This window comes from Leopardus geoffroyi, chromosome X, assembly GCF_018350155.1.
Source record: "Leopardus geoffroyi isolate Oge1 chromosome X, O.geoffroyi_Oge1_pat1.0, whole genome shotgun sequence".
Taxonomy (NCBI): Eukaryota; Metazoa; Chordata; class Mammalia; order Carnivora; family Felidae; genus Leopardus; species Leopardus geoffroyi.
In genome coordinates, this window is record NC_059343.1 from 95,195,081 (window position 1) to 95,339,259 (window position 144,179).

Here is a 144,179-nt window from a genome sequence, read left to right on the forward strand (position 1 = left end):
TTTTAAAAACTGGAATTACTTGGGGCGCCTGGGTGGCTCAGTCAGTTGGGCGTCTGACTTCAGCTCAGGTCACGATCTCGCGGTCCGTGAGTTCGAGCCCCGCGTCGGGCTCTGGGCTGATGGCTCAGAGCCTGGAGCCTGCTTCCGATTCTGTGTCTCCCTCTCTCTCTGACCCTCCCCCGTTCATGCTCTGTCTCTCTCTGTCTCAAAAATAAATAAACTTAAAAAAAAAATTAAAAAACAAAACAAAACTGGAATTACTTGAAAATGATTTTTTTTTTTATCAAATTGCTTAAGGGTAATTCAATCATATACCTCACACTAAATTCTACAATATAAATAACCACATATCCTATCTTTCATTTTACGTAAAAGTTTATCTGACATTTATGTATCTAAAGAGTCTAACTTATATAAAGGTGATTTATTTTGTGACGGTATCTTAGGAACTGTAAAGAGAATCTGAACTCTTAAGCAACTTACATGAAATATCCTCTTGAAGTCTATTTTTCCATAGTAGAGAATATAGACACAAGCTATCAAATACCTAGGAAAGATGGATGCTGTGATGTTGGGAGAAGAAGTAAAGAGAGAGAAAAGAAATCTCAGACTTTAATTTTTTCATTCAACTTTATCCACAGTTTGCATCGGTAATATACATTTAGTGTTCCATTTATTTTTAAATGCATCAGAAAATCAATTATGATAGATCTGTGACCAATACAAAGATTTCTGAATTCTTCAAAAAATTCACTTAGAAAAGTCGATAAACTAGCATTCTGTAAAGATAATTATTAAACAAATGGTAATGCATTTTTACTCCTTATTTCAATTCTAACATATCCAACATCACTTCTTTCTTGTGCCATACAGTAATAAAATTTAGCAGAAGTAGCTATCTGCTACATTTTTTAGGGCCTAATAAAATATTTGCTTGACTTATTTAACCCCTTCGAATCACAAATCCAATTCAAGTAATTATAATCATTCTTAATTCAATAAGTGATGAAGTGAATATAAAATAACCATAAAAACCATTTAGAATAAAATTTACACTTATTTTAAAAACTACTAAAAGAAATACATCAGAGCCTTGATAAAATGTGTCCTTGGGGACTATGCTGAGAAACTGACTTAGAGGTGGTGTTGCCTTTTGGCACTAGAGTAAATAGACTGACATGATGCGAACCTCAGATGGACCCATCTTAAATGGAATTTTGCTTTGCGGCGAAGAATGCTGTAAGTGAGGTTCTGGTGTATTTTCCCTTTAAAGCAATAACTGACAAGTAAGTGAAATGCAATAAGGAAATGGCCTGTAATTTCAATGAGAAACAGGAAAATACCTGTAAAAATAATTAACATCTAGACTGATTGAGAAGAGGAATCCTACCGCATGGGAACTATGAAAGCAGTATGAATGATTGCTGTAGCTCTTAATGGTCGCTTGATTTGTAACGTTGTCAGATTTGTACAATAAAAACTAACAACTTGAGATATTTATTTGCCATTTCTTACCTTTATTACCCAAGTTTTCACTAGGGAGATTGATTATGCCAATGAAGTTTTTTTTTTAGATCCAACTGAAAAATAGTAACTAATTAGCTGAAATATTTAAAGTAATAAATTACTAATAATTTAATTATAACCTTACAGTTATAAGAAGCTTTAGTTCTTTAAAAGCTCCAATTTCACACTTGGGGAATGTAAAGAACACATGTGTATTCTAATGCCGAAACGTAATTATATGGCTTCATTGCCAACTGATCAATAAAAGTAGAGTTGTTTCTAAACCAACCCTTATTATACCATTTGGCACACTAGTTTTTACCTTTTATATATACCCTTTGAAAAACCCAGGCCAACACTTTTAATAAGTTGCATCCATATTAAGAGGTAACAAGTGCAAATAATCACATATTAAAGATATGGTACTTGCTTGGCTACTACAAAAGTAATTATACTAAGGTTTTTCTATAGCAAACTGAGTTATTACAGTAACGTTTTTGAAAAATTCCTGCACTCCTACCAACGTAAATTTATCCAGCTCCAAACTAAACAAGGACTTTAGGTAACATAGCATACTTAGGAAAATATTTATAGAATGGTCTGTGTTTAATTCCACATCATGTTCATTGAGGATCCTGAGATTTACGGGATCCACAAATGGCCAGATTCCAAATACACACCTATTCTTCAATTGCTGCTCTATGAATCTGAAAAAAAAAAAAAAAACAACCCAGCTAATGGCAGCATGCCGACTGAAAGTCCAGACACAGATCCAAACTTTGGCAGTTTTATCAAAGTGTCCTTGATAATGAGTACTTGGCTACTTCTCAAAAACCTTACTGCTTTGTGTAACATTTTCAATACAGAAATAAAATACTCTTCAAATAATACATATTAAAAGATGATTAAGTTTTGCAAAATTAAATAGCATAAATTAAGCATATTAACATTGTTTTTTTTTTTTTTTTGACAACATGACATAACCAATTTAAGGAAAACTGCAATGGACTAAATAAAAAACCACAAATGTCACCGTGTGAGGCACATTTAAATCCTCACATATAACTGACCTTACAAAATCTACTAAAATATTTTAAAGTTCCATTGATTCCATTAATACATAAAAAGAAATTGCAAAAATGCTTAAGACTATGTAAGAGTCATCAATTACACAGGCACTTCACATGTAAACAGTCTACAGTACAACTGAAAATATTTTGGCACTAACCTATAATACTAAAAGAATTTAATATAAAGCCAGAGTTCTGCATTTTCTACTCATTTTTTTCTAGAAAACTAAGACCAAAGATTGAAGAAACTGTGTATAAACTAGAATTAGAAGTGTATTAAATAACTCAAATATAGAATAGTTTTAAATCGGTAAAAAAATGATTACCTCATCCAGGTGTTCACTAGTATGCTCTGATATAAAAAAGTAAACCTAATGTGATTATTAAATTGAAACCACATCTTAAATTTAGTATCAATCTGGTTTTTGAAAAATAATGAAGGTTATCAACTGACTCAGTAAAAAGAGAATTTGAATTTATCAAAAACTCTTATTAAGTTAATCCAGTTTTTCCCCCAAAAGAAGTTTGGGCAATTCGAAATTTAACTTTGATGTTTTAACATGATTTTTTTTAAGCTATGGATTGACCTAATAGAATTATTAATTTTGATTAGACATTCTTATCACGAATTTGAGATTTTTTAAATCACTTCAAATAAATGAAACTATACACTTATAATTTTGAAATGTTACATCAAGCGGTAGAAAGCTGAGATGCCTTGGTTGTAGGTAATTCAAGAAGAGCCTGCACTGTGACACCAACTTTCACAAGACCTCTCTCTTCCAGAATATGATGAGGCAAACAGAGTCTTTCCTGAAAAACAAAAGAGATGATATCAGAACATCTGTTTTTTAATAGTGCAGTAAAGCCTGAACAAGTCAGAGCTGGATTTTTAAAACATGTGTCCTGTAAAACTTCAAGTAGAAAGTACACAGTTTTAATTAAATTCTAAACTTTTTATTCTCTTCTTGAGGTGTAATTGCCATGTAACATTATATTAGTTTCAAGTGTAAAACATAATGATTTGAACAGCATTCTCTTACATTTTATTTTGTTTGTCCACTTGGGTTTTTTTTAGAGTCTACATGTAAGTGGAAACATACAGGATTTGCCGTTCTCTGTCTGACTTAATTTTGTTTAGCATAATTCCCTCAAAGTCCATCCAAGTCACAAATGGCAAGATTTCGTTCTTTTTTACGGCTGAGTAGTATTCCACTGTATGTATACCACATCTGTGTCCATTCATCCACCAACCGAAGCAACAGATACTCTTCGGTTGCTTCCATATCCTGGCTATCGTAAATAATGCCACAATGAACACAGGGGTGTGAATATCCCCTTGAATTGGGATGTTTGTTTTCTTTGGATAAACACCCAGAAGGAGAATTGCTGGATCATATGGTATTTCTATTTTTAATTTTTGAGGATCCTGCATACTGTTTGCCACAGTGGCTGCACCGATTTACCTTCTCATCAACCTGACGCAAGGGTTCTCTTTTTTCCACATCCTCATCAACGTTTTGTCTTTTGGACAACAGCCATTCTAACAGCGGTCAGGTGGCATCTCATTGTACAAATTCTAATTCTAAAATGGCTCTTTCGGTAGACTTTTAGGGTATGGGATTCTATTTTACGGGCTCTGTTTTGATCTGAGGTTGATCTGATCCACATAAATAAGCGAATATTTTAAAGGGAGACAGCCATGCTAGAAGTTCCCTAAGCTCTTGTGCTGGAGTAGAAGGAGCACTCCATTTCCAGTCGGGAAATCTAAGGGCCATGCAATACAAAGTACTCAAGGTACTAAAAACTACCCAGAGACTCAGTTTCTTCAACCTGAAGAAAGGACCGTGTAAGAAACAAACTGAAGAGTGTAAACTCTTCAGTCCTGCAGTCCTGTACAAAATTGGCCTCTCTCGTTCATTCTACCAGTTCTGAGGCTCCACGGTCTCTAATATATGAAATGATTCAGTACTTTTTTTTTTTGGTCTTACTGTTACTTCTTTCCAGCTGCTAGTGATCTTTGTTGCTTCTTAGTTCAGTGGTCTAGAATTTGAGAAGTAGCAACTGCCTCCCCTATAAGCACATCACATGTCATTTGACCTTAAAGGCAGCTTTGCATTAGGTTTCATTAGCCTTGGCTGATCCTCTTCTAACTTCTTTCCTTTCTGTAAGTAATCTCTACTCCCGACGTGGGGCTCAAACTCACCACCCCAAGATCAAGAGTCACATGCTCTACCAACTCAGCCAGCCAGGTTGTCCCTCTTCTAGCATTCTTGATGTTTTTCAAGAGTTCCGTCTTCACTCTCTTCTCTTTTGTACTATGTCTTCTCTTTGGTATTCTCAAAGCCTTACCAAAATTGCAAGGGTTAACTAAATAAATTTGGTAGCTATTTCTGAAGAAACAGGGCAGTCCACTGCTTCAGCTGGGACACACATTCATCTCAGGAAAGTAAGCTAGTAATGGATAGTGTGGGCGGCAAACAGACCATCGACAGGACCCATCTGGTCCATAACTATACACTTGGTGAGCACAGTATCTTACAAGTCTAGAAACATTACATTTTTTTTCTAAATCCACTGTTTCTTCAAACATGGGGAGCCCTGGCAAGACGAGGCTCCTATTCCCAAACAGTAATAACTATATCCTCCACCCTGATGACTTTCAAATCTTTACTTCCTGCCATGACCTCTCTATTGAGCTCCAGATACAAATATGAACATGATACAGCCAAATGGATGTCTAACAGGCAGATCAAAATCAATCTGTCCACAACCGAATTACATCATCACTAAGTTAAACTGTCCTTTTATATTCTGTACCTACGTCAGTAATACACTATTCAATTTCTCTCAATATAAACCTCGGAATCCTTATAGTCTTTTCTTTCTTCCTTATTCCCATAAACCATTCACCAAACACTACTGGTAATAATCCCATTTATCAGAAGCATTCTCAAAAACTATCTTCTTATCTCCATTTTCACAATAGCATTTGCTGCCTTCCCAATGTTTTGTTTATTCAAATAATCACTGAAATGTTAGAAAAGAAAAAAAGGTTTCAAATCAATGACCTCAGCTTCCACCTTAGAACTAGAAAAAGAACAAACAAATTAAGCCGATGGCAAGAAGAAAGAAAGAACATATGAAGTTGAGAGGAAAGCCATAAAATAAAAACCAGAAAATAATAGACAAAAAAAAAAAAAAAAATCAAATGTTAGTTCACTGAGAAAATTTTTAAAAATTCATAAGCTTCTAGCTAGGTTAATCAGAAAAAAGAAAATACACAAATTACCTACATCAGGAATAAGAGAAGTAACATCAGAAGAGATATTACAAATACTAAACTGATAATAAGGGGACATTATAAACAACTTTATAATAATAAGTTTGACAAACTACATGAAATAGACAAATTCCTTGACACACAGTATGCCAAAAGCTCTTGCAAGAAGAAACGGAAAACCAGAATAGCCTTGTATCTATTAAAGAAATCAGAATTGTAGTTAAAATCCTTTCCACAAAGAAAACTTTTGGCCCAGCTGGGTTCATTAAAGAATCTGACCAAATGTTTTAAAAGGAAATAAGATCAATTCTACACAAAATTTTCACAAAAAGTGAGGAGCAGGGAATACTTCCTAACCTATTTCTTAAGGTTAATATTACCATGACACTAAAGCCAGGCAAAAGATATTAAAAGAAAACTAAAGACCAATATCTCCATGAACATAGATGTAAAAAGTCTAAACAAAATTTTAGCAAACTGAGTTCAACAATATCAAAACAACAACAAAATCTATGATGACCAAGAGGGTTTATCCCAGAAATCTAGGTTTGAGTTAATATCTGAAAACCAACCACCATTAAGTCACAATACTGTGAAAGAAAAAGGATGTTATCATCTCAGTAGTTGTAAAAAAGCATTCGACAGAATTCAACATCCATTCCTGATAAGAACTCTCAACAATCTAGGAATAGAAAGGAATTTGCTCAACCTGATACAGTTCATCTATAAAGAAAAACAACAGCTAACATTTGCAAAGCATATATCTCATAGAGTACTTTTATCTGGAATATAGAAAAAAAACACCCACAACTCATTAATAAAAAGGTGAATAATCCAATTAATAAAGGGGCACAGGATTTGAAAAGACACTTCTCCAAAGAATGTATACAAATAGTCAATAAGCACATGAAAATGTGTCCCACATAATTAGCCACTAGGCAAATGCTAATGAAAACCACAATGGCTGTGGGTGCCTCACACATCCAGTGAGCTATGCTAGCTTACTGTCAACTTCCCCTAGAGGGTGAGGGCCCCCAATCCAGCTGCACAGCTGTGGATGCTGGGGATTGTGTTGGATGTCCAGAAACAGTCAGGGGTGGCAAATGGGTCAGATCCACATTTCAGCTCTGGAGGAACTCTGGGTGCGGGGTGGGGCAATGGGATCCTCCAGCCTTTGCATCCCAGGCTCCCCCATCGAGCCCAGAGTCCAATCCCTCCCGAGGCAATGGCAGGACTGGGTCCCTAGCTGACCAGGCGCAGGGATGCTGCAGGGGAGGCGACACAGGCATCAGCCACAAGAAACTGAAAGCAACAGCTGTGAACCTCTCCCAAGCACAGTAAATTGTGTGACGTTCCCCGGCTCCTCTGAGAATCTCTGCCTGCTCCCTCCTCTTTCGCACCCTCAACTGTGTCCTTGGGGCCTAGGTATAGAATGAAGAAAGCTGAAACAAGTGTTCAAAAAAAAATGTTCATGAGTCTTCATAGCAGCATTATTCATAATAAACAATGAGTGGAAACAGCCCAAACGTCCATCAACTTACGAACTGTAAACAAAATGTGGTATAAATGTTAGTCAGTTAGTTAGGAGGTATCAGCCAGGAGGGATAAACTGGTGCTGGCCACACCCTCGGAGGCACCCCCAAAGGTTAACAGCCACACCTTCAGAGCCACCTCTAAGGGCTAACAGAGCAGGAAAGGCTTAGCCACAGAGTTGGCTCAAAAGGCACAAAGGGACTTCTAAGAACTGAGCAAGCACACAAAAGGTTGCCTTGTGCTATCCCCTGTCACCTTAGGTTACCTTAAAGTCACAGCAAAGCCCATTACAACTCTTGAATATGCAGTACATAAATAAATACAATTATAACAATGCATCATAAGTAGGCACAATGCACAGAAGCCAAAATGTTACACAATCAGCAGCCGACAATCAAAAATGCCAATCAAAGCCAAATTTATATGTAAACAATGCAGGCTCATAAGGCTGTAGCTAGAGCTTCTCAGGTCCATTGCCATTCTTACTCCGGCAGGGGCCTGCTTTCACTCTTAAAAGTGTACTATACTTCTCTACTTGATAAACTCTGTCTCCCTATTCTGGTCTCAGGTCTCTAATTCATTGCTGCATCCAGGCCAAGAACCTAGTGACCCAGTAACCTAGACATACAATAAAATATTCAGCCATAAAAATAAATAAAGTACCACTTTACACAACAACACAGATAAACCTTGGAAACATTATACAAAATGAAAAAAGCAGACACAAAAGATCCCATATTGTAGGACTTCATTTATACGTAATGTCCAGGATAGGCAAATCCGTAGAAACAGAATGGGGTGCGGGGTGCTGGGGGTGGGGAGTATGGACAGGGAGACTACTAATGGGTAAGAGGTTTCTTTCTGGGAAGATAAAAATATTCCAGGGGAGGAGCTAAGATGGTAGAGTACTAGGAGGACCCTAGGCTTCCCTCATCACTGGAACATACCTAGATAACCATCAAATCATTCTGAATACCTAAAAAATCCATTTGAGGACTGACAGAACAAACTGCACAACTAAAGGGAGAGAAGGGGCCACATCATGGAAGGTAGGAGGCACGGAGCTATGGTCTGGGGAAGAAAAGTGCTGCAGAGGGGAGGGAGCCCTGGTTGTGGAGAAAAGAGAGAGAGAGAGAGAGAGAGAGAGAGAGAGAAGCACAACAAGGGGTAGCATAAGGAAAACACTTCTCCAAAGCTACTGACTGGGAAAAGGAGAGAGGCTGATTTTCATGAGTTTTCGCACCCAGTGGGGCTCAAAGACTGAAGTATTAGAGGTCTGTGGCACAGCTGGTCTAGAGCCCTGAGAGCGCTGCAGTGCTCCTGTAAGAGGAGATAGGCAGGTAACCCGGGGGCAGACATGTGACGCATGGATTGCCTGAGATGCACTGGCAGAGACAGTTCTCCATTCTTGGAGCACATCTGAGACAGGTGGAGTTTCCTCTCCAGGGACAAAGGAGCCAGTGAACGCCATTTCCCACCCCTGCCCCCTGAGCATAGACACAGAGACACCCACTGAGGGCAGCCAACCTAGGCACTGGTTCTTTAGCGCACTTGGCCCCTGCCCTTCTGGGTCAAACCTGCATCAATCCCAGAGCAGCAAGACCCTCCCCAGGAAGACCGGCACAGGCCCCCCCCCCTATACCTGGGTCCCTAAAGTTCAGAGTTTTAAACTCAGTGGGCCTGGTTGGGATAGAGTCCAAAGTGCACTGCACTGCTCCAGGCAGGCAAACAATCCAGACATATTGTGAAAACAGCAATCTGAAAAACACCTAGGACACATGAGGGGAAATTATTAGCTCCTCTGGGAGGGCTTCCCTGACAGCAGTGAGCATAAACCCCTCTCTGGGGACAAAGGAGCTGGTTGGTGCCATTTCCCTCTCCCATCCCTCAGCATAGACTAACTTCAGTCAACAGCACAGTGCCAACACCCGCTGCTGAAATTACTTTCACTAAACCCCGCCACCCTTTGTTGTGCTGGTACTGCTTTTCTCAGGCAAACATCCCTGAGAACTGATGCAGCAGGCTCCTCCCCCAGAAGACCAGCACAAAACCCTGCACAAACCACATCTACTGACCATAAAGATCTGCAAGGCTTCAGCTCTAGTGGAAAAAGCATCAGGTCTGTTAACAAGCAGACCAAAGCACATGTAGATAGAACTCGCCACGCTCTGGCCAAGGTCCAAACACTCCCCACTGCAGGCAAGGAGCAACTCTACAGAGGACTAACGGATGGGATACAGCAGTCATAACGCGGCAGCAGAGCACATGTAGCATACGCCAGAGACACTTCCTGAAGCGTCAGGCCCTGGATGTTCTATGATTTCTTATTCATAGAGCCATTAACCTCAGAAGGAGGGAACATAACAGGCTTTCCTAACACACAGAAGAAGACAGAAACCTAGACAAAATGCCAAGACAAAGGAATTCATCCCAAAAGAAAGAATAAGAAAAAGTCATGGCCAGGGATCTAATCAAAACAGATGTAAGTAATACGCCTGATCCAGAATTTAAAACAACAATCATAAGGATACTAGCTGGGCTTGGGAAAAGCATAGAAGACATCAGGGAGACACTTACCACAGCGATAAAAGAGCTTAAAACTGATAAGGCCAAAATGAAAAGTGAAATAACCAAGATTCGAAACCAACTGGTTGTAATGACCACAAGGATGGAAGAAGCAGAGGAATGAACAACATATAAGATAAAATTATGGAAATAATGAATCTGATCAAAAGAAGGAAAGAAAAATCTTGGACCATGAATGTAGACTTAGGGAACTCGGTGGCTTAACAAAGTGTAGTTAACATTCATATCATAGGACACACAGAAGAAGAGACAGAAAAGGGGACAGAAAATTTATTTGAGGAAATTATAGCGTCCCTAATCTGGGGAAGGAAATAGACTTCCAAATCCAGGAGGCACAGAAAACTCCCATCAAAATCAACAGAAACAGGCCAACACCAAAATATATCATTAATTTGCAAAATACAGAGGTAAGGAAAAAAATCCTAAAAGCAGAAGACAAAAGAAGTCCCTAACTTACAAGAGATGACAAATAAGGTTAGCAGCAGATCTCTCTACAGAAACTTGGCAGGCTAGAAGGGAGTGGAATGATATACTCAATGTGCTGAATGGGAAAAATCTTCAGCCAAGAATACTCTATCGAGCAAGGCAATCAATCAGAAAAGAAGGAAAGATAAAAGAGTTTCCTAGACAAACAAAAATTAAGAGTTTGTGACCACTAAAGTAGCCCTGCAAGAAATATTAAAGGGGACTCTTTGAGTGGGAAAGAAAGACCAAAAGCAACAAAGATTAGAAAGGAACAGAGAAAATCTCCAGAAACAATGACAAAACAAGTAATAAGATGGCACTAAATTCATATCTATCATTACTCTGAATGTAAATGGACGAAATGCTCCACTCAAAAGACACAGGGTGTCAGGATGCATAAAAAACAAGAGCCATCGAGGGGCGCCTGGGTGGCTCAGTCAGGTAAGTGTCCAACTTTTGGCTCAGGTCATGATCTTACAGTTCGTGGGTTCAAACCCTGTGTTGGGCTCCATGATGACAGCTCAGAGCCTGGAGCTTGCTTCGGATTCTGTGTCTCCCTCTCTTTCTACCCCTCCCCCACTCGTGCTCTGTCTCTATCTCTCAAAAATAAATAAAACATTAAAACAAAAAAGACCCATCTATATGCTGCCTAGAAGAGACCCATTTTGGACCTATAGACAGCTGCATACTGAAAGTAAGCAGAGGGAAAAACATTTACCATGCAAATGGACATCAAAACAAAAAAGCCAGAGTAGCAATACTTATATCAGACAAACTAGATTTTAAACTAAAGATTGTAACAAGAGATGAAGAAGGGCACTATATCAGAATAGAGGAGTCTATCCAACAAGATCTAACAAGTAAATATTTATGTCCCCAACTTGAAACCCCAAACATATAAAACAATTAATAACAAACATAAAGGAACTCATTGACAATAATACAATAATGGTAGACTTTAAAACCCCACTCATATCAATGGACAGATCATCTGAACAGAAAATCAACAAGGAACAATGCCTTTGAATGACACACTGGACCAGATGGACTTAACAGATACATTCAGAACATTTTATCCAAAAGCAACAGAATATACATTCTTCTCAAGCGCACATGGGACATTCTCCAGGATAGATCATGTATTAGTTCACAAATCAGGGCTCAGCAAGTACAAAAAGATTGAGATCATACCATGCATATTTTCAGATCCCAACACTATGAAACTGAAAGTGAACCACAAGAAAAATTTTGAAAATACCACAAATACATGGGAGGATAAAGAATATCATTCTAGGGCGCCTGGGTGGCGCAGTCGGTTAAGCGTCCGACTTCAGCCAGGTCACGATCTCACGGTCCGTGAGTTCGAGCCCCGCGTCGGGCTCTGGGCTGATGGCTCGGAGCCTGGAGCCTGTTTCTGATTCTGTGTCTCCCTCTCTCTCTGCCCCTCCCCCGTTCATGCTCTGTCTCTCTCTGTCCCAAAAATAAATAAACGTTGAAAAAAAAAATTAAAAAAAAAAAAAAAAAGAATATCATTCTAAAGAATGAATAAGTCAAGCAGGAAATTAAAGAAGAAATAAAAAACACACATGGAAACAAATGAAAATGAACAAGATGGTCCAAAAGATTCGGGATGCAGCAAAAGTGATCATAAGAGGGAAGTATACAGCAATACAGGGCTACCTCAAGAAGCAAGAAAAATCTCAAATACACAGCCTAACCATACACATAAAGGAGCTAGAAAAAGAACAACATATGAAGTCTAAAGCAAGTAGATAGAAAATAATAAATATCAGAGCAGAAATAAATGATATAGAAGGAAGAACAAGAACAACAAAAAAACCACAGTAGAACAGATCAAAGACACCAGAAGCTGATTCCTTGAAAAAATTAATAAAATTGATAAACCCCTACCTGGACTTACCAAAAAGAAAAGAGAAAGGACCCAAATAAATAAAATCATGAATGAGTGGGGAGAAATCACAACCAACACCACAGAAATACAAAGAGTTATAAGAGAAAATTATAAAAAATTATATGTAAACAAATTGGACATTCTGGAATACAATCTGGAATAAATTCCTAGAAATATATCAACTACCAAAACTGAAACATGAGGAAATAGAAAACTTGAACAGACTAATAATAACCAGCAAAGAAATTGAATCAGTAAGCAAAACTCTCCCAACAAACAAAGTCCAGGATCAGATGGCTTCAGAGGAGAAATCTAACAAACATTTAAGAGTTAATAGCTATTCTTCTCAAACTGTTCCAAAAAATAGAAATGGAAGGAAAACCGCCACGTTCATTCTACGAGGACAGCATTACCTTGATTCTAAAACCAGACAAACCCATTAGAAACAGAACTACAACCCAATATCCCTGATGCACATGGATGCAAAAATTCTCAACAAAATACTAGCAAAGCGAATCCAACAGCACATTAAAATAACCATTCTCCACAATCAAGTAGGATTTCTTCCTGGTCGCCAGGGTTGGTCAATATTCGCAAATCAATCAATGTGAAACACCACATTCATAAAGGATAAGAACCAACATGATCCTCTCAACAGACGCACAAAAAGCATTTGACAAACCACAGCATCCATTCATGATAAAACCCTCAAGAAAGTAGGGATCCAGGGGACGTACCTCAACATCATAAAGGTCATATATGAAAAACCCATGGCTAGTATCATCCTCGCTGGGGAAGAACGGAGAGCTTTTCCTCTACAGTCAGGAATAAGACAAGGCTGTCCACTCTCACTGCTGTTATTTAACATAGTACTGGAAGTCCTAGCCTCAGCAATCAGACAACAAAAAGAAATAAAAGGCATCCAAATTGGCAAAGAAGAAGTCAAACTTTCACTATTTGCACATTACATGATATCTATGTAGAAAACGCAAAAGACTCTACCAAAAGACTGCTAGAGTTGATACACAAATTCAGTGAAGTCGCAGGATACAAAATCAACATACAGAAATCTGTTGCATTTCTATACACAAATAATGAAGCAGCAGAAAGAGAAATCAAGGAATCAATCCCATTTACGATTCTACCAAAAACCATGAGACACTCAGGAATAAACAAATCAAAGAAGTAAAAGATCTGTATTCCAAAAACTATAAAACATTGATGAAGGAAACTGAAGACACCACAAGGAAATCGAAAGACATACCATGGATATTCTTTCCTGCTTTGTCAAAGAGGAGTTGACCATATAGTTGTGGATTCATCTCTGGGTTTTTTATTCTGTTCCACTGGTCTATGTGTCTGTTTTTGTGCCAGTACCATACTGTCTTGGTCCCTACAGGTTTGTAATACAGCTTGAAGTCTGGATTTGTGACCCCCTCCAGCTTTGCTTTTCTTTTTCAGGATTTCTTTGGCTATTCGGGGTCTTTTGTGGTTTCATACAAATCCAAAAGCACAATTTTTAAACATGATAAATTTTACTTCAAAAAATATAAAGCTTGTGCTGTTTGGAAGATACTATAATGAGGGGCACCTGGGTGGCTCATTTGGCTAAGCGTCTGACTTGACTTTGGCTCAGGTCATGATCTCATGGTTCTTGAGTTCAAGCCCTGTATTGAGCTCTATGCTGACAGCGCAGCGTCTGCTCGAGCTTCTTTCTCTGTCCCTCCCTCTCTGCCCTTCCCCTTCGTGCTCTCTATGAAAACAAATAAATAAACTTAAAAAAAGATACTCTAATGAGAATGAAAAGATAAGCCAAAGACTTGTGATACAATATTTGTTTATCACATATCTGGTAAAGAACTTAGTTCATAATTTATAGAGAAATCTCAAACTCAGTGACAAGAAAACAGCTCAATTAAAAAACAGACAAAAGAGGGGTGCCTGGGTGGCTCTGACTCGAGTAAGCATCTGACTCGATCTCGGCCCAAGTCTTGATCTCACGGTTCCTGGGATGAAGTCCCGCGTCAGGCTCTGTCACTGATAGTGCAGAGCTTGCTTGGGATTCTCTCTCTCCCTCTCTCTCTCTCTGCCCCTCTCCTGTGCACACATGCATGCGTTCTCTCTAAATAAATAAATAAACTTTGAAAAAAGAGACTAAAATAATAGAAGATTAGAATAGAATACGCCATAAAAGAAGCCATACCAATGGCAAATAAGCCCTTGAAAAGATGATCAACATCATTAGCCTTCAGGGAAGTGCAGATTAAAACCACATTGACAAACTGGTACATACCTATCACAATGGCAAAAAAAAAAAAAAAAAAAAAAAAACACTATATTAAATGCTGTTGAGGATATGGAGGAACTAGAACTCTCATATACTGTTGACAGGAATGTAAAATGGTACAACTACTTTGGGAAACAGTTTTTTACTTTCCTGTAAGGTTAAGTACACACCTACCATATGTTTCATTCATGTTACTCCCGGGTATCTACCCCAAATTAAAGAATGTATGTATATATCCAAAGACTTGTGTATAAATGTTCATAGCAGTCTTATTTGTCTCAGTGGTTGCTAAAACTGGAAACAATCCAAATGACCATCAACAAGTCAATAGACCAACAAATTGTGGTTCACAATGAAATACTACTCAGCAATAAAAAGGAATGATCTATTTATATATGCAACATCACTGATGAGTCTTAAAACAATTACACTGAGTGAAAAAAGCCAGAAAAAAAATCATACATATTCTATCATTCCATTTATATACAACTCTAGATAGAAAATGCAAACTATTTTTTTTATTTTTATTTTTTTTACATTTATTTATTTTTGAGAAACAGAGTGAGACAAAGCATGAGCAGGGGAGGAACAGAGAGAGAAGGAGACACAGACTCCAAAGCAGGCTCCAGGCTCTGAGCTGCCAGCACAGAGCCCGACGCGGGGCTCGAACCCACGAACCAGGAGATCATGACCTGAGCTGAAGTCGGACGCTCAAACGACTGAGCCACCCAGGCACCCCAGAAAATGCAAACTAAACTATAACAACAGATATCAGATTAGGGGTTACCCACGGAAAAAAGGATTGCCAAGGGACACACGGAAAGTTTTAGGGGTCATGAACATGCTCATTATCTTGACTATGGTGATGATTTCATGGTGTATGCATGTCAAAACTTACTTAATTGTATAGCTTATCTATATGCACTTTATTGTACGTCAATTATACCTCAAAAAAGCTATTAAAATACAAAAATCTCTTGGGGCTCCTGGATGGCTTAGTCAGTTAGGCATCTGACTTCGGCTCAGGTCATGATCTCATGGTTCGTGAATTAGAGTCTCACATCGGATGAGCTTGAGCCCAACTTTGGGTGAGCCTCACTTCTCTCTCTCTCTCTCCCTCTCTCTGCCCCTCATGGGATTCTCTCTCCCTCTCTCTGCCCCTGGCTCACTTGCACCCTCTCTCTAAAAAAAATACAAAAATACAAAAGTACATTAAAATGAAATAAAAAACACTAAATGAAGAAATGGACTCTATATTACAATTTCGAAGTCAAGGAAAAACAAGAAGCTAACGATAAAACTCTTTCCCCAATACCAGTAGCTGGGAAGTTTTGAAAATGGGAGTTGATAACTGGTCCTTCCATAGTCCCTCTTGTGGTAGCATGGGTGGGTTACTAACCCTTTCCTAAAACAAGCTAGAAAGAGAGTATTAGACTATGCTAAGTAGAATAGTTTCCGTTAAGACCTTCGTAATTGATGCTTCTTGCCTACTGTACCAAGAAGGTATCTGGAATATGTTGCAATGTCTTTTCTTTCATATAAAAGAACACAAATAGAGAGTATCCAAGCTTGAGGATATGTTCTAAAGTTAGTTCACCTGGGTTCATAGCTTGGCCCCACTGTGCACTAAAGATGAGACCTTGCACAAGTTCTCTAACCTCCCTGTGCCTCAGTTTACTCATCTGTAAAATGTGCATTCATTCGATAAATGTTTATCGAGAATGCCCCCCCCCAAAAACTCTTAAAAATGATAAAACAGAAAAATATATATAATGTAATCCTAACTAGAAAACAAAACTTCCTAATTTTTCTGTTTTCTCAATAAGAGATTAAGAGTCTAACAAAGAAGAACTAACATAAAAATGTTTAAGAATTAAAATTTTAAAACATCATGTCAAGCATAAAGATGTAATTAGAGAACAGCAGCATGTAGTTTCGAAATTACAGGGTAATTCAACTGATTCTCTCTATATAAATTATATTTATTCACTTGAGGAAAGAGATTAAAGTGGAATCTGTCGACCAGATTATTAGGACACTGGTAAAAAGAGCTAAATGAGCACAACTCAATATATAAATGTATCAAATCAACACACCGCACACCAAACTTAATGTTATGGATCAATTATATCTCAATAAAAATGAATTTTTAAAAATAAAAGGATGTCAGCAAATTTGACAACAAATTATATTTAAAAAACTAAATAAATAAAATAAAAGGGAAAAGTATCACAACTATATTGTGATCTGCTAACAACACCATGTCCTTTCAACACCTGATCATCTTGATGTTGGGCCTATGATGTTTTCTAAAAAAGTAGTATTTTAATTATTTGTTTTCATTATACATTTACAATACTACTTTAACTGCTAATTTTATAGTACTGCAATTATCACCTGAAACATAAGCCAAATTCTACAAATTTCAGACAAAGTTTGTCCCATGAGAAATTGTCATAATATGTTACTAATATGTAGAATTCGACATTCTAAAGTTTAAAACGCCGTTCACCCTGAATGCAAATCTTCTGATGAGAGTCTACCCATGGATTTACAAAGCAGTCCAAATATGTTTCAGCAGGAGAAATGAAAGCAGCAACTGCATCACAATCAACTTTTAATATAGCCGCTAAGTTATGTTTTCTCAGTGATATGTATGATTACTGCATTTTTCCATAGATGTAGCTATTTTATAAATGACTTTAAAAGCAGCTTTAAAACATTCATTAGACAGCTGCTACAGTTAAAGCTGGAACTCAGTAAAAGGTACCAAGAGAACGTATTCATTTTCATGTCCAGAAAGCATTATTTGTTCCTATTGTGAAGAAGAACCCTGGTATGCACATAATAAGTTAATATTTAAATGATCATTTTGTTAGAAAAAGAACAGTTACCTGTGAGACACCCAACTTTTTACATGCATCAAGAAAATTTTCTACATTTCTTCGACATTTTGCCATGCTCAGTTTAGGCTGTGAAGCAAGGGGAAAAAGGTATTTTTCAGGCACATTTATACAAAAATTAATCAAAACTAAAAATTACATTTACTGACGTATATTATTTAAAGACAGTTTTGAGAAGCTCTATCTTCCTTTAGAGAATTACTGAAGAAACTTACCACTGCTGGTGATGGCACGTGAATACTAGCTACAGAGCGTGGCCTTATATGATTGGCTAAATGGCAAAGAACAACCCCATCCATCAGTGCAGCTCCAATGTCATCAGGCAAAATGACTTTTAACCTGGATTCGAGATTCTATAAAGAAATGGGTATAAATCACAGATATTCTATCTAAATATAAATGCTATATATTTGTATCAGTAACCATTATATAATCCAAAATTTTAAAAAGCTTTGCAAATAAAATGCATCTAGCTTGCTAATTTTCCAAGTTAAACTCATTTCTGCAAAGCAAATCTGTAAGGTCAATCTCGCTTACGTTGCGAAGTTGTCGTATTTGCTCTCGTTCTTCCCGGAGATGTTCCATCTTTCTTCTCATTGTAAATCCTGGATCTGCTGCCCCATATTCCTGACGAGATGAGCGGCTAAAAGCTATAAAAACAGACATTTCCTAGCTTATCACAAGGCTAACGGGAAGAAGCAACCAGCAGTGGGGAAAGAGGCATGATGAAAAAGAATCAGTACAAAACTACAAAAAACACCATCACTCAATACATTCTAAATACTTTTTGTAGAATATCATTGAAATCTACTTATGTGCATAACTGAAAGCAACAGGGAAGACAAGTGTAACAATTTCTACCACCCATACATGTTCTTATTTAAACGTATGTTATTAGAAACTTATGATCCAGGTTAAAAATTGTTATTGAACATACATCAGCCGTTATTATCTTTAAAGAAAAAGGAAATTATTCTTGAAGGTCAATACAGTTATTCAGGAATAAAAACTATAATTCAATACCTTGCCAAGTAACATGGATCCATTTTCTTTTGGGCTTGCCAAATGCGAAAAGATCCCTTTTTAAAACCACAATATAATGGAGTGCTAGAATTTCAAACAGTGTTTGGTCTGCTGGCAGAGTGGTCATTCTAAGAGCAGTCACAGTAGAGTAGAAATAAGACTGCAGTATATCTAAGGCAAAAAGCTGAGGTTTCAGGAGCTTGAAGGTAAAGAGGAAGAAAGAAATGGGGGATGGGAATTGGAAAGACAAATAAGGTTAAGAGAAAATTACTTTTAGGAGAGGGGAAAGAATCTATGTGTACTTAAAACTACGGAATCAATCCCATTTAAGCAGGAAAGCTCTAGTTTCATACATAACCAATAAATTTTATTTGCAGAATATATATTTACCTGATCTAGGCTTCAAGCCAAAAGGACCATGTGAAAAACCATCAGTTCTATCATACTCCTAAAAAAAAAAAAAAAAAAAAAAAAAAAAGAAAGAAAGAAAATAAATAAATAAAACCACTTCTCTTTCCAAATAACCAAGGTAGTTATTTGTACCCGTTTCAATTTTAGAAGTATTTGGTTTTTTCCATGATTAGTGGAGCACAGAAAGGTAAAATGCATTTCAATTCAAATCGATACATTTCACTTTTAAAAGACCTACAAATATTTGCTAATTGATCTGACTGCATAAGCTTTTAAATACTTCTCTCTCATAGTTTAAGGAAAATTAAAAATTATTGAATTACATAAAATAAATAGGTATTTTTTGAATGAAGAACCAGATTAAAGCCTCCGAAAAAAATGAAGTAAGCTTCAATGAAGAAATAAGTGAAATTAGCAACATTTACTAAGTGTCTACTACGGACTTGACATTGAATAGATAATCTGAGGCAAATCTACACGTTCACGGTAATAGGGAGTGACAGGTGATACCAACAGATGACAAATTATCATCTCTTCTATTTTAAGGTTCATTGTTTCCAAGTGCATTTCACACAGAGGTGTGCTATGGAAAGAACTGTGGTATGTTTTTAACGTCTGAGCTTGGAGTTAGAAAGCTTAGCAAAACATTTAATTTCTCTGTGACTATTTCTTCACATTTAAAATGGAAGACTGCTGTGGAGATTAACTGAGATTAACTAAAAGAAAGCACTCTGGAAATTGTACAGCTGTAAGAAAACAATTTTAGCAGTGGCTTACTTAACACTGGCAACAACTGCAAGGGCCTCAGTCGCTTCCCTACCATTTATTGACTGGGATCTTTGGCAAAGGTTACCAGTCTCCTCAGCTATAAAATTATGAGGATAATACTCAGCTCATGGGGCTGCTCTAGGTTCAGGTGTACAGGCAAGCACTTTGTTAAAAGTAGAGTACTATAACTAGGGGCGCCTGGCTGGCCCAGTCGGAAGAGCATGCAACTCTTTGATCTCGGGATCATGAGTTCAAGCCCGATGTTGCGCATGGAGCCTCCTTAACATTTTTTAAAAAACGAAAATGAAAATAAATAGTATAGCAATATACTAAATGTTTTTACCATTTTGTTTTACAGATGAAATGGAAGTTATCAGAATTTCGGTGATTCTCTGAATCTTCTGCTGATTAGTATGGTACATGCAGTTCAAGTTGAATGTTAATTGAGCCACCACCACATGTATTCATCACCCTATCCATCCACAAGCCTCACGATTTGTTCGTTATTTTGGTTAAAAGTATTATGAATTCCCCCAAATTTCATTTATCCAAATGCAAGCAAAATGTATTATAAAAGCAATATAATTTATCTGAGAAAACTGGCACTAATACTCTCTCCCCATGAGCATAGATCATAAAATCATAAAGCAACCAAGCAACTAGTCACTTATATGCTTACATTTTTATAACTGAAAGTAAAAGAAAGGATTAACAAAAGCATGTGACAAAGACTAATTTTACGATACCCTAACTTAAATTACTTTATAAAAGAATGCAAACCATTTTACCTGCCATACAAATAATTTAGAGCTGTGTTTATAAAACTAACATCCAAGTCCATTTAAAAGTTTTATAATGCAACTCACCCAAAACAACAGACAAATGATCCGGGTTTTTTAAAAAAACTAACACCACCTCTATAAAATGAAACACTACCTTTGTAATTAACCAAAGTTATATGGTGAATATGGATGACCCAAACATTTAGACAAAGTTCCGAATTCACCAAATGAATACATAATCATTTATTTACCAATGCCAACACACTTTTATAATACTAAATAAGGTCATCTGAAGTAGCAAAGATACTGCTTAGAATTGTTCATTTATCTCTTGTTGTAAAGCAATAGGTCTCACTAAATTAAAAGAACCAATCATTCAAACCACTAGAGTATTTGGGTAAGATCTCACAAACTCCACCTTTCATCCAGCCCTCCTTCCCCAGGCTCGCCCTTAGGTCTAAGATGCCAGGAAATGTGTACCCTCCTGTCGATAGGAACAACCCACCGCAGGGATGTTTCTCGTGGAAAAAGGAAGTTTCTGTTGCATTGCTTTCAGACCTAAGTGGTTATGAGAAAAACCAAAGGTCATTGCACAATGCTGAAGTACTTCTTTCAAATTTAAAACTGTAAAGTTGCTCTTCTCATTTCAAAATATAGATGAATTCTAAAACACAGAATTTTATAAAGGGAAGTCTTTTCTGTGCTCTACAGGCATTTTCCAATTATGATTATGGACATCTGTACAAAAGAGGGTGTCCTCAGAATTTTTTTACAGACTAGGTTTGTACAAATTAACCTACTGTGGATTTTTTGAGATGAGTGAATAAATTGTATTGTTTCCAAAAAAAAAAAAAAAAAAAAGAAAGATAAGATGAGGTTACAGAGAAGAGACAAGGAAGAAACCTATGTAAACACATATAAAAACAGAACTTGTACCTCAGATGATACTGGAGATTGTGGTGACATATAAGCATTATCACTGTCTTGCTAAAATATAAAAATAAAAAGATGAAAGATGAAATTAAAATACAAATGATGATTTAGACATATAAAAGAAAAACTGAAAATTGCTTCTGATCCACTGCTAAAGGAAGAATCTAGAAAATACCATCTACCACCTTGCCACTCAAAGTGTGGTCGGTGAACCAACAGCATCAGCACCCTCTGGGAGCCTGTTAGAAATGCAGAATCTCAGGCCAACCCTAGACCCACTGAACCAGAATCTAGATCAATAAAATCATAAGCACTTTAAGGTATCAGAAGCACTATCTAGTCATATCAAATATTCCTGTGAATTTATGTCCTTTAAGTAACACAAATGAGGAAAATCTTTCTTTATTTCTTACAAGAGATCCATATATTAGGATTAATTCAAAATGCCAACAATACGCGACAATCTGAGAGAAGTATGTGGAGGCAAGCAAAAATTGCATCACCTCAAATAAGAACATTTACCTGGAAAATTACGTGTATCTACTATAGGCTTAGAAATAAATACAAAAGATTTACCTGCCTAAACTAATAGTAAATGGTCCATGTGTTTTTAATGACCACTAGCAACCAAATTGAAAAATCTTAACATTTAACCTTGAATATGCATACCATAGGACATCATCATTTCCTTCAACAGATTACCGACTACCTACTGTATGTCAGACACTGTGCTACACAGTGGGAATATTAAAACTTAGTAAAATATCATCCACTCAAGGATCTCTCAGTCTAGGGGGAAAATAGATTCATTTGTACAGGCAATACAACCTTCTCAGTACGATGACAGACCCATGGCCTGGCATACTATGAGACGCAGATGAGGGGCACTTGGGGAAATGGTAGGGGTGGTGGAGAAAGGCAAATTTCCTGGGAAAGTAAAAAACTGAGTAGGTGTTTACCAGAAACAGAAGGAAGGGAACAACATTCCAAGACGAGAGGACAAGGACGAAGGCACGGGAGCAAAAATGAAAGGATGAGGCAGAAAACCCGTGAGCAGTTCATACTGCTGGACGGCACAACGAAAGCGAGAGAAAGCAGGACAGATCATGAGCAGAGGCTGGTGTGGTAAACGGGGGCTTGATCAGGAAGGCCCTAGAATTTACCTTCTAAGTGACGGGGACGCATTGAAGGTTTCTAAGCAAGGGGAGAACCTGCTCACATTTCTGTGTTCTTTGGAGCAGTCACTGTGGCTGCAGGGAGGAAAATGGACTGGAGAAAGGGATGAGAGCAAGGACGCTATTGTGGTGGTAGAGGCAGAAACTGTTAAGGGCCTGGGCCAGGGCAGAAATAGCAGAAGTGCAGGTGGGGAATGTATTCAAAACATTTCAGTATCAAAAAGAAAAAGGAGGTCTTGCTAAGTGATTAGATATTGAGGTAGGCAGGACCAGAGTGGATACAAAATATAAAGGGACAGGGACAATAGCCAAGCTGAGCGTCTAGCTCAGGGTTCAGCAAACATTTTCTGTGTGGTCCCATTTCTTAAAATTGAAGTATTCAGAAGCCCTGCCAAGTACTCAACACCAAATTAATACCAATCCCTTCAACCAAAAATACCCAAAGCTGAAGTATTTATGGTGATGACACTGTGTCATTCCAAAAATGCTAGGTTGCTGCATAACTTAAAATGGTGAGGTAGAAAAATTTATACTAAGGCACAAACCATAGAAACCTAATTTCAAATGTTAAAATAGTACACAGAATTTGCAGAAAAAGATTAACAAATTCCAAAAGAATCTCAACTGACCACAAGGTTGGTTTAGGGAGACAAAAGATGAGAAAATGTAAAAGGTAAATGTTAATAAAATTCTAAAACCGAACTATTAGATGGGGCGCCTGGGTGGCTCAGTCAGTTAAGCGTCTGACTTCAGCTCAGGTCATGATCTTGTGGTTCGTGGGTTCGAGCTCTGGGTCGGGCTCTGTGCTGACGGCTCAGAGCCTGGAACCTGCTTCTGATTCTGTGTCTCCCTCTCTCTCTGTCTCTGCCCCTCCCCTGCTCTCACACTTGTCTCGCTCTCAAAAATAAACAAACATTAAAAAGAAAGAACTGAACTATCAGAAATTCCGTTCGAGGTAAAAGATACATGGAAATTACATAATTAAATCAGTAACTGCATGATGATGCTCTGTTTGTATTATTGGAAAAAACCCAAGCATTAAATCACTAACAAACTGACAGATGTATTACATTTTACTTTCATTGAACCAACTACATATGAAAAGTAAACATTTTAAAGAATTGCTTTACCCTCTTTTCTCACCTCATCGTTTTCATTGCCACTTGAACTCTTCCTTGATGATTTATACTGAAAAAAATTTAAAACATATACTTTACTTTTCTTTGAACATACGAATTCTCTACTAGTAAATGCTATGTGAGATTTATTCATATCTTATTGAATTCTCTGATACTTTTGTTAAATTATCTGATACCAAGTTTAGATATACAAGCAGTTAAATAGTCCTTGGTGCTTACTAATAGCTAACATACAGTGCTTTCTTTTTTTTTTTTTTTAATTTTTTTTTTTAACGTTTATTTATTTTTGAGACAGAAAGAGAGCGTGAACGGGGGAGGGGCAGAGAGAGAGGGAGGCACAGAATCTGAAGCAGGCTCCAGGCTCTGAGCCATCAGCCCAGAGCCCGATGCAGGGCTCGAACCCATGGACCGCGAGATCGTGACCTGAGCTGAAGTCGGACGCTTGACCGACTGAGCCACCCAGGCGCCCCTACAGTGCTTTCTATGTGCAAGGCATTGTTCTATATATCTAGTAACGTTTCTTTCCTTAGCCAATCCATTTCCCATCCATTCAGATTTGCTATCTGAAGGTTGTCTTAAGTTCTCCCTTTTTCTTAACCCACCATATCCAAGACATCATTGTCAATTCTTTCCGTAATCTCTCTCAGACTTACTTCTTCTGAACTCTTGTAACTACCAGGGTGCCTGGGTGGCTCAGTCTATTAAGTGTGCGACTTTGGTTCTGGTCATGATCTCACAGTTTGTGGGTCCAAGCCCCACGTCGGGCTCTGCGTTGACAGCTCAGAGCCTGGAGCCTGCTTCAGATTCCATGTCTCCCTCTCTCTCTGCCCCTCCCCCACTTGTTCTCTCTCTCTCTCTCTCTCTCTCTCAAAAATAAATAAACATTTGAATTCTTACAACTACCAACTTATCCTGGGCCCCCGTTATCTCACACTTTGTCTGTAATTTCACCAAAAATGCAACCTATTGCTAAGAAGCCTACTGATTTCAGGTAAGAAAAAATACCATACTAGGTGTTTATATTGACTATCCAATAACAGTAGTAGCAATAATAGCTAATGCTAATATTACTGCTTCCTATAGCCCAAGTACTGAAAGAGTGTGTTTACATGTATCATCCCATTTAATCATCGTAACCACCCTCAAGTAAATACTATTATCTGCATCTTATACTGAGGCACAAAGATAATATGCTTAAAATAAAAAATGCTACTATGTGAAAAGGTGCTTGTTTTTACAATCAAGAATTGAAGAAATGCAGTATGACAACCACTAGTGTTCTTATTTCTAAGTCCTCCTCACCACAAATAATCTCGTAAATCAGTGGCAGATTACAACACGTGAAATATTGGGGCGCCTGGGTGGCTCAGTCAGTTAGGTGTCCGACTTCGGCTCAGGTCATGATCTAGCAGTTCGTGGGTTTGAGCCCGGCGTCCGGCTCTGTGCTGACAACTTGGAGCCTGGAGCCTGCTTCGGATGCTGTGTCCTCCCTTTCTTCCTGCCCTGACCCTGCTCACTCTCTCTCTCTCGAAAATAAACATTAAAAAAAAATTTTTTTAAACACTCGAAATACCACTTGCAACTCAGGATTCTCCTATTGGAAAACCGACTTGCAAATTTCTTTGCCTGGCACTCCCATGTTTTATTTAATGGCACCCTTTGCTTACGCAGCTTTAATTCCCTAACTCTTGGGAAACGAGATAACCTACCTGATAGCTCAACCACAGATTGGTGAACGAGCACTATTACGGATTACAAATACGAGACCTAAGTTCCTCCATTGTCTCTCCAGTGATTTATGACAACCACCACTAACCTACCTGGGTGCTTTTTCAAGCTGACCTCAGACATAGTCTCAATATGTTTGCAACCCGATGTTCCAGAGACAGCCCCTGAAGGCAGCCGGCATGTGCGAACAGACCTATCTGCCATCTCTAGGCTCAATGCTCACTGGCAGCATGTATTCTTGGTCCTATTCCACTTTAACAAAAGGGTGACATTTGCACAGCAGACCCCAGGACCTGAAGATGGTGTCAGTCATAGCAATAACGGAGAAGAAACGCATGGGTGTCAAAACGGAGCCGCTGCCAAGCTGAATACTGATGCAGGATCTCACCCCTAAAGGCACTGTTGGGAGGGTTTCAAAGAGGTTACTACCAGTACCACAAGTATGTCAATGCGAAGAAAGGGAGCATCGTGGGGGTTTCTATGTCGCTGGCATCTTACATGCTTTTCAACTACTGCCGTTCATACAAGGACACTCAAACATAAGCAGCTACACAAGTACCACTGAAGAAGGCCCAGTATGGATTCCTGCCTTCCTGACCATGACCTTCTTTGCCAGGCACCCCTGATAATTTGCTGCAACCTTTCATATTTTAATTGAGAATGAATACCCGATAGAGGATGACTCCTGCAAAAACAAAAACTAAAACAAAAGAATGACATTTGAGTGAATAATAAGCTAATTTTTATTAACTGTATACTCTGTGGCAAGTGCTTTTCTAATAAGCACTTTATATTATTAAGTAATTCATTAGTGAAAATAATCCTGTAAAGGAAGACACTATTCGAGTCATTTGAGGATAGAAAAAAATTAAGCTTAGCAAGGTTAGGTAATTTGTCAAAGTCACACAGTTAGCTGATCTCCCAGTTAAACACTGGAACCAAAGTGGTTTGATTTGACAAGCCAAGGATATTAACCCCTATGCTATACTTCCATCTCTAAATCCCGAATGATTAGCAAAGGTTTGCCAGGAATAAAAGGGGCTAGTGGGCATTCTCGGAAGAAGGAAAGCACAGAGGAATAAAAAAGCTCAGTCTGTGCAGAAAACAAAGAGTAGCAGTATGGCTACTTGAGAAGAGTGAATTGTGGAAGGTAGTAAAGACTTAGAGAAGTAGGGAAGCCTGGCGCCTGACATTTCTTAAAAGTCCAAACTTGGGGTGTCTGGGTAGCTCAGTCAGTTAAGTGTCTGACTCTTGATTTCGACTCAGGTCATCATCTCATGGTTCATGAGATCGAGCCCCATGTCAGGCTCTGCACTGACAGCACAGAGCCTGCTTGGGATTCTCTCTCTCTCTCTCTCTCTCTCTCTCTCTCTCTCTCTCTCCCCCCGTCAAAATAAATAAATAAACATTAAAAAATTAGTTTAAATAAAAAAATTCTTAAAATGTCCAAGCTTTCTGTTATTGATACTAGAGAGTCAAGAAAGTCTGGCCCTAAAATAAAAAAGATAAGGCAACAGCTGCAAGGGGAATTAGGGATAACTGTAGAGGTCTAAGCACATTTATAAGATGGAAAGTAAAGAGATAGAAAGGATGTAGAGAAGTGAATAATTGATAAAGGAAAGAAACAGAGGATGATGAAGTCAAGAACACAGATAGTAATAATATTACCTACTACTCAACTATATTTCTAATGAAAACCTTTCATTACAAATGAAAACACAGAAAGGTACTACTTAGTTTGCATTACTGCACAGATTTGAAGGTCCTAAAACCCCAAACCTAATATATACACAGATTTGAAAATATTCTAGAAGTCCAACTTGTACTGAATCAACGCAGCTGCCCTCAATTAGTATTAGTCTGAATAACTGAAGCTTACTGTATCTAAATTCAAATAATATAATAAAGACCTGTTTACAAACCAGAGAAACAAAAAGGTCGATTCACTTTTGAAATTTAAGTTAATTTCACAGGAGAGACAGTAACTAGTGCACAAACTCGAACTCGGAACAAATCAGGTTATTTCACAAACCCAACTGGCTTCCCCATCCCAGTATAAAATTAACCATGATCATAGAAAATATACAAAAATATTTTCCTTGGAGTTAGCCTTTAAATTCAAACATTATACTATATTTATGCAATCAGATAGGTATTTTAAGGGTCATTGTAATGTTTTAGCGCAACAGTAATAAGATACCTTTGAAGACAAATATGTATGGCATTTCGATAAATCAAATCATCCTTAAAACTGATATGTTACAGTTACTGTAATGCTTTATAACTTCTTTGTTTAGAAATCAATCATCAAATGCATTTAGAAATTCATGTGTTATCATTCTTAGAAGAAATTAAAGCTACTAATTTATATTAATGTAATTTATCAAAAAATCAGATGTTCATATTTTGTCGTGTATCTCATTAAAAAGGTTAACACGTTTCTGTAAAGTGTAAAATACATTTGCTTTTTGTAAATGATTCTTAATAAGGTAATATATTTCCTGAAATACTTTGACTTTGAAAAATGCGGTGACTTTATTTTGGCAATAAGGACACTAAATTTGATTTAGTAGAGTAGTAATCTACACAAGAATGGCCTGGAAGCCTAGAAGGGTTAGTCAGTATCACTCTGCTGTAGTGATTTACTTACTCAGATAATCTGACCCAATTTATCTTCTTGTTCACATAATCTGGCTAATATGTTGAAACATTTTTTACTTACTTTCAGGGGCTTACCTGAAAAACCTTACTACCCAAAGTCAGTCTTGGCAACTAGGAAGCAGTAACTGGAGAGATCCACATACAACAAACATTCACACAAACGCTTTCAATAAATATACTGAATAACAACACCATTAATAATTTACCATGGAACATAAAGAAACCTTGTGGCTTAGCCATTTATATGTCTTAGGATAAAGTGGCAACAAAAGCTCTGTATGTTTCTTAACACAGAAAAGCTAAAGGGGCCATCACTGAGTGAGCCTGGTGATATTTTGCTATGAATCTCTAGAGCAGTGCATTTTAATGTTGAATGAACTATAAATCCAGATTAAGTTCAGTGCTGTATCCTATGAATAATCCTTTTGATTCCTGGGAGATGGGTGATTAAAAGAAATTTTGTTTTTTTAAATAAAGACACTTCATAGCTGTCAATGATGTTTCAATCAAGAAAATCCTGGCAATTCTGAATAATGGTTTTGACTTAGAAACTATCTCAGGGTTTATATATTTTTTTTTACATCTTAGGAAAAAAATTGTTGACATTCCATTTTTTTGCAGTGTCCTAACACTGACATCTTCTGACTGTTGAGGAGAACTACATATCTCCTTAAAATTTCCCAGTCACTAAAACTTCTCTTTGCACCCACTTTATTTTAAAGTGGAAGACATTAACATTTGTTGAAAGATAATAATGTAATGGACATTTCAAATATTATCTCATTTGATCTCTTAGCAACTTATAAAAGAGAAATATTACAGGAGATAATTTAAGCCATAAAAAATAAAATCCTTATCAACAAATGATGCTATTGACTCAAAGAACTTTTTTAAGAGCTCACTGAGGCTTCTATTAAGACTTTATTGAGAAGTTCAGTTGGGGGCGCCTGGGTGGCTCAGTAAGTTTTAAATGTCTGACTTCTTTCTGCTCAGGTCATGATCTCATGGTTTGTGGGTTTGAGCCCCACGTCAGGCCCTGTGCTGACAGCTTAGAGCCTGGAGCCTGCTTCAGATTCTCTGTCTCCCTCTCTCTCTGCCCCTCCTCCGCTCGTACTCTGTCTCTCTCTCTCTCAAAAATAAATAAACATTAAAAATTTTTTTTAAAAAGTTCAGTTGGGTTACCATAAAATATTTTTTAAAACAATGAAACTGGGGGCGCCTGGGTGGCGCAGTCGGTTAAGCGTCCAACTTCAGCCAGGTCACGATCTCGCGGTCCGGGAGTTCGAGCCCCGCGTCAGGCTCTGGGCTGATGGCTCAGAGCCTGGAGCCTGTCTCCGATTCTGTGTCTCCCTCTCTCTCTGCCCCTCCCCCGTTCATGCTCTGTCTCTCTCTGTCCCAAAAATAAAATAAACGTTGAAAAAAAAAAAAAACAATGAAACTGTATTGATTTGCAAGTTTAATTTGATATTAGGCTATCCACAGTAGATAAACAGACAGCATAGCATAGGCTCTGGGTTCAAATCCTGACTCAGCTACTTATTAGCTAAGTGACGTGGAGCATATTACTTTGCCTCTCTGTGCCTTAATTTCTCCATTTGTAAAATAGGAACGATAAGGTACTTACTTCACAGGATTGTTATGAATATTAAATGAGTTGATATTTGTAAAGTACTTAGAACAGTGCAAAGCACTTAGTACATGGTGTGCAAGAGTTCTGATAAATTGTCAGAATTTATATGCTTTTACTTTACTAGTAGATCAAATATCAAAATCTCATTCTTTAGCCAGAAATACCAAAATTTCCCCCACATCATCACTCGTTCATCAGGTTTTCTCTACTAACAAATTTTATTGAGTGCTTTTGTTCAAGATCCTATAAACTAAAAGAGGAGACTTTAAAATCAATGTCAGAATGCACATAAAACTGCAGATCTGTAGAGACATGGGATAAACAGACTTACACCATTACTGATCAGGGTTCTACTTTAGAGTGTTTTTCCTTTTTTCCCTATGTCTTTTATTACTTCATTACCTCTCACACTGACCAGGTAACATGAAGCGCAATAAAAAGATTCAGTAATTACTTGTTGAAAGATGAAACTTGCTATGACACGTAACGTTTCTGTTTTGGTCATATAATACTACTTCCATATATGTTATACTCCCATATAAGGAAACAGCTCAATGTGTATAGATAACCACTTCTACCAAAGAAAAACATGAAATATAATCCTACCCATTAGTGATATAAACTTCAAATTACCTACCAATTAGCATAGAGCAATGTCATTTACATAAAATGATTATTATTAGATAAAAATTAGGCTTCAGGAAACAGAAAGGTACACAAAGACAACAGAATTTGCTATTCATGGGGCAGGAAGCTTCCCTGCACTGTTCATTTGAGTCAGAAATTCCAATCATGGATTCTGATTAGTACTGAATATTATGCTAATTCCACAGGCATCTACAAACATAGCGGACTTTAACCACAAATGAGTAATACTACAATACTTACAAAGGTATACCCAGTAAAATTTCATTAAAACACTCCTAAACTAGAAATCTGAGAGAATTCAGATAGTCTAAGCTTTCCAAATGTATCTATGATAAAAGATCATCTTAAGAAATCTACTAAGGTAGCAAGGAGAAAAAATGAGGGACAAACACTTTCAGGCATTTTTAAGAGCCATGTACATAGCATTCATTTAGACAGAAACAGTTAAATGCTAATTGCAAATATGTGTGAACTACATACTGAAACAAATCTAATTAAAGACCTTTTCTAAGTAATTCTTTTAAAACATTACTACATATTGCTACAATTAGCAGGATAGCAACCATTCATCTTTCTTGTCAAGTATTTGGTAAATCACAATTCAGACTGATCTACTCATCCTTAGTTATTCTGAATTATTGAAATTTTACCTATTTAACTGGATCATAGTATCTATACTCTTGCATGGGGGAAATCAAGACAAAATAACATATTTACTATATGTAACTAGAGTTCTATTCTACCTTATTAACACAAAACTGGTAAAATCAAAACTAATAATTACGAAGTAAATTTTGCAATTCAATAAAGTACCTTGAAATATTCTTTTCTAATCTGTTTGCTCCGCCTCCTTTCTTCACTCTGCCAGATTATAGGTTGAGATTCTGGCCACTGCTGTTCATCTATTTGATCCTTCTGATTTTCTAAAGGCTGTAATGAGACAATTTCTTTTAACTAAATAAATGAGAACAAAATATCAGATATAACAGTAATTCATTTTCCTCTTACCTGCCATGTGAGAGGTGATAACGGTGAATTAACTTCATCTGCTGAGACACTACAAAATTAAAGATGCTTTAATATATTAAAATCTTTAGAATTACCCTTAAGTATTTATTATGAGCATTATAAAGTTGTCTCTCTCTCTCTTTTTGTAGCAGAAATCTAAAGAATTTACCCATGTCTATGGTTTGAACTAATAACATAAAAATTAGCTGACAAAAACATATTTAAGTTCCCAATCACTTATATTCCTTTAAAAAACATTAAAACGAGTTTACTTAATATCATCTTATGCACAGAACTCCTCTAAGGACTTTTTAGAGGCCAAAAGAAACGTGACACCTAGACAAACAAAACACAGAATGTTTATTGTATTAAACCATTACCAAAAACAAACAAACAAACAAACAAACAAACAAACAGAAACTGAGTAATTTCTTTATACAAATGTCTTTTGTTTAAATGCCAAAGAGAATAGGGGAGCAATTCTTTTTTGACTATTGAATTACTGATTATGAACCTCTAACCCTTCATTCTGACACACAGGGGCTATGGCAGAAATTCTTTTCATCTATTTTTGTGGGGAACAGTAAACCACACATGCTGTTGTTAGGTAGCCACTCCGAACAAGAAGTTCCTTTGGAAAAAATACACAAACAAAATTCCCACAAGAGCTATTATTATTCAACACTGTTATAGAACTTCTCTATAGTACAGTTAGAAAAGAAACATGTAAAAATTAGAGAGAAAGAAATAAATTTTCAAAATTTATAGAAAACATAATTATCCAAAGGAGGTAAAATCTATTCTTACTAAGAGAATGTTACCAGTTATAAAAAATATACAAAAGTTAATAGCCTTCTCATATAACAATTATAACAAGCTATAAAATATATTAGGAAAAACTCATTCATAAAAGGAAGGAAAAGCAAAAATATGGAAGAAACTGAACTTAAACATGCATAAGACCTACATGGAAAAAAAAAAAAAAAAACTACCAATGTCTAGTAAGGAACTTGAATAATTGGAAAGTTCTTAGAAAGACTAAGTATTATAGGTGTAACTTTTACTTCAAATTAATGGACACCTGAAATGAACTATAATAAAAAACCAGAAAGTATCTTGGGGCTTGTATTAGAAATGCAATAGGGGCGCTTAGGTGGCTCGGTGGTTTAAGGGTCTGACTTTGGCTCAAGTCACGATCTCGTGGTTCACAAGTTCGAGCCCCGCGACAGGCTTTGTGCTGACAGCTCAGAGCCTGGAGCTTGCTTCGGTTTCTGTGTCTCCCTCTCCCTTTCTCTCTCTCTCTGTCTGTCTCCCGCTTGTGCTCTGTCTCTGTCTCTCTCTCTCTCAAAAGTAAACATTAAATTTTTTTTTTAAATAAAGAACTGTGATAAAAGAATTTCCAAGTTAATTTGGAAGAACAGATGATCAGGAAGAGAAAAGTTATATAATAAAAGGGACTTCCTTACTAGGAAATTACATATATTCTATTAAATTAGAGTAATTAAATACTACTAGATCCAGATTTTCCAGGGGAAGACAAGTACAGGACCACAAATATAACAACTTTTGATTTAAAAATATGAAATTTACAATCACCGTAGAAATGATAGGTTATGTAGCAAACAGTGTTGAGACAACTGGTTAACCAATTATAAAATACACACAGAAAGAAAGAAAAACAGAAGGGGAGGAGGAGAGGGTGTGAAAAAAGGAGAGAGGGAGCAAGAGAGGAAAAAAAAACACTAGATACCTTACTTTTTATCAAATACCAAATTAATGACTAAAAGATTTAAATATAAATAAAGATAACATCACAAGTATATGAAAAATATGGGCAGTAGAAGTTTTTAAACATTGGGACAGACAAGGTATATGAAGAGGCAAACTAAATATTGACAAAACACACAAAATGTAGGAATTATACTTTGTGTCTGACCAAGACAGAAGTAACAGTGATCAGATTTATTCCCTGACTAAAAACACTGAAAGAACAGACAAGATATATAAAATTCTACCTTCCAAGATCCTGAATATCAGGCAAGGCCAAAAAAAAAAGACATTTTTTTTTTTTTCCTGGACAGATGGCTAACAAACAAGTCAAACCCCACAACTGTGCCAGGTTGCTGCAGAAAGAGAGCTTCCAGGCTTCAGGCTTCAGCCCACAGACGAGGAACCAAAGCACGGCCCAAGGGTATCCGTGAATTAAGGAAACCGAGCTGGGACCCAGAGTGAAAGAGGTAGATGGAATTAACAGGACAAAGTAATAAAGAAAAGAGCAACACGCAGAGAAAGAACTTACGAACTCTCACAAATTTTCTTCCAATTTTCAAATTTCAAAATCTTCAAATTTTCAGCTGAGTACTGATCACTGATCTTATACTAGGCAAAAGAATGAATCACCAGAAAGATTCGACAGAATAGTTCTCAGACTCACAGAGGACTACAAGCAATACGGGTTCCCACAAGCCAGACCGGAAAAGCATATGGTTGATGGAGCATCAGCCAGAGTACTAAGAAAGTCTTGTCCCACTAGGGGGCCGAATCTGGCCCTAGACTAAATGTCACACTGATTCCACGTAACAAGTCATAAAAACCAAGTCCCCAAAATATCAAATTGTTGTCAAGGAATTTAACCACATCCGAGAACAAAGTTCCAACATATTTACAGCAATGCTGTAAGATCCAGCACCCAAGAAGGTGAAGTTCACGGTTCAACCAAAAATTCAATCAGGTAATGTTCAGGAAGCTCGAGGAAAAGACTAAACATGTTAAGTACAGACGTGATGGACATAAAATAGATAAAAATCAAAGTTCAAGAGATGACAAGTACAACATCTCTTTCAAGTGCGAAGAAAATGACACTACGTGGAAACACAAAGGAACACGGGGCACTAGAGATGGTGACGAAGGGAGTAAGGATAAAAGGCATTATTCTGATTATTTAAATCTCTTTAAAGAAGTAACTGACTATTTAAAGCAAAAGTATAACAATGTATTATGGGGCTTATGACATGTAGAGAAGTCAAATGTGTAGCCGCAACACCACAGAGGCCAGAAGGGAAGAAATAGGATTCTGTTGTGAAGTCATGCAATGTATGAAATGGCCTAACAGCACTTGGAGATAGACTGGGAGATGTTCAAATACTATACTGTAACCCCCAAAATAATAACTAACGTATGATAACAAAGAGTTATAGCTAATAAGCCCATGAAGGAGAGAAAGAGGAATTTTCAAATAAAATTTAAAAGACAAGAGAAAAAGAAGAAAGATGGCTACAAAGAACAGATAAGACAAAAATTAAACACATTACAAGATGATAGATTTAAATCCATTAATACCAATAATTCCATTAAATATGAGCAATATTAACGCTGCCATTAAAATTCAGACTGTCAGATTAGATAAAAAAGGAAGGTGCCACCATATGCTAACTATAAGAAACCCACTGTCTTCACAAAAACACAAATAGGTTAAAAATAAAAGGATGGTAGGGGCGCCTGGGTGACTCAGTCGGTTGAGCGACCGACTCCAGCTCAGGTCATGATCTCAAGGTCTGTGAGTTCGAGCCCCGAGTCGGGCTCTGTGCTGACAGCTCAGAGCCTGGAGCCTGCTTCGGATTCTGTGTCTCCCTCTCTCTCTGCCCCTCCCCCGCTCATGCTCTGTCTCTTTCTGTCTCAGAAATAAATAAACATTTTTAAAAAATTCAAAAAAATAAAAGGATGGAGAAAGATGTGTCATGTGCTGAGATGACTATATAATATCAGAAAAGTAGACTGCAGAGCAAAGAACATTACCAGAGATATAAAAAATGCCATTTCATAATGACCAACGTATAAACTCACCCTAAACATTTATGCAGCTAATAAAAGCCTCAGAACATACGAAGGAAAAATGATAGGACTTCAAAGACAAATCCCCGATTTGTGCTGGAGATTTCAATAGTCTTCTCTAACAACTGATAAAGCTGACTGACACTGAAGTGTGCCAAGGGGGCGGTGGGGTAGTGAAGACAAACAATGAACAAATAAAGCGATACACATTCAGGATGCCAGATGGTAAAAAAGTACAAATTTAGAACGTCAGAGGGCTCTGTGGAGAAAAATACACCCGAGATATGGATAAAGAGACAGAAGTGGGAGAGGCATGGTCTTTTATTTAAGTTGTTCAGGGAACCCCTTGCTGCTGCTGCAGAAACCTGACGGCAGAGCATAGGGCTTATACGGTTACCTGGGGGTGAATCATTCCAGGCAGAGGCAAAAGCCTTGAAGGAGTGGAAAATGCCTGGTATATTGAGATTCAACAAGGAGGCCAGTAGAGCTAGAGAAGAACTAACTAACTAGGAAGACCGAGGCAAGAGAGGAAGACAACAGGGAGCCAGATGATGTTAGAGGTTTCCAAGTCCTCAAAGGGCTCTGGTTTTTATTCTCAATGAGATGGAAAGTCATTAAAGAATTACTTCTGAAGGGTGACGTGATCTGACTTACATTTGAAAAAATACCGATCTGATGCTTTTTTGAAAAACAGGCTAAAGGAAAGCAAGGGCGGGAGAACTGTTAGGAAGCTACTGTACTAAATGAAGTAAGAGAAGGCCAGGGCTAGGGTGGTAGGTGTGGAGGTGACAAGATGTGATCGGATTCAGGGTATATTTTGAAGGTAGCATCAACAAGATTTGCTCGTGGATTAGATAGGGTGTGTGAAAGAAAGTGACGAGGTTGACTCTGAGGTTTTTGAGCTGAGTAACTACAAGGATGAGTTGACATTTTCAGAAATGGGAAAAAAATACAGGAAAACCAAGTTTAAGAGGTACAAGGAGGGAGATTAAGAGTGTGGTTTTGGAAAATGAAGTTTCGTATGCCTATTGTACATCTAAGTAGAGGTGCTCAATAGGCACCGGGTCATACAACTCTGTGGTGTGTGCACACACGCACACACAGATGAAAAAAGGGCCTCAAGGGAAAAATACCAAAGTACTATAGCTTGTCATCTCTAGAGAGATGGACAATAGGTGATGTTTATTTATGTGTTTGCTAAATTTCATAATTTTTCAACAAAAAAGCTACACTAATCTTATAATCAGAACAAATTTAAATTATTTTTTGTTCTTAAAAAAAATATTGAGGGCCGCCTGGGTGGCTCAGTCGGTCAAACGTCCGACTTCGGCTCAGGTCACGATCTCGCAGTCCGTGAGTTCGAGCCCCGCGTCGGGCTCTGGGCTGACGGCTCAGAGCCTGGAGCCTGCTTCCGATTCTGGGTCTCCCTCTCTCTCTGCCCCCCCCCCCGTTCATGCTTTGTCTCTCTCTGTCTCAAAAATAAATAAAACGTTAAAAAAAATTAAAAGAAAAAAAGAAAATATTGAGTGTTTTGAAGATGAGGAAAGTAGAAGTAACAGTTCTATGAAGCAGAGGCCAGGATTATACATCACAATTTTGAGGTCTGAGTAACTGGGGCTTTCTCAAGAGAATGTTAGGAACCTGGGGAGGAAGCTTAAGATGGGAATGAAAGGAAGTGACAGGGAAAGTGATAACACAAACTTTACGAGAGCAAACATGTAAGAAAACACAATCAGTTTTCAAAAAGGGAGGGAGTGGGTTAAATCCAATTAATGAAATTTGAGTAGAGGAATGTTTCTAGACTGGAGTATAAAAAGTCATCTTAGGGGTGCCTGGGTGGCTCAGTCAGTTAAGCGTCCAGTTCTTGATTTTGGCTCAGGTCATGATGTCACAGTTGTGAGATCAAGCCCCGCGGTGGGTTTGGCACTGGGCATGGGGCCTGCTTGGGATTCTCTCTCTCCCTCTCTTTCTACCCCTCCCCAGATCACTCATGCTCTCTAAATAAATAAATCAATAAACGAACTTAAAAAAAAGTCATCTCACACTTGAACTCAGAATTCTGAAAGCCCAAGTGAAAAAAAGAAGGGCAATCCCAGTAGAGAAACCAGGATATAGAACACAGATATATGAAACCATGCTAGAATAAAGAAGAAAAAGCACCCTTCCAAACGGCAAAAGGTGCCAGTGGGAAAGCACATGATAAGGTTCTTGAGGTAGGCAGAAACTCACTTCAATCTTACAGGTTAAGTCAAACATTTTCAGCTTTCTCCTGAAAGTTATAAAGAACCAGTAGAAAATAATAAATGGGAGTCACACAGTTAGATGGTTTCAGAGCCATCACTCTTTACATCAGTGCAGAAGACAAATTTAAAGGTAGGCAAAAGTGAAGAAAAGAGATGACTGGTGACTGCTGCAGTAATCCAGGAGGAAAAGGATGGGGCCTAAACCAACGCCACTGTGCTAGGAATGGAGAGGTTGGGATAGATGCAAGTGATGTTAAGGAGCTAGAATTTTCTGTGATTGACTAGATGATTGACTAGATTGGGAGGGGTGCCTAACAGAGAGAAGTTTCCGATGATTTCAAAGTTGCTGGCTTGGGTGACTAAGTAGTGACACATTCATTCAGGCTAACCCTATGAGAAGCAGTCACGTCGGGAAAAAGTAAGTTCACTTTAGACCGTGAGGTATCCAGGAAAAGTTATTAGTGGGATGTGTGAACCTCGAGGAAGCTGAATGTTGTTACCATATCTTACGATGAGGGGTTCTGGAACCAGACAACCTGGGCTTGAATCTTCACTGTACCACTTACTAGCTGTGTGACCTTGAGCAAATTATGGTAATTTCTGAGCCTCAGTTTTCTCCCCTACAAAATGGGGTAACAACAGTAACGAACTTCACAAAGAGGATTAAATGAGAGAAGACATCTAACACATCAGAACAGTTTGCATATAACGAGCATTCAAGAAATGTTCGCTCTCTCTGTATTTCAATACTCAGCCTACCCCTAGCCTGGACCTCTACACTCCTGGGGGAATGACCCAGGAGTTGAGCCTGATGCAAATTTTCAAACCGCCATAAGGAATAAATCGAAACTTTCAAAGTCTTCTAGTTCTGTGGAATTCATATATATTAACTTAGACCCTGTATTCATGTAGAAGAATTTAGTAAAACCCAATTGAAATGAAACGAAAAAGTGAACAGTAACAGAGAATAAACACAATGATGAAGAAAAACATTATTCCTGGCAGTAATAGTAATCCAATAAATGGTTTGCAGAATTAATAAATGAATAAACGATTCTACCACCAAGACAGAATGCAGGTATGAGCACAAAATAGATCCAATAAGCATTTTTGGATTCGTTTATATCAAAGGTAAATTCAACTGGTGCTGTAAACACATTTCCCCATTAAATTATCTAGTTATATTAAATCTATATCATTTATTCAATTAAAGCCCACATATGGGAACATCACTGTTAGAGAATCAAGTTTCGTTATACAATCCTAAATATAAGGACTAAGATATTTATATACCTCTTTTCGCATTCCACAGTTTGTTTTGGCTTGTTTCTTGGGACAGAAGTTGAATGGTTAAGAATCCTAGAAGTAAAGCAATACATTAATTTCAAAATACATCGAAAAGTATTCTTTTTTTTTTTTGCACACGATAGAATAGATCTCCCTAATAAACTGCATCTGGTCCATGAAGATCTCTGCTAGAAAACAACGTTAAATATTATTTCGATCTAATGCCTATAAGCGCACTGGGTATTACTAGGGAATGAAGCTCACCGACTGTTCCATGCATCTTCTTTCATAAACCCTTTCTTTAAGTTTGGGGATCTTCTAACCATGCTATTGCCCTGCGTATCTAACTTTTGGCCGAGACAGAAAATAAACAGATGCAGGTTGTTTAGGTACCCTCATGATTGATTTCATTTTCCCAGCACAGCAAATGACACGAGTTATATTGATGTAACAGATGACTATTTTGCTAAAAGCCAAATACATCTTAATTCTAAAGGCAAAGCCATGTTGAAGTTCCATTCTTAAAAAAGAAAAAAAAACACAAGTTTATTACATTTTTAATACCCAAATGAAATGGTATTTGAAGAAAACAAAAAAGAAAAAGAATGATAAAGCATTATATGAGAGAACTATTTGTCCATAATTTTATAGAATTCTAAATATTATTCTCAAAGTCAAAAGTAATGAATTAATATATTTCTTTAGCATAAGTCACCAACATATTTAATAGTTCTTAATATTTATCTAGTTACCATAGATATAAATGTAACTTTTCAATTTTAAAGTTTAGTCTTATAAAGAATAAAATACATCTTTTATTCAAAACTTTTTGGAGGTCAACTATCAAAATATACAGGAGAAAACACTTAAAAATTAAAACTACATATTAACTACTAAAATATATCACAAGCTAAAGATAAGTTGGTAACTATAGAAAGATGGTTGACATAAAGAAGCCAATTTCTATGACCCCGCATTCCTCACTAGCTTGGATGTATTAAAGCTCCCCTGGGGAAAGTCACATGAGAGGCAAAGGACAAGGAACACAGGCAAAGGAGTGTAGCTTTGCACCAAAGAATTTCGAGATTGATGACATCTTTATTCTTCTTAGTATGGGCATGTAACTAAAATTGCACTTAATCCCCAAATGCAGAAGAATCAGGGTAAAAAAATACCCAAGACTATTAAGAAGAAATCCTTTTTTAAAGAGTGATTTTTAAAAAAGAGATATAACAGTGAGAACTATCCTGAGGGGTGAGTGTCAGAATTATTGCGGGGGGGGGGGTGGGCAGAGCGGGGGGGGGGGATCATATTACTATGCCCTCACTACAGTAAATTCTGAATTCTCCTCAAACCACACTTACTAGCATTGTGATCACTGATGCATATGAGTCATACTGGAGGAGAAAGAAAAAAACAGTTGAGACCTACTTACCTATAAAATGTATTTCATACACTTAAGAGTTCTCCTATGTAAATGTTTGTTTGTACGTGGATATTTAATGTTTTACTCTGTGATATTAAAGGTCAAAATAAACCTCTGCTTGGGGCGCCTGGGTAGCTCAGTTAAGCTGTCCAACTTCAGCTCACATCGTGACCTCCCGGTTCACGAGTTCGAGTCCCGCGTCGGGCTCTGTGCTGACAGCTCAGAGCCTGGAGCCTGCTTCGGATTCTGTGTCTCCCTCTCTCTGCCCCTCCCCTGCTCATGTTCTGTCTGTCTCTCTCTCAAAAATAAATAAACATTGAAAAATAATAATAATAATAAACATCTGCTTTATCTAAATATCTATTCTAGATTATTAACACATTTCCCTAATCCAGTTACCAGTACCATGTTCTAAGTAAAAGACGATAAAATTCAGCTGTACCCACCTGGCCCCTTAACACTTAAGGCTTCCACAAACTCTATAGACACCCTGATGCATGCCCTGCTGCTCTGGTCCTCTGGAAGAGGTTTTCACTGAACGATGCTCTAGAACATAAAGGCCTCCGTCTGTATTCACATCTCCCGTACATCACCCAAACCAAAAGACGGAAGGGGTAAGATTAGGGGGAGAGGACAGGGAAGTCATTAGTAAAGCAAACAGAAAAGAAAGAATGGATGGATTTCAAGGGTTGAGAGAACTACTTAATTAGTTATAACAAGCTAGAGGTTAACGCTGGACTACTTGTATGGTCAGAAAAAAAAATCCCATGAAATTGGTTATGTACATAATTTCAAAACTCCAAACCAAAGTAATGAACTTCTCAAAATCTGATTTTCCTTTCCATGATCCTTAGTCATACATCAATAGAACGTTTCAAAATTGCTTTTTTTTTTTTATTCAGCCATATCACATAGTACTCAGAAGTACATCTTTCCACAATAAGTGAAAACTCTCAGGACACACTTAACAGCAAATAACATAATTATTAAAAAGAAAGATATAATAGAAAATAGCATACAAGTTAAGAGGAATGAACATGCAATGGGAACCGGTCAACTGAAGCTATTCATTGCAAAAGACCCACATGTATTGTAATCCTTTCTCTATGATGATAACCAAGCAAATTCTAAGGAGCCAGCTAAACGTCAACTTATTATAAAGCCACAGGATAAGAAAATCTGTATAAGAAAAATAACAGTAGCCACCTCTCTAATAATAAGATAGATAAGAAGGATTGGTGGAAATTTGAAGAATTAGCTAAATAATTTAGGGTAGAACATTAAGGTAATTTTTAAGACAACAGTATTTTTTTTTTTTAATTTCCCAAATTACAGCGAATGTTGAAAACTTGCAGAATAGGGGCGCCTGGATGCCTCAGTAGATTAAGCGTCCGACTTCAGCTCAGGTCATGATCTAATGGTTTGTGAGTTTGAGCCCTGCATCAGGCTCTGTGCTCACAGCTCAGAGCCTGGAGCCTGCTTCAGATTCTGTGTCTCCTTCGCCCTCTGCCCCTCCCCTGCTCACACTCTGTCTCTCTCTCTTTCTCTCTCTCTCTCTCTCTCAAAAATAAATTAAAACATTTTTTAAACACTTGCAGAATAGCTATTTTAATATGGACAGCTTCACTGATTCAGAGGGACTTCAATACACTCAAATACAAGTAGAAATAATCCAGTATTTTGATAAGGGGGATAAAGATGAGCTTCTAAAAACTCAACAGTAAACTGCCAATACAAAGTAGCTTAACCTATGCAATTCAGAGAGGAAACAGTCTTCTAAAAACTAGGCTTCAGACTTTGAACACATACCAGTTATCTACTTGATAGTCTATTCGATCTCCTTTCCCGCTCTTTTTGACTATTAATTCTGTGCAATACCCTCTTGTTATTTTCCTAGGGTAGCTTCATCCACCTAGTATTAGTATAAACATGCGTAATGAATAAAAGACATTTTTAAAAGTAGCAGGAACTAAACAACTGGCAAAGTTGCTTTAAGAAAATCATCGCTGAACCCAACCTAAGCAGCTTTTTAATAGCCTCTAGTTTGGGAGTGCGCACATGGCTTCTTTCAGCTCAGAGCTACCACTGCATTTACCTTCAACTAGTAGCTAGCTAAAGAACATCTAAGTAGTATACAGTCAAAACAGGAGTCCGAGGTGGTACTTCCTGACATGCGAGGGTAACCTTACTCTAAATAAATTATTTTAAATCGTGACAAACAACAAACAAAAACATTGCAACGACTGTGTTACAACCTAAAGAGACATGTTGTAACTCCTGGTTGATCTGCAATTTTAAATAGCATTTCAGATTCTTTATTAATAAAGTTGGAATCTACAATGCAGTATGGAAGAGAAATCTACAACCAGAGAAGGTGTAAATAACACCAAATCCTCTAAGGGATGGATATATCCTTATAGAAGATTACTTCTGATTTTCTTGGACTCACTCCAATTCAAGTATTGTAATAGCAAACAAAAATTTTAATTATCTATACCTAAGAGATGTGAGCAATAGCAACATACCTTAGAAAAAGGGAAGAGATTATTTAGTGGAGAAAATGCTAGAGTTAGCATAAAAAAATTCTGAGATCAATTTAACAGAACTGGCCAAGGATCTAATTAAAATTGTTTATAAATTATACATTTCAAAAGTAAAATGTGCTCCTTACATTATGACCAGATATGATAAATATTTTAATGCCTTCCAAAGCTAGACATAATTATTACATTAATGTCACTGCATATTAACGTTTATCTTTAAAAAATCTGTACTCCTATGTGCTAACATCTGAAAAGGGAGATGAAGAGAAACATCAGACATAAATTGCTTTTGCACATATCTAAAAAAATAAGTTATTTAGAAAGGACATCACTAAATTAATAGTTCCTATTAGCTTTACATTTGTTTACCTCATCTTCCAGCAATCAGTTAACTAATAATATTACTGAGTACCTACCATGTACAAGGCACAGTGCTAGGTGCTATTTTGTACAGATCACAAAACTATCACACAAAAAAACCCTAGGAAACATCATTTGATGTTGTTTCTATGCTAAAAAGAATAATTCAAGTCATAGGAATAGATTAAAAACTAATACAGTAGTAGAAAACTGGAAAATATAGAAATGATACATAGGACGATGTTAAAATCTAAAATTATGTACTCTGGTGCTATTCTTCACACAATCAGAGAAATACTGTCGTGGGTTCTTTCAAAATCAGTATTATCTGCTCATAATGATAAATACAATTATTTCACCCGCCAGGTACAAAAGATAGAAACTCAACTATTTCTTAAGCTACACAGAGCAGGTGATGGCTTGCTTCAACAAACCTCTTAAACCATGGGGGAGATCAATACTCGGATTATACTGGAAGGGGAAAAACATACACTAGCACTCACAAGTAGCCAGTATAAAAAGAGGCCCATTAGAAATGAATCATAGGAAGAGATTAGAAAATAAATTTCACAGAAAAGGGTGATAGAAAGTTATGGTAAAAGAAAAACATGAACTGGGAATGAGGATACATTAGATATAGAAGGAATAAGGATGAGTGATATTTTCTAGTATAGTTTTTAATTCTATAAATGTAGTAGCTGCACACACGCACAAAAAATATTTAGTAATTATTTTAAAAAACATAGTGGCCCTTAAAACCACACATCTGCAATTTGCTAAGTCTTAACAGCCATTATTCTTCAAAGCCTCTCTAAGCAAATGCCAGTATACTTAAGTGGTAAACATCCTAAAACACGGTCACGTGAGCCACAAACATTTATTGTCTTGATTAAGAAAAACAAAATACTCATTAGTTACCCACACTAATAAATGTACCAAAATTATCCTTTTAATTTTCTCAAAGCAGAAAACCACTCAGATCTTCTTTATCATTTCAAAACTAAACTAAATCATGCAGATGCACGAAGAGCTGACCCTGAGCAGCACGCAGAACTTCTGTAATTAAAAAGGGACTCGCAGGGGCGCCTGGGTGGCGCAGTCGGTTAAGCATCCGACTTCAGCCAGGTCACGATCTCACGGTCCGTGAGTTCGAGCCCCGCGTCAGGCTCTGGGCTGATGGCTCATGATGGCTCAGAGCCTGGAGCCTGTTTCCGATTCTGTGTCTCCCTCTCTCTCTCTGACCCTCCCCCGTTCATGCTCTGTCTCTCTCTGTCCCAAAAATAAATAAACGTTGAAAAAAAAAATTTTTTTTTAAATTAAAAAAAAATAAAAAAAATAAAAAGGGACTCGCACTCATTTCATACTCCTTCATATAAGGTCTTTCTTATGGCCAACGGCACGTGTATCTGGAGAAAGTCCAGCCAGAGGGAGAAACCCTCCCTGACCAAGAAGCAGACCAAAGTGAACCTGTGACCTTCAAACCATAATGCTGATTTAATCAACAATTATGTAAGTCCATTCAATTCTAAGGAGTTTACGCATATCCCAAGTAATCTGGAATCTCATAAAAAGCATACTACACACACATGACACGGGGAAAAATGCTTATAACGTCTCTAAGGCTGTTGTGAGCTAAAATGAATATCAACAAATAAATCAGTTACTATTATTTAGCACACAGGACTAAAAAAGAGACACCGACACAGTAGTTAAATAAAATGACTACGTGGGTATAAACCATTTGTTAATTGTGGGTGTAACTGGACGCTTCTCTCCTAAGTATTTCCTAGTGTCTTTTAATAGCCCCTTGACACAGATCTTAAATGGTCCTATGGTTTACTGGAAACTTCATTTGATAATCTTTGAATAATCATTTGAGGATTATAACGTCTGCCTATTTGAATCTCATTACTGAAAAAAATACCTGTTCTTCTGCTCTTGCTGCAATAACTGAGCGGCTATTTTCCTCAAATCAGTTACTTCCTTCAAATCATCATCCTCTTCCTCTGCAAGTAACTGTTCTTTCCCAAGTCTGAAAGGTGACACAAACATGGTTATCCAGAAAGTAAGGCAGATGACATTTTATGCCAGCTTCCAGAAGCAGAAACCATTTGTTCGTTTTTAATATCAACTGAAAGCTAAAATCCTAATGTCCTTGTACTTGAAACATTAAAACAAGAAATAAGGAATATTTAAGGAATATAAAAACATACCTAACCTCTAGTCAATAGGAAATGTGTCATACTGGTGATATTAATAAATGGCTAACAAAGTAAACTGTATTACCGTTTTGTAATTTCTGAAATGTATAATTTAACAACGCATACTCCCCAGTCTTGAGTGTAATAAGAACTCCAGAGCCCTATATGCCTGTCTTTATAAATATCAAATGTTATCAGTTTATCAGTTTATTCATCGTGATGTTAAAAGTCTCTATGTTAAGATGTTTAAGTAGAGGAAATGCAAAACAGGTCCAAGTAAGACTGGCGAATTTGCAGGAAAATGCTCATTAAAATACGTAATTTTTAATCAAAGAGAACAAAGGAATTTTCAAATAAGTTGTTCTCCAAACTCCAGTGATTTTATCCCAAAGGTATTTCATTTACAACGCAGTATCAAACCCTAAGACTCTGTACCTTCACCATATCTTGTATGCCACTGTGACCCTCAAGTTTAGGCAAAGATCTTCAGGAGATAAAGTGAGAAAGTAAGAGAAGAATGACATATAAAGAGTGTAAGACAAAGCAATGTACCTCCTTATGGGGTACCAGAGATGATTAATTCAAGATTACTTAAAAAGTTACCAATGAGGTCATTTGGAGGAAGCACAATGGACAGAAAAGAGAAAAGCTTGGAGATCAGAAACAGCTAGGGTCACACCGTAGGTTCTAGTGGACACCATCTAAGTGGTCCTAGGCAAGAAACTTTAGAGTCTCCCAAGCTTCATCTTCCTCATCTGTAAAAATGGGGATAGCATTAGCCCTGCAAGATTTAGTGAAGATTAAGTAAGAAACATGAGGGGCACCTGGCTGGCTCAGCTGGGAGAGCACGAAACTCTTGATCTCAGGGCCATGAGTTTGAGTCCCATGTTGGGTTAAAAAAATAAAACTTAAAAAACTATATAATAATCTTTGGGACACCTGGCCGGCTCAGTTGCAAGAGCACGCAACTCTTGATCTCAGGGTCATGAGTTCGAGGCCCACACTGGGTATAGAGATTACTAAAACAAAATAAAAATCTTTAAAAATAAATAAGTAAGAAACACGGGAAAGCACACAGCACAGATCCTGGTACATGGTAGGTATACGACAAATGTTCCTTCCTTCCTTCCTTCCTTCCTTCCTTCCTTCCTTCCTTCCTACAGCTGTATAGCAACTTTAAGGAGTGACTGAATGTGGCAGGTCACACTCCATCATTTCCCAAGATGATACAGAAAAGGTCTCAAGTGCATTATTTTCATAAAACAGAAGTAGATACCCTTAAAATTACTATAACCAGTCTGATGAAATGGAAAGTGTAGTAGACAAAGAGTTGAAACATCTCAGTTCCAGACATTTGAAACTCCAGGTCTCTATCCTTATTGGCCAAATGATGCAAAAAAAACAAAAAAAAATCATTTATTTTCAAGAGTTGCTTAATAGCTCAAATGAAGCAATGAATGTGAAGGTATGGTCGTCCTCGGTAATAATAGAATTATTACACTTCTTAGCCAGGGTGGTGGGGGGGACGTATATACTACACTGAGCTTAAATGCGCACTATCATCTTCAGTTTAATTGAGGAATGCAGACAAATGTTTCGTGTATAAGTTACATTTCAATTGGAGGATTCGTGTATGCTTACCTTTTTTCATCTCCCAATTCTTCATTTTTCTGAGATTTCTCAGGACCTTTTTCTTTTCCCTTACATAAAAGAAAGTTACCATTTTAAATCTGTGTGGTGTACTTTTGTGAGATAAAGGAGAGTATGTTATTAATATCTGTTCAAAGTTTTCTTTACCTTAAGGAAAGAGACATACGATCCAATATGTGCATCTCCTTGTTCAGGAACTGCTACATCTTCTGTGTTGGGATCAATAAAATCATACACCTCCTGGTCTAAGTATAGATTAGTAATTATTAGAAAATATAAATAGTAAGCAGTATGCTTTCATACTGTAGTGTTTAGAATAAAAGTATATTTTTTCAATAAAAGAGGTGGCCAAAGACATTGTAATTTTTTGAAATGCATTTTTGATTAAGGGCAATATATATGAAATAAAAATAGGGGTGCCTGGGTGGCTCAGTCAGTTGAACATCCGACTTCAGTTTGGGTCATGATCTTGAGGTCCGTGAGTTTGAGTCCCACGTCGGGCTCTGTGCTGATAGCTCAGAGCCTGGAGCCTGCTTCAGATTCTGTGTGTGTGTGTGTGTGTGTGCGCGCGCGCGTGTGTGTGTCTCTCTCTCTCTCTCTGCCCCTCCCCCACTTACGCGCACATGCTCTCTCTCTCCCTCTCTCAAAAACAAATAAACATTAAAAAAATTTTAAATAAAATAGCAGGCACCCATATGAATTACCTTTCTGAGAATCAGGTTTGCTTCCAATTGAGTGACTGTCATTTCTTGATGTCTGTTCTCTATTTGACTCGGAGACTTGAGAGTGAAGGCTGATTGTGTCGTCATCTGATGGCTGAAAGGAATAAGCACAAAGTACAAATGCGGCACTTGAAACATAGAATAAGGATTAGGTTATTTTAATTTCACATAAGACGCGTAGAGTATCTGCTTTACATCTCCAGTTCTCAAACCAAAAATTAGTATGTTAAGCTTTCCTGTTCTGCTTCTAAAAATGTGCGTGTCCTTTTTTCATCTGAAGTCATTAAATGCAATAATGATTGTATTTTTAAGCAAAATAAATCAAGTGTGCACAAGTGTCTATGTATTTCAAAACTCTAACAAAATTTATAAATAAAATAGATTAGCAATAGAAAAGACTCACTTCAGTTGTAGATAATCGTTTCTCTCCATTATCACTTCCAATCCCAGAGTCAGGGCCATGATTTTTATTTGGATAAAAATCTTCCATACTATGGAAATAGAAATTCTAAGGACAATTAGGGTTTTCTTCTTAAATCAATACAGACTTGACCTAAAATGTCCCTAGATAATACAGAATATATACTCTTGATGTTTAAGATCCTTAAGGACATGAAGGGAAAGTATCAGAAACCATCTGATAAAATATTTTATTCACATCCCTCATGTAATATTTTCCCTTCATGTGCTCTGTTGTAAAGTGTCAATTGTTAACAATAAACTATTACTTCTCCTGAGAGATTCAGAAAAGCAGAGTCCTGCTAAAAAATACTCTTAATGAAAGCCCTTTCTATTTTTCTCATTGCTTTAACAAATTTTACCATAGAACACTGAAATATGTTTTTAACTTCATAGTGTCTTCTTCATTGGCTGTAAAAACACGCTTTCGCTTTATAAATAATGCCCATCCGATAATTAAGAGAAAATGCAAAAAAAAAAAAAGTATGCAAAGCACTGAATAAACAATTGTTTTGGCAGAGCTGTCCTTGAAAATTTCGGAATTACACAACACAACAGTATGCCACCCAGGTTGCAAGGTATTTTTCTCTTTAATTTGCAAATTTACATACGCGCAACCTTGCATACACTCCATACGGACCATTTATTATGTGCCAGGAATTAAGCTAAGTGCTTTAAAGACAATACCTCACACACGCCTTGTGAAAACTCTAGCAGGTTGGTGGTGCAGTCTCACTCTGCAGATGAGAAAACTGAGGCCAGGAGGGATTGAACAACTTTTCCATGACACGCAATTTGCAAATGGCGGCTTAAATGTGATCCCAAGATTATCTAACACTGAAGTCTCTGATCTTAATCACGATGCTCTTATTTCTTCCCCAAATGCCGATCCGTACACTTTCCAGGAATGTATCAATATAGGTGTGCTGCTTCCTCCCCTCCGTATGCAGAAGGCCGGGCGGGGCCCACGCGACGCCCCGCCCTCTCCCCCCCCCACCCCCCATCATCAGGCCGTGACGTCGTCAGGAAGCGCGCTCGCGAGCCACGAGGCAGAGCGAGTGACCGCGCGCCGGGAGGAGGCGGCCGAACGCCGGGAGGTCGCATAGAGCCAACGAGCGAGCGCCCGCGCGTGTGGCCCGTGTGGCGTGAGGCGTGAGGGGAAGCCGCTGCCTGCCCCCTTCGCCTTCCCTTCTCTCCTGTTCCCTGCGACCGCGACCGCGACCGCGGAGCAGCACCATGTGGGCGCCGGAGGCCGAACTCGGTAAAAAAGCTCAACTCCAACCACGACGGGTCCGGCGAGACCGCAGAAAAAGAACAGCAAGAAGCGACTGAACTTATAGATGAAATACAGAGTGAAATCGACATGCTTAATGAACAAGCCGGCAAGGAGATCCTGAAAATCGAAAAGAAATACAACAAACTCCGCCAACCGTTTTTTCAGAAGAGGTCGGAAGCGATCGCCAAAATCCCAAATTTTTGGGTAACAACATTCGTCAACCATCCACAAGTGTCTGCGCTGCTTGGGGAGGAGGATGAAGAGGCGCTGCGTTATCTGACAAGAGTTGAAGTGGCAGAATTTGAAGATACCCGGTCAGGTTACAAAATAGATTTCTATTTTGATGAAAACCCTTACTTCGAAAATAAAGTTCTCTCCAAGGAATTTCACCTGAATGAGAGTGGTGATGCATCTTTGAAGTCCACCGAAATCACATGGAAATCTGGAAAGGATCTGACGAAACGTTCAAGTCAGGCACCGAACACGGGCAGCAGGAAGAGAAAGTATGAGGAACCTGAGAGCTTTTTCGCCTGGTTCACTAACCATCCTGATGCAGACATGGATGAGTTAGGCGAGCTCATCAAAGATGATATTTGGCCAAATCCACTGCAGTACTACTTGCTTCCTGATACGGATGATGACGATGAAGAATTAGAAGACGAAGAAGAAGAGGAAGAAGAAGAAAAGGAAGAGGAAGAAGAAGAAGAAGAGAAAGAAGAAGAAGAACGGAAAGGAGAAGAAGAGGAGAAGAAAGAGGAAGAAGAAGGTGAAGATGATGATAAGGGGGAGAAAGGCGAGCCGGATGACGACAAAGGTGACTAATGGAACGCGGATGGATGCCAACCTTCCTTTTTCAGTTTTCTCCAGTCTCTGGGAGCAACTTGCAGTCTTCCCCACCCCCACCCCCGCCCTTCTCCTCCTCTTGTGCTCATTTGCCCTGTTTTTTGTGTACTTCGTTTTTTTAAAAATGTTTGTTTGTTTGTTTTTCAGAGAGAGAGCCAGAGACACACGCAGCGTGAGAGCCACAGGCGGAGAGAGGGGGAGACGCAGATCCCGAAGCAGGCTCCAGTCTCCAAGCCGTCCGCGCAGAGCCGGATGCGGGGCTCCAACCCACAAACCGTGAGATCACGACCCGAGCCCGAGTTGGACACTTAACCGACTGAGCCACACAGGCGCCCCTCGTTTGCCTTATGTTTTGAAGTCTCTTTTCTCTCCCTTTATGCCATGGTTCTCTACTTATTGGGGGGGGGGGGGGGGGGAGGGAATACGTTGAGCAGAATACACTGGGAAAAGAATCGCTACCCCTTTCTGTTCCAAATTCATTTTTATCCCTTTAAAAATTTCGTCTCAACAAAAACTTTATGGAATCGGCACTGCCATGTTCTGTGGGGAAAAAAGGGAAAAAAAAAAGACAAACGTTCTGCTCCCTTAGCTCTGCTGGAAGCTGGAGGGTGTTTAGGCCCCTGTGTAGTAGTGCACAGAATTCTAGCTTTTTCCCTCCTTTCTCTGTATACTGGGCTCAGAGAGTAGTACACTGTGTCTCTGAATATGGACAGTTAGCATTTACCACCATTATCTGTCTACTTTCTCTTGTTTAAAAAAAAAAAAGAAAACTTTAAAAAATAGGATTAGAGAAGGTCAGCAAAGGGTGAGATGTTTGGGTGGGTTGAGCGGGCATTTTGACCACATGGCTTCTGCTCTGGCAGGTTTATAATTGTGATGTTTAACAGACATCCTTGCAGCTGAAGAGGACACTCTTACAACAAAATTCTCTCCTGATGATGATTTGAGCCCTGCCGCTTGCCAGGAGAGTCGGCAGAACCTGTAGGATCTTATTTAGAATTGACATTCTCTTGGAATTTTGTTCTTGTTTATTTTTACATATCTTTTTCTTTCATTGGAAAAATGATGCTCCGTTTTAAACGTTAAACGTGTACAAGTTGCTTTGTTACAATAAAACTAAATTTCTACAAAAAGGATTTGATGCTTTTCTCTCAGAACAGATGTATTTCATTATGACTTTCCAAGTTTGAGTCATATAATGTACTGTCAAACTTGGTCACCCTGACTCCGTATTTTTTGACATGCACTTTGCCGGGTGACCTCAGGGCTTGTGTGGACTGAGAAAGGGATTTGAATTAATGGGTACGATTTGCCATCAGCTTCTGAAATCTTCCACCTCAGTTGGGGTACCAGATTGCTCAAAAGTCAGTTCTGATTATGCTGTGCCCTTGATTTGTATCCCAAATTGGCGTTTTTAAAAATGGGCCTTTATTTACCTGGATATAATCACAGTGCCTGCCACCGCGGTCAGACAGACCTGGTGCTCTAATGCCGAATTACACGAAGGGCGGTTGCTGGCCTGTCTTCATTGGCACTATGAGATGTGGCCGAGAAGACAGACTCTCAAGAGAAGTCTGTGCTGGTGGTGAACTCAAGAGTACTTTCGTCTCAAAGTACTAGCTATTTCGCGCACAGCTCTCAAGCGAGGCCTGTCTGTGTGAATCTGGGTGAGAATGACCGGCTCGGCTCCGCTAAATGCCATTGTGTGCAGACTAACATTTTGGGAAGCTACCTAATGCATAAGCTCTTTCATGCTGTAAAGGATGATAGCTAAAATTAAATGCCACTTAACTTTTTCAGAGAGGAATTCGTGGATAGCCAGGTCAAATTCAAAGTTTTCTGATGCATGAAACTTTATAAATGGAACGATTCCATCGATAGGCAAAGGGTAATGAAAACCTGTCTAGATGGATAGCACGTATAATTTCTGCACAGGTCATGTTTAGTAAGTACTACACCAGTGTATACGGGTCAGGAATCTTGCTCCAATAAAGGAACATAAAGATTTAAAAACTATATATGTATAAAAAATTAAATAAACTCAGGTGAGCAATTACCAAGTGTCAGACACTATGCTGAATGCCTGAAAAGATAGGAGATGAATTAAACAAATGTTTGGCCTCAAAGGGCTCTCAGCCCAGAGGGGAAGTGTGTTTATATATTTTGAAGACTATGACAAAGGTAAATATATCAAGTAACATGAGAAAAGAGTGATCAATTAATTCTCCTTGGTAAGGTTAGGAAGGGCCTCACCCAAGAACGTGGCTTTGGAGCTTAGTCTAGAAGGATGAAGAGAGGCAATAATTGCTAGCATTTATGGAGTGTCCTTATTAGCTACTGTGCCAGGTACACATCGTATTTTATTTATAATCCTTACATTCTGCAATTCATGCATCATTTCTTTTCATAAATGAGAACAGAACTTCTAAAAGTTACCCTCCCAGGGGGGAAAAACAGAACCCTTACTGAATATCATGTCTTGAACTAGTTGCCGAGTACACATTTAATTCTCACAACAAGCTTTTGAAGTGGGTATTGTTAACATTTTAAACAAAGAAATAGGCTCAGAGACAGTAAACAACTTATGCAGGCAAAAGAAGAATTAAGAGGTTAAACCATGATTAGAAGCAAAATCCACCTGACGCCACTGCACAATAATACATCCGTGTACTATACTAAAATCTATGCGTATCTGTGATAGTTGACAATGATAACAATAAGCTATTAGTTGAGGAACTGTTATGGGTAAGGCGTGTTAAGTGCTCTATATACATTATTTAATTTAATCCCGACAGCATCCATATGATTATTTTCCTTTTTACAAATGTAAGAACACTGAGGACTACAGACATTATGACACAAGGACATGAAGTTATCAAGAGTCAGAGAAGGGCTTCATGGGTATATTATGCCTGACTGCAAAAGTTGATATACCTAACCACTATAATGCTTATCTATGTAGAATAAATACTTTACAAAATCGCCAAGGCACAGAAGGCTATTCTAGGCAGTAAGAATCAAAGAGACAAAGGCATAAGCGTAGAGGTGGAAAGTGCACACAGGAATTTTCTAAGTAGTTCAAAACAGGCTGTGAGTAGAAAATTAGCACGCCTAAGAGTCGCTTCATAAGTAGATTCAGTTGACTTGTACTATCCTATATAGTAGCCACTAACCATCATATGGCTGTTGAGCACTGGACATATGGCTAGTCTAAACTCAAACGTGCTATAAATGAAAAACACACACCAGATTTCAATGATGTAACAGAAAAAGAATGAAGAACCTTTACATTTTTTATAGGGATTACATGTTGAAACATGTAATTACAGGTTTTGGATATCCTGGGTTCAGTAACATTAAAATTAATTTCACCTGTTTCAGTTTTACTTTTTTTTTTTATGTGTATTTATCTTGAGAGAGAGAGAGAGAGAGAGAGTCAGACAGAGAAAGACAGAGGGGGAGGGAGAATCCCAAGAGGGGCTGGATCTCACAAACCGTGAGATCATGACCTGAGCCGAAATCAGGAGTCAGACGCTTAACTGACTGAGCCTACCCAGGCGCCCCATTTTTGCTTTTTTTTTTTTAATGGATTACAAGAAAATGTAAAATTACACATGTGGCTTATATTCCACTTCTATTGGACACCAGTGCTAGAGACCATCTCTAAAATATATCTCCGTTCTTTCCACTCCTTTTCATCTCCACTGCACCCACCCTATTCCAGACCCCTTGATCTCTTGGCAGTACTTCAACAACCTAACTAGTCCCTGTGCTTCTACGTTTGTTTACTTCCAATCTATGCTCCTTTCAAAAGCCAAAATAGCTGTTTAAATATAAACCAGATCATGTTATTCCGCGGCTCATAACTGTCTGCTGACTTCCCACTGCACTGCAAGTAAAATTCAAACTCTGCACACCACAGCCCCCAAAGCCCCCACGTGACTTGGGGCCTGACTACTTCTCCAAAATCAACTTGGACGTCTTTTTCTTCAGCCACTCTGCTCCGACCGTGCTGGCCTTTCAGTTTCTTTAACACACCAAGTTTCTTCCTAACTTCGGGTCTTAGCGCGTGCGTTGTCGTTCTTTCTGCCTGAAATGCTCCTCCCTTAGTCTCTACGCAGCTAGCTTTTCTCCTTTCAAGTCTTGACTTAAAACCTCGCCTTCCCAAAGTGACATTCCCTGACCACACTCCTGAAACATGTTCCTCTCCTTTGTAGCCCTTGCCACAATTTGAAGTCGTATGTGTGCATGTGTATTAGGTTTCTTTGCTTCATTTGCTGGCTGGCTCCTTCTCCACTAGACTGTGGGCTCCATGAGGGCCGACACCAAGGTACAGGCCATTCAACAAAACATACCCTGAACCTGCCAGCAGGCATCTGACTGCTATTTGGTGTTTGTTTCAACTGATATTGGTACAATAAACAAATGATTAATATAATCAATGTCACTACTAAAGAAAATTCAGTTTTACATAAACGTAAAGCAAACTAATAAAGATCACAATACGAATAAAGCCTAATTTTTATAGAACTGTTTGGTTTATTATCACTCATAATATTAAACAGAATAATCTTTAGGAATTAAATATAATGTGTAAATATTTAATTCTACTGAGGCAACAGAAATATTCTAGAAAACATCCCATTTGGGAATTCAAAAACACTACTTAATATACTGCCATTCCAATTACTCTAAACTTTGTCACAAATAAAATGACAAACGTTTAAACATTTCAGGCAGGAGTGTAGTCTCCCTTTCTGCAGTCTCACCCCATTGCACATTATTTTCCATACTACTTGGTGGAATTGTATTTTCATAAAATCTTTGAGACATCCCGAAAGGACGAATCAAAAGCAGATAGTCCAATCTACCATTTCAAAATCTCACGAGGAGATAAACACCAATGTCGTACAGAATATCAGTGATAAGTCATCTTTAATCCAGACATAAAGAATATGAAGAAAAGAAGAAAGGTACCCTAAAATGTCTCACCCCCAAATCAAATTCTACTAGTTATTACAATACTAGTTAGTACAATAGAGGGATTATCATAATAAATTAACAGTTGCCAAGGGCTGAGAAATTAGTGTTTCTGTAATATAAAGTCAAACATTTACATTTTGCTACCAAAATACTAGTAATATTTAGTTTTTTGAGAAAATCCCAAATTTATTCTAGTATCACAGAATTCTATGATGGTGGTATTTCACGTCAGTCAATTGTTGATTTTAATCCTGGGCCAATCAACCTAAATATATTCAGTACGCTCAAGATGAATCTGTTATCTTTTACCTACAGAGAAGACAGCAATCATGAAATGAGACTGTATGAATATTAAGAATATTACATTACCTGTCTGTGAGAGGCTGGGAGGGCATCCTTTTACTCAGCGATGGAAGATCCAGAGAATCTGGTTTCTTATCCATTCTGCAACAGGCTTGGATATTTAAGTATTTAAATATGTGTACTTTACCCTTTAAACATATCTGTCAATAAATAATTGAGAAAGTAGATTTAGTTATATAGGCCCAAATATTAATGTCACCTACCAATTTATTTATATGTATATATATATATATATATTTTTTTTTAAGTTTATTTACTTTGAGAGAGACAGAATACGAGAGGAGGTGGCACAGAGAGAGACAAAGTGGGAAGACAGATAATCCCTAGCTGGCTCCACGGGGTCAGCACAGAGCCTGACGTGGGGCTCGAACTAACCAAACTGAGAGATCATGACCTGAGCTGAAATCAAGAGTTGGACATTTAACCAACTGAGCCACCCAGGTGCCCCTATTTATATATTTTAATAATCTTAAATTATGCTGAAACATCACAATCACAATAGAAACTTTACATATCTGAATCACTTGTACTTCTGACAGTTTATGAAAAAATCTGACAAAACCAACTAAAAGTCTAGTGCCATTTATAAGTTAATTTTTCTGTACGTGACTAAAGTTTTCTTGCTAAAAGTACAACAAACCATTAAATAATATAAAATCTATAATTCACAAAAGTTGCTTATTTTATTTTATTAATGTTTATTTTGAGAGAGAGAGAGAGAGAGAGAGCGGGGAAGGGGCAGAGAGAGACAGAGACACAGAATCCAAAGCAGGCTCTAGGCTCCAAGCTGTCAGCACAGAGCCGATGCAGGACTCAAACTCAAACCTCGAGATCATGACCCGAGACGAAGTTGGATGCTTCACCGACTGAGCCAGGCGCCCCTCACAAAAGTTGTTTTTATTAGAAAAAAGTGAGAAGAAATATATTGACTGTAGTGATGAGAACAGAAAAAAAATAATAATAACCCATGTAATTCTTTAAAATAATCTTATCAGAACCACAAAGTTGTTTGGTCCAAACACTGGAATAAAGTTAATCAAAATAATATAAATATAGGAAAAATGAGTTTGTTGAAAGGTGTGATAGCAGGCCAGTTAGAATAAAATAATTTTTCAAATGGTCAATTCAACTAAAATATTGTCCTGAAAAGTTACTTTCATTGGTGGTGGAGAAGAGGAATAATGAGGGCTAAAATACTATGTGAAAGAAAGTATTTTACAGAAAAAAGACAATGAGCAGTAAGAAAACGGTAAGTTAACTTCAGTCACCATGAATAATATCAAATAAATATTTCTCAAAAACTGTAATCATGGGGTGCCTGGCTGGTCAGTCAGTAAAGCGTGCCACTCTTGATCTCGGGGTCCTGAGTTCAAGCCCCACATTGTGTAGAGAGCTTACTTTAAAAAAATTTTTAGGGGAGCCTGGGTGGCTCAGTCAGTTAAGCCTCCAACCCTTCATTTCCGCTCAGGTCATGATCCCATGGTTTATGAGTACGAGCCCCACATTTGGATCTGCGCTGTTGGCGTGGAGCCTGTTTGGGATTCTCTCACTCTGCCCCTCCTCCTCTCCTGTGCGTTGTCTCTCTCTCTCTCTCTCTCTCTCTCACACACACACACACACACACACACACATTTTAAAAAATGAAGACAAAAAATAAAAACAGTTTTTTTTTTTAATTTTTTTTTCAACGTTTTATTTATTTTTGGGACAGAGAGAGACAGAGCATGAACGGGGGAGGGGCAGAGAGAGAGGGAGACACAGAATCGGAAACAGGCTCCAGGCTCCGAGCCATCAGCCCAGAGCCTGACGCGGGGCTCGAACTCATGGACCGCGAGATCGTGACCTGGCTGAAGTCGGATGCTTAACCGACTGCGCCACCCAGGCGCCCCAAAACAGTTTTTTATAACTTATTCAAAAATGTTTTGGAAGGACTGGCTGGCTCAGTCGGTGGAGCATGGGACTCTTGATCTCGGGGTTGTGAGATCAAGCCCCACATCGGGTGTAGAGATTACTTAGAAAGTGAAATCTTAAAAACAATGCTTTGTTTTATGGATGGTCTTACATAACCTACAAACACGCAAAAAATAATCAACAAAGAAAACAGGAAGAAAGAAACAAAAAAAACCAGTAAGAAAAGTACATGAAACAGTAATTATCATTCCAGGCATAAAGAATGTTTCTTAGATAATTGTAACAGATACAAGACCTGACCACTGAAAAACTTCATTTAAAAGGAAAAACTCTGAGCTATTAGAATATAAATAATTACCAATTAAAATATATCCCATTATCTGTATAAACCAAAAAACAATCATCTTTCATTACCAAATTAAATACCGGTGAATTCTTTTCTTCTGTAAATTTTTTATTGCAGTAATTCACATACATAATTTAAAATCAAAGAGAATTACAAAAGTGGTAACGAAAAATTAATCCCCCATTTCACTCCTTTCAATCTCCAAGACTTAGTCCCCACATACCAACTCTTTCGAGCGGTTTTCTGCTATTTACCTTCATATATATCAGTAATATGGTTCTGTTTTACTTCTTAGCTATATATGTTATTTATTGAGGTCTTACTAAGGAAAATGAGGACTCAGATTTCTTACATTACCACTGCCCACCACTATCACATATAGCCTAGTGGTTAGAGCACAGACCCTGCAGTCAGACTGCCTTGCTTTGGAACCAACTGTACCCACGCTAGCTATGTGGCATTGAATAAGTAAGTCCCGTAACTTCTATGCTTCGGTTTCCTCATATATAAAATGAGATATAATAGTACCTATTTTATAGGGTTACTGTAACAATCAAATCATTTAATGCATGTAAAGCATTTCGATAGTGCCTGGAACACAGTAAGCACTAGAAATATCTCTGCTATTGTTACTCCTATGTCACAATCTCTCATTAAATCAAAATACAGTATTATGACAAGAAAATATTCTGCTGAGGCCAAGAGTGATACACATTTGGCTGCTGAGTTATGGAAGAGAATCTGAGAGAATCTACCTACGCCGTAGAATAAACCCCAGGCTTTTGCTACGGCAAGTGAGGGCTAGGCATGCGACTACAGAGCTAAGGGCAAGAATCCGAGGGTGTAAATCTTTTTTTTTTTTTTTAATTTTTTTTTTTTAACGTTTATTTATTTTTGAGACAGGGAGAGACAGAGCATGAACAGGGGAGGGGCAGAGAGAGAGGGAGACACAGAATCTGAAACAGGCTCCAGGCTCTGAGCTGTCAGCACAGAGCCCAATGCGGGGCTCGAACTCACAGAGTGCGAGATCGTGACCTGAGCCGAAGTCGGCCGCTTAACCGACTGAGCCACCCAGGCGCCCCCGAGGGTGTAAATCTTAAGACCTGTAGTGTCCAATATGGCAGTCACACTAGTCACATGAAGCTATTACATCTAAAATTAATCAAGATAAGATTAAATTTAAATTTAGGCTCCTTAGGGGGCACCTGGGTGGCTCAGTCGGTTAAGAGTCTGGCTTTGGCTCAGGTCATGATCTCACGGTTCATGAGTTTGAGCCCCACTTCAGGCTCTGTGCTGACAGCTCAGAGCCTGGAGCCTTCTCTGGATTCTGTCTCCCTCTCTCTCTGCCCCTTCCCCGCTAGCTCGCTCTCTCTCTCTCTCTCTCTCTCTGTCGCTCTCTCTCAAAAATAAATAAACATTAAAAACAATTCTGGACAGCACAAATCACAGAACATTCCTGTAGCTGACAAAGTTCTGCTGGACAGCACTGCCTCAGACATTCTACAGACGTTCACAGTTCCAGTCTTTCATCCTTCTATCCAGTTACAGCTCTCCTCCAGTACCAAGCCATTCCCAGGTCTAACACAGCAAGTAAATCAACCTTCTTCGTGTTGCCCTCTCCCATAGCAGACCCAAGTTCCAGCTTTCCCCTGCGCTGCTAAGGCAGCTACTACCAGGACACCAGGCAGCCTTCATTTGAATTAGAAAAAGCATCCTCTTTGGAATGAGTGGAATGTACCTTTGTAGAAAGAAAAAGGCAACCCTTCTTCTGGAGCAGGGCGCCTGCTGGCATCTCACTGCCCTGTGCCTCCTCAGCCAGATCCTCTCGTGCCAGTGTAAGTAAAGACCCCAGTTCCCACTATTTCATCTATCTTCCATGTTCCAAAATTCTGTTGCCATCCCTCCCCTGCTGCCCTCTTCCCTCTCATTCTCTGGCCTTATTATGGGTTTATATCTTGGTACATTCCTTTACTGTCATTTTAGTAGCTTCCATATGGATTGAATCCTCAAACTAAAAGGCTGAATTAATTCTTTTCCACTTGTATCTTGTTCTTTCTGTTAGGATTCCATCTATCAGTGTTGAGAATGCGTTCCAATCAATCATACAACAAAAAGTCAAGTAGATACATACCCGAGTAGGATAGAGGTAGAGACCCTCCACAGTCTATGTTTTTAAAGGAACGCTGACAAACAGAATTACGCATCTGGCCATTCTAAATTCTGTGCTCCAGAAGCGAAACTAAAACTCCTACCAAAGTGAAAAAGTCACTTCACAGAAAAACTCCTTTGGCCAAGAAGGCCTCAACAACGAATTGACTCCTAATTCTGATGCTTTCTGATTTAGCAATCTGATTGATAATTATGAAGAAAAATAGAAGGAACACGTACTGTATTTTTATTACAAACCTGTGCTGGTGGTACTTGCAATGGATTATTATCCAAAATCATTACTTGCAAATGATGCAGCTTCCTGTAACAAACTGGAATTTCGGTCACTTTATTACAGGAGAAATCCAGCTTGACTAAGGGAAGATCTCCTAATTCTGTTCAGAAATGAAAAATAATTAAATTAAGTTGCATATAGTTGCTCTCTTGTTCGTTTCAGTAAAAAGAATGAGCATCTTACCATCTGGCAACACGTGAAGATTATTTCTTCTGATATTTAGCTCTCTAAGTGAATGTAATTTTCCCATTTGTTGGGGAAGGACCTGAATCTCATTGCAGCTGATATCCTAAGGAAAATAAGAAAATAAAATGATAACAAACTAACTGAGAAATACAGACATATTTCCATTTTCAAATTAAGGCACATGGCTAATAGCAAAAGCTACCTCAAATGTTGTTTCTCTGAAAATGGATTATCTGGCAGATTTCTATGAATGTTTCATCATAAAGTCAAGGTGGCACAGTTAAATTTTTCCGTGCAAAACTGTGAATAATAACTTAGGACTACATAATTCAGCCTTTTGAAAATCGCAGCTGAAGACTACTCTCACCAGCCAAAACCAGAAGTAAGGATAATCCAGGCACTCCTCATTCAGAGGTAAAATAAAAAACAACGATCAATCACTTGGATAATCTGTCAATTATGGTAGTTTTGAATTACTCTGTTGAACAGAAGCTGAGAAAGTCAAGGATTTACAGACGTGAGCTGGAGAACCAAAGACTATGGTCAGAATCAATTTAAACCTCTTTCTCAACGGGACACAAAATATGAGGGGTTACAAGCTCAAAATCTTGTGGCTCACATCATAACGCAAAGACTTTCCAGGAGATCTGAATCAGAAATGTCTCAAGGTTAAATTAAAATGCAAGTTCCTGATTTAAAGGTAAATGACACCACTTTCCCATAACAGGAGACAGCTGAAAGTAACTGTGCTCTCCTCTTCCTCCCCTCAAAGAAAAATCTGCAGCGTGAGCTCATACAGCAATCATTCCAGACACACGGCAAATGAAATTCACATTCTTCTGCAACTTCTTCCAATTTCCAGCTTTCACTGGAAATGATATTAGCTTGAAGGGAACAGAGTGGCACATATATTCAGTTTTATCAAAAATTAAAAAGGCAAGAGGGTAAATTCAGAATACTGAAGCCACGTAGGGAAAAATCCAATAGAGCTAAGACGATTGGAAAAATGTATCCCGGAACACCTGGATGGCTCAGTTGGTCAAGTGCCTGACTCCTGATTTTGGCTCAAGTCATGATCTTACGATTCATGAGATCAAGCCCCAAGTCGGGCTCCATGCTGACAGCACCCGAGCCTGCTTGGGATTCTCTCTCTCTCTGCCCCTCCCCTGCTCACACGCTCGTGCTCTCGCTGTATTTCAAAATAAATAAATAAACTTAAAAAAAAGAAAAAATGTACCCTAATACTTCTTTCAATCTATACCTAAGGCACCTTCGTTCAACAATATCTATTCATCAAAGACTATTTGCTAAACCAGGTTCTAAGTGCTGAATTTAGATTGTCTCATGGAGAAGCTGGTATTTGAGCAGTCTTGTCAGAGCTGAAAGTATGAGCCATGCCAATATATAAGAAAGGCAAAAAAGAAGGAACTTAAGGAAAAAAAGAAGGAACAATAAATGTAAAAAGGCTCGTAAGCAAAACATGCCTGACTTGTACTAAAGAACAGTAAGAAATTCAGTGTCACTAGAAGAAAGCGGGCAAGCAGGAGACTAAACTGGGGGGAGGGGTACAACTTAGGCCTTTGCTCGAAGAGGTGTGGGCAGGAATCAAAAACTTATAAACAGAGGTATGACATGATCTGACTTCTATTTTGACAGGACCTTTGCTGCTACGGTGAGAATAGGCTATTATCCAAATGAAAGATAATCAAATTTGGAGAAAACGTCCTTTAAATTAATACTATTGCTTCCTGCAAAAAGTATCCAATACTGGAGAGTTCTATATAAAAAAATCCATTGAAATTTGATAGCCGCCCAGAAGAAATAAACCCAAACACAAAAAACTGACCCACTCACCAATAGGTACTCTACAAAATACTCTGCGGGGATTGGAGACCTGAGAAGATTTCCTAGGTTTCTAATTATAGAATCGCACTATAGTTGGCCACCACATTCTTGCGGAATGGTGTCACGGGAAATACTCCAATGACAGGTAATACCCACAAATTCATTACATGATTTACCATTATCAATTAGCCATCTTAATGCTATCTATCCACTGTTACTGATTTCAAGAATTTAAATAAAAGCATGATATTTTTATAGTGTCTAGTAAAATACAATCTTTAGTAGCTTTAAAATATTCTATTTAATAACTAAAAATACTAGAATAATTCTAAAAATCCTAAATATTCTTAAAATTTTATCTACCCCAAAACCATCTCATGTAATATAATTTAGAACATAGGGCCAAAACTAAATGACAAAAAAAGAAAAAGAAATTACACAGCCACAGAATCTTAAAGTATAATATTTATAAAATCTTTAGAAATATTAAGTATCTAGGGGCACCTGGGTGGCTCAGTCAGTTAACCGTCCAATTCTTGACTTCAGCGTGGAGCCTGTCTGGGATTCTCTCTGTCTCCCTCTCTCTCTGCCCCGCCCTCACTCACTACACTCTCTCTTTCTCTCTCCCTCATAATAAATACACTTAAAAGAAATATTAACAGTGTCTGGGTCAAGCTAAATATTGGTCCCCTTTTTACTATGAATTTGTTAAATCACATCTAGAATCTTCTGTTCATTTGTGAGTATAATGTTAAAAGGGACCTTAATAAAGGGAAACATTTTCAGGATAAAAATAGCTAAAAATAGTGAGGCACCTGGGTGGCTCAGTCGATTAAGTGTCCCACTTCGGCTCAGGTCATGATCTCACGGTTCGTGGGTTTGAGCCCCACGTCGGGCTCTGTGCTGACAGCTCGGAGTCTGGAGCCTGATTCAGATTCTGTGTCTCCCTCTCTCTCTGCCCCTCCCTTGCTCGTGCTCGGTCTCTCAACAATATATAAATGTTAAAAAAAAAAATTTTAAATAGCTAAAAATAAAAAGTAATGAAGAACAGAAATACAGAAAATATAGAAAGGAGTAAAAGTAATAAAGATGTTTAAACTACAGAAAAATAGGCCTTAGAGTTTGGTGAAATGGGAGAATAAACACATGACAGATTACAAATACTTGAAGGGAAGAAAAGTTGTCATTCTATACTTTTTCACATGGTAGTCCCAGGACCAATGGATAAAAGTGATAGGGGGCGTGTATTTTAGTTCAAAATAATAAAGATAACAAATAGGAGTTTTGCAAAAGACAATAAAGGATGCCTCGGTGACACACACACACAAGATTTATCCACCACTGAAAACGTACAACTAGATGTGTTGGGGATTCCTATGCTAGCAAGTGGTTAAAATTCTATGGTTCTAAAACATAACAGGACTAAGTTCAAGGCAGTCTCCTTGTGTTATAATTGCACATGCAGGTATTCATTACTGGATAAAAGAAATAAAAGGATGATGTTCTTGAAACGTCTGTTCATAACATTCTATTTGCACATTAATTTGCCACTGAAGAATCATGGATAAGTTCCTCAAAAAAACTTTTGGCCCTCCACACATAATAAAGTCATACTTAAGAATACTTTCGTTTTTTTTAACGTTTATTTATTTTGAGAGAGAGAAAGAGAGAGGGCAAGACAGAGTGCGAGGGGGGGAGGGCCAGAGAGAGAGAGAGGGAGAGAGAGAATCCCAAGCAGTCTCCGTGCTGTCAGCGCAGAGCCTGAAGTGGGGCTCAACCCCACAAACGGTGAGATCATGACCCGAGCCAAAATCAAGAGTCAGACGCTTAACCAGCTGAGCCACCAAGGCACCCCAATACTTAAGAATACTTTTATTTTTTTTTTTTTTTTTTTTTTAAATTTTTTTTTTTTTTTTTCAACGTTTATTTATTTTTGGGACAGAGAGAGACAGAGCATGAACGGGGGAGGGGCAGAGAGAGAGGGAGACGCAGAATCGGAAACAGGCTCCAGGCTCTGAGCCATCAGCCCAGAGCCTGACGCGGGGCTCGAACTCACGGACCGCAAGATCGTGACCTGGCTGAAGTCGGACGCTTAACCGACTGCGCCACCCAGGCGCCCCTTAAGAATACTTTTAAAATGTCCATATATCAGGAAAGCATTACTCCAGACAGAACAAAAAATAGAAATAAACAGCAAGCTATACTGTGTGAGGTGGAAGCATTGGCGAGACAGAAATGCCTTTCAAAGTCCTTCTAGACGGACTAAGAATCAAACTGACATGAGACAAATTAACAGGAGAAAATGAAATCCCGTTTCTTAAGTACGGAGAATCCATACCAACATGAAATTCCCAAGACAGGCAAGAAGAGGCTTATATGACATCCTGAGCTAAGGAGAGGGGTAAGAGTCTGGGGATACAAAGGAGGAAGAGCATTATTAGCAGGAAGGTGAGAGGACATGTTTGGAAAACAAAGTGTGCTGGATTATTCAAATAACTTTTTTTTTTTAATTTTTTTTTTAACGTTTATTTATTTTTGGGACAGAGAGAGACAGAGCATGAACGGGGGAGGGGCAGAGAGAGAGGGAGACACAGAATCGAAAACAGGCTCCAGGCTCTGAGCCATCAGCCCAGAGCCCGACGCGGGGCTCGAACTCATGGACCGCGAGATCGTGACCTGAGCTGAAGTCGGACGCCCAACGGACTGAGCCACCCAGGCGCCCCTCAAATAACTTTCTTAGGCAAAGAGGAACCTCTGTTAATAGTGCCTATCCTGGTACAGGCTCTTCTTTCCACTGTAAATTTAGACAGTTGAGGTGGGGGACTAAAGAACTTTTCCTAAATCTGTTGGATGGATTGCTTTTAACTCAAAATAATCATGCCAAAGTGCCCATCCTGGCCTGCCCTTGGCCCCTCCAGAAAGTAACAGAAAGATGAGAAAACGGGCCAATGTTTTGAGGAGATAATTATGTTTCTCTCAAAGTTCAATGTCCTTTAATACCTAAAATGTCCTGTACAAGGTAATTACTTTATTCCTTTATTTCTACAATCAGTTGTACACAATGGCCTCTTTCTATCTTGGTCCCAAAAGTGTTGTAAAATCACATGAGAATATAGAAGCGCGAGAGTTATTTTGTTCATTCTACTTTGCAGGCATTACACTCTCTTCCTTTATTCCCTTTCTCTGAGGCTTTCATAGCAGCCCCGGTCGAAGACCTTTACTGCCCCCAAAATGCACAGACAAATGCTTACTGGTTTGAAAAGCATTTCTCAAAGCTTATAAGCAAACCTTCTGACCTCACTAGGACTGAGAAACAGCCAGGCTCTTAATGTGGCTGTGAGCTAAAATCAGACATAAGCAATGGGATCTCAAAATTTTACTACGGTGAACACAGACACATACCAAATTATTCTTTAAAAAAAATTACACTGAAATTCCATAAAAAGCAATCTTCCAAAATACATGTTATGCATATTACACACAATACATTATTATACACGATCAATACAACTGTTTTACTCACCAATTCCATTAAGTCTTTTAACTTCCCAATTTCTTCTGGAATGGATACCAGTTTATTATTACTGACGACCAAAACTTTAAGGGGAAGGTCAAATAGGTATTTTGGCAATGTTGACAAAAGATTTCGACTGAAAAGAATAAGAGAGTCTCATTATGAGAGATGTCTGAAATTTCTGCTCTGTTGAAAAAGAACAAATCACCTCAAAAGTAAATAAAAAGCTTCACCAAATAATAACTATCATTTAATGAGTGCTTACTCTGTATCATACTAAAAGCCTTAAATGTAGTATCTCCTCTAATACTCGCATTAACCCCGTAAGGCAGGTTAGCAGTACTATCTCTATTATACAAATAAGAAAACAAAGGTTACAACTGTGTTAAGTGACTTGCCCAGTCACAAAAGACTGCAAAGCCTGTGTTGTCACCTATGATACTGTCTTACATGCCATCAGTTCTCAAAACCCAGAATCATTCTTCTGCGCTAGAAAATGCCAGAACCTTGTTCTCTGGTCTCATTTCACCGCATTCAATACCTCCATACCTTTACCTAAGGAAAAGTCCCAAGGATAAGTTTGCACATGCCACCATGTTAAAACGTTTATAAAAGAATGACTGGGGCTACATGTTCAAAAACATGTAGTAACCCTAATCCATTCCCTTTTCTTGTGAGTTTATGGTATAAGGGCCCACCCACACCGTTATCTCGGATCAAAGCTGACAGAACATTCCTATCTCTGTGGATATAGCACAACTAACATTAGCAACAACTAACCTAAATATAGCAACAACTCGCATTTATTGAGTACATACTACGTGTCGGGCCACGGTCGGAGCACCTCCCATGAGTTAACTTCGCTAACCCTCACAACAACCTGCTTTAGGAAGAGAGAGAATATCACGATGCCCATTTTACAGATGAAGAATCAGTCAAAAAGAGATTAAGCAAACTGCTCCAAGTCACACAGCGGGTAAATACGAGAGCCAGGATTCAAATCTGGGCAGTAAGGCTCTGGGGTCCTTCCCCTCAACGTACGTACGGTGGGTCAAATTCACATACCAATGCAGACTGACCCAAATGATCCCTGCTATAGATTCAATGTTTGTGTTCCCCACAAAATTGTAATGTTGAAACCTAATCCCTCATGTAATGGCCTCTGGAAGTAGGGCCTTTGGGAGGTGATCGGGTCATAAGGGTGGAGCCCCCATGAACGGGTTTAGTGCCCTTATAAAAAAAATACCTCAGAGAGCTCCCTTGCTCCCTCTGCCAAGTGGGGACAGCTAGACGACGGCCGTTTATGAAATCAGGAAGCAGGTCCTCACCAGACACCAAATCTGCCAGTGCCTTGACCTTGGACTTCCCGCCTCCAGAAATGTGAAAAATAAGTTTCTGTTGTTTACAAGGCACCCAGCACATGGCATCCCGTCATAGCAGCCCAAACAGACTAAGACAATCCCCCTACTAAAAAAATATAAAGTATACCATTACATTTACACACTAACAAGTATTCATAAAAATAAGCTATTATTTTTCCTGTTTTTCAAAGTGGCAGTGATAGACCTGTACCTAGCATTGTGCAGAACATACACAGCAACAAAAACCCAGTGGCAGCCCAAGGAAGAACATCAGGACCTCTCACCTCAACCCCCCCCCCCCATATGTTATGCCTGCAGAGGACATCCAGAAATACTAGATTGGCTTTAATCACAAGGAACAGACTTAAAAAAATAGACAATGCCCCTAGACCAGCAATCCTGGCCAGGCTGCTGGAATGTCAAATATGCCAGGAGCTTGTTACAATTCTTGACACTTTCAGGATCAAATAGAATCCTTGGGAAGGTGCCCTTGTGGAGCACACAAGGATCTTCCTACAGAATTCTTCTAAAAAAGGGAAGAGCACACAGGAAGAGAGAGCTGAAAAAGCATCTTACAAGTTTCTCAAGGTATTTTCACCAAAATAAAAAACAAAGTAAGTGAGGAAAATAACAGCACATACAAACTCATTCTAACCTTCCCCAGACCAAAAAAAGTTAAAAATTGGTCTATTTTGGGGGGGGGGGAGCACCTGGCTGGCTCAGTGGGTAGAGCATGCGATTCTTGATCTCAGGGTTGTGAGTTCAAGCCCCACGCTGGCCCTAGAGCTTATTTAAAAAAAAAAAAAGCCTATTTTCCTCCTTTAAGAAGGTTCATTGAGTTAGCAGTCAGCTTTCTCCAGAGTCCAATTTCTTTATACACAGCTACTAAGTCATTAATCTTCACTTTTTTGCCATGTTTTAGAGACAAAAGAAATCAGAAACAAGGACTAATGTTATTTCAATAAAGTTTGTTCAAAACTGTTTGTGACTATACACAAAAATCGGGAGGTGACTTTTAGAGATCAAAACAGCAAAGAATCAGAGAAAGTTTTAGTGAAACTATTTTAAGATTACCATACATTTCTATTCGAATAGAAATTCAATTTTTGACAAGTTACTTTTTTCCATAAAAGAGCAAACTGAAACAAAAACAGAGACAAAACTTAAACTAAGGCCTTACTTGCCTCAAACCTCTCCCCCAAGCCAGGCCAAGGAGATATTAGAGAATTAGAAAAGAGCAACCCAAATGACTACCTCTATGAAAGGAATTTCCTCTCACACATTTTCAAGTATAAAGTTTCAGCTAAAATAGTTAAGTACTGCTAGATGACGTCACTGAGGGAGACATACAGAAGGATTGATACATTGCAGCGAGGAAGGAGCATTATTATTTATATGTATTAGTATTTCCCACTTCCCTATATGAACAATTCCCAATATGGGAATTGTTAAGGAGGGGGAAGAAATGACCCTTACAACTAAAAAAAAAAGGAACGCAAGAAAATGATTCTACTTTTTTTGAAGATTTGATTTTTTTTAATAATGTCTACACCCAACATGGGGCTCAAGCCCACCACCCCGAGATCAAGAGCCACACATGTCACAAAGGCGCCCCGAAAATTATCTTAAGCATAAGTCACAACATACCAGTTTCCATTCAATGTCACTCATTTGACAGGACAATCTTTTTCTTATACTTATCGAATGGTGACTGGTATAAATAGAGGGTAACAGCTAAGAAAGAGAGTTCTACAGTCATACTGCTTTGATCTGAATCTTGGCTCTACCACTTGCTGTGTGTGTGTGTGTGTGTGTGTGCGTGTGTGTGTGCGTGTTATGTGTACACATACACACACACACACACATGACTTTGGGCATACAGTTTCCCTCTGCACTTCAGTTTCTCATCCGTAATGCAGGGATAATAATAGCACCTTTCTCAAAATGCTGCTGAGGAGATGATGTAACATGGATAACATATTTGTAATGTCTGGCACACAGTAAGCGTTATTAACATCAACTGTTACCTACTTCCTAACATTTCAACGCTCCCATCCCAATCCATGCATCCTTAAAGTGGCAACAAGAACTCACAAGAGTGTGAAAAACAGAGCTCAAGAACTGTTTCTTCATAATGGTTCACTTTAAAGGGCGTCTGGGTGGCTCAGTCAGTTAAGTGCCCAACTCTTGGTTTCGGCTCAGGTCATGATCTCATGGTTCGTGAGTTCAGGCCCCTCATCGGGCTTTGAGCTTGGGATTCTGTCCCCCTCTCTCTCTGCCCCTCCCCTGCTTGCGCTTCCTCTCTCTCTCTCTCTCTCAAAATAAAGAATAAACTTAAAAAAAAAAAATAATAATAATAATGTTTCACTCTGAGGATGCATATAAATAAATCTGTAGTGTGGTGCTATGGTTTCAGAAAAATACGTCTGCTCTAAAGCCTTGCTACCCAAAGGGATAAGGACCAGCAGGCATTGGCATTACCAGGGGGCTCGCTAGATATGCAGATAATCAGATGTTTCAATCCCCAGGTGGCTCCTGTGCAGGTTAAAGGTTGAGAAGCACTACTCTCAAGACCAAGACCAAAAACCTATAAAGTAATGTGAACACGTAACAAATATAAGTAAGACACTGCTGAAATAAATATGGGTTACACAGCCAAACCAAACACAATCCTTTGTTACCGGAAAGGGTTAGAACCGTAATAAAAAACAAAACCTACAAAAAAAGAAAAAAAGGTTTCCTTACCTAATGTTAAGGTATGTTAACATCTGCAGGTTTTTAATAGCTTCAGGAATGGTTTTGATGCAATTATGATATAAATTTAATGTTTCAAGAGGTGCAAATAACCAAACATCAGAAGGAATTTCTGTAAAACGATTTCTCGAAAGATCTGAAAAAGAAAAGTAATATTTGAGTATCAAACATAAACCTGTATCTATTAACAATTAACAGAATTATTTTCATACTTGCTGAATCACTTAGAACCTAAGCAACTACTTAAAATATCATAAAATATGGGGCTCCTGGCTGGCTCAGTCGGTACAGCATGCGACTCTTGATCTCAAGATTGTGAGTTCAAGCCCCAGTTGGGTGTAGAGCTCACATACATACATACGTACATACATACAATATTATAAAATATTATCCAAAAAGGCAAAAAAAAAAAACCCCATGTAGAAACATACTCATTTAAAGCTTATTTATTAACAAATTGTACTTGATACGCTTTGATAGCTTTAAAATTTATCTTTTAAAATACCAATGAAGAATTCTCTCCGATCCTTTCAAAAACACAAAACGTCCTCCGCTGATCCCACATCCTCCTCCACCTCTTCCTCCTTCACAGCCAAACTTACATAAATCTACAACACATCTAAATTTCTTACTTACCATGCATTTCTCAACCCACTGTAATTTTGTTTCTATTCCGCTTTCATGCTCATCAAGGTCACCAACAGCCTCCATATCACTAATGACTCATCCACCTGGAAACATTTCCCTTCTCTTGGCTTAGAAGCCTACATTTCTGCATCACTTCTTATCATCTCTCTGGCTACTTATTAGTCTCTTGCTAGATTTTCCCCTGTCTGTATTGTAAACGTCGATGTTCCTAAGAGCTGTGACAAGATATTCTCTCCATCTTAAGATACGCACTTTGGCGGATGATTCCACCCAGTCCCAGGGCCAAAATAATCTTTATATACCGACAAGTTTCAAATTAAAGCTCTGTCTCAACACCTATGTTCTGATCGTCAGAACTTCTCTTGATAACTCTCAAGCACCTCAAATTCTACAAAATCTGTACAGATTCTGTAAAAACCCGAACTGAAGATCTTCTTCCTCACATCTGTTTCTCTTATCTCAGGTAATGTCACCAACATCCTCCTGTTGAGTTGCACAAGCCAGACACCCGGTATTCATTCTTGATTCCTTCCTCTCCTAAATTATTCCACATACACACAAATATACTTCCATTCATTTCAATTTTCACAAAAATAAAATCGTGGAATTATTATAACCATTACACCTCCTTTAAAGGTTTGTTAAATGGCATTTTGAAAAAAACTTAGGACATCATGTGGCAGGTTGAAAAAAAATACCCTAAAAGCGTTTCTTAAGTGAAGCACTACTGACCTTTTAGGGGGCATGACGATTTGTTGTGTGAGGCTATCCTGGGTGTTATAGGATATTTAGCAGCATCCCTGGCATCTATCCATAAGATGCCATTAATACCATCTAATCGTGGCAGCCAAAAAATGTCCCCTGGGGTTCAAACCCCCCTACACGTGTTGAGAACCACTGCTACCTCATCAGAGAAGTTCACTTTGCTTACATTAATTCATTATACTTATTTGGTTAAAAACATAAGAATATTATTTATCTGTGTCAGGGAGAACATCGATAGTGTACCTTCACCCACCATGTATCATTTAGCATGCGATCTGCCCTCATGAGAAGAACAGCCTCCTATCAATGCTCATCTTCCTCACTCTGAAGAATGAGACCCATTTACTTAGCAATACAGTAGATTCCTATTTGGGATATTAATATACATGTATTAATATATGTTTGTGTGTGTATAAACACGTACTCACCTAATGTAAAATTTTATAATAGGCCAAAGAAGACATTAGTTGTGATTATTTGAGGATTAATTTGGAAACTTCTTCCTACAACCGTAAGATTCTGAATGACTAAATAAAAGGATAGATAGAATTACTAGAAACCAAAATCTGAACTTGAAACAGAAGTTTCTCAATATCCTGGCTTACTTCCTCTGGATACCCAAGCATCATGGAGGACAAATGAATTCATTATTTCTTTAGTTTAGGATGTTTCTTTTACATTTAGGGTTCTACCTCTTGCTCTTGTAACTTCAGAATCCCAGGAGTTGAAAATTACTGTTTACAATTAATTTTAAATCCTAAAAACAAACTTTGCCTAGTTCATCATTCTGTATAAGTATTATATACCCAAAAATAATACAGTGGTCCTAGAGCTGGATGATGGAAGCTTCAATTAAGATTGCAAGAATGAGGATAAGAAAATTAGGCAGAATTTGAAATATATCTTGGCATTAGTACTTAACAGGGATTGGGCAAGTGATTGTCTATGTGGGATACATAAGAGGCAAGAATCAAGGATGGCATCCAGGACTCTGGCCTAAGCAACTAAAAATGATGCTACTTAATAAAAGAGGAGGGGGTAGAACAGGATTTTTGGTTTTCTGCTGGTGGAAGTTTTATTTTGTTTTTTGAGGCAGAGGTTAGAATCGAAGATTCTATTTCATATTTGTATAATGTGAGATATCTGAAAGAGAGCCAATGGAGGAGTTAGTCAGATGATTACAGATCTCAGAAATGAGGTCTGGGATGGATATATAAAACTGAAAGTGGTGGGAACGTGGTCAGTACTATAAAATCATAGAAATGGAAGACATCACCAAACATCAGAGTATTGAGTTGGAAAAAGCTCAAGAATGGGCCATCAGGATAGCCAATATTTACAAGCTGAGTAGAGGGGGGGAAAGCAAGCAGAGAAGACTAAAAATAATGGTCAAGAGAAAGAGTGCTCTAAAAAGTGACAGGAAAAAATATCAAAATTACTATTTGTTCAGCTACAAGCTAAAAGCAATCATAATCCTATTCTTGATTTGTTTTACCAGCAGACAAGCTAACTGTTGGTCTGATGCGTAACTGTAGCCCCAAACATAAGAGAAATAAAAGGAGTGTACATTTATTTCCTGACAATATAAAAAAGCCAAAATATCAGTATTAATAAAAACAATGATTTTAATAAAATAATTTAAATACTATGAACACATTATTTTAATAAGTTATATATTATTGTGTGAGGCTTTATGTTCTTTCCCCTCAAAAAAAAAAGATTATTTAGTTAAATTACCAAGTAATATTGAGAGTTCCCTTAGGGAATTGAATTAAATTTGCAATAATAACCTATTTTCTGGATGAGCTAATATGCTTGCTTAGTAAACACCACTTAAAATTACAATTAATTATTCTAATTTAATTGAGTGAAATCAAAGCATAATAAACTCAAAATTAAAACTCAAGCCATTATCAAGCCCTTAATTAAGAATATCTTGTTCTAGGGTTTTTCAGATTTTAAATCTCTATAAACATCCTTTCTAGGAATTCGGTAAACAGAATAACAATGTCAAAAGAAAAAAATACGACCAAGGAAAGAAAGATAGGGAATAACACAAAACAATCTGTATCTCAATTTCTTGAAATATCACACACTAACAGCAGCTCACATTTTCCTTCAAAAAAGTACAAATGGACTTTTAGATAGATACAATGGATAAAATTCTAACTTCTAAATTTTTCATCTTGCGACGTACAATGAAAACATAAAGGAATTTTTACAACCTTCAAAATCATTTAATTAACACGTACAGTTGGGCACCTAGACTAACATAACTGGTAACGAACATACTCAAGAAACACATGCAGAATTGGTATCGTATTTAATACGGTTCCATCCAAAGACGAGAAAACAAAGTGTTAACTTATTCCTTATGGGGACGTTCATCTCACAACAGCCTTATAAAGCCTGCCTTCTTTGGGGGTAAACGGGACTTGGGAAAAGATAATTATAAAGATGTTCCTGCTTTCCCCCCCACACACACAAAAGAAAACTAAAATTCGTTCCGTATCTTCCTGAAGTGAGTTGAATGGTGGCCCTCCAAGACACCAGGCCCTAATTGCTGTGAACGCTTACGCGGTAACATCGTGCAGATATAATTAAGAGTCTTGCACTGAGGAGACTAACCTGGATTGTCCAGGTGGCCCTAACTTCCCCCACAGGCATCCTGATAGGAGGAAGGCACGGGGAGGTTGGACACACACATAAGAGGAGAAAGCCGTGTGAAGATGGAGAGAGAATTGGAGCGATGCAGCCAAAGAATGCCAGCAGCCGCCAGAAGCTACAAGAGGCAAGGAAAGAATTCTCCTGTAGAGCCTCTGGAGGGCGAACAGCACTGCTGAAATCTTGATTTTAGCCCCATAAGACTCATTTCCTATTCTGGCCTCCAGAACTGTAAAAAAAAAATAAATAAATAATAAGCTTCTGCCGTTTTTAAACCACCAAGTTTGTGGTAATTTGTTACAGCAGACGCAGGAAACTAACACACTCCTCATCAAAATAGTTTATCAGAAGTAATGAGAGAATGCCTGCAATTTTTCTTTTTTAAATGAAATAGCTGCACATTTTTTCTTCCTTAAGCAGGAAGGTGATATCTCAGTTAATTAGTGTCCTTGGAGATAACGCACCTTTATAACCACTGAATTATTTTTCTTTTGTCTTGGTTTTAATCATAAATCATTACCAAGCAGTACTGGCAACAACTCAACAGCAGACAGACTGCTGTGTACTGTTTCCTGCCTTCCTTCAAACCTCTCCCGGTAAAACTGCGAGGAGCCTTTTAGAGATGTTAATAGGTCATTTTACATAATCTGATCTAAATTATGTCCTGTATCACTCTTGGGCTTCAGAGGTCAAGGAAGCCAGGGGAAGAAAGGAAAGGAGTCAGACGGAATGGAAATCTGTTTGCTGTCCCCCAAGCTGCAGCCACAAGAGCCACAGATGGGTCCATATGCCAGCCAGTGCCATTCCTGGCCCACCGGCTGGCATTCCTGCCAAGGTATAGAAAACGGCTTTCAGAAATTACACTATTATACAATAGTAATTATACTAATTATAGTTTAATCTTATTCCATGTACAAAAGAGTGTACGGTTTTTGTCACAAATTGTTGAAATTTAAACGAAGATGCGTGAGTCTTCTTTAGGTGATATTTAATAATATAGATTACTATAGCCCCTCTTATTAAAAGAATCCTAGATAACATCTGAAAATCTGACACATTTCTACCTCTGGAAAAATGTCTAATAATGAAGCATGTTGTTGGAACACACCCTCATCATTAACAGAGATATCATCATAGAGTTTTCTGCTTAAAGAAACAGGAGGAGGGCACCTGGCTGGCTCGGTCAGCAGAGCATGTGACTCTTGATCTCGGGAGTCACAGGTTTGAGCCCCACGTTGGGGGCAGAGTTTACTTAATAAAAAAAATTTTTTTTTAAAGAAACATGAGGATTAAGTGGAGAAATAATTTGAAATGAGAACTCAAAATTCACACCAACAATAACCTAAGTGGAACTGGGGTGACTATTTCTCTCTCTCTCTCTCTCTCTCTGTCTCTCTCTGTCTCTGTCTCTCTCTCTGACACACACACACCCTGCATATGCTAGATCAGAATACTAGAGGCCTTGCATAATTATGTTTAATCCTCATAACAGCCTTGTAAGGTAGCTATTATTTCACATTATACGTATGAATCAAAAACAGATTGAATGTCACGCCCAATGTTAAAAAACTAGTAATAACCGACAGCACCAGGGTTCCAAACTCAGATGGGACTTCAAAGCCCACATTCTATGTGTGGATTTCCACTCCTTCAACACACTATTATGACCTCATGTCCCAGATTTCAAATATTCTGTTCCACTGGAATCAGAAAGCAGGGTCAGAGAAATTCTCAATCTCCTAGCCACATTCATAGGTTAGGTTACTTCTTGCAATAGGAAGCAGTATGTAAATCTTAGTTCAAGTCCAATTTTTTTTTTTTAATTTTTTTTTTCAACGTTTATTTAATTTTTTTTGGGACAGAGAGAGACAGAGCATGAACGGGGGAGGGGCAGAGAGAGAGGGAGACACAGAATCGGAAACAGGCTCCAGGCTCTGAGCCATCAGCCCAGAGCCCGACGCGGGGCTCGAACTCACGGACCGCGAGATCGTGACCTGGCTGAAGTCGGACGCTTAACCGACTGCGCCACCCAGGCGCCCCTCAAGTCCAATTTTTAATTAAGAAAATAATGAACACCTTTATAAAGCTCTCAGCTGTTCCTAATTTACCAATTCAGAAGTGTTTGGTCTGAGCCAACACATAGCTTTCTTGGCTCCTTGAAGAGTGGACTCTACTAATTTTTCAGTATTTTTAACCAATCCAATGAACCAGGATTAAAGAAAATGAAACAAGTTTCTTCAAAAGGTTAAGTAACATCTTATAGGCAAAACCAGTCGGCTGAGTACCTGTCAAAAACTCTGAAGAATCTGAGACTTTAGCCTACTTGCAAGCCAACGAGTTAGCCTAACATAGTTGTACGGATGCTGGATGAAGGTAGGAGGTTCCTGTGAGACAAAGGACTTTATTACTCACAGGTGGCAGAAGCAGCATATTTTTATCAGTTCTCCTTGCCTCCCAAATCCCACCAGGGCAACACAGATAAGTACAGAAGAATGCTTCCCCACATAGTATATCGTGTTATAGGAGAGGAACTCTGAGCTGGGAGAACCAAATCTTTTATAATAGACAGTAAGCATGCATACACTTTGTTTAAAGGGAGGCATTATCTTCATACTAGACATTAAGCATAACTGTCCTTTGCTCTGCAGAGAGAAACTATCTCATTTCTCCAAAAGACAGTCCTGAACAAAGAGCAGTTAGTGCCTCATTCACAAGCTGTGCAGAAACATGAAGCCCATGGAAAATTATCTCCCAATAGTACCATGTACATTCCTTATCAAGCAGGGATTTGAAGTTGCAGCCTCACCACAGAGACTATACAAGGTAAAACAATTACCTTAATTCTCAAGTTTGCTGTCGTCCTGCACTTACTGTCTGTGATAGAGGCAGGCAAATCCTGATCCTCACCTTCTAAGCCCCATTCTCTTTGTTTCCTGGGCAGCATTCTGACTGGACTCATTTATTCAAACAAAATTCTCTTAAGCACTATGAATTAGGCACTAGGTGTTAAGGTAGGTAAAAAGCCCAGTCAGACACCAACCCTAAGTAATCCCAATTATTGTTTCACTCTAGCACCAAATATAATCTACTTAGATAATAACAACTCACTGAAAGAAGCTATGCAAAAAGAATCACACCCACTTAGTTCTACTAAAATGGTAATTTTTATAAAGCTGTTGTGGTGAGACCAGTACTATATCATTCGTGGAGTATATCTCAAAGTTCACACAAAGACTGACAGCATGAAAAGGGAAAGGTAGCCACTATTTAGCAGCTGAGCACTACTCTGGATCTGAATATTCTGATTCTACTGATTACTACTTATAAAACATCGCCAAAGTCACTTATTTACTATTCCTCACTCACTCAGAGATATTGGAAAGGAGTGAATCTTCTATGAAAAACCTAAAATCCCAAGAAACAACAGAAATGAAGGGAAAATTACCAACTTGCACCTAGTGAGATATATATATATATATATATGCTAATAAAGATACAAAATAAAATGATAGAAATTGATCATTATATTCAGTTCTTATGACATGGAAAATATGTACCAGAATTCTATGTCTTTAGGGTGTGGATAAACATCAACCAACCCAAAAGCATGTATCCTAATATGAAAATTTTAAAATTAAATTTTCTGTGCCCTTTGGTAACTGATATTACTCAAATGTAAGCAGTTACAGTATGTAAAATCTCATTAATATGCTCTCAAATATGAATGCTTCCTTACCTATTTTTCCATCTAGAAGAAATGTCAGGACTAAAAACAAAAGCAACAAGAAACCAGGAGGCATCACAGCTGTCTGTTGATGCAAGAATGGAGAGTGTCTTTGAAGTATCAGAGACTCTGATGTTGGAGCCTGATGGGAAATGACAACCCCGTGGCTCTGGCATCTGCTTTCAACAGATGCCCTCTGCAAAGACAGGTGATTTCTTGATTCAGTATTCCCTAGAAGGGTGTTGGGCTGTCATTCGGGACAAGATAATGGAAGGTCCATCTAAAACTCTGAAGCCTTGTTGAATGAGTAAGACGTATGGGTAACAGAATTTCTAAGCTCCGTGGTGAGTTAAATTGCTAACCCTAAGTACAGTGGAGAGAAAAAAAAAAAAGGGGGTCAAGTAGATATGTGAAAAAAAATGAAGGAAAAATGCTTTAAAGCCAACAATTATGAGAAACAATAACAGGCAGACCTCACTGGCCTACAGCAACCAACACTGGAAAGCTCTTTTTGAGCACAGGCACTTTGAGAAGTAAGGGTGCAAACAAAAACAGATGCTACAAGGAGAAACCACAGCTGCTAACCAGAGGGTAGATTACATGCATGCTCAGTGAGAAAAGGACTGTGAGTCATACAACTATTAGGCCACGTGGAAGTATGAGACTTTATTTAAAAAAAAAAAAAAAAGGAGGGGGCAGCTCCATGCAGTTATCTATAGGAAATCCTGCGAAGTGTTTTAGTTTTGCCAAGAAATAACGACTAATTAACCGTGCAATGACACTCCAACATCAAAGTAATGTTTAAAAATGACACTATACTTCAAACCTTATGAAGACTTATTCTACTGTAAATTTGGCATTATGAATCTATGCGGTATTATTTATTAAATGGTTCTTGGAAAACCTTTATTTTCAAAAGACAACTGTTATAGCCTTATCATATAACTTTTACTAAAATAAATTCCAGATGTAGGAAAAAGATAAAAATGAACCAGAAAAAAAACCAGAAAAACACTGTAGTGAATAGTCACTATTAGAATGGGGAAGGACTTTCAAAGCATTAAATAAGGGAATAATTCAAAAATGAAAAGATTTCTAGATTTAGTGACATAACAAGAAAGGAAAACTGAAGTAAAAAAAAAAGCAATGTATATATATATATATATATATATGTATATATATATATACACACACACATATATATATATATTGGAATGTGTGTATACATATATATATATGTGTGTGTGTATATATATATGTATACACACATTCCAATAGCTCATAGGTAAAACCTGGGCCAAAGACATAAACAGAATCAAAAATGAAAAATTATCAATGACCAAGATGCCCATGAAAATATGTTCAACCTCACTGTCAATCAAAAGAAATGCAAAGAATAAGATACCATAACTCACTCATCAAATTTAAAGGTTTTTAAAGGTATCGCTCAGTATTGGCAAGGCATTTCCATACACCACTGATGGGATTTCAAAATGAGATAACCTGTCTAGAAGGCAATTTGACAATATGAATCAACGTCCCGAAAAATGTTCATACCCATTGATCCAAGAAATCAACCTCTAGCAATTTTTGAAACCAAATAAAGATACATAAGAAATTATGTACACTGGCAGCACCTGAGTGGCTCAGTCGGTTAAGCGTCCAACTTCGGATCAGGTCATGATCTCACATTTCTTGAGTTCGAGCCTGCATAGGGCCGTCTGCGGTCAGCACAGAGCCCGCTTTGGATCCTCTGTCCCCCTCTCTCTCTGCCCCTCCCCTGCACTCTCTCAAAATAAATAAACTTAAAAAAACCTTTTAATTAAAAAAAGGAAATTATGTACATTTAAGGATTATTTAAAACAGTAGAAAATTAGAAACAACTTAAATGTCCAACAGTAGGTAAAGGCTAAGTAAAATATGGTATATCCTTAAAGTAGAAGATCTTGCAGCCTTTAAAATTTTAATTTAATTTTAATTAAATTTAATTTAATTAATTTAATTTAATTTAAATTAACTTAATTCCTTAATAGGAAAATAAGAATACTCACAAAATAACTAGAGCATTTTAAATATCAAACTGTATACACCATATGAACCGTTTCCTTTAAAAAGGTACATTTTTAGAAAGTACCTTTTATACGCTCCTTCATACACATATAAAGGTAGGGAGTGTGGGAGTATGAAGTAAATATACCAAAATGTTAATATTTATTGAAGGTTGGTAGAATGCGGAGTATTTTGTATTTTCTTCCCTATGCTTTTACTTTCCAGGTTTTCTACAATAAATAAACGTTTCTGTTATAAGAAAAACACAACATTATACTATTTTAAAGGTATTCGACTGACTACACAAGGTAAACTGAATTCTAACCACATACATCCCACTCATTAAAATGGTATGTGCAGACAGTTACAGGCTTGGTAAGTTGGTATTATACATAATCTTCTCTTTTGATGGGACACAACTTGGTCCTGCTACCGCAACCTCCTACAAAGCATCTATCACACGTTATCATCTATAACATGACGCTGAGTCATGTTATACTGACTCTACTAAACATCATAATTTATTAAATTACCAGGAAAGTATGCAACTTTTAATGGCAAAATCATGCTTTCATGTCAATCCTTTTCTTTTTTTTTAAGTGTATTTATTTTTGAGAGACAGATAGGATATGTTTATACAGTATACTTTTTATTTGTCTTAATTTAGACACCTTAGTAGCTTCCTACTGCATGAGAAAAGAAAAATCTAATGTAATAAGAGAACAGTCTGCATCAAATGGACTCCCCAGAATAGTAGGCTTTGGATTCCAAAACAAAAGTAATTCTTTAAAAAAAGAGGTGGGGGAGGTCACCTGGCTGGCTCAGTAGGTAGAGCATGTGACTCTTGATCTAAAAAGGGTCATGAGTTTGAGCCCCACATTGGACTCAAAAAGTACTCATAAAGTAGAGCTTACTTTCAAAAAGCAGTCCTGGGGTGGTGGTGGGGGGGACACCTGGGTGGCTTAGCTGGTTAAGCGTCTGACGTCGGCTCAGGTTGTGATCTCACGGTTCATGGGTTCAAGCCTGGCAACAGGCTGCGTGCTGACAATACAGAGCCAGCTTGGGATTCTCTCTCTCTCTGCCCCTCCCTGACTTGCACTTTCTCTCTCAAAATAAATAAATGAACTTAAAAAAAAAAAGTAGTCCTAAGGGCACCTGAGTGGCTCAGTCAGTTAGGCATCTGACTCTTTGTTAATTTTTTTTAATCTTTTTATTTTGAGAGAAAGAGAGATCAGGGGTGGGGACAGAGAGAGAGAAAGGGAGAGAGAGAGAGAATCCCAAGCAGACTCCACACCGCCAACATGCAACCAGATGCAGGGCTCAAACTCATGAACCACGAGACCATGACCTGAGCCAAAATCAAGAGGCAGAGGCTTAACTGACCGAGCCACCCATGTGCCCCGTAAGTGGACCAACTCCTGATTTCAGCTCAGGTCATGATCTCACGGTTTCACCGGTTCGAGCCCCATGTCGGGCGCTGCTCACTGACCATGCGGGGCCTACTTGGGATTCTCCCTCTTTCCCTCTCTCTGCCCTTCCCCTGTTCACACTCTGTCTCTCTCAAAATAAATAAATAAACTTAAAAAAAAAAAGAGGCTAATGACCGCTTCTCAGCCTTTTGATTAAGATCAAGTGTCAAAAGAATGGCTAATGAATTATCTTTTTTAAAAAAAGTAGTCTTTGAGGAGGGTTAAAAACAACAACAACAACAACAAATCCAAGAGCAAGCTAAATAGATACAAAACCATCCTAAATAAAACTAACTGCTTCATCTTTGATGAATCCAGATTATGAGGAATTTTACAGGCAGTATACTGTGCTCTTTAAGAAAAAGTACTGTATTTAGAGAGCAAAGATCATGCTTACTTGAGCTGTTTCACAACAAAGCACTAAAATATCGGATGCTGAAAATTTTTTTTTTTCAACGTTTATTTATTTTTTTGGGGGACAGAGAGAGACAGAGCATGAACGGGGGAGGGGCAGAGAGAGAGGGAGACACAGAATCGGAAACAGGCTCCAGGCTCTGAGCCATCAGCCCAGAGCCCGACGCGGGGCTCGAACTCACGTATCGCGAGATCGTGACCTGGCTGAAGTCGGACGCTTAACCGACTGCGCCACCCAGGCGCCCCTGAAATTTTTTTTTAATGTTTGTTTTTTTTTATTTATTTTTGAGACAGAGAGAGACAGAGCATGAACGGGGGAGGGTCAGAGAGAGAGAGGGAGACGCAGAATCGGAAGCAGGCTCCAGGCTCTGAGCTGTCAGCCCAGAGCCCGACGCGGGGCTCGAACTCACGGACTGTGAGATCATGACCTGAGCCGAAGTCGGACGCTCAACCGACTGAGCCACCCAGGCGCCCCTGGATGCAGAAACTAAAAGCAAGTTACAGCACATTAATTACAAAGTTATGACAAATTCCACAAACCAGGCCAAAGAAGACTCCATCCGTTCGTGGTAAGTGGTCAAGCAACGCCTACAGAGCAGCACACTGGCAGCTACCAGTAAGACCAAGTGAATTCAGAGGCACTTTATTGCTAACAGAGAAAGCATCATAGGAATGCTATCAGTCCCCCACGTCTCAAGTCCTACAGGACACAACCAAACTGGAGGGAGCGACCAAGTGACAGACCACAAGCACAGTGGGCCGCCCGTTCTGGAGACGTCAATTCTAGACTGGATTGCAGCTCTGCACTTTTATGCTCACAGCTATACCTGGATGTCCAACGTCCCAAAATGAGAGAAGAAGATAATAAACTCCCACAAGATAGGGAGGTGGATAAGAAATGACCTCACGTCATCTGTGTATGTGCCCTGTACCGGGGAGGAGTCTTCCCCCAAGATATGGGTCAGACCGTGGTCGAGCCCGGCGTATGTGGACTATGAGGAAACGTGCAAGATCACCAAGGTACCGTGGCAGAGCCATTCCACTAGTTTTTAGTAAAAAAGAACAAGAAGTCCGTACATAAAAGAATATACCATGACGTGCTCCTCCCCACAATTTTAAATCCAGAAATCTGACAACCATTGCAGAGAAGCACAACGCCGAACCAAACACTATAGGGAATTTTTGTATCTGCCCTCAAAGCATTTAAATTCCTCTCGGGGCAAGCAATTTAAAGCCAAAAATACAATTGCACCTGGCTGTCTACTCACATTAAATAGTCACTTAAAATTCTAACAGTAGAAGATGGTTAAATAAAATACGGTACATTCATACAATAGACTATTAGGCCGTCATAAAAAATGTTATAAAAATTTTTCTTCAATGAACACTGGCATAAGTAAGACTCAGGAAGAACAATTTGGAAGAAGACTGTACAATAGACTATAATGGGAAGACTTTTATGGCAACATTACACAGATAAATGTTGAGAAAAATTCAACGATGAGGTGATGAGGCTTTTTACAAGAGAAGCACTGAACATGTAAAGAGTTGTTTATGAGGGCCTTTAAGCTCTGATCCTACTGAGGATGATAAACTTTGCAACTCGGAAGTGTAGACCTTAGCTTTGCCTAAGGCAAATGGAGGACGACAGACGAATCATGTAAGAACAGAGTACTGGACGAAGACATGCAAAAAATATAGTTTTAAACAATTTAGAGCTATACTACCAAGAAAACTGCTAAATCTAATCATAAAATGTGCATTTATCTCCCAATTTTTACAGGACTTCATCTACCAATGTAATTTTCAAAACAGAATTTGTTAAACCAACATAATAATCCTCAAAACATTTTATAATTCAATATTTTCTGTGGGGGCTGGGCTTAGGAATCCCCCGGACTTACACCAATGGGTTAACAAGGCACAAAGAAATACAAAGCCATAGGATGCTCACACCCGAGTTTGGGTAAACCAGATTGGCACACTAAGAACAGGGAGGTGTAAAGGCACCCCAAAATAGAGAGGGGATGCAGAGTTCCCAGAATAGAGAGAGAGGGGCAAAAATCCAAAATAGGAACGGGCGCAAAGGTTCCCAATACAAAGGTATATGACGTAAACCAGATCAGGCGTGCGGGGCCGAAATGCCCCCCAATTTAGTACTATAGCAGAAAAGCTGCTTTCACAGGAGGGAAGGGCCAAGTTAGGGAAACTGATAAACTGGACTATGGATTGCTGTGCTGCAGGCGAAGCAGCCCACAGTGGAGATGGTTAACAAAAGAAAAGGTGCCTTGTTAACCCTGAGGTTATTCCCCCTATCTGTCTCATCCCCTAGGCTAGCTAAGATAAACAAGCACAGCGCCTCCTGTCTGCCCTCAACAACCATCTGCCCATCTGCCCGGCGCCAGGATTTTGTTTTGTAACTGACCCAAACCCCAAACACCGTATATCTTCAAAACCCCCCTTTTCCCTCATGTCCCCAAGTTAATGTTCACTGTTCCTTTGTCTCTTTGTGCACGCCCATCACGTTTGTAAGCCTTCTGATCTGAATAAATACAGGGCAAGGACCCTTATTTGGGGCTCTTGTCTTTTTCCAGACATTAGCCATCTCTCACTTTAATCCTGCATCCCGCTCTTTTGCTGACCAAAAGAGAACTTTAGACTTAGAGTCTACCACAGTTTTCAAAAATCAATTTTATTAGTTAACCTAAATATTTAAAAGTAGTCAACTATTCTGTGGAGCACCTGGCTGGCTCATTTGGTAGAACATGCAACTCTTGATCTCGGGATCGTGGGTTCAAGCCCTATGTTGGTCATACAGTCTATAAACAAACAAACAAACAAACAAATAAATAAATAAATAAAAGCTGTCAATTATTATAAAATAAAAACATATCCCATGCTACAATATAACAATATACAAAAACTATAGATAAAATAAATACACTTTTTTTTTTTTTAGGAAGAGCATGACTCTTGATCTCAGGATCATGAGTTCAAGCCCCACACTAGGTCTAGAGGTTATTAAAAACATAAAGAAATAAACTTGAAAAAAAACTATAGCTAATGTGCAATAGTTAAAAATTAAATAATCATATTTCTGCGTATGAAGCAATAATAAACTTATTTTTGTAGTGACTGGTTGGCTCAGCCGGTAGAGCACACAACTCATGATCTTAGGGTCGTGAGTTCAAGCCCAACACTGGGCATGGAGCCTACTTTCAAAAACTAAAATAAAAAATAAACGTATTTCTTTTCTTCTAATAGTTTTTCATTTTTTTAAATAACAAAGCAATCATTTTTTTTTTTTAATGTTTATTTTTGAAAGAGAGACAGCGTGACTGGAGGAGGGGCAGAGAGAGAGGGAGACACAGAATCTGAAGCAGGCTCCAGGCTCTGAGCTGTCAGCACAGAGCCTGACACGGGGCTTGAACTCACAAACTGCGAGATCATGACCCGAGCCGAAGTCGGACACTTAACCAACTGAGCTACCCAGGTACCTCAATAACAAAATAATTAAAACAACATCAGGGAGACAATGAGAAGTCCAATCTGACTGGAGAACAGGGTACACAGATGAGTAGTGGGAAACAGAGGAAAAAGAAATAGACAAATTATGGGAGAACTGAAAAGGCATTCAGGGTAAGAAGTAGGCTTAATTGAACAAATGTGTTAAACACCTACTATGCACCACACACTCTACTTTAGTGCTGGAGTGGCAGCAAAGTAACTACATTCAAATAACTCCAAAATCAGTAAAAGGAAATGTAAACAAATACCATATTTCTTTGATTTTATAATGCCCGTTTTCTTCTAATGTTAACATTTCTGAAATCCACGTGTGTGCTTATTGTGGAAGTTTTCTTTCCAGAAAAGTTATTAAATTGATGGTGAATGCTACAACAAAGGAAATACATTAATTGCAATAAAGGATCACACCTGTTATAACAGAAGTATAGAGTAATCACTATATGTGGAAGATGAGAGGACAGGAAACAAATAAAGACCTGATCTGGGATACAAAAGATCAATAGGAATTCCCAAGGTAGAAAAGAAGGAGAAGGACATTTAACAATAGGTGGTAAAAACATGGAAACCTAGAAGCTCATGATATGGGGCACCAGGGTGGCTCAGTCAGTTAAGTGTCCAGCTCTTGGTTTCAGCTCAGGTCACGATCTCAGTTTCGTGAGTTTGAGCCCCACACCGGGCTAATGTGCTGGCAGAGTGGAGCCTGCTTGGGATTCTCTCTCTCCTTCTTTCTCTTCCCCTCCCCCGCTCGTGCTCTGTCTTTCTCAAAATAAACTTAAAAAGAAAAAAAAAAAAAAGAAGTGCATGATACCGTCAAGGAACAGCATGTAGTTTGGGAGACTGCACTGTGGAGTCTGGGGGCAGTATAAGACTAACTTGAGGGGCGCCTGGGTGGCTCGGTCGGTTAAGCGACTGACTTCACCTCAGGTCATGACCTCACGGTTTGTGAGTTCAAGCCCCATGTTGGGCTCTGTGCTGACAGATCTGAGCCAGCTTCCGGTTCTGTGTCTCTCTCTCTCTGCCCCTTCCCCATTCACACTCTGTCTCTCTCTCTTTCAAAAATAAATAAATATTAAAAAAAAAAAAAAAAAGACTAACTTGAAGAGCAGTAAGCCAGGAATGCAAGGGGGATATAATAGACAAAAAAACAATCAAAGTAAGTATACCATATTAATGCAGTAAAAGACAAACCCCACAGGATCATCTCAACAGACACAGAAAAAGCATCTGAAAAATCCAACACCCTACTGTGATTTAAAAAATTTTTCAAAAACTTCGGTATAAAAGGCACTTTCTTCAACTTAATAAAGGGCATCTATGAAAAAAACAGAGCTAACACCATATTCAATGGTGAAAGACTGACTGCATTCCTCTTAAATTCAGGAACAAGGCAAGAATTTCCACTCTCACCATTTCTACTCAACATTGTACTACCAGAAGTTCTAGCCAGGACAATTAAGTCAGAAACAAGTAAAAAGCATCCAGATTAAAAAAAAAAAAGAAGTAAAACATTTCTATTTGCAGATGACATGATCTTGTATACAGAAAAACCTACTGAACCATTAAAAAACTATTAGAATGAAGACACTAGTTCAGCAAGGTTGCAAGATAAAAGGTCAGTATATAAAAACCAATTATATTTCTATGCACTAGCAATGAGTATCCCCACAACAAAATTAAGAAAAAATTTCCATATTTACCCAGCCATAAAAAAAAAATCTTGCCATATGAAACAATTTGGATGAAACCAGATGGTATTATGGTAAGTGAAATAAGTCAGCAGAAAAAGATAAATACCTTGTGATTTCACTTATATTTGGAATCTAAAAAACAAAACAAATAAAACAAACATAAACACAGAGAACAAACTGGTGGTGGGAGGAGGGATGGGCAGAATAGGTGATGGGGATTAAGAGGAACAAATTTCCACTATGAAATAAATAAGTCATGGGAATGTAAAGTGTGGCATAGGGAATATAGTCAATAGTACTGTAATAACTTTGTAGGGTGATAGATGATAACTACACATCATGGTATTCATTTTGTAATGTTTATTAATGTCAAATCAGTACACTGTAGAATTGAAACTAATCTAATATTCAATGACAAGTAAACTTTAAAAAAGAAAAATTCTGGGGCGCCTGGGTGGCGCAGTCGGTTAAGCGTCCGACTTCAGCCAGGTCACGATCTCGCGGTCCGTGAGTTCGAGCCCCGCGTCGGGCTCTGGGCTGATGGCTCGGAGCCTGGAGCCTGTTTCCGATTCTGTGTCTCCCTCTCTCTCTGCACCTCCCCCATTCATGCTCTGTCTCTCTCTGTCCCAAAAATAAATAAACGTTGAAAAAACTAAATAAGTAAATAAAAAAGAAAAAAGAAAAATTCTATTTACAGTAAAATCAAAAAAAAAATAAAAACTTAGGAAAATTATAAAATGTTGAAAGAAATGAAAACTATAAATAAGTCAAAAGACGTGAACATTTGAGACACCCGGGTGGCTCAGTCGGTTAAGGGTCCGAATTCAGCTCAGGTCATGATCTTGTGGTTTGTGAGTTCAAGCTGTACTGACAGCTCAGAGCCTGGAGCTCACTTGGGATTCTGTGTCTCCCTCTCTCTCGGCCCCTCCCCTACTCATGCCGTGTGTCTTTCTCTCAAAAATAAATGAACGTTTTAGGAAAAAAATTTTTTTTTAATTTTTACAGACATGAATATTCACAGGTTGGACAATCTTAATATTAAGACAGTAAAACTCCCCCAAAGTGATCTAGAAATTCAACACAATTCCTATCAAAATCCCAACTTGCATTTTCTAAAGAAATGGACGGGCTGATCCTAAAATTTATACAAGAAGGCAAGGGTCTCAGAACGGCCAAAGCAATCTTGGAAAAGAACAATGCTGGAAGACTCACACCTCCTGGTTATAAAACTTCAGACACAGCTCACTACACAGCTACAGAAATCAAGAGAGCGTGGTACTGGGATAAGGACAGAAATATATATATATATATATATATATATATATATATATATATATATCTCAGAAATAAAGATCAATGGAGTAGAATTGAGAGTCCAGAAATAAACATTTACATTTACAATCAACTGATTTTCAACAAAGGTGACAAGTGGATGAGGAAAGAAATTTATTATCGAGAAATGGTGCTAGGACAACCAAATATCCACATGCAAAAGGATAAAGGTGGACCCTGATCTCACACCATACACAAAAAACTAAAAATGGACAATACACCTAAATGTAAAAGCTAAAGCTATGAAATTCAAACAAAAACATAAGGGTAAATCTTCATAACCCTGGGTTAGGCAATGGTTTCTCAGGTATGTCACCAAAAGCACAAGTAACATAACTAAAAATAGATAAAATGTGCTTTCTCAAAATTTCAAAATTTTGTGTTTCAAAGTAGAGATCCCACAGAATAGGAAAAAAATATTTGCAAACCATATATCTGTTAAGGGATTTATGTACGGAATTAAAAAAATAAAAACTCTTATAACTCAGTAAAGATAAGACAGCCCAATTAGAAAACGGGCAAAAAGTCTGAATAGATATTTCCATTAGGAAGATATACACATGAGAAGATGCTTAACATCATTAGTTATTAGGGAAATGCAAATCAAAACCATGAGGAGATTATACTTCACACCCTAAGATGGCTGTCAACAAAAATACAGGTAATAACAAGTGTTGTCCAGGAGGTGGAGAAATTAGAATCCTCACGATGTAAAATGGTGGTGCTAGCACTTTGGAAACAATTTAACATTTCCTCAGATTGTTAAACATAGAATTACCAAGGGATTCAGGAATTCCACTCCTACCTATATACACAAGAAAGTGACAACAGACATCTACACAAAAACGTGTACATCAGTGTTCACAGCAGTATTATTTATAATAAACAGCCAGAGTGGAAACAATCCAATTGTCTATCAACTGATGAATGGATAAATAAAATGTACAATGGAATATTATTCAGATTTAAAAAGGAATGAAGTACTGATACATGCTACAACATAAACGAACTTTGAAAACATTATGGTAAATAAATCTGTCACAAAAGGCCAGATACTTTATGAATCAATCTATATGAAATGTCCAGAATGGGCTAATTCTATAGAGACAGAAAAGAGATTAGCGGTTAACTAAGTCTGGATGAGGGGAATGAGAGAGTAATGGGGAGGGACTGCTTATAGTTATGGGGTTTTGGGGGAACACAATGGAAATATTCAAAAATTACACTGTAGTGATGGGTGCAGAACTAATAATCAATAAACTATACACTTTAATTTATTATTATATTTTTTTAATTTGAGAGAGCTTGCAGGCACACACACGTGCATGCAGGGGTGGTGGAGGGGTGGAGGGAGAGGGAGAGAGAGAATCTTAAGCAGGCTCCTTGCTCAGCATAGAGCCCAATGCGGGGCTCAACCCCATGACCCTGGGATCATGACCTGAGCTGAAATCAAGAGTCGGACGCTCAGGGTGCCTGGGTGGCTCAGTTGGTTAAGCGTCAGACTTCGGCTCAGGTCATTATCTCACGGTTCCTGGGTTTGAGCCCCACAGCTCAGAGCCTGGAGCCTGCTTCAGATTGTGTCTCCCTCTCTCTTCTTGCCCCTGCTGTGCTCTCTCTCTCTCTCTCTCTCTCTCTCTCTCTAAGAATAAATAAACTAAAAAACAAACAAACAAAAAAGAAACCCTCAACCAACTGAGCCATCCAGGTGCCCCTATACTATCTATATACTTTAAATGGGTGAATTTTTGTTATGTGACTTATAACTCAAGAAAAAGTTAAAAAGAAAAGGAGTAAGCAGAGATAGATCTGGAAAAAAAGATCTGTGTCTTAAAATATGAAACTGGACCTCATTCTATTATATAAAAATCAATTCCATATTGATTAGGAACTTAAACGTTTATCCAAAACAACCCTTTAAAACTCTTAGTAAAAAAGGTAGATGAATATATTTCACACATTCTTAAAACAAGACGCAAAAAGCAATAACTATAAAGCACTGACAAAGTTGACTGTATTAAAATTTTGAACATTTGATCATGAAAAGACTTCTTAAAAAGCAAAAAGAGGGGCGCCTGGGTGGCTCAGTTGGTTAAGCGTCGGACTTCAGCTCAGGTCATGATCTCGCGGTCCGTGAGTTGAAGCCCCGCATCGGGCTCTGTGCTGACAACTCAGAGCCTGGAGCCTGCTTCGGATTCTGTGTCTCCCTCTCTCTCTGCCCCTCTCCGGCTTGTGTTCTGTTTCTCTCTGTCTCTCAAAATAAATAAATAAGCAAATGTTTTTTAAAAATTTTAAAAAAACAATTTAAAAAAATAGCAAAAAGACAAGTGATAAACTAGGAGAAAATATTCACAATATGCAAAGTTGACAAATGAGTAGTGTAAGGAATACTTTAACTCATAGAATTCTATAAGAAAAGGACAAACAGCCAATAGAAATTGGGCAAAATACACAAAAAGTTATTTCACAGTACAGGAAACACCTATGGCCAAAAAGACATTTGAAGGTATGTTAACATCACTCGTGATCAGAAAAATGTATACCAAGAAACACTTCACTGAAACACCATTTTAAACTCATTTGGCCAAAATGTGTAGATGTGACAATACTATGTGCTGGAGATCTGGATTCGTAGGCTCTCTCATACATGATGAAGGAAATGTAATTTTTTTTTCATTTCAGAGAGAGAGAGAGAGAGAGAACGCATGCACAGGGGAGAGGGGCAGAGGGAGCGAGGGAGAGAATAGGGAATGCTAAGCAGGTTCCTCGTTCAGCGTGGAGACCGACACAGTGCTCGATCCCAGGACCCTGGCATCATGACCTGAGCTGAATCATGAGTCTGGATGCTCAACCAACTGAGCAACCCAGGAGCCCCAAAAGAAATGTAAATTTTACACCAATCTGGCAGTCTCTCAAGTCGAACGCTGGCATGCCACATAACCCCGAAATTCCACTACCAAGTGTATACGCAAGAGAAATTCTTGCACGTGCACCAAAGGAGACATAATAATACAGCAGCACTGTTCACAAGAGCAAAAACGTGGCAACAACCCAAATGGCCATCAGAGAGAAAGTGAATAGAGTATAGTCACACAATGAAAGATAAATATTAAGTAATACAAAAATTACCAGTCATATAGAGCATAGCGTATGCGTTAGCTTTTTTAAACGTTTTTTTAAATATTCAAGACAAGGAATAAGCAAGGAATAAGCTTACTGGCTCCAAGGTGTGTTAGCAGCTACGAGTGACAATCAGATCTGCATATTAGAAAGAGTGCTGTGGCTCTGGATTTGAAGCATATAGGAGGCAGAGAGAGATCATTCAGGAAAACTGCTGATAAGTCCAGTTAAAGGTGAGGGGAGGAGGACCTGAATTACAACAATAGCAGCGAAAATAGACAGGAAGGAAAGAGATCTGAAAGCTATTCAAAGGGCTATGCCCAACAGGCCTTAGTTCCTAACTAGATATAGAAGGGAAAGGGAAGAGTCGAAAATCATTCCCAAGTTTATGGTCTGGGTGACCAGGAGGCCTAAGGTCAATAGCAAGAGCTGGTTTTTTAACTTATTTTTTTAAGTTTATTTATTTATTTGGAGAGAGAACGTGCACACGAGGGAGGTAGAGGCAGAAAAAGAGGGAGAGGGAGAATCCCAAGCGGGATCTGTGCCAATAACAGGGCTTGATCTCACGAACCATGAGATCCTGACCTGAGCCGAAATCAAGAGTCAGAGGCCTAACCAACTGAGCCACACAGGCACCCCAGGAGCTGATTTTTTAAATATATTTTGAGTTTGAAGAGACTCTAAGATGTCAATATTTATGTAGTTTCCCTCTTCATGAGTAACTATAGAATCTGATCCTTTCCCCTACCTCCAATATCCTCTATAAAGCCCTCTCTGATGTTCTACCAATGCAATCAGATGTCACCTCTCCCTCTTTGAACCTGCACTGTGGCAGTCCTCTCTATACACTACAGGATCCTTAGGGGATTCCAGGCCTCTACCCACTAGATGTCAGTAGCATTCCCAAGTTGTGGCAATCAAAACATCTCCAGATATTACTAAATATACTCCAGGGCAAATCTTCCCTGGTTGAGAACAATTGATCTAGCCTATACAATAGATACATGAGTACAAATAAGTATTTATTTCATAGCACTATGAAATCATAAATTCCTTTAAGCCAGCAACTTTACAATCTTGTCCTTATAGGTAAAATAGATATAAAAACCCCATTCTTTTTTTTCTTAAACAAATGTTCCTTTGGGGCACCTGGGTGGCTCAGTTGGTTGGGTGTCCAACTCTTGGTTTTGGCTCAGGTCTTGATGTCTCAGTTTGGGTTCGAGCCCCGCATTGGGCTCTGTGCTGACAGCCTGCTTTGAATTCCCTCTCTCCCTCTCTCTGCCCCCTCCCTCACTTGTGTGCTCTCTTTCTCAAAAAATAAACTTAAAAAAATTTTTTTAAATAAAAAAATAAACAAATGTTATTTTTTTTTAAGTTCATTTATTTTTGAGAGAGAGAGATACAGAGTGCAAGCAGGGGATGGGAAGACAGAGAGGGAGACACAGAATCGGAAGCAGGCTCCAGGCTCCAAGCTGTCAGCACAGAGCCCGACGCGGGGCGCGAACTCACAAATCATAAGATCATGAGCTGAGCCAAAGTCTGCACTTAACTGACTGAGCCACCCAGGTACCCCATGACAAATCCATTCTTACATATTAAGGCAGGTTAAGTTATCTATATTCATAGGGTGCCTGGGTAGCTCAGTTGATTGAGCATCTGGCTCTTGATTTCAGCTCAGGTCATCTCACAGTTTGTGAGTTCAAGTCCTGCATCAGGCTCTACGCTGACAGCACAGAGCCTGCTTGAGATTCTCTCTCTCCCTCTCTCTCTGCCTCACCCCGGCTTGAGCTCTCTCTCTCTCTCAAAATAAATAAAAAAAAAGTTATCGGGGCGCCTGGGTGGCGCAGTCGGTTAAGCGTCCGACTTCAGCCAGGTCACGATCTCGCGGTCCGGGAGTTCGAGCCCCGCGTCGGGCTCTGGGCTGATGGCTCAGAGCCTGGAGCCTGTTTCCGATTCTGTGTCTCCCTCTCTCTCTGCCCCTCCCCCGTTCATGCTCTGTCTCTCTCTCTGTCCCAAAAATAAATAAACGTTGAAAAAAAAAAAAAAAAGTTATCTATGTCCAATTTACTATTTTTAATTTATAAATATCTTTAAAAGTAATTGATTTCTTTTTAAGTTTTTATTTATTTATTTTATTTATTTAACTACACCAAACATGGGGATCGAACTCTGACCCCAAAATGAAAAGTCACATGCTCTTGTGAGTGAGCCAGGCAGGTACCCCTAAAAGCAACTGATTTCCCACTGACACAGACATCCCCAACCAAATAGCTCAAAGTATTAAGGATTTACATATTGTAATTACTTTTTTAAGAGAGGAAGAATTCTAGGGGTGCCTGGGTGGCTCAGTCGGTTAAGTGTCCGACTTCGGCTCAGGTCATGATCTCACGTTTCATGAGTTCGAGCCCCACATCGGGCTCTGTGCCTGGAGAGATTCAGATTCTGTGTCTCCCTCTCCCTCTGCCCCTCCCCCACTCATGCTCTGTCTCTCTCTGTCTCTCAAAAATAAAGATTAAAAAAAAGAGAGAAAGGAAGAATTCTAGGCTGTGCATTCTAGAGCCTTTTTGGGGCGTAACCATCTAATGAAGTGATTTTTGAATGCAATCCAAATTCCCAAATGTTCTAGAACTGGTTAGTCTCCGTAGAGTTCAAATAAAAGTTTATGCTGCAGTTAATTATTTCTGTCTTTTGTCATCTTGAATCCCTAATGTTATGCATAAAATTCTACTGAAAAAGACTGAAGTGATCAATTTAAAGGTAAAGTGACAAAAATCTCTGTCAAAAATCATACAAGAGTACATAAAATTAGATTTACGTCCTTACTTGGAAAAAAACAACTTTTAAAATTTTTCGTATCAAAAAATACATTAGAAAACAGCCATTGTTTACCCATTACAGGACACTGATACTCTGTAAGTGGAATGCTATCAACTTACAATTTATTTGAAACAGGAGAAATGTAAAGATTAAAATTTAAAACTTGACCTTTAGAAGACTTGAGTGCACTAGTTTTTAAGTGAGACTAAACATAAACTTAAATTACAATTATAAAACTGTCTTATGGGGCGCCTGGGTGGCGCAGTCGGTTAAGCGTCCGACTTCAGCCAGGTCACGATCTCGCGGTCCGTGAGTTCGAGCCCCGCGTCGGGCTCTGGGCTGATGGCTCAGAGCCTGGAGCCTGTTTCCGATTCTGTGTCTCCCTCTCTCTCTGCCCCTCCCCTGTTCATGCTCTGTCTCTCTCTGTCCCAAAAATAAATAAACGTTGAAAAAAAAAAAATTAAAAAAAAAAAAAACTGTCTTGTACAGGGGCATCTGAGTGGCTCAATCAGTTAAAGCGTCCGGCTCTTGATTTCAGCTCAGGTCATGATCTCACAGTTCGTGAGTTCGAGCCCTGTGTCCAGCTCTGCACTGACAGCACAGAGCCTGCCTGGGATACACTCTCTCTCTCTCTGTCTCTGTCTCTCTCTCTCTCTGTCTCCTTCTCTGCCCCTCCCCTGCTCATACTCCCTCTATTTCTCTCTCAAAATAAATAAATAAACATTTTTAAAAAATAAAATAAAACTGACTGGTACAGCTTTTATTATATTAAATGGTTCCCTGGAATGTAAGGTGTTCCTTTCTATAAAGGGAAGCAGACAAAACTTTCTGAAACTTTCCAGAGTATTAAAATGATTCAAGAAGTAACCAAATATACCAGAGTGTAACAAAACAGAGAGAACTAAAAGATTTCCCCTCTAGGTCATGATGAAAAACTTTGGGGGCGCCTGGGTGGCTCGGTCGGTTGAGCGTCCGACTTCGGCTCAGGTCGTGATCTCACAGCTCGTGAGTTTGAGCCCCGCGTCGGGCTCTGTGCTGACGGCTCAGAGCCTGCGGCCTGCTTCGGATTCTGTGCCTCCCTCTCTCTCTGCCCCAACTCACTCGCGTTCTGTCTCTGTCTCTCTCAAAAATAAATAAAACATCAAAAAAATTAAAATTAAAATTAAAAAAATAAAAACTTTGTAGAATAAAGGGTGGGTATCACGCAGTTTAAGCATCCCTTAGAGTGAGCTGTTGGGATGGTCTAGGAGAATGATATGCCCTTCTGCACAGTTTCACAGTGCCTTGGAAATTAAACAAATACTACGTACCAGGGAATCGATAAGCTGCAAGTCTTCAATTATTTCCATTGGTGAAATATATTTTATTTGTGAAAAGTATTCCTAGCATCATCTTTTATTTTGTCCGTACGCTTCTGGATCTTGTCCCACTTTATGCTTTAATGACAAATAAATGCTTCAGGGTTTGTATTACAGATAATCTAAATCCAAGTATTAAATTTTAAACTTTAAGCAAAGTGTCCCTATAAATCCAATTCCAAAATATCCCGATCAACCACTTCTGTTCTTTTACCTGCCATAGAGTATATATATTTTTTCATAAAATATGATAAGCTCATATTTTCCAAAAGCTACTAATTTAGCTGCTTACCACACAGTCCTAATTCTAAACTGTGGCTTCTTCTCCAAATTGATTCCTTAAAGTACTATGCTCTACTGAATACCTTTTCCTACGCTCATCAACCTTTTCCCTGATGACACTGCCTCAGTTCTTTACGATTAAAAGTTAAGACATTAGCGTCCCCAGACATCTAACTTCACTTGCACCTTAGTCAGGCTACTTCTCCCATCCATGGCTAACAGCTCCCCACCCTGTTCTTGCTTCCCTCGCCCTCAAATAAAGGTCCTCTCTCCTCCTCCTCTTGCATTTTAACACCGAACTCTCCACCAGTTTCCTCCTCTCAGCCTCTTAGTATGTTTGCGAAAATACAGAGTAAACCTTCGGTTAACATCTGCCCTTAACACTCAGTGTCTATTCTCAACTCTGTGTTCATAACAGTTTTTCCCCTGAAATTCTGCAACTGCCCCTCCTACCTAACCATAACTTGATCCAATGCTGATTGTTGATCTCAAGATTCAGCATACATCTAACTTTAAAGGAAGCTTTCTCAAACTAACTTCACCCCCACTAAAAGGAAGCCTTAGGACACAGTTTCACATCACTTATTTGTAGATTTTATAAAAGCATACAATTTCGAATATTCTCATATAATTCTTTTCCTTTTTATGAATATTTTAGTAAGTTTCTTTTTTAGGTTTGTTTATTTATTTATTTATTTATTTATTTATTTATTTATTTATTTTTTAGTAATCTCTACACCTAACACGGAGCTCCAGCTAAGCCAGCCAGGCACACCTATCCTTTTATAATTGTCACACATATTCCTGTACACATTCAACTACTATGTTACAAACCCTTCAAGGACAAGAACCGTGTCTTTTTCTTTTGTACTGGCTAGTCATGTTTCCAAAGTTGGAGTTCAATAAAGGCTTTCTTAATGAATCTCTTCTAAAACCGTCAGAAAGAGAAGCGTGGCGACAAGCTATGCAACTATCACGCGACACAGAACAAAACACACTGCGCCACGAGCGAAAATTATATAACCTATGAAGTTAGGTAAGCATTCTCCAGAATAAATACTCTATTAGTATAGTGTTTAGTTGAACGAGAGTTTTATTATAAAGGCAGAATGTGTCACAATGGAAATAACACTGGAATGGTGAGTGCTACCGGCGGAAAACCTAGGCTCTGACCCACACTTTGTCATACGCTGGCCATTTCGCTTTGGGCAAATCACTTAACCTCTCACAACAACAAGGAGTAATTACTATGTATACTCTGCCAAGCTCACAGGGTTATTATTAGGATACAATAGTATAATGTACATGAAAGCGCTTAGAAATTTATAAAGAACTATATAAATGGTAATATTTTAATGATGAACATACCCTCCAATTTAAGATGACATTTTATTTTAAAATGTGAACTTACAAAAGAAAGCAATTAGGGGCACCTATTTATGCTGTAGAAGAATTCATCACTGAATAAAATAAATCGCTGCAAGGTCCAGCAACTCAAATTCAATCTAGAGCAAGTAAACGATGAGTTAACTGTCAAAAATGTGCTTCACGTCCAATTTTCCAGGAAGACGCTTATTACATAAAGCAAAGTAGATACCTGAATCAGTCCACAAAATCACAATCACAGGTCCATTCCACTGGATGCACTGAGAGGACCTTCATCTACAATCAGATGCTGCAAAGTTTATCTGGCTCCATTGTACAACCTGATACAATGCACCATATGCCCCGCAGTTGAAGGGGTGAACCAGCACATGTAGGAAATAGTACAGTTGACTCCAGGTTTACAGGAAAACATGTGATTAACCAGGACACAGCACGATCTGATGCGTGTAAGAATTCCTAACTCTGTTTCACAGACCTATTGTTTATGGACATAAAGGGGTAGGAAGAAGCAGAGGGAGCAGCTGCAAGTAGGCTGAGACTTATTTGTAGCATTGGTGACAAAGTCAAAGATGAAAAGCTTCAAGATTTGTTTGGGTGGCTATTAAATAATTTTCAAGCTCTCTTAAGGTCAACAAATGATCACAGTATCCACAGAGACGAAAAAGTTCTAGGTAATTTCCCTTTGCCTCGCCAAGTCTACCTACAGACCGTGGAAGACAAGACATTACAACAAGAGTCAGCTACTTTCTTGAAATGGATTACCAGCTTTCTCATCCCTGTTTTTATGTCTTTATATAGACGAGGACTTTAACCGAGAAGAATCTCAAAGGCAGACATATTCAAAAAGGTCAGGTGCACAAACCACCAATTGAAGATTCAAGTAAATTAGCAAACTGTCCCTTTTAAATATTCATCTCCTGAAAAGGCTGCATAATTAGTTAGCTTTGGGCTACATCAGAGCAGAAGGGGAGTGAGCTAAAGGGAGGAAAAGAAACAAGGAGAGCAGGCAGGCAGGGCCAGGTGAAGAACACACACCAGAAATGCAAAAAAGGTAATGAAACATCAAAAACAAACTTGGTCAATAGCTACCAACTATCCATCTTCCCTCACAGCAAGACTATTAATAGAGAAAACAAGATTTTGCTGCTACGTGTTTTGGGGGCACTATTTTCTTAATGCAAAGTTATTGAACAGTATTAAATATAAACCAGTGCAAATATAAACTGAAGAAACTATAGCTTCTTGTAAGTTTCTACTCATTAGAGGCATGATATAATGGGAAAAAAATGTGTCTCTGCTTCACCAAGTCTAATAAAAATAATACTGAGGGGCGCCTGGGTGGCTCAATCATATATAAGCATCAGACTCTTGATTTCGGCTCAGGATTTCGGCTCTGGTCCTGATCTCAAGGTGAGATCAAGCCCGGAGGCAGCTCGGCGCTGACAGCAGGGATGGAGCCTGTTTGAGATTCTCTCTCTCTCTCTCTCTCTCTCTCTCTCTGCCCCTCCCCCACTCATTCCCTCGCACTCTCTGCCCCCCAAGTAAATAAATAAACATTAAGAAAAGTTTATTCCTAGGTATTTAAAAACTAATAAAATAAAATGAAAAGAATACTGAACTAGATCTTGAATACATAGCTCCTAGTTTTGATTTTGACCCTCTTGACAAGTGACTTCGGTTTAGTCACTACATTCTTATCCATGTTCTCATTCACTTAAACAGTATTTCTTGAGTACCTTAAAAATGAGCTATTTTAGACTTTCTCGGCCCTGACTACACTTTAGGATCATCTGGGAAGACTTTAAAAGCAAAACAAAAAACGAGCCTCTTGGCCCCTGAGATTCTGATTTAATTGGTCTGGGGTGGGGCCCAGGGTTTTTAAAAAACACTCCCTTGCGATTTTAACGTGCAGCCCAGGTGAAGAACCACAGGTCTATCTTGTCTTGTGGATGTATATGTGAGAAACAGCAAAATGATACAAAAAGCCTTCCCTGCTTCCTTTGAAATTTATCACTTTTCCCTTCTTATCCAACTTAGTTTTACCCCCAGATTCTCACCACCTCACACCTAGATTAACAGAATACCTTCCTACCTATTTTCCCTTCCTCCAGTCTCCTCCCAATCCAATAAACCATGATATGCTTGCCTAACTAATGAGTTTGGTTCTGAAACATTATCCCACTGAGAGTCATTTTAAGTGTAACAATACCAACAAACAGAACTGTTTTCATCAAACGGAGGATACTTTATGTATGCATATGTGTATGTATGAGCGTGTGTATGTGTGTATGTATCATCTCAAACGTGCTCTATTCTTCTTCAGTTTCAGTGTACCCACCTTCATTTATACATAATGAATACTAGTCCCCTAACATACAAAAATATTGCCCCTAAATAGTTCATGACTGAATTTTGTCAAAAATGAATGGAAATGAGTCACTCACAAATTTCTCATTTAAATCTGGAAGGGTTCCCACAAGGAACACGCATTCGACTGAAAAAAAAAAAAAAGTACAATGAGGTGGAATTATTTCAAACCCTCTGTCTTACAGTAGACACCAATAAAGTTTATGACAAATGAATGCTTGCCAACGACAAATACGGTTCTGCTTTGTGTTAAAAGCTCGCCTCGAGAAAACCAACTGAAGACTTAAAAGCTAAAGATTATAAGCACACAAGATGATACTGATGCGTATGAAAAATATTATCAAGTACAATATAAGCAATATATAAAGAGAAGACGAAACAAGGAAATGACCTATCCCCTGCCTTTAAGTAGCTCCCCATCTTCTCAGGCACCACATGACACAAACATAAAAAGAAACTAAGGCCAGCACTAACAACTATGTGGTAAAGATAGTAAGTACCATAAAGACTCAAAAACAGGGAGACTGCTATGGACTCAGGGAGTCACAGACAGCTTCTTGGAAAAGCTGGGGCTTGAACAAAACTAAATAGGTGGAGTAAAGGAAGAAATCCCAAGCATGTGGGTGACCTTCAACAAACATGAGGCAGAAAATTCATTAAATACATTTGAGGAACAGGGAGTTGACTTGGTCGGAACAGAGGGTTCTATGTAGGAGTGTTTGGGGTAATAAGGTTGAAACAATAAACTGGAGCAGACAGTGAAAGCCCTGAACGCCAAGCCAGGATGCTCCAACTTTGTCGTACAGATAGATCCTTTACAGGTTATAAAGCACAATAAGCAAAACACTGTAGCCTCATAATGATGCAGTCTGAAACCATTTTTCTCGAAGCCTTTGAAGAACATACCAAGTACTATAATATTTTGCCAATATATTCATGAATATGTGAACATATTGTTTATGAAATGTGTTCAGAGTGAAGGAGTAAATACTCAAACATGCTTTCCAAAATACAGAATCAGCGATCGATTACGCATTCATAGTTCTTAGGGTAATTCCTAAGAGAACACTGGGCGGAAGGCTTCAATTTTAGGGTTTCCTCCTCTCTGCACCCTCCTCCAAACACGTATCTAAATTTAATATCCAGAAACTGAACACACTGAAATAGTGTTACTCCGAAAATAAGAGGCCTTTTATTACTTCTCATTATGGGCGAATTTACTTGCTGTACTGTTTCAAAATTACTACATCTATTCAAATCATTTTATCCATGATCTCTTTCAGCAAAGCAAATAAAAATAGCTAACAAATGTAAAGATTATGAAAAGCAAAAAACCCTTCATCAAACCAAAACACATTTAAAATAATCAGCGCTGATTTATAAGACAGAGGGGAAAGAGAGTATGTTCATAACAAAAAATGCCATCCACAACAAAGAGTACCAGAGAGGGTACGAAGAACATTACAATAGCCAATTTCTCAACCAAAATGATAAGCCATTAGCCCACAACTCCCTGAAGAACAGAGTTCATTCTGTCTCTCAAAAATGCCCTTCAATGTTTTGGCTATTGCTGCTATAAAAATTAGGACTCTTAACATAACTCAAAAGAAGGATCCTTTCCCCTAGTAACCAGACACGTTAGTGATTGATGATTTCATTTGCCACTGCAGCAAATACTAATTTAACCACCACTACCTTCTCAACACCAGGAAAATGAAAAATCTCAGTCTTTACAGGCATACGTGACAAGAAGGCAAGAATATTCTCGGATGATTCACACACACACACATACAAAATAAGAACACAAGAAAACCGTGGCAATGCTGCTGTCGCTGTACTACGAAAAGGAATATGCCATTCTTACAGGCACGTATGCCTTTAAAGAATATGTAGCAATTGTGATTTTATGTATTGTTTTTTTTTTTTTTTTTTTTTTTAACCCGTCCGGGGAAATATGGGAACATCCAGGAGAGTTGGAAGAAGTGCATTAAGGAAGGTGTCAATACCTCCCTCCCTACTCCTTACTGGACAAAGTCGCTTTAACAATAATGTTCTTTCACCCCTCACATCCCGCCCGGTTTCCATACATCCTTCAATCAGCACACACGCACGCGCGCGCGCGCGCGCACACACACACACACACACACACACACACACACACACACCCGCCACCATTCCCTCCTCTCCCCCTCACATTCAGGAGAACAGGCTGCTCCGACTTTGTCAGTCTCGCCGCCCCCGCGAACCCGCCCAGACCAGCAGAGTCCAACAACGCAGCCACGCAGCCACCTACTCCCCCCACCTCCTCCATCCGAGCCCAGCTTCCCCTCCCCGCCCCCCACCCCGTCCTGTCACCTGCTTGGGTGGTGTCCGTCAGGTCGTAGCCGCTGCCGGGGAAGTCTCGGAGTTTCCTACCGCTGAGGCTCAGGATGCCGGAGTTGCCCGCCTCCTCCAGGGCCCGGTCCAGGCTCCTCACCGTGTGTTGAGGCTGCAGGCTCCCCGGGTTCCACTGCGGCCCGTTGGGGAACGGCTGACCGAAGAGAGTCGGTACCGGGATGGGCACCACCAGGGTCCCGCCGCCGCCGCCGCCGCCTCCCCCTCCGGCTCCGCCACCTCCCCCTCCGGCTGCGCCACCGCCACCGCTACTTCCACCTCCACCACAACCGCCGCCCCCACTGTTAACACCACCTCCCTGACTCGCCGCCATGTTCCTGGGAGAGAGAATAGCCCCCGACAATACTCTCAGCTTGTGCCGCGAGTGTAGGGGATTCTTAGGACGCATGCGCAGGCTGGGGGGGGTGGCGGCTGGGGGGGGGGCGAGGTTGAGGGTGGGAAGGAACCAGGGGGCGGGCTGGGAGGAGGTGTTGGGTAGAGAAGAGACGGTGTTCAAACGTGCAGAACGCTTGCTTTAAGAAATGTGTGCTCAGAGGAAGGATGCTAAATCTCGGTTCCGCTGCTTTGGGTACCAAAATCTTGCGAAGCGACACCAGCTTAAACACAGGTCAGTTAGCAGTGGGTCTCCAAATCTGGAAATTGCTTCACCTTTCTCCCTCTGCAAAACAAAGGCAAATATGTCAGATAGGGGTGAAAGGGATTCGTTTCAGAATATATTGAAACAGCATTCAGAAGGGCTATCAGCCACCTTATTGAAACGCTTACCGCACATGCCTCAGGAATTGTTTACCAGTGTTGACACGGAGAGAAACGGCGGAGGGGCATTTGGGGAGGAAAACTGGTGCAGAATTGAGTTTTAAGCATATATGAATTTTGCCATATAATTTAGACTTCCAAAATAGGAAACGACTTTTTAAATGTTTTCAAGTATGTGTGGGTCCCAGCCAAACTGCTGCCTTCCAAAACTTGGAAAAGTTCTCTGCATGCTGTTCTATCACTCTTTGAAGTTGTGCCAAGATCTCCAAAATATCTCAGGTTTCTTCTCATCATGTCAGTATGGCTGATGGAAAACTCTTTGATCGTTAAACAACCTTAAAGTTTATTTTTGGAATGAAGGTTTTGGTTTTAGGTGGAATTCTGTAGGTTTAACACTGAAGATAACAAGCTAATCAATCTTGGATTTTTGGAGGTCATTCTTAGAACCTGAACCCAACCATTCAGGCCACTGTTACCTCTCTACCTGCGCTCAGAGTATTCAAGTCTTTTTCATGAAGAGTCAGTAAAGTTACCAAAAAAAAAAAAAAAAAAAAAAAAAAAAACCTATCAGAATGTTTGGACATATTTGGTTATCATTAATTTGAATATCCAATGCATCTCTTTTACATGCATTTCAATTTGAGCAATCTGCTAACAATCTCATTTTCTTAGAGCTATCTCCACAAAAGTTTATCTGCCATTGGCTCTACTTTGGGGAAAAATGCAGGAGAAATTAACAACTTGTCTAAATTGCTTTGTGGCCATACAGGCTAATTAAAATTATGTTGTCAGAAATTACATTTGCCATATGCATGACCCACAGAAGGAAGAGAACTGAGAATCAGACCCTATGATGAATTAGCAAGTGAAATCAAATTATTTAAACCCACTGGTGTCCGAAAGGCATGCTGTACCTTATATCTCATCTTTATATCACAATTCAAATCAAGTATTAATTGAGAACTTCCAGAATCAAGAAGGGTAGGAGGAGAAACTAAAGTCATTAGTCAGAGAAAAGATTAGGAAAGGAACTCTTTTAATAATTAGCCAATAAGAATTTTGACATTATTTAAAACAATGTATTGGACTCCAGGAAAAATAGGTCTTCAGGATCAGGATACCCATCAAGTGAAAATGGCCATGTACAACCAAATTTAGAAGTAAAATAATCTTTTGGGGCGCCTGGGTGGTTCAGTCACTTAAGCATCTGACTTCGGCTCAAGTCATGATCTCATGGTTCATGGGCTCAAGATCTGCATCAGGCTCTATGCTGACAGCTCAGAGCCTGGAGCCTACTTTGGATTCTGTGTCTCCCTCGCTCTCTGCCCCTCCCCCACTCGTGCTCGCTCATTCTCTCTCTCAAAAATAAATAAAAATTAATTCTTAAAAAAGAACTATCTTTCAAAGAATTAAAAGAGAGTCTAAGTACAAAAAGCAGGAAGCCTGCAAAGTTGGCTAGATATACAAGACAATCGGACAAAATAACACATTCCAGAGCTCTTTCACACAAATATCAAGGCCATAAGGAGTGTTAAAAGGTAAACTGAGGCATACTTGAAAATGTTTAGAGTTGATCTGAGCACTCATTGACTTAAATTAGGCAGAGTACCAAATCAGAAGTAGCTCGGCCAACAGGAGCCAGGGGAAAGACAAGTAGAAAAAATGTGGAAGCAGAGAAGGGAAATTATCTGATTGGCTATGACTTAAAACTTCCTTGGCTGTTTGTGATTGGTTGTCCTTAGCATTTTGATTTCATAACCTTGAGGCATTTATAGGCTTAAATTCTGGTTTGCTTAAGTAAGTCGCCTTAACACTAGAGCCACCTCAGTCTGATGGCCTCCTTGTTTCATTAATTTAACAGGAGAGAGAAGGTTTAGAGGAAAGAATATGAAATTTAGAAATTCGTTCCAACCACTTAGCTGCCTCTGGAATACTCAGAAAAGTGACTTAAAATCTCTGTACTTCAGTTTCCGCAAAATGACACTAAAAAATGACAGCAAGAAGAACAAGGAGAAGAAAATTTAAAGTAGTGCTTACTATTTACAGGAACCGGTTTCATTCCTTTACATATACAAAGCCATTCAGCCCTCATAACGATCCTATAAAATAAGCCCTATTATTCTTCCATTTTATGGATGAGATAAAACAGTCTGTGCTTTACATAGGATTGTTCTAGGAATAAATAAGGTTACTTATGAGCTATTACGCTGTTCCAGCAAGTCTTCTCTGCAAGTAATAGTATAGCATTAGGTACTCAATAACTGTTAATCTCTTTATTATATCCTTGCCCCTCTCAAAAAAGAAAACTAAATAACAAGGAATATACAAATACAGGAGCCAAGGGAGAAATCAATTAATTTGTTGATGATTGTGGGCAAAGAGATACTTGACATGTTGCATGATTTTTTTTTTTTTTTTTTTTGTATCAGTCTACACTAGAGAATATTTTACAATGATTACCACTTCAGTGTTATTTCTGATATGGACATGTTAGCCATTGGTTAAATTGCAGTCAATAGTCAGCATTATCCAAGCCAAACTTAGAAAACAAATGTTGATAGGGACACATGGGCGGCTCAGTCAGTTAGTGTCTGACTCTTGATTTCTGCTCAGGTCGTGGTCCTCAGGGATTCCTGAGTTCGAGCCCCACATCTGGCTCCGCACTGACTGCAGAGTCTGCTTGGGATTCTCTCTCTCTCTCTCTCTCTCTCTCTCTCTCTGTCTCTCTCTCTCTCTCTGCCCCTTCCCAGCTTGAGCTCTGTCTCTCTCAAAATAAATAAATAAACTTAAAAAAAAAAAAAGAAAACAAATGTTGGTAAATCACCAGGACTAGATGACACATATCAAAGATTACAGAAGGAAAACAAGGGATTTTGAACAAAATATGCAGCCTCTATCAAATAAAGCACTGGCAAATGACAAATGTGATTGTATTCAAGAGAAGTCTAAAGGGACCTTCTGAAATTCCAGGCCCGTTTAGAGTCACTGCTATTCCAAACAAATTGGTAGTTACTCAACATCTCCAAACAATATGGAGGAGGAAAGGCACAGTCCAAAACTCCAAATTCTTCTATTAGAGAACAAGATTATTGCGATAGACTACAGGATGTTCTTAACCAGTCTGTAAATGAATCAAAAGTGAGATATGTTTTATCTCAGGATCTAGAGCAAGTCAACGAACCTGGGGATTAAATGGACCAAACTATAGTATGAATTTTTTTTTTTAATCTTGATCAGAAGCCAAGAAAAAGCCCTGTGAATCTCTGCAGTTTGTTCCCTGAAAACATCAGGTCAATTACATGCTAATTTCGGGGGAAGGGGGTGCAGGGGGCTAGCTGGCTCTATTGGGAGAGCATGTGACTCTTGATCTCGGGGTTGTGAATTCAAGCCTGCCCGGGGCATAAGGCTTACTTAAAATAAATAAATAAACAAATTCAGGGAAAATAAGAAATGGTGGGTATCATCAAGATATATATCAGAAGCCCTAAGAAAACCTATTTTTGGGGTGCCTGGGTGGCTCAGTCGGTTAGGCGTCCGGCTTTAGTTCAGGTCATGTTCTCACTGTTCGTGGTTCGAGACCCACGTTGGGCTCTGTGCTGAGAGCTCAGAGCCTGGAACCTGCTTCGGATTCTGTGTCTCCCTTTTGCTGGCCCTCCCCCGCTCACACTCTGTCTCTCTCTCTCAAAAACAAATAAACGTTTAAAAAAGTTTTTTTAAAAAACAACCTATTTTTTAAATCAACAAAGATATATTTTTTAAGATTTTACTTTTAAGTAATCTCTACACCCAACACGGGGCTCAAACTTATAGCCCCAAGATCAAGGGTCACGTGCTCTACTGACTGAGCCAGCCAGGCACCCCTGGAAAAGCCATTAATATACTCTGTACTGAACTACTTCACAGCTGCAGCTAGAACGAGATGTGCAGTTCTGCTCACTCCAATCTCAGCACAACTCTTGAATTAGAGAAAGCCCTGAGAAGTGCACTTAAAATGATTGGCGACATGGGGAAAGGGGAAACTCACTTGGTCCTCCTCTCTCTAGTAACTTGATCTTTAGTCCCTTCCAAAATCCCTGTTCTGGTATGGGACTTTCCAAAGACTATACGTTAACTTATTTCAGCATAATTTATAGCACGCTATTTACAACATCCTTGATCCTCCTTTGCCTCTCTGTCCCTGCTTCTACCCTTGCAGCTAACCCTTTGCACTGCTTTAACCGATCTTGACAGACTCTCTAATCCCAAAGTTAATATTTATTAACTCAAAAGAGATTTTGACAAATGTATCAGTGATCATTATTACTTAAAAGAAGCTATTGCATACCTAATCTTCGGTGTCGACATCAACAAGCACTATTTTATTCTGTCGTGGTCAGAATCCCTGCTATGACACTTACAAGGGATGAGATAGACAAGTCTTACCTCTCAAGCTTCAGACTCCTCATCTAAGGACCAGAAATCATAACATTGTTAGCTGTTTCATAGGATTGTAGTGAGGATTATATGAGAAAATTACATAAAACACCTACCATATTATAAACGTTATTATTATCTTTTTTCTAAGTTCACTTTGCCAATAGAACACTGAATTGAGTGAACCATGAATTACCAGCATGGCAATTCTTAAATTCTTCTGTATTATTGTGCCACCAGCACTAACAGACATTTTCTTCTGTGCTGCTGTGGAAGTTATATCCTTGTTAACTCACTCCAAATTTCTGCCTCTCCTGACTTTTGTGTCACCACTATGATCCCTTAACCTGATTCCAATTCCTGTTTAATGTCTCTAATGCAATTCCGGATTTTGACCTCTAGGTTTCTAGTATGTTAACCTGATATCATGAAATCCATTTAAATATCTGTCCCAGGGGTGCCTGGGTGGCCCAACTTTTGATTTCAGCTCAGGTCATGATCCCAGGGTCGTGAGATCGAGCCCCACATCGACTTCTGTGCTAAGCATAGAGCCTGGTTCAGAGTCTTTCTCTCTCCCTCTGCTCCTCTCCCCCACCCACTCATTCTCTCTTATTTTTTTTTTTAAGTTTATTTATTTATTTTGAGAGAGACAGAGAGAGCCTGAGCAGGGGAGAGGCAGAGAGAGAGGAAGAATCCCAAGCAGGCTCTACGAGGCCAGCACAGAGCCGGATGTGGGACTCAAACCCACAAAACTGAAATCATGACCTGAGCTGAAACCAAAAGCCAGACACTTAACCGACTGAGCCACCCAAGTGCCCCTCGCGTTCTCTCCCTCTTAAAAAAAAAAAAAAAAAAAAAAAAAAAAAAAAGTTTAAATATCTGTTCCAAATCCTTCTCAAAAATATACCTTAAAATGCAGCTCAGTGAATAGAGCATGTGACTCTTGATCTTGATCTTGGAATTGTGAGTTCGAGCCCCACATTGGGGGTAAAGTTTACTCAAAAATAAAAAACCAACACAAACAGAGAGGGAGGGAGGCAAACCACAAGAGACTCTTAAATACAGAGAACAAACTGAAGGTGGATGCGGGGTGGGAGGGCGCGAGGGGAAAATGGGCGATGGGCATTGACGAAGGCACTTGATGGGATGAGCACTGGGTGTTTTATGAAAGCCAATTTGACAATACATTATTTTAAAAAATAATAAGATTACAAAAAAATTAAAAAGTAAATAAATAAAAATAAAAAGCCAATATATATATATATAGTATATATATATTTTCTGTATATATATATATATATATATATATATATATATTTGTTTGTTTTGCTTTATTTTGTTTTGTGTAAGCGACACAAGTCTATTAAACATCCTGAAGAGCTTTCTTATTAGACGAGCATGTAAAAGATACAGAGCATAGAGCACAGAATTTTGCTACTTTAGCTTGGCCGAAAGAAAGTATATAAAGCATCACACTAGATTATTAAAACTGTAATTAGAAAACATAGGGTTGAGGAAGATTTTTTTTTTTTTTAGTCTTCTTTAGTATTACATTGGAAAGTCTCCTCTTTATATATAAACATGGAAACATGCCATATGCCTTTTGGGTAATCTTGTCTTGTATAATTTTCTTCTTCTTCTTGCACTATGTGAAAGAGAATGATGAAGTAGGGCCTTTTTGAGCAAAATCCAAATTCCTAATAGGAAAACCTAGGCAACAATCATGCTACCTATAAGCAGGCTATACCTGTGATAGAGAAAAACAGACATTAGTGGCATTTCAGTAAAGCGTATTAAAGGAATTATGATATCAAGCTAGATTAAAGCCTCAGGAGAAAATATAAATGCCAGCAGGGTTTAGATTCTTTATGTCCTTAAATAGAATAAGATAGAAACATTTGGCCCAAAATCTGTGTATAAAGTGAAGCTTGTGGGGCGCCTGGCTGGGTCACTGCCTCAGTCGGTGCAGCATTAGGTGGTGATTTCCAGATCATGAGTTTGAGCCCCGCGATGGGCATGGAGATTACTTAAAAAAAAAAAAGGTTAGGGGCGCCTGGGTGGCGCAGTCGGTTAAGCGTCCGACTTCAGCTCAGGTCACGATCTCGCGGTCCGTGAGTTCGAGCCCCGCGTCGGGCTCTGGGCTGATGGCTCGGAGCCTGGAGCCTGTTTCCGGTTCTGTGTCTCCCTCTCTCTCTGCCCCTCCCCCGTTCATGCTCTGTCTCTCTCTGTCCCAAAAATAAATAAAGGTTGAAAAAAAAAAAAATTAAAAAAAAAAATTAAAAAAAAAAAAAAGGTTATGATGAAATGATGAAGAATCAAGTTGGACATCTACACATCTACGAAAGCCTAATTATATTTGTTTACCTTAAAATTTGGCTCAAAAAATTTTTTGGTTCAAGAATGCCTGGGTGGCTCAGTCGGTTGAGCGTCCGACTTTGGCTCAGGACATGATCCCATAGTTCGTGGGTTCCAGCCCCATGTCAGGCTCTTTGCTGACAGCTCAGAGCCTGGAGCCTGCTTCAGATTCTGTGTCTCCCTCTCTTTCTGCCCCTCCCCGACTCATGCTCTGTCTGTCTCTCTCTCAACAATAAATAAACACTAAAAAAAATTGGGGGGGAGGGGCTTCAAATCTTCATTATTATACATAGCATTTATTTCATGTGAAGCGTGGCTGGTTTACGGGTTTATGTTTTTTGGTTCCCTCTCTCTCGATCACGTAAATGTAGGACATAAATCTCTGTGGGACTGTGACTGAGGTATCACCTGGTGACGGTATACCCAAACTACAAGGGTTTTTTGCTTTTTTGTTGGGGGCAGGGGGTTTGGTTTGATGATGAAAATCCTTTTATTTTTTTTTTTTAGTTTATTTATTTTGAGAGAGAGCGAGAGAGAGCACATGCGCGTGCATGAGAGAGTGGGGGAGGGGCACAGAGAAAGGGAGAGAGAATCCCAAGCAGACTCCATGCTCAGTGTGTAGCCCAATGCAGGGCTCAATCTCATCACTGTGAAATCATGACTTGAGCTGATATCAAGAGTTGGACGCTTAACCGACTGAGCCACCCAGGCACCCCAAAATTCCTCTTAAAGACTAAGTCTACAAACCTAAATTTCTAGGGTTGCCTGGCTGGCTTGGTTGGTACAGAATGTGACTCTTGACTTCAGTCAGGGTTATGAGTTCGAGCTCCACATTGGGTGCAGAGATTACTTAAAAGATTAATTAAAATCTGATAAACCTAAAGCTCTAAAGTGATAACTGGGTCACAAATGACCCTAAACTCCAGTTTTTCCTCTCCATGTGGCACCAAGACTATTTCTTCTTGGCCACTGCCATAATCATGACCCCAGTTAGCCTACTTGTAAGTTGTCAGAAGGAAGGGTCAAAGCTGTGTTCCCTGAACAAGAGAGGGTATGATCAAATATTGCAAGTTATTTTAGATGTGTCTCGTTTTGGTGAGGCAGTCAGAAATTTCAGTCTTCACTAACATTATAGGTTTAGGTTGGCAATGCTAACCCTCAAGAGCTATTTATTTCTGCTTAAGTACTTTGTCTACAATTATGGTGTGATTCCACAAAGTAGGAGAAAATATATTGGTTGCGATGACCTCATGTTTTACACTTCTTGTCTTTAACACGAGAAGTTAATGTAGAAAACTAACACACTTTCCCACTCTTTTGTGGTTGTAAAGGTCTCTTTATTGAAACAGCTAGCCATAGTCGTTCAATAACGGAGTAGATAATTCTAAGGTACTACTGAATAAGCAACTAGGTTATCCTTGATGGCTTCATTGACTTCTCTATTTTGTGCAAGTTGAACACTCCTTAATAAATTCTTCACCTTAAATACTTCTACTTAGATTAAAACTTTTTTTTTTTTTTAGGATACAGACATACAGTTCCAGAGGCCTTTAAAATTTTCTTAGCTAAATAATAATAATAATAATAATAATAAAATAATAGAATAAGATTTTCTGAGCTGGCAATGGCTTCTCCTACCGGTCATAAACAATAGCCTTTTGATAGGTTGGCAGAACCATAAATGCACCATACTACGTGAATACTAACATCATCTCCACCGCCATAAACCTCGTTCAAGTCATTATTTTCTCTATTGTAGTCTCCTCACACTGGCCTTTCTGCTTCTATTCCTCTACAACTTAGTAATTACCTAAGGGCGCCCGGGTGACTCAGCTGGGTGGCTCAGTTGGTTCTCTCTGCACCTCCCCCCTCACACCGTGTCTCTCTCTGTCTCTTGGAAATAGATAAATGTTAACAAAAAAATTTTTAATTAATAATAATTATATGGTCTTGGGCAAGTACCTTAGCTTCTTTGTATCCCCTTTTTCTTATCTGAAAAACAGGTATGATAATCCCACCTACCTTACAGGGATACTGTGAGGATTAGAATTATTTTTATTTATTTATTTTTTTTCAACGTTTATTTATTTTTGGGACAGAGAGAGACAGAGCATGAACGGGGGAGGGGCAGAGAGAGAGGGAGACACAGAATCGGAAACAGGCTCCAGGCTCTGAGCCATCAGCCCAGAGCCTGACGCGGGGCTCAAACTCACGGAGTGTGAGATCGTGACCTGGCTGAAGTCGGACACTTAACCGACTGCGCCACCCAGGCGCCCCTAGAATTATTTAATACATGTAGAGCATCTAGAAGAGTATCTAGCACATAGTAAGTCCTCAAAGAACCTTTGCTAGTATAATTGCCATTATCATTAACATACTCTGCTTGCTAGTAATACCTAGTAAATGATCTCTCTTAATTGCACAAGGGTCCTGTGGAGTAGGCATTCTTATTAAACCCATTGTATTTATTTACTTACTTACTTACTTATTTATTGTTGAGAGAGAGAGAGAGAGAGAGAGCACATGAGCAGGGGGAGGGGCAGAGAGAAGGAGTGGGGCAGAGAGAGGGAGACAGCAGGCTCTGAAGCAGGCTCCGGAGTGGGGTCTGCACTAACAGCAGCAAGCCTGACATGGGGTTCAAACTCACGAACTGTGAGATCTTGACCCGAGCTGAAGTCTGACATTTAACCGACTGAGCCACCCAGGCGCCCAAATTATCCCCATTTGATAAGTGAGGAAACTGGTTCAGAGAAATTAAGTAACTTGTCCAAGGTTTCAGTTGAAAAGTGGCAAAGCAAAAATTTGAACAGGAATATGATTGACTCCTAACCCTAGGTTCACTTTTTTAAAAAATTTTTTGAAATGTTTTATTTTATTTTTGAGAGAGACAGAGCGTGAGTCGGGGAGGGGCAGAGAGAGAGGGAGACACAGAATCCGAAACAGGCTCCAGGCTCTGAGCTGTCAGCACAGAGCCCAACACAGGGCTCGAACCCAAAGACCGCGAGATCGTGACCTGAGCTGAAGTCGGACGCTTAACCGACTGCGCCACCCAGGCGCCCCTAACCCTAAGTTCTTAACCACTGTAACTTCTGGCAGAAAAATATCTGCATTCGTGTCTCTTCTCGGTCCAAAAAATTTTGGCTACTTAAATCCTTCAAAGTTATCTCCATGTAATAGTTACTACCAGTTGCTAAGTACTGCCTGATTAATTTATATAAAATCATCAAGTTTACTCATTAACAATTTCCATCAATTTTCAAATCAACCAACTTTCTTATATGGACTTATATTGACTGTCTTCTCTTTTGAAATCCTATAAACCCAAGATTATCACGACAGATTTGTTAAAGGTTTTATTATTATTATTATTATTATTAAGAAAATTTACCCCTAGCCCTGGTTCACAGAGACAACCAAAGGTATGTATTTGGTGGTAATATTTTTATACATTTGATTCCAGGTTTTCCTGTAGGCATAAATTTTTATTTTATTTATTAGTTATGATACATATAAATATCTGTAGTATTTATTTATTTTATAAATTGATATAAGCATTTTTATTATTATATACTCTTTACAGATATTATTTTAAATGTTAATTTATTTATTTAAGTAATCTCCACATCCAATGTGGGGCTTGAACTCACAGCCCCCAGATCAAGAGTTGCATGCTTTTCTGACTGATCCAGCCAGGCACCCCTCTTTACAGATATAACTATATACTGTATATTATATATTTCTCTATATTATATAACCATATACTGCTTGATCTGTACATCTGTTATTGCATGTTAGGTTCTTACCAATATTCCTTTATTATGCATAACCTTGCTATTAAGATTATTACTAATAAAGTGCTTTTCTTATGTATTTTTTCCTTACACTAGATTCCAAGAAACTCAGTTACTTAATCGTAGGGTAGAAGTATTTTAAGTCTCTTAATAAATATTGACAAGTTGCTTCCCAAAAGGTTGTACCTATTTACATTGTCAAAACAATATAAGTAAGATTATTTTGCCAGTACTGGGAATGTTCAGTTTTTTTAAATATCTTTACTATATTATATATGGCAAAAAAGAAAAAAGAGTCTTAGTTCTTCTGCTTAAAGCCAACATAGCCTAAAGACACCAGATTTATTGTCCTACCTGAAATAGCCAAAAACTTGAACAAAGTATATGAAACTATGGTTTTCAAGACACTGAATATCAGTCAACAAAAAAAAGTAATACATGAGGTATGAGACACAAATGAAGTAAGACCTGCAAATGCTCAATTTTATTGCTTTGAGAGAATTTCCAGAAACTTCCTCGACTGGAATAAAGAAAATCTATGAAAGACTTACAACTAACAATAAACTTGGTGGTGAAAGAAGGCTTTCTTTCTAAGATCAGGAACAAGAAAAGGATGCCCACTCTCACCAACTCATTGAACATTGTACTGAAATTTCTAGACAGAGTAAGATGGCAAAGGAAGGAAAGAAAAGAAAAGAAGAGAAGAGAGGAGAGGAGAGGAAAAGAGAGGAAAGGAGAAAGAAGAGAAGAGAAGAGAAAAGAGAAGAAAAGAAAAAAGAGAAGGAAAGGAAAGGAAAGGAAAGGAAAGGAAAGGAAAGGAAAGGAAAGGAAAGGAAAGGAAAAGAAAGGAAAGGAAAGGAAAGAGGCACGCCTGGGTGGCTCAGTCAGTTGAGCCTGATTCTTGATTTTGACTCAGGTCATGATCTCAGTGGTGAGATGGAGGCCCTAATCCCACGTCTGGCTCAGCACTGGGCACAGAGCCTACTTGAGATTCTCTCTCTCCCTCTGCTTCTGTCCCTCCCCTGCTCATGTGCACTCTCTCTCTTTCTCAAAAAAAGAAAGAAAGAAAGAAAGAAAGAAGAGAGAGAGAGAAAGAAAGAAAGGAAGGAAGGAAGAAGAGAAGGAGAGAGAGAAAAGAGGACAGGAAGGTAGGAGGGTGGGAGACAAGCTGGAAGGGAAGAAAGGAGGAAGAGAGGGAGGAAGGGAGGGAGAGAGAGAGGGAGAGTTTGAGGCAGATAAGCATCTGGATTGGAAAGGAGTCTTTATTCGTAGATGATATGATCATCAATGCAGAAAATCCAATGGAGTCTACAAAACAGCTACAAGAACAAATAAATGAGTTTGACACAGTTGCAGAATAGGAAATCTGACAAAGATGTGAAAGACCTGTACGCAGAAAACTACAAACTACTGCTAAAACAAATTAAATACGTCATAAGTGGATACATATCAACTCCAAGGGTTGGAAGACAATACTGTTATGATGTCAATTCTCCCCAAAGCCTCAGAAGGCATTTTTGTAGAAATTGGCAAGCCAATTCTTGAATTCATACGAAGATGCAAAGGATCTAGAATAGTAATCACAATTTGGAAAAAGAAGAACAAAATTCAAGACAAAGCTACACTAATCAAGGCAGTGTGGTACTCGTTTAAAAACAGAGAAATAGATTAATGGCACAGAATAGAAAGTCCAGAAATAAACTCATATATACGGACAAATGACGTTTGACAATGGTATAAAGGCAAATAAGTGGAAAACAAGACAGTTCCAACAAATGCTGCTAGTACAATTAAATATTCATATGCGGGGGCACGTGGGTGGTTCATTCAGTTAAGCATCTGACTTCACTCAGGTCATAATATCGAAGTTCCTGGGTTTGAGCCCCACATCAGGCTCTGTGCTGACAGTGCGGAACCTGCTTGGGATTCTCTCTGTCCCTCCCTCCCTGCCCCTCCCCCACTTGCATCTGTCTCTCTCCCTCTCTCAAAAGTAAACTTAAAAAAATAAATAAATAAATAAAAAATATTCATATGCAAAAAAGACAAACATAGATCCATACCTCACATCACATATAAACGCTAACCAACAGTGAATCACAGACCTAAATGTAAAACCTAAAACTTGAAATAAAACATAGGAGGAAATATTTGTGGCCTTGATTTTAGGGAAAGAAAGAAAGAAAGAAAGAAAGAGGGAGGAAGGAAGGAAAAAGAAAGGACAGGAAAGGAAAGGAAAGGAAAGAAATCAACATGTTCTTAGAGTTCAAATATGTACTGTAGCAAAAACGGTGAAAATGTTAGAATGAAAATGGCCTGGACCCAATTGGGATAATTGAAGTAATACTGAATTATATCCCCTTGATGAGTTTACAATGTAGCTGAAGAAGTAAGACTTGCATATAATACACTGTTAAATAATAGTTAAATTATCTATAGGGTATATGTTTCCATTTATAATCGTAATGGGAAATCAAAGAACTAAGAAAGTTAAGGAAATCTTCATGGCAGGGTTGGAATTTGATCTGAGCCATGAAGGACAGTGGGGCAGACAGAGCAGATAGAGTATTACACCTCAGGAAGGGGCAGAGACAGAAAAGAGCATGTCGTGTTTTAGGGACAGGCCGCAGCATGGCCTGACCATAGGGGGCACGTTGGAATGAATGAAAAATAAGCTTGCATAGGTAGCATGGAACTAGATTATAAAAGATCTTCAGGTCAGAAAGAGATGTTTTGGTTGGATTTATTAGACAAATTTCTCAAAGAGGATATGATATCATTGCACTGGATGAGTTTAAACAGGAAAAAATTGGTATAGAGGAGATTTAACTATTCTGGCAGACTAAGGTAGTGGTGTCAGAAATGTTTAGGAGACAAATTTAAGAGAGATTTTATAGGAGGACTCAACAAGACTTGGAGACATATTAGACATTTTTTTCCATCACATCATTCGTTCTATTCCTTGTTTCCTTGATATTTGATTGATATCTGGTGTTGATCTAATATTTAAGTCTCCTTTCACATCCATAGTTAAGAATAATTACATAGTCACATTTATATAATCTAAGCCTGGGATCTTTTCTATTCTTGTTCAAGCATAATCTATCATCTAACTCTTCCTGATTAATTTATTCAGTATTAAGCATTCTGAGTTCAGTTTTATTAACATGCTTTATACGATGGCTTTATTGTAACCTCACTTCATAATCTGATATACTGCTTATTCTGTTTTTTTTTTTTACAACAAGATTCATTTTTATTTTCTTCATTTATTTTTTAAGTAAGCCCTGTGTCCAGCACGGGGCTTGAACTCATAACACTGAGATCAAGAGTCCCATACTTAGGGCTCCTGAATGGCTCGGTTGGTAAAACGTCCAACTTTGGCTCAGGTTGTGATCTCAAGGTTGGTGGGTTCAAGCCCCAAATCTGGCTCTGAGGGGCAGTGTGGAGCCTGCCTCGGATTCTCTGCTCCCTCTGTCTCTACCCCTCCCCCATTCTCTCAATCTCTCTCTCTCTCTCTCTCTCTCTCTCTCTCTTTCTTTCTCTCTCAACATAAATAAACATTAAAAAAAAAAAAGCGTCGCATGCTCCAAGGGCTGAGCCAGCCAGGCACCCCACAAGATTCATTTTTAAATGGATATATTGAACTATAATTTTTTAAACTTTTGGACTATAATTTTTAAAACTTTCTTTAGTATTATTTTTAAAGCAGGCCCCACACCCAACTTGGGGCTTGAACTCACAACCCTGAGATCAAGAGTTGCATGCTCTGTCGACTGAGCTAGCCAGGTGCCCCTAAAACTTCCTGTAGTGTTTTAAACTTAATTTCTGTGATAATTGTCCTAATAATTTAACATTTATTCTAGTTATTTCTTCTGACTGTTCCTGTATGTGCTGAAGTCAACATCATTGTCAAATGCATTCCATACCTCTTCTGGACTCTTCCTTTGTAAAATAAACAGATTTCTGGCCCAGAAAGTTTCTTTTTTTGTGGGGTTGCGCAGAGGGTATTTGGGCATTTGGAGAGAGGAAAAGAGACCGCTGGCAGAACCTTTCTCCCCTGCTCTGACCCTAGCTTGCTTTATTCCCATTGCACAATTGCCCAGAGCAGGCTGAACCACATTAGTTATTAACCCTCCACGATAGGCTAAGCGACCAATCGTCGGCAAATGGTTACCCTTGCAAGCTGAGCAAAGAGAATATTTTTCTTTTGAAAAGGACGTTTTCAGAATGATTTTCATACCCTCTCTCTACTGCCACCACATCCACCACTTTGACCTCAGGGTCAAACTAAGGCGTGGATCAACACAAAACGAGGACAACACAACTCTGTCTGAACAGTCTCTCTCAGACTCAAACCCACTCCCTTCCTGCCATCCCCAGTGCTTCCTCTTCGTTCGGACCCTAGTCACAACATCCTGAGCTATTACAGCAGCCTCCTAACTAGTCACCCTCCTTCTGGTCTTGCCTCTCTCTGGTCCTTTCCATTCTCTACACTGCAGCCAGAGCACCTTATCAAAATGGTCACTTACCAGCTCCCCTACGGCGTACAGAAGAAAGTCCAGCAGCCTTAGCGTAGCATACAGGGCCTTTCATGATTTGGCTCCTGCCTATCTTTCCAGCTTCATCTCTCACCACTCACTGGCTTTGTACTTCATGCTCTGGTCTAGTCCTCCTCGGTTACCTAAATTTCCTGCCACATACCATGCCGCTCCCCTTGACTGAGTTGAACTCCCCGAACTCTTTCCTCTGGGTAACGCCTACTCATCTTTCAGGATTCAGTTGAGGCATCGCTTTTCCAAAAAGCCTTTATTCAACTTCTCATCAGCTGGCTTCCCTCCGGCTCACTTTGTTCTCAATACGTTCTGGGCTTTTCTCTAATTGGTTATTACCGAGTTCTGGTCCAGGGGCACCTGGGTGGCTCAGTCGGTTGAGCATCCAACTCTTGATGTCAGCTCGGGTCGTGATCCCAGGGTCATAGGATCGAGCCCCACAGTGGGCTCCACGCTGAGCCTGGAGCCTGTTGGAGATTCTCTCTCTCCCTCTGCCTGTCTCCCCCACTCGCCCTTGCTCTCTCTCTCAAAACAAATTTTCAAAAATTAAAAGAGTCTGGTCCCAGCTCTTTTTGAGGTATGCATATATGCGTGTGAGAATTGAAATCACTTCATCCTAACATCTGCAGTAGAAAGATCTTTTGGGGGCGCCTGGGTGGCTCAGTCGGTTGGGCTTCCGACTTCAGCTCAGGTCATGACCTCACGATTCGTGGGTTCGAGCCCCGCCTCAGGCTCTGTGCTGACAGCTCGGAGCCTGGAGCCTGCTTCGGATTCTGTGTCTCCCTCTCTCTCTGCTCCTGCTCACGCTTTGTCTCTCTCTGTAGCTCAAAAATAAATAAATGTAAAAAAAAAAAAAAGAAAGATCTTTTTTTTTCTCAGACTCACATTCTAAACTCGCCTCTCTTCACATCATAGTTGAGATCATGTCCCCATCCTTGCATTCTCCACAAAGCTGCCATGTTTCAAAGTTTTGTTGCTTGCAACCCCAAGTCCCTTTCAGACTTCCAGTTCTATCTGAAGACGCTAACAACTAATTTCACCCAATGTGACTGCTCCCCCCCTGGATTTCTGGGAGCCTCAGACTCCAGCCTTGTGAGCAGCTAAATTCCACTGCTTACTGCCCTAAGGCCAAATCCGAGAAAGGTTTTCTGGCTCATAAATTTTTCCTGCTGTTTGGAGTGGAGAGCACAGAGCCTGGGTGTCATAACAGAAAGTGCTAATCTGTACACCGGGTGTACTGAAGCATGTAAAGCCAATTCATAACATTCTATGACACTTTTATGAGCTTAAAAGCATCTTGCCAGACCTATTCAAATGGTATGCATGTGGGAGAATTGTGCTCATAGCTATATTTAGAGTTTTAGATCATCTTTTACAAATACGCCAAGGTACCCTCGGTAGTCTGTGAGATATCAAAAATGTTTCCGAAGAAGTGTGCCAAGGTTCCAGTTCCTTCTGATGTGGCAGGGCTGCTTACAGAATAGTGATCCTTATTGTGGGTTAAGAGGTTGGGCAGCTGGACAAGAAGGACAGCTTTCTAATAAGACGTAAAGCAGATTGTTAATCTGCTGAGACTCCAGAGAGAGGATCAGGAGGTGACCGGGGGCAGCAGTTCCCGCAAAAGGCTGGCAGGGGGACATCTCAGGGGTTCAGGGGAAGTGGACTTACCCAGAAGTCAGTGTGCCACCTTTAGCGGGATACTATATATGGCTGCCCCTCTTCAGGGTATGCCTTTATCTACTGTCATCTCACCCCATTCCTTCTGTCATTTTTTGTTAACGTTTATGTGTTTGTTTTTGAGGGAAAGAGAGTGAGCAGAGGAGGTGCAGAGAGGGAGAGCGAATCCCAAGCCAGCGCCTCACTGTCAGCGCGGAGCCCAACGCGGGGTTCGATCCCACGAACCGTAAGATCATGACCTGAGCTGAAATCGAGAGCCAGATGCAGACGCTTGACCGGCCGAGCCATCCAGGTGCCCCTTTCTCTTTCTTTCTCATCTGTGACCTTCAGGTTATCCATTCCCTGTAATCCATTCCTGCCCTAACGGGTTTTAGCTAACAACAAAACCAGAGTCAATAATGTGACACGTGTACAGTTTCAGAAGGTACATAAAGCAGGTTAATGGAGATAATATCTTCGCTCCACTTCTAATTAATCAAAATACACCTGGGGCGCCCGGGAGGCTCAGTCGGTTGGGCGTCCCGACTTCGGCTCAGGTCGTGATCTCACAGTTCGTGGGTTCGAGCCCCGCGTCGGGCTCTGTGCTGAGAGCTCGGAGCCTGGAGCCTGCTTCGGATTCTGTGGCTCCCTCTCTCTCTGCCTCTCTCTCTCTCTCTCTCTCTCTCTCTCAAAAATAAATAAGTGTAAAAAAAAAATTAAAAAATATACCTGAATATTTGGTTCTAGCATGGGGGCTACACTTGAAGAGAATAGACACAAATATCTAGTGACTTTGAAGACCAAGTCTTTTAAACACCATTTATTGGAAATTTTTAAAAATACATTTTCCTAGGCAGTGTCTCTTGACAAGTAGTCTACGGACTATCAGTATCAGAATTCTCTGGGATACTTGTTAAAATTTCAGATTCCTGAGCTCAATCCCAGACCTATTGAATCAGAGTCTCTGGGGATAGGACCAGGAGATCTACATTTTTCGCATGTTCCCCAGGCAATTCTGTTGTACATTAAATCTTGAAAATCAATGGTTTAGAAAGTACATAATAATGACCTTCATCTACTTGGAAGGGTTCTTATACGGAAAAAGGAAAAGATTAATTTTGAGTTGCTCAAGAAAGGAAAAGATTAGTTTTGTGCTGATCAAGAAGGCAGAACTTTAACTATGGATGGAAGCTGTAATAGGGAAGTGCTTACAATGAGGAAAATTAAAAAAAAAAAAAAACAATTAGTCATCAATAGGAGTAACTTCCTTGAAAATCAGTGTGTTCTTCACCTCTAGAAGTGTTCATATAGAGGGGATAAAGGGCTGTCTTTAAGGCACGATGTCGTAGGGTTTTTACATTGAGTGGGAAGTTGAACAAAATGATTTCTTGAACCCCTTCTAACTCATGCACTTGATAAATTTATGCAAAAAGCTTCAAACTAGTGAAATTATGCCATGGCCTCCAAAATTGATAACACTGATTTCTTTGATCTTTCCTTTTTTAATTTTTTTATTTTTTTAATTTTTATTTTTTAAAAAATTATTTTAACGTTTATTCATTTTTGAGAGACACAGAGACAGCGTGTGAATGGGGGAAGGGCAGAGAGAGAGGGAGACACAGAATCCGAAGCAGGATCCAGGCTCCGAGCTGTCAGCACAGAGCCCGACGCGGGGCTCGAACCCACGAACTGTGCGATCATGACCTGAGCCGAAGTCGGACGCTTAACCGACTGAGCCGCCCAGGCACCCTTCCTTTTTTTTTTTTTTTTTTTAAGTTTATTTACTTATTTTGAGGAAGAGAGAGTGAGCAGGGGAGGGGCAGAGAGAGAGGGAGAGATAGAGAATCCCAAGCAGGTTCCTTGCTGTCAGTGCAGAGCCTGATGCTGGGCTAGATCCCATGAACCATGAAATTATGACCTGAGCTGAAATCAAGAGCTGGATACAGAAGCTTAACTGACTGAGCCACCCGCGTGGCCCTCTTTGATCTTTCCTTTATTTAGCATTTGCTTGTGAGCAACTAGTATGAATTGAACACTGTGTTAGTTTGTAGAGATACAATGGTCAACAGGCAGAAATGTTCCTGTCTTCATGGAATGTACAGTGTAGTCAGAAAACAGGGTAAAGGTACAATTACAGAGCAGTAAGTTTTGTGATGGAGGAAATACAAAGTGTTAAGGGAACCTAAAGAAGGTGCACCTCACTGGATTTGGGAGTCAGGGAATGCTCTCTGGAGGACATAATATCTAAGCTAAGAGCTCAACAATTGGCAGGAGTTAACGAGGCACAGAGACAGAAGACCCTATGCAAAGGGCAGGAGGCAAAAGATAGCAAATCCACTCAGGGAAATGAAGGCAATTCAGAATGGCTAGAATAAAAGTGCCAGGGGGCACTGGCACTGAAACGGTATATGGGGTCCAAATCTGAATGAGACTAAAATAGTCTAGGGGGTCCAAATCTCTCTGGGCCATGTAGATCATAATAAAGACTTTGGATTTTATCCCAAAAGGCAATGTGGAACCATTGAAGGGTTTTAAGAAAGAAAATAATAGGATCAAATTTTTAGTTTACCAAAAAATATTTTTTCGTGCCCAGAAAATATTGGAGAGCAGGCAAGACTAAAGTCCTGGACACCAGTTACAAAAGGCTTTCTTCAGTAGTTTGGAAGAAAGACAACATTGCTTAGACCAGTGAGAAGATATTGGAGATGAAGAGATGTGAATTATTTGAGAAAGATTATAAGTTATCTTTTTATTTTTTTTAACGTTTATTTATTTTTGAGACAGAGAGAGACAAAGCATGAACGGGGGAGGGTCAGGGAGAGGGAGACACAGAATCTGAAACAGGCTCCAGGCTCTGAGCGGTCAGCACAGAGCCCGATGCGGGGCTTGAACTCACGGACTGCGAGATCATGACCCGAGCCGAAGTCGGCCGCTTAACTGACTGAGCCACCCAGGCGCCCCTATAAGTTATCTTTGATAGGAGTTGATGATTGGATGTAAGGGTTAAGGAGAAGCAGGAACCAAGGACAGTTCTTAGGTTTATGGCTTGAGCAGCTGAATGGATGGTAGCATTGCTCAGTGAGACCGAGAAATAAGGGCCATAGGTTCTATGCAGAGAAGGTGGACACGATGAGGTCAGTTTGGAACATGGAGAATTTGAGCAGCCTATAAGGTATCCACATAAAGATAGAAAATAGGCAATTGCATATGTTGAAGAAGGAGAGGGATCTGAGCCAGAGATTAGGTTTGAAAGTCATCGGCTTTTGAAACCACATGAAATAGACAGAATCACCCAGGGAGAGTATAGTAAGTGAGAAGATCTAGGAGAAATCCCTACGAAAACTAACAAGCTACAGATGAGAGAACAAAGAGCCAGGACACCTGGCTGGCTCAGTTGGTAGAGCAGGATCTCAGGGTTGTGAGTTCAAGCCCCATGCTGGGTGTGGAGCCTACTTAAAATAAAGATTAAAAGAGAGAGAGAGAGAGACAGAGCGCCTGGGTGGCTTAGTTGGTTAAGCGCTCGACTTCAGCTCAAGTCATGATCTCACAGTTGGTGAGTTGGAGCTCCGCCTCCAGGCCCTGTGCTGACAGTTCAGAGCCTGGAGCCTGCTTCGGATTCTGTGTCTCCCTCTGTCTCTGCCCCTCCCCTGCTCACACTCTGTCTCTCTCTCTCTCAGAAATAAACATTAAAAAAGAGAGAGAGAAAACAGCCTACAAGGAGCACTGAGAATGTCCAGATTTTTTATTCATGCATTTGTATTGTTTTTTATATCCAGTTGTGAACCACTGAACTCTAATAATGGTTTGGTATACGTTAAAAGGCACTCTCTGTCGGGGAGCCAGGGTGGCTCAGTCGGTTAAGTGTCCGACTTCAGCTCAGGCCGTGAACTTGCAGTTTGCGAGTTTAAGCCCCACCTCAGGCTCTGTGCTGATAAGCTCGGAGCCTGGAGCCTGCTTCAGATTCTGTGTCTCCTTCTCTCTCTGTTCCTCCCCTGCTTGCACTTTGACTCTCTCTCTCTCTCTCTCTCTCTCAAAAATAAATAAAGATTAAAAACATTTTTTTTTTTTTTAAATACACTCATTGTCCCATTTGACTACTTGGTTTTCTGATCATTTCCTTAGTACACAGAACAGTCTCTTGCTCTGACTTTCAGCAATAATGTTCTGGAACCCTACTTGCTTACCTAGTGCCCAGCTGGCTTTGATCTCTGGCACAATGTTTCCTATGACTATTACCTACTTTCTGATCACTGTCTCACCGCCATCATTCATATAAAGTAGAAGGTAAATGTGTGGATACGCAGCCACACAGACTGATCTTGAGTACTTATGCAACCTCTCTAAGACTCAGGTAAGTGGCTCATGACCACCAGATCATAAGCTCCATGAAGACAAGAATCTTGTTTACTATGACAGCCCCAGGGCCTGGTACATTATTATTACTCTGTTAATATTTGTTGATTGAGGGGCGCCTGGGTGGCGCAGTCGGTTAAGCGTCCGACTTCAGCCAGGTCACGATCTCGCAGTCCGTGAGTTCGAGCCCCGCGTCGGGCTCTGGGCTGATGGCTCAGAGCCTGGAGCCTGTTTCCGATTCTGTGTCTCCCTCTCTCTCTGCCCCTCCCCCGTTCATGCTCTGTCTCTCTCTGTCCCAAAAATAAATAAATGTTGAAAAAAAAAAATTTGTTTTTAAAAAAATATTTGTTGATTGAATAACAAATCCATAAAATGTGGATTTGGGCACATACCTATCCCATTGTTGTCATTAGTATTGAAAGGGAGAACTACGTTACAAATATAAAGCCCGAAACATAGTGAGGGTCCAGGAATAATGGTTGTCACTGCCATCATGATGTCTTGCTGCTCTTGACTCTGGAACATCACCTTATCACCCTAGTCTAATGTAATTTACAGTCATGGCTGGACACGGCTGACCCTGGCTTTTCTCCTCTTTTGCATGAGATTGCCAGTTTCCTCAACACCTGGTAAAGATTTCCGTAACTGGGTATTGTATTTCCATAACTGCGATTCTGACTTCATCCAAACCAAAAAAATTAATAGCAATTTTATTTTGAAAATTCTAATATTATATTAAGACTGATGCTGAAAATTCATGATTCAGCATATTAGGAAATACATTGTTTACAGTCTTTATAATAATTATCTTCTCTTTTTCTTTATCTATTTTTTAAAAGATTTTATTTTTATGTAATCTGTACATCCAACATGGGGCTCAAACTCACAACCCTGAGGTCAGGAGCCAGCCAGGCGCCCCATAATAATCTTTTAAATTGGAGTTATATGATGTAATTAAAAATAAAAGGAAAAGGGGCGTCTGTGTGGCTCAGTCCGTTGAGCATAGGACATCGGTTCAGGTCATGACCTCCATTTCCTGAGTTTGAGCCCCTCATGGCCCCCTGCTGTGAGTGTCCACTTAGGATCCTTTGTCCCCCTCTCTCTGCCCCTCCTCCCCTCTCTCTCTCTCTCTCTCTCTCTCTCTCTCTCAAAAACAAACATTTTTAAAAAAACTTTATAAAAACAAAATAAAAATAAAAGGAAGATGAATCAATCCAAACCAAGAAACCATGCCTTAGACATTAGTAAAAGAGAACCCTTTCAACTAATATCGAAACTGGTGAAGTTCAAGTTTGGTTTCAGCTACTTGTATACACTAGGGATGCTCAAATCCGTAAAGAACAAAAGCAGAAGATTTGGAAATAGTGATGATGTGAATCAAACTAGGGAAAGATGGATTTGGCGAATTGCTTTCTCAGCCCTGAGGCAGGGAATGGTTCTGTTTACCAGCTGTCTGCTTATTTTCCTAATGTATCTGTTGGGCATTTGCTGTAGAGAGGAAAACAAACAAAAGTCTTGCCAATATAGGTGAAATTCTGAACAAGTGACCTAAATAAAGGTAATTGGTGTGGTGAGACAAAGAATAATGTTATATAACACTTCCCCGGATTATGTATATTTAATGGCTTAACCTCTAAGAAGAGACCACGGGGTGGTGGATAGAAATGGATGTGAATTTGTGTAGGCCTAATAGCAAAGAAGTTTGGGGAAAAAAATTAAATTGTCTGAAGGTAAAAGTAAATGACTAGAATGAGGAAAATATAGACATTTTTGACTGTCCGTTGGTTAGCTCAACACCAGAGACCAGGTTTAGAACACTCTTACGGAAGCAATATTGTAATACGTGAATGTAAATTTACCTAATTATGTTTCCGACGTAGTTGACGATACATAAAAATATCTAATTGTTGTGTAATCAGGAGAGAGCCAACCCTATTTTGCCCCAAACTCACTTGATAACATTTTATTAAAAGAGATTTTAGATATTCCCTCCACATGCCAAACCTTTTCAGAGTAGAACCGGCTTCATAAGTCTATCAACTGGATGACATTGTAAATCCTATCAAAGAAGATCCTCCCAAGAGCATAAATCGATTGTAAATTCATTATTTTAGAGTAGGTATAGCAACAATCACAAAAACACAACAACAAGAACGCATGCAGGATTACACTTACCAAATGAAAGGTTATAGGCAGAAAGATGTCTCCCCAAGATTTGGTAGCTCTCCCTGTAGAGGAGACAGAGTAAGCAAATCTCTCCTTCCCTCATCTGCCGGTCCAATCCTGAACACAGGCCTTATTGTCAAAGCTAACTAACATTCAGGAAATGATCTTGTGTCTTCACTCTAAGGTCTTTCACAAAGATAAAATATAGACTGAGGTAGAGCGCAGAAGAGAGAAAGACAAAAATGTGTAGCTGAAACGCTGTCAGAAAATCTCTGATAAATTCAAGCGAAGTCCCATTTATTTGTGACAGAACCAGTTCTGGAAGTCTACAGATACCTGAAATGTATTAAAAGAACCATTTTCCTATCCATCTGATTTGGCAGTGGAGTGCCTCTTAGTGTCCATGGTAACTCCCCTAGAGTGGTTTGGAAATTTATCATTAAAAGGCTTGCACATTAAAATGTAATGGGTCAGCCACAGTCCTTAGGTAATGTTCAGTTTCTGAACTTCAAAACAAATTTAAACCATTCTATACCTTTAGGAACATATTATCAGCCGAATCCGTATATAAAAACTAGCCAATTTTTAAAGTCCACAGCAAAATGATTTTTCAAGGATTACAAAGTATATAGCTTTGTAATATAGAAAGGGTAAAAATGGGAGCGTATTTGGAAATCTAGTCTCCTGTTTCCTTAAGAAAAATAAATAAAAATAAAGCCTTCAGAAATGTTTTCTTAATATAAAAATAAAGGCTTCAGAAACATTTTCTTAAAAAATAGGCTCACAAAATACAAAATGTATATATAAGCTGTAATCATAGAAATGTTAATGAAGGAGTAAGAGAACTTTTATTAATGTCCTCAACTGGCTTTTTTGTTTGTGTTCTTTATTTCATTTTATTTTATATGTTTTTATTTAATGTTTATTTATCTTGAGAGAGAGAGAGAGAGAGCGGGAGCAAGGGAGGGGCAGAGAGAGGGAGACGCAGAATCGGAAGCAGGCTCCAGGCTCCGAGCTGTCAGCCCAGAGCCCGACGCGGGGCTCGAACTCACGGACTGTGAGATCATGACCTGAGCTGAAGTAGTATACTTCACTGACTGAGCCACCCAGGCACCCCTTTAATTTTTTATTTTTTTAAGTGATCTCTACACCCAACGTGGGGCTCAAACTCACAACCCCGATACCAAGAGTCTCATGCTCTACCGACTGAGCCAGTCAGTCACCCCTAAAGTGACTATTTCCAACTCCAAAACTTCTAACATTTGTTGGTTATTCTTTCAGCATTAAGAAGCTAACTAAATTGAAGTAAGGCGAAATTTAATGTAGTGGGTTGAAACTAAAGAAATCTGTCTTGGTTCCCACCTATAACCCTTCCTTGACAGGTTTCAGATTACAATTTGAGAAATTGGTTAAATGCATGGAAATACTTCATTGGTCTGCTTGAAAGCAACTGACCTTTACCCGGCCTGTTAATCAGTGAGTGAAGTCAGTGAGATGTGACTAATCCCAGAGAAACAGCTTTTGAATATACCTTAGTGTGAGTAAAACCTGGCCGGAACTCGGGATGTATTTAGCTGAAATTGAAATTAAGAATACAAAATGTTAATCTTTTAGTGGTTTGAAATGCATTCTCTCTCTCTCTCTCTCTCTCTCTCTCTATATATATATATGTATATATAAACTTAAAAAAGTATATATGCTTTTTATATATATTATATATATTTAGTATATTTTTATATATAGTATATATAGTATAGTACTTATTATATAAGTATTTTATATTTAGTATATATATATATATATATATTTCTTTTTTTTTTTTTTTTTATTTACTTTGAGAGAGAGAGAGCACAAGTGGGGGAGTTGCAGAGAGAAGGAAAGACAAAATCCCAAGCAGGCTCCGAGCCATCAGCACACAACCAGATGCGGGGATCGATCTCACAAATCTTTAGATCGTGACCTGAGCCTAGATCAAAAGTCGGATGCTTCACCGACTGAGCCACTGGGCCTCCCTGCATTCTATATTTTTTAAAAATAGATATCTCCTTGGGGTGCCTGGGTGGCTCAGTCAGTGAAGCCTCTGACTTCGGCTCAGGTCATGATCTCGCAGTTCGTGAGTTTGAGCCCCGCATCAGGCTCTTTGTGCTGACAGCTCAGAGCCTGGAGCCTGCTTCAGATTCTGTGTCTCCCTCTCTCTCTGCCCCTCCTCTGCTCACACTCTGTCTCTCTCTCTCTAAAAAAAAATAAACATTAAAAAAAATAAACATAAAAGAATCAAAACCAAATGGATAAAATTAATCGCTTGGGAAAATATTTTCAGAAAATAACCCACGTAAGAGGTGATTTCTGAGTATGTTTATAATTGGACTAGGGGGTTCTTAAGTCGGAAACACCCCATTTAAAAGACGGTGTCGGGGCGCCTGGGTGGCGCAGTCGGTTAAGCGTCCGGCTTCAGCCAGGTCACGATCTCGCGGTCCGTGAGTTCGAGCCCCGCGTCGGGCTCTGGGCTGATGGCTCAGAGCTTGGAGCCTGTTTCCGATTCTGTGTCTCCCTCTCTCTCTGCCCCTCCCCCGTTCATGCTCTGTCTCTCTCTGTCCCAAAAATAAATAAACGTTAAAAAAAAAAATTAAAAAAAAAAAAAAAGACAGTGTCAAGTTAAAATGTAACAATGAGCTATAATCAAGGCCATGTAAAACATGTCTCTCATGAGGAAAAATTAAAATGGACAAAAGTTGTGATAATTGATAAAGAGATATAATAAAGTAAGAGATTCAGTGTGTAGCCATATGTCCATTTCTCTGGTGCCATTCAGTTTTTCTTTATTTTTATTTTATTTATCTTTCTTTATTTTAATATAATTTATTGTCAAGTTAGCTAGCATACGGTGTATAAGAGTGTGCTCTTGGTCTCGGGGGTAGATTCCCGTGATTCATCGCAGTTTTTCTTTACAGCCCTATCCCCATAAAAGCAGTGGATGCATCTGATTTTATAACTGGATTACCCTAGCCATTAAGAGAATTCAATCCTTTATGCTTCCTTTATACCAAAAGAGACTTTTATCTGCCACATATTTCACTGTGAACATTACCCCTCAAGCCCCCGATAAGTAGACGCTGTAATGCATTGTGGTTCTCCCTCCTCCCCCCCACCATGAATAGACATGCTAAGCAGCCAGCTAGACTCCCTCTGTGCCATCTTACGGAAAACGTGGATATGCTTGAATTGATGCTCTGCTGTTGGGAACAGACTTCTATAACTCCATTCGAGAAAAATATTCTTGGGGCGCCTGGGTGGCTCAGTCGGTTAAGGGTCCGACTTCGGCTCAGGTCATGATCTCACGGTTCGTGGGTTCCAGCCCCACATCGAGCTCTGTGCTGACAGGTCAGAGCCCGGAGCCTGCCTCGGATTCTGTGCCTCCCTCTCTCTCTGCCCCTCCCCTGCTCAAGCTCTGTCTCTCTTTCAAAAATAAATAAACAGTAAAAAAAAATTTTTTTTTAATTTAAAAAAAGAAAAATATTCCTTATTTTCAAAACGTATTGAAGAAATTAGTACCTTACACTGCGGCACCTGGGTGGCTCAGTGGGTTAAGCCTCCAACTTTTGATTTCAGCTTGGGTCATGATCATGGTTTGTGGGTTCAAGTCCTGCATTGGGCTCTGTGCTGACAGTATGGAGCCTGTTTGGGATTCTCTCTGTCTCCCCCTCTCCCTCTGCCCCTCCACCCACTCGTGCTGTCTCTCTCTGTAAAAAAATAAACTTCCAAAAAAAAAAAAAAAAAAAACAAAAGGCACCTTACATTGGTACAGCCATTATGAAAGCAGTAAGGAAGTTCCTCAAAAACTTAACAAGAAAACTACCATATGATCTAGCAATCCCCCATCTGGGTTATATCCAAAGGAAATAAAATCACCATCTGAAAGATGGGGTGCGTGGGTGGTTCAGTCGGTTACGTCCAACTTTGGCTCAGGTCATGATCTCACGAGGAGTTCAAGCCCTGCGTCCGGCTCTGTGCTGACAGCTCAGGGCCTGGAGCCTGCTTAGGATTCTGTGTCCCTGTCTCTCTGCCCCTCCCCCACTCATGCTCTGTCTATCTCTTTGTCTCTCTCTCAAAAGTAAATAAACAACGGGGTGCCTGGGTGGCTCAATCAGTTAAGCGGCTCGGGTCACGATCTCACAGTCCGTGAGTTCGAGCCCCGCGTCGGGCTCTGTGCAGACAGCTCCGGGCCTGGAGCCTGCTTCAGATTCTGTGTCTCCCTCTCTCTGCCCCTCCCCCGTTCATGTTCTGTCTTTCTCTGTCTCAAAACTAAAGAAACATTAAAAAATTTTTTTTTCATAAATAAACTTAAAAAATTTTTTTTAAAAATCTCTAAGAGATATCTACACCCCCACATTCACTAAAGAATTATTCACAAGAGCCAAGACCTGAAAAGAACCTAAATGTTTGTCAATGGGGGAAGAGATCATGAAAGTGTGATATATGTAAAAAATGGAACATCATTCAACGTTACGAAAAGAAGGAAATTCTGCCTTATGCTACTGCATGGGTGAAGCTGGAGGGCATTATGCGAAGTAAAGTTAAGTCTGACACACAAAGACAAATATCTTACGATCTTACTTATATGTGGAACTTTAAAAAGTTGAACTCGTGGAACCAGACAGTAGAACGGTGGATGCCAGAGTCTGGGGAGTGGGGGATATAGGAAGATGCGAGTCAAAGGCTACAAATTTCCACTTACACGATGAATGGTTTCGAGATCTAATGTACAGTATGGTGACTCTAGTTAACAATACCACATTGTATACCAGAAATTTGATAAGTAAACAGATCTTAATTAAGTATTCTCGCCACACAGACAAAAAAATGATAACTCTATGAAGTGATGGATGTATCAGTTAACATCATTGTGGTAACCACTTCACAATGTATATGTGTATTAAATCATCGTGTTGGATTATCTTTTTAAAAACCACATTGTACAACCTAAATATATACAATTTTGGTCCATCATACCTCAGTAAAGCTAGAGAAAAATAAGTGGATCTTGCATTTGATGAAAAATGGGGTATATCCTGATTTGAGAAAACTCAATGACATATATATATGTATATACATATATATACGTATATGTGTATACATATATACATATATATGTATACATATGTATATATGTATATGTATATATACATATACATATACATACACATATACATATACATAGATATATATACATATCTATGTATACATATATATACATATGTATATGTATACATATACGTATATATGTATATATGTATATATATGTATATATGTGTATGTGTGTATATATATACATATATGTATACATGTATATATACACATATATATGTATACATATATATATGTATACATGTATATATATATATGTATATATATATATAGTAATCTCTACTCCCAATATGGGGCTCAAACTCACGACCCTGAGACCAAGAGTCACATCTTCCACAGACTGAGCCAGCCAGGTGCCCCTTCAACGACATATATAAACTCTGAGAAATAAGTCCACTGGCCCAATCAAAGGAGGGACGCGGAGACTGGGAGCACAGTGAAGCAAGGCTTTAGTCAACGTTCTTGCAAGAGCAGATGTCTGATGGACAGGCACACCCGGGGCAGTTACAGCAGGCAATTTATCTCCTAGCAAGAAGTCCCTCCCCTGATTCCTCATTGGCTGAGTACCACAGAGGTTACAGCCTTACCCAGATATTGCATTTGCCCATGTAAGGCAAAAAGTAGTCTGATTGGAACAAATGTGCATTCCCTAAGGTGATGCAGAGACTTTCAGTCCCTCCTTTGTTCTTTGGCACATGCTCATGGCAAAGCCTGGGAAAATAAGCCCGCAAAACTGAGAAGGGAGGAATCAGGAAGAGAAGTGTCCAAGGATTTGGGACTCCATTATGGGGGTGGGGGGTTCATATATATTTCCATTAGGTTGTAAACCTACTGTTAACTAGATAGCACAGCTTTAAAAAAAAAACAACTCAATGTTTCTTTTTGAGAGAGAGAGACAGAAACAGAGTGTGAGCAAGGGAGGGAGGGCAGAGACAGGGAGACAGGGAATCTGAAGCAGGATCCAGGCTCTGAGCTGTCTGCACAGAGCCCGATGCAGGGCTCGAACTCACAAACTGTTAGATCATGACCTAAGCCAAAGTCGGACACTTAACCAACTGAGCCACCCAGGCACCCCTAGATAGCACAGTTTTTATTAGGTATTTCTGGAAATGAATCATCTCCCTCACTTCTCACGTAAACAAATAACACCAGAAACAGAAATCAGGGAGTGAATAAATTATTTAAAGTCTTTTTCTTACAAATTCACTGTGTGTTTCTTGTAAATAATAAATAACTCTTACAGATTTCAAATGTCAGTGAGCTATAGACATAACTTTTTAGAAATGTTTCTAATATTTCAAGTGAGGAACAACTTCAAAATATGTAGAGCATTTGGTAATCTTTGACATGTTTATTTCTCTTACATTCTACAGCCAGTTTTGCTTCTTCAAAATATACTCCAAATCCAACCACTTTGCACTGTTCCAAATCACCATCATCTCTCACCTGGATTATTGCAATCGCAGACCACTTCTCCTTACTTTCTGCCTCCATTCCTGTCCCCTAAAATCTTTTCTCAACCCAGCAGCCAGAGTGATTCATATTTAAAATATTTTTTAAGTTTATTCATTTATTTTGAGAGAGAGAGAGAGAGAACAAGGGGCAGAGACAGAGAGAATCCCAAGCAGGCTCTGCACTGACACACTACAGAGCCCGACGCTGGGCTCGAACTCACAAACCTGACCCAAAACCTAGTGTCCGATGCTTAAACCACTGAGCCACCCAGGCGCCCCAGGGTGATTCATATTTAAAATAGAGGTCAAATCACCACCTCTCTCCTCGGTTCAAAACCCTACAAATGGCTTCCCATCTTAGTCACAAAAACAAAACAAACTGAACCAAGGTAGTGAAGTGTAGCAGAATATATCACCCCAAAAGGTGCCTCTTTGATATAAGGATTATTTTGAGCTGATTATTTTGAGAAAGAGCAGACACAGCAGAAGCTCTACAAACAGAGTAGAAGTTACCCTTTTGTAAGGGCAATTTACATTTATAAAGGAAATCTCCGTGAAGGTATTGATTTTTTAAATGTGGTGCAGTTCCTTTATTTTTCACTGGTTTCCACGATCGGAAACCCAGAAACCCGAAAACCCAAAGATGGTGCATCTCTTATAAAACATCGGTTTGGTACGCAAGGCTGCAATTATGGCAAACCCTTTTTGTATTAAAAATGAGAACAAATGGTGAATGTTACTTAACAAAAGTACTTGAGCCTGAATAGACTTAGTGGAATGTTTAATGAAAGGAGGAAGATAATTGTGATTATTATTATGTGGCATTTTGTATAATAGTAGAGAGACTACAAAATGTTCCCTGCTATTCATTTGCAGAAGGTTCTTAACAAAGAGCTCATATATTCCTAAGAAAACTGAAGATTTTTTGAAAATGCTTGAGTATATAGCTAGCAATGTCACAGTGAAAGTAGATAATTTATCTAAGCATCTGAATACAGGAGAGCAACCAACAGGATTCAGGCCAGAAAATGAAGCAGTCATTAATGAGGGGTGTAGATCTCTTACTGAATGCATTATTTTATCCAAAAACGTCGGTATTTGATATCACAGTCGAAAAATAGGGAAGAATTGAAAATGTTTTTCCTACTAAGAAAAATATGTTTCTTTGAAATTTTTAGGAATGAAATTTAAAAAAAATTTTTCTTTGATGTTTATTTATTCTGGAGACAGAGGCAGAGCATGAACTGGGGAGGGGCAGAGAGAGAGAGACAGAATCTGAAACAGGCTCCACGCTCTGAGCTGTCAGCACAGAGCCCCACGCGGGGCTCGAACCCATGAACTGTGAGATCATGACCTGAGCCGAAGTTGGACGCCCAACTGACTGAGACACCCAGGCGCCCCAGGAATGAGATTTTTAAAATGCCATGTCTCAGAGGTGGCTTTGGGGCTAGATACTAAATTATGAAACCTGAACGGAAATGCCCAGGAAATAGGATGTCAGGACTGAATCAATTTTCTGATGAAACGTAGGTAAATTTATTTTTGTTCACATTTTTGCTTAATAAAAATATTCTAAGGAATATTGTTTCTCGTGGTTGAATTAATAAAACCAAATTCGGGGCACCGGGGTGGCGCAGTCGGTTAAGCGTCCGACTTCAGCCAGGTCACGATCTCGAGGTCCGTGAGTTCGAGCCCTGCGTCGGGCTCTGGGCTGATGGCTCAGAGCCTGGAGCCTGTTTCCGATTCTGTGTCTCCCTCTCTCTCTGCCCCTCCCCCGTTCATGCTCTGTCTCTCTCTGTCCCAAAAATAATAAATAAACGTTGAAAAAAAAATTAAAAAAAAACAAAACAAAAACAAATTCAACTGAATTAGATTAATAAAAAACCAAAAGAGCTTTTTTCATGCTTGACCAGGTGGTACATTTTTGGATTATCATTTTGAACAATGATCACTCTCCAGTGGCCTAGAAATAGAAGGTGAATTTGTGTGTTCGTTTGCTGTGTTGTTAACAAGGAGAAGTAAAAATCTCTGATAACAGGTTTATTGTGATGCTTCATTTTTGTTTGATTGTTTCAGATTTTATAAATCTGAACTTTATCACATTGGGCTTGTCTTTTCTTTTTAATGTCAAGGCTGTTTTAGCAGTTGTCTTTTTTTTTTTTTTTTATTCTCAAGTTCCTTAACACACCGTGTCGCCTCGGCCCCAGGAATAGATTCCAGTGATGCATCACTTATATATAACACCCACTGCTTCATTTTTTATTCCAAGTGGAAGACAGCAAACACCCCCGATGAATCCGTTGGAAGTGGTCGTTAAGTAGATAAAGGAAATGTAAGATTTCCCATACATGAAGCCGATTGACAGAAAAGAATTTCAATATTCGATACTTGGACATTTTTATCCTTTTTCTCAGCTTTGTGCATTCCCCGCACGCAGCTACGACAGGAGCTCTGTGCCCCGGCCCCAGCTCTGGTTGTCGGTACAGGTCAGGCTACACGCGGAGGGCTAAACAATTCACCAGCTGTGTATCAGACTGTGTGCCACAAACTATCCCCATTCCTTGCAGGGGAAAGATGAGGGACCAAAAAAAAAAAAAAAAAAAAAAAAGGAAATGCATATTTTTCTGAGCTCTTCTCTAGGACGGACCTCAATTACATCTCTTCTCTCTGTCTGAGCTTCAATAATGAAACACACGAACGTGCGATCCTGATGAGAAAAAAAAAAAAAAAAGGCTGCGGGTGGGGGAGGAGAGGCACTGTGTCCACTGTAGTGGAAAGAGAAAAGAAGCAACGACAATAGCTTTAAACAGATGAGAACATGTGAAGCATGGTGTTCATGAAAAGCCTTATCATGGCCGTGAACCGATGTAGCCAATACAATTATGAAAAGTAGATTTTTAAGGCCGCAGGATAAAATGCAAGGGGCCAGAAAAACAACAAGTGCAGTTGATTATTTGCCCAGTTGCATTTTTTTGATACATTTGTTTTCACCTCCCATTTCCCCCAAGTAGGTATTTCAAAACGGTAGCAAAATTCTCATCGCAAATGTAAACTGCTTAAGTTTCTACATTTTAAGATGCTCTAGGTGTGTTCTGACAACCAAAAAAATGACAATAAAATATCCCACCGCCTTCCTCTGCCATGGTTTCCCTGATAGGTAATGTGACTCAGAAAACGAATTCTTTACTTTTCCTCTGCCAATTCCTACCTGTGTTGTGTGAGACAAAAAGCTAACCTCGCTGGAGTTAAGTGTCTTTACCTCTAAACTAACATGGTTGGACTGGACTCTACTCAGGGCTCTTCTCCACTTCTATCCTTTTTTTTTGGTAAATGTTTATTTGTTTCTAAGAGAGAGAGAGAGAGAGGAGGAGGAGGGACAGAGAGAAAGGGAGACAGGATCCGTAGTGGTTTCTGCACTGATAGCAGAGATTCTGATGTGGGGCTCAAACTCATGAACCGCGAGATCATGACCCGAGCGGAAGTCGGAAGCGTAACCAACTGAGCCACCCAGGCGCCCCGAAAATTCTATCCTTTTTAAGAATTATTATTTCTATTTTGGAGCTGGGCCTACCTGGTATAGAGCAAAAGAAAGATCCAGAAGAAAATGAGTTTAAAAAACAACGATTTAGGCCAGGAAAGAATTGTAGACTCGTATTATCCAAACACACCTAAAAGACATAATTTCTTAAACCTGCCTTCACTTTGTAGTGCATAATTACATTATTTTGTAATGCAATTAATAATATTCAGAATGGCTCCATTTTGTGGAAGATTAATTTAAACTTTTTTTTTTTTTTTTTTTTTTTTTTTACCAAAATGTCACTTCTTTTACAAACACAAAACACCGTTAAAAATACTAAAATGGCAAATGTGATGGTTACTGATGCGGAAATGTTGGGGTTGGGAGCCAATGGCCAAGGAAGAATTCTTGAGACATCTTCAGCGCACAAAGGTGGGTTTTTTTTTTTTTCAATGTTTATTTATTTTTGGGACAGAGAGAGACAGAGCATGAACGGGGGAGGGGCAGAGAGAGAGGGAGACACAGAATCGGAAACAGGCTCCAGGCTCTGACATCAGCCCAGAGCCCACGTGGGGCTCAAACTCACGGACCGCGAGATCGTGACCTGGCTGAAGTCGGACGCTTAACCGACTGCGCCACCCAGGCGCCCCAAAGGTGGTTTTATTAAAGCACAGGGACAGGACCCATGGGCAGGAAGAGCTGCCCTGGGCTTGTGAGGAGATACTGATTACATAAGGTAAAGTCCAGGGGAAGTTTCCAGTGAGATTTTCATAAGTTAAAGAAGAGTCCCAGGATACCGGAGGCCTGGCTATTGTCAAGCTAAAGTTGTGTTTCCCTACAGCAGAGCATTAACATTTAGACGGTGGGGAGTTCCTGGAGGAATGTTCTAGTCTGCCAGCCTCAAGTATTTATCAATGGGCTGCACGTTATAAAGAAACTTAATTTGATCTACCATTTCCCTCTGCCTTTGTTTCCCACATAATTTCCCCCTGAGCAGTTTTGACCCTTAAATCTTTAAGTTTGCAAGGGGGTAGAGATGTCCCTACCTATGAATGGGTCAACGTTGGTCAGTTGGCAAACCATACATATATAGGGGCTATCAAACGCAGAGACAGCCAACCCAACATATATGAACCTCTTTGAGTAGAAAAGATCATCTATGAGCTAGAAGTTATGGCAGGGAAGCACTATTGGCACCAGGCAGGGAGACATACAAGAAAAGATGACAAAAGAAGGAAAAGAAGCCCGAGTACAAAGACCTTTGATACTTAACTAAAACTTTCCTCCAGCCTTTTATTGCCGTTTGAAGAGAAATTTGAGATCTTCCACAGGTTCACAGGAATAATACGGCACATCAGCTGGCATGTTAGATTCCTGCGAGGAAGGTACAGGTTTAATTCTTGATATATGAGTCCATGATGAACGTCGTTCTAATTTTACTGCAGTGGGAGTACATGGTATGATGCGGTAGGGGCCTTTCCATTTTGGAGATAAGTCCCCTACTGTATTAGACTTTCCTTCTTTTTTTTTTAATTTTTAAAAAAAAAAAATGTTTTATTCTATTTTTGATACAAAGAGAGACAGAACACAAGCAGCGAGGGGGCAGAGGGAGAGAGGGAGACACAGAATCTGAAGTGGGCTCCAGGCTCTGAGCTGCCAGCACAGAGCCCGAAGCGGGGCTCCAGCCCACGAACCGTGAGATCACAACCTGAGCTGAAGTAGGACGCTTAACCGACTGAACCATCCAGGCGCCCTGTATTAGGCTTTCAATTCTTTAAATAAACCAGGTCTCCTGGGTTGATATGGGGTAGGTTTTTAGTAACTGCCAGATCGGGTTTAGGGAGGATATGGTTTGCATATTCATTTAGAGATTTATGAATTCACCCGGCCGCAAGTGAATAATTTAACAAAGCACTATTGTCTTTATCTACAAAGATGCGTTATTGAAACATGATTTTCCTCTCTGTAATAAGCCTCATTTCCAGAGATAGCCAAAGACTAATTCATTTGTAAAACGATTTTAACAAACTTAGCCTAATTATTTACATAAGTTTAGCAATAATTGTGATTGATTATAGAAGTCTCCTAAAATTTGCTTTGCTGGAACTTTTATAGTACTTGCCATCCAACATGCCTGTAATACCTGTAGATTTGGGTGTATTCCTCTTCTTGAGGTCCCCAAACATCCTAAGGTTCCTGCACCTGCCAGGAAGTGAAGTGACATTCTTTACTCACCTGGTAAGGCTACTGGGAACTCTGTAATCAAGGTAACAGGCCAACCATTTCCAAGGGGCTTTATGGCTCCATGTTTCCTGAAGTCAATCTTAGTTCCTTAAAGCTGTCTAGTCATATCTGTCGATGCGTGTCTCTCAAATAGGACATTCCAGTCAAAGCCTTGGTAAAATAACCAGTATTTCCAATGGTGTCCTGTTACAAGGAGAACAGATTCTTATTGAATTTATGCAAATGCCCATGATTGCCACAAAAGAAAGAACACTCAACAAGAGGTTGTGAATTTCAGAGGGTTCGGGTAGAGAGAAAAGTTAAACACTTCAATTCGTTCACAGAGGAATACTTTCTTTATCTTATTTCTGTAAGTCATAGATATCTTAAGAGAAAATTTCCTTAATCTGGAGGAAGAGGGGCCCCTGGGTGGCTCAGTTGGTTAAGCCTCTGGCTCTTGATTTCGGCTCACGTCATGATCTCAGGGTTGGTGAGTTCGAGCCCCACATTGGGCTCTGCGCTGACAGTATGGAGCTTGTTTGGGATTCTGTTTCCTTCCCTCTCTGTCCCCCCCAACTTGCTCTCTGTATCTTTTTCAAAAATAAATAAATAAACGTAAAAAAAATCTGGAAGAGTAAACATTAGAGAACCAGCAATGTTTCAAACAAAAGTCACAAACACTATGATCTTCTTCCTTAATTTACTTAGTCCCATATTACTAATTCTTGTTCAGTTTGAATGCAGCTTGTAGTTAGCTGTAGAAATTTTTATGCATTCTAATTTTATGATCTTAAAGAAGTCAAGTACCTGTATTTGTTCTAAAAGTCCTTTTGATAAATCTCCTTGAAGATGAAACACGTTTTGTAAGAGCATCAGAACAATTAAGTATACATGACAAAAATCTCAGAGATGGACATTGTTAACAATCTGATGGGAGATTTCATTATGATGCAATTGACAAGGAAATTCAATTATTTCTGTCACACGTAATACTTTAATAATCAGAATGTTAAGTGATGACCTTATTTACCAAAATGTATTGAAACTTCAGGAATTGCATATTTATATTTGAACAGTTATAACATTTACCCAAGCAATACAACCTAAGGTTTATCATTATTTGTTTGACAGTGCTTTCAGAGCAAACATACCAAAGAAAAAAGCCTAATTGGTCAAAAAAGACTTCATTTACAATTTAAATCTTGGGAAGTTTGTTGAAAAGCCTCAGAAAGTTATAAAGCACCTGCCTAAATAGGATTACAGATCATTACAAAAGCTAATTATTTATTGAACCAAGGTGGCAATAAGAGATTCCCAAGGCAAATATGTAGGGTTTATATAGCTGTTAACAAAACTTAGCTCCTTTAACATCGAGAAGTTTTAACCAAGTAATCAAAGACGTGATAAAGACGAAACTAGAAACTTTGGTGTTCTGGGCAGACAAAAGAAAAAAAAAAAAAAACGTTGTTTATAATTTCTTATCAAGTATAAACCAACAAAAAAATTTTTGTCTTCTGAACAGTGAGAAAGCAGAATTTCAATCTTTCATCAGTATACTTTTAAAATTCATTTATTTTAACCTTAGTCTGTCCAGACCACACATGAAATTCCTTTCCAAAGATTTCCCTTCATAAACCTCGTACAGCTTTTTGATTTAAAGTTGCTTCCCTTATTTCCATCGGTCTTAGTTACATTTAGCAGCATTTTGAACTCTTAGGAATAACAGTCTCCAGTGAAAACTAAGAAGTAACCAATTGTGAATGGTGACACCAGAATTCTTTGGATGGCAAATTAATGGATATATTTAAGCACAAAGCATGCTTTCCCACAGACCCAAATATCATTAGTTTCTTTCAGTAAGAAGTCAAAAGCAGATAAACCATATGTTTAGCAATCAACATTTTGGTATTTTATCTCACTTGCAAAAGTCCTAGATGTCCAATGAATTCAATCCAATTTATCATCCAAGCAAAACTTTAAAGTTTCAAGTTATCAAAGACTTTGAAGACTACCTTAAAAATTGCCCATGAAAACTTTGAAACAGACTTAACCATTTTAAGTCATCTTTCTGCTGACACATAGCAACAGAAATAACATGAGCTTATTTGACCTTCAGTAAACCCAGAGAGAATAAAAAGTTTCATATTTAATGCTGATAACTCTAGCTTTTAAATGCTTATTTATTTATTTATTTATTTATTTTTAAAATTTTTTTTTTCAACGTTTATTTATTTTTGGGACAGAGAGAGATAGAGCATGAACGGGGGAGGGTCAGAGAGAGGGAGACACAGAATCGGAAGCAGGCTCCAGGCTCTGAGCTGCCAGCACAGATCCCGACGCGCGGCTCAAACTCACGGACCGCGAGATCGTGACCTGGCTGAAGTCGGATGCTTAACCGACTGCGCCACCCAGGCGCCCCAAATGCTTATTTATTTTTGAGAGAGAGAGAGAGAGTGCATGCAAGAGCAGGGGAGGGGCAGAGAGAGAGGGAGACAAAGGATCCAAAGTGGGCTCCACACCGACAGCAGAGAGCCCGATATGGGGGCTCGAACTCAGGAACCATGAGATCATGACCCGAGCTGAAGTTGGATGCTCAACTGACTGAACCACCCAGGTGCCCTGATGACTCTATGTTTTAATTAAGCCAAAAGCTTAAATTAATTTTAACGCTGAATATATTCCACCTGCATCCACTTGAAAGTCAATCAATTTGTTGTCCATTGTCAGTTTTTACCGGGGACGCTGCTAGGGAAGTCTGAAGTGGGTGGTCCAAGGTGGGGGGTGCTCTTCACTCCTCAACGGCAAGGGGAGGAGGAGGAGCCAATGGTGCCAGAGGCACCTAGGGTGGCTAGGAACCAGTTAAACAGGCTGCACCCAAGATGGTGCAGACACAGGAGGAGGCAGAAGGGGTGAGGTGCCACCAGATGGCAGAGAAAGAGAGCTCCTGGTTCTAAGCTTTGTCAGTTCAGACAGATGAGCAGACACCATGTTTGGTTTTTTTCCTTACCAAAGTGGAAATATGCTGTCCATATCAGGCCAGAGAGGACAGGGCGTTTCCCCCAAACAAAAGGAGTTTTGGCGGCTGCTTGGCATTACTCCTTAAAGGCTCTGTCCCAAGGTAGACTAACCACAGTTGGCTCCAAGTATAGCCATTAGCCCGGGAAATGGATAAGGGAGAAGCCCCCACATACGACTAGAGTAACCCGGGCCTGTATGGGAGAACAGCGAGAGTCAGAGATCTTGTCCCCTTCGTCAGGGATGGCCTTTGTTTCCTCCAGCAACCTGGGTTTCTTTGGAGGAGGCCTATTTAGACCATTATCAGCCAATAGATCAGGAGGAGGTTTACTGGCCAAACACATTCTGCAGGAAGCCCTTAGGTCCGGGTCGTGATTTAGAGCCATGGAGACCTGAACCTAGGGTACCTCCGTCCATTTGCCCGGTTTCCTTCAGGAGAGTTCCAACTGACGACCCTACGAAGGCCATGCAGTGTTACAGAAGATCAGTCCTGTCAAATTTTGCAATCCGAACTGTTTCCAGTGGGTCAAAAGGCATCCCAAAGGCCAAGTCCTTGGGAGAGTCCTTGGGAACTGAAGAGAGAAGTTCCATTACCAAAAATCCCCCCCCCCCCCGACTCCTGGGCAGTGTCCCACACGCAGGATATTTGACACGCGAGAGGTTCCTGGTGTCAAAGCTGATGAGGGAAACAAAGGCAAGAGAAATGCGACTGAAATTAAATTTCCTTTCAGCTTGCAGCCCACTGACGGACACCTGAAACATGCAGTGTGACCTTGCTCAAGGAACTCGTGGCTGCCTTACTTCCTCAATGTTTTTGTTTTATTAAAGACAAAAAGTAACCTTATCTTAACAGTAACGAGCACCTCAAGGTCCTTAAAGTCTTGCTTTCAAATTCCTTAGAGACTTCTGCTCTCCCTCACCCCGACTAACTTAAAAGTATATAATCAGTCACTCCTCACAACCCCAGGGCAGCTCTTTCTGCCCAGGGGTCCTGTTCCCGTGCTTTAATCAAATCACCTTTTTGTACCAAAGACGTCTCAAGAATTCTTTCTTAGCTGTTTGCTTAAGAACCGCATCATTTTGGTGCCCTTAGGTGGGGCTTTGAGTCTTTTCGTGTGGACTCTGAGCCGATGCAAACCTGGTGAGTACTTTCTCTTTTCTTCCTTCACTCTCATTTCAGGGGCTTTACGAGGAGGATGGTCCTATCGGAACACTTTCATGTCAATTGCTCAGACTGCAGTCCTCTCCCCCGTGGCTACTCGACGGGGAGGAGAAAGCCGGCCTTTTGGCTGGAAGTTAGTACCCTCGTGGGAATGATGGTAAGACCCAGAAACTCGATGCCTTCTCTTTATTCCTGTCCCTATACCAAGTTGTCTATCTTGGGCACCAGACAGCCACCTAAATCACCACGAAAGCTGCCAATCTTAAGACTCCTGTGTTGCAGTTTCCTCCTCGTTGGTCTAATGTGATCCCCTCCACATCCCTGGTCTAGCCACCTCTGGCCGAGAAATTTCCACTGGGAGCAGGCCAAAACCAGTACCTGATTGAATTAAAACTCAACTGGGGACCATTTCCTATGGAAGTTGGCTGTAAAGACTACATGTGTTAGAATGTCACTTAGATCATGATGAATTTCTATCTTTACTGTTTTCTGTCAATGTCCTCTTCCTACTACTGAAACTACAGAATTGGGGAATACCCTTTATAAAAGTTTTCTAGTGTTTTCCATGGGTAAAAATGGCATAGCCTTCAAGGAAACTAAGGCATGACCTTCATGGCATGCTCCTCAAGACAAGGTAAACTAAAGTATGGACTTTTACAGCACTTTTATGGCATGGCTTTCAAGGCACGGTATTTCGGACCACACGCCAGGCACCCATTTGTAGCCCAGGATGCAATGGGGAAGCGGCGGGTCTCTAGCATGCCTTCTCCGGGGCCCTCAGTGGCTGGTCAGTGATCATAGCAATTTTGTTTGGGGGACACCTCCAGTTGCTTTGACACCAGGAAGCTCTGACATATCATGTGTGGATGCCACCCGAGAGTCAGGGGGATTTTTGGTAATGAACCTTCTCTGTGTTTCTAGGAACATAGGATCTTCTTCAGTCCCCAACGGCCTTCCCTGGGGATGCCTTTTAACCCACTGGAATCCATTTGGACTGCAAGATCTAAGAAAGAAAAAACTGATACTTTGTAATACTGCCCGGCCTCAATACTCCTTAGGAGATGACGAAAAATGGCCCGTTAAGGGGCTATTAAATCTTAATATAATCTATCAGTTAGATCTCTTCTGCAAGAAACAGGGCAAATGGACTGAAGTACCCTATGTCTAGGCTTTCATGGTCCTAAATCAGGGTCCAGAACCGGGGGCCTCTCGCAGAATGTGTTTGGCCACTAACCAGGCTGCTAAACTCCCTCCTGATATATTGGATGATTCTCTAAACAGGCCTCCTCCGAATAAACCCACGTTGCTGGAGCAAACACAGGCCCTGATGAAGGGGACTCCGACATTCTCTCTCACCCTTCCTCCTTCCTAATAGACTCAGGTTCCTCTAGCTGTATGTGGGGGCTTCTCCCTCATTCATTCCCTGGGTTAATGACTATTCAAATTGGAGCCTATTGCCTCTGGTTAGTCTACCTTGGGAAGGAGACTTTATGGAATATTCCCAAGCAGCTATCCCAAAACTCCTTGTGTCTGGGGGAAGTCCCCTGTCTTCTCTGGCCCCACACGGACTGCCCACTTCCGCTTGTGGGTGGGGAAAAAAAAAATCTGCTCATCTGTCGA

At 39.3% G+C, this 144,179-nt stretch overlaps 2 protein-coding genes and 1 non-coding gene across 7 annotated transcripts; 1 reads left to right on the forward strand and 2 right to left on the reverse strand.

Annotated features, from left to right (window-relative positions):
• Positions 1–611: 611 nt before the first annotated feature.
• Positions 612–102,379, reverse strand: LRCH2 (leucine rich repeats and calponin homology domain containing 2). 5 transcript variants are annotated; one of them, XM_045470789.1, is made up of 21 exons: positions 101,962–102,379; positions 69,990–70,134; positions 65,893–66,019; positions 60,522–60,627; positions 60,302–60,438; positions 55,645–55,778; positions 48,118–48,205; positions 47,697–47,808; positions 47,140–47,237; positions 46,984–47,042; positions 45,066–45,173; positions 38,819–38,884; positions 31,452–31,500; positions 31,257–31,373; positions 23,781–23,825; positions 21,466–21,516; positions 18,959–19,016; positions 18,083–18,195; positions 17,761–17,898; positions 17,537–17,614; positions 612–3,389 (listed from the first exon to the last, which is right to left on the reverse strand). In XM_045470789.1, the coding sequence occupies exons 1-21, from the start codon at positions 102,311–102,313 to the stop codon at positions 3,270–3,272; spliced, it is 2,301 nt and encodes a 766-aa protein (XP_045326745.1). In that variant the 5' UTR covers positions 102,314–102,379; the 3' UTR covers positions 612–3,269. The 5 variants fall into 5 exon arrangements, with proteins under 5 accessions (XP_045326745.1, XP_045326747.1, XP_045326746.1 ...); XM_045470791.1 differs by lacking the exon at positions 45,066–45,173; XM_045470790.1 differs by lacking the exon at positions 21,466–21,516.
• On the reverse strand, positions 21,002–21,130 carry LOC123595557. Its single transcript, XR_006711245.1, has one exon. It is a non-coding gene; the product is annotated as a small nucleolar RNA SNORA35 (small nucleolar RNA).
• On the forward strand, positions 49,330–50,332 carry LOC123594143 (protein SET-like; the record flags this gene model as incomplete). The annotated part of the gene is made up of 1 exon (XM_045470795.1): positions 49,330–50,332. A coding segment is annotated over one exon (942 nt), but the record flags the coding sequence as incomplete, so codon positions are not given.
• Positions 102,380–144,179: the final 41,800 nt, after the last annotated feature.

Coding starts and splice junctions, on each gene's coding strand:
- LRCH2 (XM_045470789.1), bottom strand. CDS start 102,313: ATGGCGGCGAGTCAGGGAGGTGGTGTTAACAGTGGGGGCGGCGGTTGT. Junction 48,206..55,644: donor TCCCAGCCTCTCACAGACAG/GTAATGTAATAT, acceptor CTATTTCCATAG/TATGGAAGATTTTTATCCAA. Junction 21,517..23,780: donor GTGGCAATGAAAACGATGAG/GTGAGAAAAGAG, acceptor TTTATATTTTAG/CAAGACAGTGATAATGCTTA.